At 32.9% G+C, this 139,854-nt stretch overlaps 19 protein-coding genes, 1 non-coding gene and 1 pseudogene across 30 annotated transcripts; 14 read left to right on the top strand and 7 right to left on the bottom strand.

Annotated features, from left to right (window-relative positions):
- Window positions 1-18,735: 18,735 nt before the first annotated feature.
- On the top strand, window positions 18,736-24,648 carry LOC149495052 (ABC transporter C family member 3-like). 2 transcript variants are annotated; one of them, XM_089723778.1, is made up of 10 exons: window positions 18,737-21,246; window positions 21,400-21,486; window positions 21,580-22,230; window positions 22,384-22,548; window positions 22,833-23,124; window positions 23,227-23,441; window positions 23,521-23,826; window positions 23,938-24,001; window positions 24,097-24,336; window positions 24,426-24,648. In XM_089723778.1, the coding sequence occupies exons 1-10, from the start codon at window positions 18,922-18,924 to the stop codon at window positions 24,545-24,547; spliced, it is 4,467 nt and encodes a 1,488-aa protein (XP_089579904.1). In that variant the 5' UTR covers window positions 18,737-18,921; the 3' UTR covers window positions 24,548-24,648. The 2 variants fall into 2 exon arrangements, with proteins under 2 accessions (XP_089579905.1, XP_089579904.1); XM_089723779.1 differs by lacking the exon at window positions 24,426-24,648 and having other exon boundaries at window positions 18,736-21,246; window positions 24,097-24,344.
- Window positions 24,649-25,052: 404 nt separating this feature from the next.
- On the top strand, window positions 25,053-28,131 carry LOC149495051 (ABC transporter C family member 3 pseudogene; annotated as a pseudogene). Its single transcript, XR_016321668.1, has 2 exons — window positions 25,053-27,685; window positions 27,763-28,131. The product of XR_016321668.1 is annotated as an ABC transporter C family member 3 pseudogene (transcript).
- A 348-nt stretch (window positions 28,132-28,479) lies between these two features.
- Window positions 28,480-34,596, top strand: LOC105633067 (ABC transporter C family member 3). 2 transcript variants are annotated; one of them, XM_089723777.1, is made up of 11 exons: window positions 28,489-28,699; window positions 29,812-31,066; window positions 31,219-31,305; window positions 31,396-32,025; window positions 32,205-32,369; window positions 32,634-32,925; window positions 33,029-33,243; window positions 33,320-33,625; window positions 33,738-33,801; window positions 33,896-34,135; window positions 34,256-34,596. In XM_089723777.1, the coding sequence occupies exons 2-11, from the start codon at window positions 29,834-29,836 to the stop codon at window positions 34,414-34,416; spliced, it is 3,393 nt and encodes a 1,130-aa protein (XP_089579903.1). In that variant the 5' UTR covers window positions 28,489-28,699; window positions 29,812-29,833; the 3' UTR covers window positions 34,417-34,596. The 2 variants fall into 2 exon arrangements, with proteins under 2 accessions (XP_089579902.1, XP_089579903.1); XM_089723776.1 differs by having other exon boundaries at window positions 28,480-31,066.
- A 367-nt stretch (window positions 34,597-34,963) lies between these two features.
- On the top strand, window positions 34,964-41,042 carry LOC105633064 (ABC transporter C family member 3). The gene is made up of 10 exons (XM_012215589.4): window positions 34,964-37,613; window positions 37,805-37,891; window positions 37,983-38,612; window positions 38,784-38,948; window positions 39,223-39,514; window positions 39,626-39,840; window positions 39,912-40,217; window positions 40,312-40,375; window positions 40,455-40,694; window positions 40,776-41,042. The coding sequence occupies exons 1-10, from the start codon at window positions 35,277-35,279 to the stop codon at window positions 40,886-40,888; spliced, it is 4,449 nt and encodes a 1,482-aa protein (XP_012070979.1). The 5' UTR covers window positions 34,964-35,276; the 3' UTR covers window positions 40,889-41,042.
- On the bottom strand, window positions 40,916-40,989 carry TRNAV-CAC (transfer RNA valine (anticodon CAC)). The gene has a single exon. It is a non-coding gene; the product is annotated as a tRNA-Val (tRNA).
- Window positions 41,043-42,258: 1,216 nt separating the features above from the next.
- LOC105633063 (putative DUF21 domain-containing protein At3g13070, chloroplastic) lies at window positions 42,259-53,246 on the top strand. Its single transcript, XM_012215588.4, has 14 exons — window positions 42,259-43,221; window positions 44,101-44,198; window positions 44,295-44,388; window positions 45,006-45,083; window positions 45,205-45,308; window positions 45,851-45,932; window positions 46,663-46,802; window positions 46,883-46,961; window positions 47,075-47,138; window positions 47,916-48,007; window positions 48,736-48,801; window positions 49,810-49,926; window positions 50,597-50,776; window positions 51,906-53,246. Exons 1-14 carry the CDS (start codon window positions 42,655-42,657, stop codon window positions 52,149-52,151), a joined length of 2,007 nt encoding a protein of 668 aa, XP_012070978.1. The 5' UTR covers window positions 42,259-42,654; the 3' UTR covers window positions 52,152-53,246.
- Window positions 52,061-52,648, bottom strand: LOC149495050 (uncharacterized). The gene has a single exon (XM_089723793.1). The coding sequence runs from the start codon at window positions 52,646-52,648 to the stop codon at window positions 52,274-52,276; it is 375 nt and encodes a 124-aa protein (XP_089579919.1). The 3' UTR covers window positions 52,061-52,273.
- A 3,664-nt stretch (window positions 53,247-56,910) lies between the features above and the next one.
- Window positions 56,911-57,618, top strand: LOC105633288 (hypothetical protein). Its single transcript, XM_012215859.4, has 2 exons — window positions 56,911-57,021; window positions 57,150-57,618. The coding sequence occupies exons 1-2, from the start codon at window positions 56,934-56,936 to the stop codon at window positions 57,425-57,427; spliced, it is 366 nt and encodes a 121-aa protein (XP_012071249.2). The 5' UTR covers window positions 56,911-56,933; the 3' UTR covers window positions 57,428-57,618.
- A 6,855-nt stretch (window positions 57,619-64,473) lies between these two features.
- Window positions 64,474-69,001, top strand: LOC105633062 (zinc finger CCCH domain-containing protein 18). 2 transcript variants are annotated; one of them, XM_012215584.4, is made up of 8 exons: window positions 64,474-64,868; window positions 65,849-66,800; window positions 66,886-67,053; window positions 67,146-67,325; window positions 67,561-67,637; window positions 67,843-68,013; window positions 68,116-68,233; window positions 68,338-69,001. In XM_012215584.4, the coding sequence occupies exons 2-8, from the start codon at window positions 65,875-65,877 to the stop codon at window positions 68,405-68,407; spliced, it is 1,710 nt and encodes a 569-aa protein (XP_012070974.1). In that variant the 5' UTR covers window positions 64,474-64,868; window positions 65,849-65,874; the 3' UTR covers window positions 68,408-69,001. The 2 variants fall into 2 exon arrangements, with proteins under 2 accessions (XP_012070974.1, XP_012070977.1); XM_012215587.4 differs by having other exon boundaries at window positions 64,478-64,868; window positions 65,849-66,791.
- Window positions 69,002-69,571: 570 nt separating this feature from the next.
- LOC105633061 (Mitochondrial transcription termination factor family protein) lies at window positions 69,572-75,664 on the bottom strand. Of its 5 annotated transcripts, none has more exons than XM_089723931.1 (8): window positions 75,185-75,664; window positions 73,498-73,576; window positions 73,297-73,427; window positions 72,529-73,221; window positions 71,754-72,186; window positions 71,521-71,679; window positions 70,016-70,181; window positions 69,572-69,940 (listed from the first exon to the last, which is right to left on the bottom strand). In XM_089723931.1, exons 1-5 carry the CDS (start codon window positions 75,488-75,490, stop codon window positions 71,872-71,874), a joined length of 1,524 nt encoding a protein of 507 aa, XP_089580057.1. In that variant the 5' UTR covers window positions 75,491-75,664; the 3' UTR covers window positions 69,572-69,940; window positions 70,016-70,181; window positions 71,521-71,679; window positions 71,754-71,871. The 5 variants fall into 5 exon arrangements, with proteins under 5 accessions (XP_089580057.1, XP_089580055.1, XP_089580056.1 ...); XM_089723929.1 differs by having other exon boundaries at window positions 70,062-70,181; XM_089723930.1 differs by lacking the exon at window positions 70,016-70,181.
- Window positions 75,665-75,931: 267 nt separating this feature from the next.
- LOC105633060 (uncharacterized) lies at window positions 75,932-76,989 on the top strand. The gene is made up of 4 exons (XM_012215580.4): window positions 75,932-76,231; window positions 76,379-76,428; window positions 76,554-76,635; window positions 76,722-76,989. The coding sequence occupies exons 1-4, from the start codon at window positions 75,994-75,996 to the stop codon at window positions 76,766-76,768; spliced, it is 417 nt and encodes a 138-aa protein (XP_012070970.1). The 5' UTR covers window positions 75,932-75,993; the 3' UTR covers window positions 76,769-76,989.
- A 1,946-nt stretch (window positions 76,990-78,935) lies between these two features.
- Window positions 78,936-81,795, top strand: LOC105633287 (F-box protein At2g17036). Its single transcript, XM_012215858.4, has 2 exons — window positions 78,936-80,481; window positions 81,495-81,795. Exon 1 carries the CDS (start codon window positions 79,154-79,156, stop codon window positions 80,477-80,479), a length of 1,326 nt encoding a protein of 441 aa, XP_012071248.2. The 5' UTR covers window positions 78,936-79,153; the 3' UTR covers window positions 80,480-80,481; window positions 81,495-81,795.
- Window positions 81,796-85,570: 3,775 nt separating this feature from the next.
- Window positions 85,571-89,285, top strand: LOC105633059 (scarecrow-like protein 21). Its single transcript, XM_012215579.4, has 2 exons — window positions 85,571-85,720; window positions 87,170-89,285. Exon 2 carries the CDS (start codon window positions 87,403-87,405, stop codon window positions 88,987-88,989), a length of 1,587 nt encoding a protein of 528 aa, XP_012070969.1. The 5' UTR covers window positions 85,571-85,720; window positions 87,170-87,402; the 3' UTR covers window positions 88,990-89,285.
- A 297-nt stretch (window positions 89,286-89,582) lies between these two features.
- On the bottom strand, window positions 89,583-91,942 carry LOC105633058 (hypothetical protein). Its single transcript, XM_012215578.4, has 2 exons — window positions 91,162-91,942; window positions 89,583-90,276 (listed from the first exon to the last, which is right to left on the bottom strand). The coding sequence occupies exons 1-2, from the start codon at window positions 91,361-91,363 to the stop codon at window positions 89,678-89,680; spliced, it is 801 nt and encodes a 266-aa protein (XP_012070968.1). The 5' UTR covers window positions 91,364-91,942; the 3' UTR covers window positions 89,583-89,677.
- Window positions 91,943-92,164: 222 nt separating this feature from the next.
- On the bottom strand, window positions 92,165-97,594 carry WRKY20 (WRKY family transcription factor family protein). Its single transcript, XM_012215577.4, has 6 exons — window positions 97,195-97,594; window positions 95,506-95,664; window positions 94,861-95,401; window positions 94,630-94,765; window positions 94,390-94,548; window positions 92,165-92,983 (listed from the first exon to the last, which is right to left on the bottom strand). Exons 1-6 carry the CDS (start codon window positions 97,435-97,437, stop codon window positions 92,488-92,490), a joined length of 1,734 nt encoding a protein of 577 aa, XP_012070967.1. The 5' UTR covers window positions 97,438-97,594; the 3' UTR covers window positions 92,165-92,487.
- A 4,723-nt stretch (window positions 97,595-102,317) lies between these two features.
- On the bottom strand, window positions 102,318-106,195 carry LOC105633056 (FRIGIDA-like protein 2). Its single transcript, XM_012215576.4, has 3 exons — window positions 105,090-106,195; window positions 103,702-103,877; window positions 102,318-103,614 (listed from the first exon to the last, which is right to left on the bottom strand). Exons 1-3 carry the CDS (start codon window positions 105,994-105,996, stop codon window positions 103,009-103,011), a joined length of 1,689 nt encoding a protein of 562 aa, XP_012070966.1. The 5' UTR covers window positions 105,997-106,195; the 3' UTR covers window positions 102,318-103,008.
- Window positions 106,196-109,085: 2,890 nt separating this feature from the next.
- LOC105633055 (Protein kinase superfamily protein) lies at window positions 109,086-111,380 on the top strand. The gene is made up of 3 exons (XM_012215574.4): window positions 109,086-109,315; window positions 109,808-110,311; window positions 110,561-111,380. The coding sequence occupies exons 1-3, from the start codon at window positions 109,313-109,315 to the stop codon at window positions 110,954-110,956; spliced, it is 903 nt and encodes a 300-aa protein (XP_012070964.1). The 5' UTR covers window positions 109,086-109,312; the 3' UTR covers window positions 110,957-111,380.
- A 2,087-nt stretch (window positions 111,381-113,467) lies between these two features.
- LOC105633286 (probably inactive receptor-like protein kinase At5g41680) lies at window positions 113,468-115,134 on the top strand. Its single transcript, XM_012215857.3, has 2 exons — window positions 113,468-114,272; window positions 114,485-115,134. The coding sequence occupies exons 1-2, from the start codon at window positions 113,468-113,470 to the stop codon at window positions 115,132-115,134; spliced, it is 1,455 nt and encodes a 484-aa protein (XP_012071247.1).
- A 3,110-nt stretch (window positions 115,135-118,244) lies between these two features.
- On the top strand, window positions 118,245-122,430 carry LOC105633054 (RNA-binding (RRM/RBD/RNP motifs) family protein). Of its 3 annotated transcripts, XM_012215573.4 has the most exons (5): window positions 118,245-118,589; window positions 118,701-118,825; window positions 119,114-119,341; window positions 119,773-120,976; window positions 121,747-122,430. In XM_012215573.4, the coding sequence occupies exons 3-5, from the start codon at window positions 119,120-119,122 to the stop codon at window positions 121,758-121,760; spliced, it is 1,440 nt and encodes a 479-aa protein (XP_012070963.1). In that variant the 5' UTR covers window positions 118,245-118,589; window positions 118,701-118,825; window positions 119,114-119,119; the 3' UTR covers window positions 121,761-122,430. The 3 variants fall into 3 exon arrangements, with proteins under 3 accessions (XP_012070963.1, XP_012070961.3, XP_089580328.1); XM_012215571.4 differs by lacking the exons at window positions 118,245-118,589; window positions 118,701-118,825 and having other exon boundaries at window positions 119,097-119,341; XM_089724202.1 differs by lacking the exons at window positions 118,245-118,589; window positions 118,701-118,825; window positions 121,747-122,430 and having other exon boundaries at window positions 119,097-119,341; window positions 119,773-121,104.
- A 4,432-nt stretch (window positions 122,431-126,862) lies between these two features.
- Window positions 126,863-131,620, top strand: LOC105633053 (tornado 1). Its single transcript, XM_012215570.4, has 3 exons — window positions 126,863-128,678; window positions 128,754-129,997; window positions 130,097-131,620. The coding sequence occupies exons 1-3, from the start codon at window positions 127,166-127,168 to the stop codon at window positions 131,459-131,461; spliced, it is 4,122 nt and encodes a 1,373-aa protein (XP_012070960.1). The 5' UTR covers window positions 126,863-127,165; the 3' UTR covers window positions 131,462-131,620.
- Window positions 131,621-131,926: 306 nt separating this feature from the next.
- On the bottom strand, window positions 131,927-134,953 carry LOC105633052 (Calcium-dependent lipid-binding (CaLB domain) family protein). The gene is made up of 2 exons (XM_012215567.4): window positions 134,606-134,953; window positions 131,927-133,482 (listed from the first exon to the last, which is right to left on the bottom strand). The coding sequence occupies exon 2, from the start codon at window positions 133,459-133,461 to the stop codon at window positions 132,169-132,171; it is 1,293 nt and encodes a 430-aa protein (XP_012070957.1). The 5' UTR covers window positions 133,462-133,482; window positions 134,606-134,953; the 3' UTR covers window positions 131,927-132,168.
- Between the last annotated feature and the right edge of the window lie 4,901 nt (window positions 134,954-139,854).

The following is a 139,854-nucleotide window of genomic DNA, read 5'->3' as shown; positions in this document are numbered from 1 at the left end:
AAAGCACTTAAATGAAGAATTAAATTGGTGATAATTTGAATAAGTAGTGACGACTAATACTTTAGTTATTATGAAATATTATAAAATATTATAATATCATTATTATTATTATTGTAAAATATTTCTCACCGAATAACTAGAAATTTTATCTAAAGGGTATAAATTGGAATAAATAAATAAATAAGAAAACACCCTAGGACCGAATACGAACTAAACTAATTTATAAGAATGCATGAAAGGGAAATAGATATGCATATGATTGATTTATATTTAAGTCATATACCATAATTAATACCGTTTCATCAAAAGAATTTATAAATATATATATATATTCCATATAGTTTGGTACGTAGCGTTGTAGCACAAAGTTTCCCTTGTTTATCCAGTGCAATGATAAATACCAGGAGGTTATGTGTTTCCAGCTGATATACCAATACTATTTACAAACAAGTACTGTTTAGATTAAATAAGCATATACAACAAAATTTTCTGATGTGGAAGGTCAGACTAAGCTGCATCCACAGAGCATACTTATATTCCACATAATTTATCAATAATATTTATCAATCAACTCAACCAATTTTAAGTGATTTTATTTAAGGTTGAGGGTTCCTGCAACCTTGACCTGGGATCCCCAGAATCAAGTCAGAGTGTGGAGGGAGAAGAAGAAAAGTGCCGTCAACACGGGCTTTAAGAAGTAGCAGTTTACAAAAATAAATAAACTTTATATAAATATGAAAATACAATTGAAACTTACAAGAGTTTATTTTATAACCAGACTTCGAACTTGATTCTTATAAAGAACTTGAGAATTGAGAGAGGAGAGCTGGGAGGTTTACAATATTAGACTTAACTTATACTAACTTATGCCTTCACAAGAGGATAGGCTCCCTTTAAATATAAACTAAAAGAATCTTTACTATTTGACTTTTACTATTCATGAATAGTACTTGGTCGGTCACGGAATCTTGAACAGTGTTGACCTTTCCTGTAGATGAATAGTTTGTCTGCCATTGGCTTTATTGTTGATGATAGTGAAATAAGGTTCCACCTGCCTTGTTTTATATAGAATCCGAACAAGATGAGGATAATGATAATCATTTCTTTACTTTTCTTTTTATCTTGTCGGTTTTCTTTTTCTTTTTTTTTTATCTTTTCTTTCCTTTCTTTTTCTTTAGCTTTACTTTTGATTTTTATGATGGAGAGAGCTTCATCACTATCTTCAGAGGATGAGCTGGACTCTTCTAAGGATGATGATGATATTTTACCTTTACCTTTATAAGCAGTCTTGGTCGATGATTGACTTGAAGACTCTGCTTGAATTTTACTGGATGATGGTTTTACCTGTGGATCTGAACTGGTAGAAAGTAATTGGAACATTTCTTCACAGATCAGTTTATACTCCTCAGGCGTTTTGGCAGCAGCTAACCGAGCTTGACACTTGGCCTTTTGAATCCCAAAGTTAGGGCTTTCTGGTAGAGCAAGTGTTTTAGCATAAGTTAAATTTTTAAGAGATGATGAGCTGGCTTTTTTACTGGTGATCCATTGACTAATTTTAAGTTGGGTGGTAGAGTTCTTGAATGATCCCCACCATTTTATCTTGTGGCATTTTACAACTATTGGTATTTGAGTACCAGGGACATGCTGATAATCAAAAAACCATTGGTATACCCATGGGGTGAAGAAGGTCATACTATAATACATAAGTGATGGTATATGGGCTTCTTCAGGGGTTGGCTTATAATTGGTTTTAAAATAATTATATAAAGACAATATTTCTGGGGTTATAATGTCATCAGAAATACCATGTGATTGCCACCACTTTTTAAACCAATTAGGAACGGGCAAATCTTTACGAATATTTTGGTCAAAATAAATCAACCAAGAATGGGTGGTAGTAGGGTTTTGAAGACTAAAAACCTTGTCCCATGCCTCTTTATAGTCAAAATAATTATAAGTAGGATTATACTTAGAAAGGGTTTTAAATCGGACAGGAGTATATAAGGAAGATACGGGCCAATCCTTAGGATGGATGACGCGTTTTATTTGAAAAGAAGAGTAGGAAATAATATGTTTATTAGTATTATCAAACGTATGTTTAATCTTTACGGAACCAGTATCAATTAAAATATTATGATAATAGTCCTGAGGTTTTGAGGGGTCCGTTGGGACAAAAAACCAATTCTCAGGATAATATGATTTTACAACGTGCCAAGGATTAGTACTCGTAAAACCATCCTCAACTTCAATTTCAAAATCATATATGTTTTTAATAAACCATTTATGCAAACTAGTTTTAAAAGATGTTTGGCTTTTTGGCAAAGCCACAGCCATAAACGGATTTGATAACTCTTTACCGTCTACCGTTTGAGACGGAGTAGCCGTACCAGAAGCGGATACGATCGCTTTAGGTTGAGAATTCATACCTGGATCCTCTGTGGAAGAGGATACTATACTCTAGAGAGCCTTTACAACTTCTGGAGATTTACTAAGTTCTTCAATCCATTGTTGAAGGTTTTTAGTGGGATCTGGTTTATGGGTAAGTGTTTTACCAAGGTCTTCTGAGTGCTCAGAGAGAGCTTTAGTGGGAGAACCGGATTCATTTAAGGGTTTCTTCCCTTTATCCTTCTTCTTTCCCATCGTTCTGTAAGAATTCTCTAGTCAGAAAGTCTGGAATATTATTACAATCACCTTTAATGAATTCAATGTCAAATTCAAAAATACTAAGAAGTGCTTGCCATCGGGCAAAGATTTGTTTAGAAGCAAGGTTTTTAACATCCTTTTGCAAAACATCTTTGGCAGATTTACAATCAATCCTAAGTAAAAAATTTTGGTTTAACAAATCAGATTGAAATTTATTAATACAAATTACAATACTTAAAATTTCTTTTTTAATAGTAGAATAATTTAATTGTGTTTGGTTCCAATGACCAGACGTATATTGAATGATACGTTCTTTACCATCAATGACTTGCTTTAAAATACCACCATATCCAGCATTTGATGCATCAGTTTCAACAATTTTAAAAGCTGTTGGATTAGGGATATACAGATATGGAATTTCTGTTACTAAGGCTTTTATCTTTTTTACTAACTGTGTATGCTGGGTTGTCCATGGGCCTGCATTTTTCTTAAGCCTATCATGCAAGGGTTTAATTATATAATTTAAATTTGGGTAAAAATCTATAACATAATTTAAACATCCAAGAAAACGTTGGAGTTGGGTTTTATTGGTCAATTCATTAGGGAATTTAGATCCAAAAACCATAGCACGTTCTATGGGCTGGATAATACCCTGTTCTATATAATGACCCAAAAACCGAACTTTGGTTTTAAACAAGTCCATTTTAGTTTTACTAAGGGCTAACCCATTGCTTTCTATTACCATGCAAAACGTTTTTAAATGTTTAAAATGATCTGCTAATGTTTTACTAAATATGAGAACATCATCAATATACACTATACAGAATTGAGAATAAGGATTGAATATGTCATTCATTATTCTTTGAAATTCTGATGGTGCATTTTTAAGTCCAAATGGCATCACATTCCATTCATATTGTCCAAAAGGGACTGTGAATGCTGTTTTATACCTATCTTTAGGGTGAATCTGGATTTGCCAATAACCAGATTTCATGTCAAATTTACTAAATATATTTGCATTGTATAACATTTTTAAAAGATCCTTTTTATTTGGAATAGGGTACCTAATCCATTTTAATGCAGTATTTAAAGGTTTATAATTAATAACAAGTCTGGGTACTCCTCGTTCTATCTCAGCGTTTTTATTGACATAAAAAGCAGTACAAGACCAAGGACTTCTAGATTTATTAATTAATCCTTTAGTTTCTAAATCTTTAATTTCTTTTTTACAATGCTCTATAAGTTCAGGGCTCATCTGTATGGGCCTAGCTTTAGTTGTGATGGACTTTTCATCAAAATCCTTCTCATAAGGTAAATCAACTATATGTTGTTTACGGGCCCAAAATGCATTAGGGTGATCTGCACAAAGTCTATTTTCCATAAATTCTTTTAATTTTTTAATCTTATGTTGAATATCTTGGTTAATCAATTGGTGTTTAATTTGTTTTAAGTAGGCATTATTTCTTAAATTTAATAAATCTTCTTCCTTAGATTTGATCAAAGAATTGATTTCTAAGGTTTTAATACTATGAGCTTTAAGTAAATTTAAATTTTTCCGCCTAGGTTTTTCAGTGAATTCTAACCTAGCTTTACTTCCTTTGACCTTAAATGTAATGCAATCTTCTTTTACTGAATATGGAGTTATTAGATTTATAAATAGTGTTCCTAATATTACCATGTAATTTATCTGTGGTGAAAGCAAATATATGGTTTTAATTTCTAATCCAGTATTTACAAGATTGGCATCAATTTTACCAACAATTTCTAATTTAGATTTATTAGCTGTTGTTAATCTCTCATTAGTGTCTGACCAATATCTTCTTGGTATTATGTCAGATTTAATGCAATTTAAATCAGCACCTGTGTCAAATAATGCTATACCATTTATAACAAAATCATGTGATATTTGTAAAGTTATTTTTATTAAATATTTCCTTGATGTAATTTCCTGTAAAAGAAAAAGGAAATTGGGGTTTATATCTTCATCTTCATTTAATTCATTTATTTCATCTTTTATTTCATTATCTGGTTCATCCGAAGAGGAACTAGATATTAGTTGAGTCTCTAAATGTTTTATTTTACTAGCATTCAATTTTGCTTGATTTTTTAAGTCTTTTATGTCATTTTTTAGAATTCTAACTTCTTTATATAAATCTTCAAGTGAGATATCTATACTAACCTTTTTATTTTTGTTTAATATAGTAGTTAAATCATAAGTATTAGCATGGATTTTAGGAGTTATAATTTTTACTTCCTTATCATCTTCAAAACTTTTAATTAGTTTTTTAAGTAATTGGGCTTTAATTTCAGTATCCGTTATACCCTGTACTACTTCTAAAAGAGTACTTTGATCCTTAGTTAACATGTTTATTGATTTATCTGAGGAACTAGTTGTTGAACTAAGTTCATCAATCTGGTTTTCACTTTCTTGTACCTCTGGTTCTGAAGTATCAGAATTAAGATACAATTCATGAATTTTATTTACAATTTCTTCATCTAACTGTAATTCATGTAATTTTTTATTGAACTTACAGAATTTAGATGTGTGTCCTTTTTTACCACATTTAAAACAAGTTAAATCTTTATATGAGGTTTTATTAGAAGACTTATATGGTTGCTTTCTTTTAGATTTCTTAGAATATTTAGGCTTTTCTTTTTGATAATATTTTTCTTTACTTGGTTTAGATTTATAATGCCTTTTATGATGTTTTTTATGATATGAAGGTTTAGAACATTGACCACTACACTGTTGTGCAGAAGTTATACCATAATCAAATTGTTTACAAAAACTGTCTAATTCTTGTTTAGTCTTTTTTAATTCAAATTTTAAATTTCTTTGAAGTTTTAAGTCTTGACAAATCTGCAAACCTTCTTTTTGAATTATACTAATTAATTGACCATAAGTTAATTTATTATATGGAATTGGATTACCATGGGTTTGTTTTATAAAATTCCTAACTCTTTCCCCTAAAAAGTAAGGTAAACCAGCTAAAAATTTTTCTTTCCAAAAAGCTTGGTTTGAGTCTTCTCTTAACATTAAACGTGTAAGAAAAGTGGTTTTATAAGCCTGAAAATCACTTAAATGTTTACATTTTAAATTACTTAAGAGTTCAGCATTCTTATCTTTTATATGGGATGGGTCACCTATAAAATGTAAGGAAATAGTGAGTATTAAAGTTGTAACTGCATCCTGAATAAGCTCACCATTTTCATCATAGATAGGTTGATCCTCATCATTTACTTGTACTGAATTTAATATATCTAAATGGTCTTTTTCAGTTAAATGGTAATCCCACCATCCTTTTAATTGTCCTGTAAATCCTGCAATAAGGATTTTAGCCACGGCCCTATCAGAGATAGGTGCCTGGGTTTTATAAGCATTTGCAGCCATAGTCATTTGTTGCAAAATACTTAAAATTTTATATTCAGATAATCCATCTATATTCCATTCATATAATGTGTTAGCATTATAATGAAATTGGGATATATATGGAGGTTTATCAATAATTCCTAAGTCTGGAGCCCTAGAGACAATTTCTCTATGGGTTATATTATTTACAAATTGATGAGCATCATTCGTGCCTGGTTCACTATCCTCAGACTGGGATGTTTCTTCCAAAAGATTTATGTTTCCAGAAGAGTGAGTTGTATCTTGAGCTACATGTTGAGTGGAGTCAGAACCGAACTCAAGCTGACTTAGTTGCTGTTTAAGAGTGTTTAAAAACTTAGAATTTAATTAAGTTATACCAATCAAATTGGTATAACTACCGCAAGATGCTATATATATATATGTACAGTGTAGTTTCACAAGTTAAGTAACTAATAACCAAAACTAATAAATGAATGTGAAAACATTTTTCGAATTAGAATTCTTATTTAGAATTTTCTTATTATTTTAGATGCTTATAAGGTTCCGGAATATGAAGACAAAAGCTGGAAGCGTGCAGTAGTAGAGATAGTCCATTAAAGGACCGTAAAGAACTGTGAGTAGTGTTAGATAATTCGCATCATCCACCTGCATTCATGCATTCACGGCTAAATGTTATCATGCATTATGGCCATATTGTGATGCACTATTTGTTGACATTAAATATTACTTGATTACCTATGATGTGATATTATTGTGCCTTGTTTGTGTGGAATTGGGATAAAGTGAGTCACCATGGGTTTGTGAGACTGAATCTGTTATATGGATCCTGATTTTGTTTCTAATTCTGTTTCTGATTCTGATTCTGATTCTGATTCTGATTCTGATTCTGATTCTGTTATATGGATCCTGATTCTGATTTCTGTTAGCCGGGTAACGGGAGATCGACGCCCCCGTGTGCACCTACTGTTCTAATCTGTATGTTCTGGAAAACCACAGGATGGCTTCTTGTTGTTGGCACCTGATAATCTAGATTTGATTGTAGTCTGCAGAGTGACCTCCTGTTGTGCGCACTTGATGATCTAGACTGGATGGAGACCACCGGGTTGCCTCCTATTGGTATCTGTATATATATATATATATATATATATATATATATATATATATATATATATAAAGAAAAAGACTGGAAAAACAATCAGAGGACCGGTCGTGTGAGGATTATACCAGTCAGCCAGAATGGGGGATTGGCTCCCTGGTGCACATGTGAGTGGATGAGCCATGTGGGAGGACGGTTCATCGGGTTTCGGTGACTCCACTGACTAATTTCTACGTGATATGATTACATGAAGGTGATGATAATTGTGATTGTTGTTGTATTGTCATTTGTGTGACAAACTGCATGATCATAAAACTAATCGGTGACCAGATAAAAATATTTTAGCATCTGTATGATTGTGTGGGATGAGAGGGTTATTTAACCCTACTCACTGAGTCTAGTACTCACCACCCCTCCTACCTCCCCAGGTAATAGATGGAAAGAAGAGTTCTGGAGTCCAATCGAACGAACGAGATACGGGTCGATAGGAGTAATAATCATTGTATTGAATATGTAAATGCAAAGGATAGTGAATTATGGAGTAGAGTTCCGCAATTGTATTCCAACTGGGTTATAAATGATTAAATAGAGTATAGACAATTATTATTTGGATTGTACTTTGGATATATTTGTGAAATAAATTATTGGGCCTGAATCCACAATTGTGAATAGAATGCGAGTTTAAGTAATACAGGCTTACTACGGGTTTCGGGGGCCTTAAGCCCACCCAGGTCCTAGTGCCGGTCCGGTCCATGGAAATGGGTAGTGACAGACTGGCCATAGACAAGGAGCCATGCATTGTATACCATCTTTTTGTTCTATTGTTTTTCTCTCTCTCCAAGACTTCAAGTGCTCAAAATTTGTGACAAGATTCAACGAAGCCGTCCACGTTATTTGTTGACTAGTTTTTATCTCTAAACTCTTAATCTTGTTTTACTTTTCATCATTCATATTGATTATGGAATTATTCTCAAGTTTAATTTAGTTTTATTTAATTACTATGTCGAACTGAATTCTCATACTAGGGATTTGATGAAGCTTAATTTCCTTGCCAATTTATAATATTATATTTACTTTTCTTTATTCAAAGTATAATTTATTATTGAACTTAATGTTTCCAGGCAGAGTTTCTCCCCTGGATTAATTTATTTCATTAATCATTATCAGGAGAAGGGTTACATGAGAATAATAACTTGATACAAAAGCTATATCGTTTGACTCATGGGGGGTTTTCATAAGTTAATGACCTTAAGTTATGAATTCACAAAACAAACCATAAAACTTAACGATTAATTCATGTTTAATTGCCTTATTGGAAGATAGGTAATTAGACCGGGTTAAAATAGCTAACAATACATCAGGAGAGCTTGTTAATGATTTTAGGGTTATTTCCCCTACTTGAACAATTAAAATTGATTATCAAACTAATAGAATAAACTGGATAGAATTAAGTGAAATCAAAATCCCTAGTAGATTTTAATCCTTGATTTCTTTTAATCAAAATTGCCTTACTTGATTTCCTTCCATTCTCTTTTATTTGTTGAAGTTAATTTCTTAAAATAATTTCCCTTATTGCCGTTTAAATAATAGTAGGTTAACATAATTTTGGTACTTGGTATACAATCCTCGTGGGAATGATACTCTTCTCATTCTATATTACTTGTTTACGATATCGTGCACTTACGAAAAATCACTGTCAACACTCATGTGAACTAGGCTGATCTCAACCATTCGCATTGATGGTGTGATGCGGAGCAACTAGCACTTCAATACCTGGAAGACTTGGATTGCTGCAAACCCAAGAAGAATGGCACGGTCGTGCCAGCCTCTGGAAGTCTAGGACGTGAGACATGCCCAAGCCTAAGAAGCGCCAAGCACGCCCGTGTCATAGCCAGCCTGCCCGTGCTAGCCTCTGGAAGTCCAAGCACGCCCGTGCCATGTCAAGCATGCCTGTGCCGACGAGTCTAGTTATGATTCGAGTGCCGGCATGCCTATGTCATGCCCGTGCTAGCCTCTAGAAGTCCAAGCATGCCCGTGCCACGACCTTTCTAGGGTTTTGTCCAGTTACAATTTGTTTTATTTTTTAGGATTTTTTATATTTTAGCCTAAACCTATAAATAGGTTATTTTGTTATTAAGGACGATTATTCTTTGATCATTATTCATATTGAATAAACTTCCTTTAGAGTTTAATTTTCTATTCTTTCGTCAGATTAAACATCATTGATCAATTCATCACGACCGCTTCAATGACGGTTAACATTAAATTTTATAATTTTATTATATGATTTTAATATATTACAAACAATATAACATAAGCATGAGATGGGTATAAGACATATTCAACTTTAATTTTATTTCAACAATATTCCAACCAAAAATCTAATACGATATTGTTTTTATTAAATTTGAATCCCAAGTGTTTTTATTTTTATTTTTATTTTTATTTTATTTACATGATTAAATTAATTATCTTGAATTTTTTTTTTAATTTTTGCTCTCATAGTTGAATTTTAATTTTTATAAAAATAACTTTTTCGAGCAATAAGTTTGTTAGCAAAGATTACATCATGGGTTGTAAAGACTTGTTTGGCAAATTCTGGTGAAGAAAGTACAATTGTTTTAAGCTCACCGAGCTTTAGATGCATTATGGGTCCATATTTTTTTCAGCTAGTTTTTTCAGGGAGTGATGAGGTAGCCCTTTGAGTTGGTGCAGGTTTCCTATTATGAGCAGTTTCCTCGGTCCTGGAGGTAGTTTTGTTGATGAAAATGGGTTCATTAACTTGATTACCATGTACAGGAAAAGGAGGAAAGTGAAGAAGATGATCCAAAAGGAAGGGAGTTGAAGTTCCATGTGAGAAAGTAAATGAAGCTGCAGGACAGGTTAAGAGAAATTGACGAATTGCTCTGTTTCTTTTCTTGGTTTCATCACTGATATAGTTATAATGAGCATTTCACTGTAATAAAAAAAAAAAAAGAACCGACATTTGGTTCATAATTACATAAATCTTAGTGACGAAAAATCCAATTATCGAACCAATAAGAAAAACTTTATCTTGAATGTAAGAAAAATCCAGATCCCAACTATTGGACTGGATAGATTTCTTGATGGTAATCCAAACACTACAATTGTTATTGTTTGTTTCAGAAATGGGCCTGGCCATAATCAATTTGGGCCAACTTTTTGCTCTTTTCCAAAGTCCGGCTCATTCATGTATGTCTGTATATAAAGATATTAGTATAATATTAATAATTTCTTTTAAAACTACATTCAATTTTTTTTTTTTTTTGAACGCTAATATAAGAATAATGTTAAATGGCTCATCATGATATTTCTGATGACTATTCACTCTTTCATAATATTTTTTAGAATATGAAATAAATAGATATCATAAGACAGAATGAAATTTTAAATTTCTAAATTTTAATTACCTCTCTCTCCTTCTTTTATAACGGTCACCAACTAACAAACAAACAATCATCGTCAACGAAATCTCGGCTTGTTTAATTTAAATAGGTTGTTGATTGTTTAGTCCATTGAACTCTGGCAAAGCAGAATGAGTAAGATACTGGAAAGTGGAAACAAACCATAATGAGTAAGACACTCATATTCCACTAACCATACAAAGAACCACTGACCCAAATGCAATAACCTGGAAAAAATGGAACTTTTTGATTCAATAAGGAATACGATGATATCTTTTTTTCACAAACCCATTTTCCTTTGCGAGTGTTTTTGGTTCTTTACACCTGATATTGTTATTTGTGTTATTAGTCTCTTTTGTCTTTAAGACGCTTAAGTGGGAGACAGGAGAGATTTTAAAGAGAGGTTTGAGAATAACAAGAGGATATTGGATTATAAACTCATTTTATTCTGTTCTTTGGGGTGTTACGGTGTTCAATTTTGTCTGGTGTTTATTGAACTATTTCTGTTGGTATAGTAATAGTTAGTCTGAAGACGAACTAGTTACCCTTCTGGATTCACTACAAAAAAAGCGCCTAATTGCGATCGACTTTTGTGACCGACTTAAATCGGTCGCAAAATTGCGACCGATTTGCGACATATGGACAAACAGTCGCTAATTGTTGCGCTAAAAATTTCCACGAGTTTGTTTTTCAGTTTGGGACCAGTGTACTATGGATTTGCGACCGATTTGTGACTACATTTTATTCCGTCGCAACATTGCGCACTTCAAAATTAGGAACAAGTTCTGAGACCGATTTGCGACTGAATTGCGACCGATTATATGCGACCGAAATTTTGAGTCGCAATTCGGTCGCAATTTTATTGCGAAGTTAAACGACATCGCAGAGTTAAAATTTGCGACCAATATTAATGAAATTTGCGACTGACCTGTCGTTGCAAATTTTAGGGCTTTAAACGTCAGACGCCCTCCTTCTTCTTTCTTTCTTCTTTCTTTCTTCTCCTCCTCCTCTCCTCTCCTCCGTTCGCAGCGCCGCTCCAGCCTTTCCTGACGCTGTTCCAGCCCGCCTGACGCCGCCAGCTCCACTCTGTTGGAACTCTGGTCACTCCAATGCTGTTTGGACACAAGTTCAGGTAAGTTTTGCTTTGCGATTTTTTTTTCGATTTTTTTTTTTTTTTTTTTTTTTTTGCAATTTTATGTGTTTTTATTATAATAAATTTTGGTTGGTTTTGTATATTTGAGATTAGGAATATTTAGGTACTGTTATTATTATTATTAATTAATAATAATTATTATTATTATTATTATTAAAATATAATATTGTTACTGTAATGATAAATATAAGTTATAACACAGATAAATTTTCAATTTTGCAGGAAGATAGCACTCTAATGCATCCATAAAAATATCAGAAAAAAAAAAAGAAAAAACAGAACTAAATGAAGCTCAAAATTACCAAATTACATATATTCAAATTCAATTAATAATTCATTTAATATTTAATTTTCTAGAATATCTCATTAGTCTACTAATCTAACTTTATATATATTTTATGATAAAAAGATCTTTATTTTTATGTTGTGTGTTGCACTCATTGAAATAGCCTTCGTGTTATAAGTTATTTAGCAAAATTTTGAAAATAAATATTGAGTAAAATCTTGAATTTTATATTCAAAAACACATCTTAATTTATAGAGAGAGCAAACTTGAAGCATAGATATGTATTAACTGCACTTGAATCTTTCAAATGGTCAACCCACCTCGAAATTTGCATGTACCAACTACATGTATAATGCTTTTCTTGCATAAAACTAAGTTACACAAATTCCAAATTGTACGGTTTGTAAATAAATTTGTGATATCCTAAATATTAAATGTTATAAGAAATATGATAATGGCATAATAGAGTGATGAAGCGATCTTTGACGGTGAAAAGGATATATCATTTATGCACTATCAAAGTTAAATGTTTTTTAACGATTAGTTGTTTAATAGATAAACTCTAAAATATAAACATTATAAAAGTTAACTTTTTATAAAATATTATGTTAATCTCTAAAAGTAATTTAAATATTATATTATTGAACACTGTAAAACATATAAAAAAATATAGCATTTTAATCGGTCAATACATTAAAAGATATTCAAAAGGTTGTTTAAGCTTTTGATAACTCAGTTCCCACATGTTTACAACTCGGCGTCATTATTTTACACCCTTTTATGATGATATTGAACATTGAATTAGGTTTGACCAAAAAAGAAAAATGAATTATGGGCACATTTTAATGGAAGATTCTCTTTTGATTTATTGATAGATTCAATGGATTGAGATAATATTGCGAGTTACACAACAGAGATAACCTTCTTTGGATTAACTAATTTGGTGAGAATACTTATAAAGACCAATCAGACGATACCTAATTGACTTTGATGAAAGATTCTTAAATACTTATAAAGAAATAGTATCACATTACAAAGTAAAATTTAAAAATAGATAGTGGAACTAAATATCATTTATATTTAAAGTGGTACTTAAGAATTTAAACTAAAATTTGAATTTAAATATATGTGTTTTGAATTCTAAAATTATTCTTAAAACTAAAAATTTATAAAAAATTTCGATTTTCTTTCAATAAATAAAATTCTAAAATATATTTATCATTACATTGTTATTTATTTACATTTACATTGCATTTATGGTTAATTTTTTAACACATATTAAAAAAAAAAAAAAAAAACTAGTCCAAATATAAGTTATAACTTTGCCACATGATATATGATACAGAATAGCAATAATAGAAGCCAATTGTTATGATACATGTAATTAAAATTACTCTTTTTTTATAATTATGAAATAATGCATTTTTTTTTTGTTATCATTGTTGTTATTATTCAAAAAAAAAATTTTTTTTTTAATGAATGATATGTTTGGGTTGGAGGCCTAGTAGTGGCCATTTTGCCTTTGGAGAATGTTGGTATGATATAGAAGTGTTTATTGAAGTGTCTTTATATTTGAGATTTGATTGTATTGTGCTGAAGTGCTGTCGAATTTTTTTCTAAAAAAATCAATATGTTATTAATACACTTACCTTTATTAGATAGGGTAAAGGTAATAAATGAACTTAGTGAATAAATGAACTTAGTGATTTTACATTTATATATAGTTACCCTTATTATAGAAATAACCTTAGTAAGTTAGAAGTGTAAATTGAACATTACATTGTGGCATGTTTTAAGGATGGTTTAGACTAATGCAATTACATATAATTTGACCTTTATAAACACAGTGTTAATTAGGTAAAAAAAATGCGACCTAATCGAGATTGGATGTACTGGAGGTTCGAGGTCAATGAGATATTAAGACAAGAGTTCCTGCAATGATTGGAGGCGTTTATACTTAGAGCAGTTTTACTGTTACAAATTGATAAATGTATATCTAATTAATATTATTTTTGATGATCATAGCCCAGCGCACGACCACAGCCCGAGCACACTGCCGAGGAGTTTACTGAATTACGGGCTCGTGTTGATGATCAGCAGAAACAGATTGCAAAACTTAGGGTGCATGCGATGCGGCTGTCCGATGAGCCCGGTGCTGGTACTTCTTCCTCTGATCCTGCACCTATTATACATCGAAATGTTTCGACATCTCAACAGCAGCCACTTCTGTCTCCTGATCCCGATGCTGTAGACGGTACCTTAGTCACCCCTCCCGGCACTACAGCACATTCAGTAGATACTCCTCCCGGCGATTCGACATCGGATCGTGCAGATGAGCAACCACGTAGATTTAATTTTGGACCTTTTTAGTTTTTCATTTGTTTTTTGACATTTTGTTCAGTACAATAATAATTACATTCTTATATTGTTCTTGAATTGCGTTTGTGATATATATATATATATATATGTCAATTCTCACAGGTGCGAAAAAATTATGGTTTCATAATAATATTTATTTTTTTTATTTTTTCAATTTTGCGACCGATTTGCTACCAAAAATTAAAATTTTAAATTTACAATTTACTACCGATTTGCGACCGAATTTCATAATTGTGACAGAATTTTTCTACGATCAATTTGCGACAGCGTTTCCAAATGAAAACACGACCAAAATTTGCGACCGATTTTTCAATTTTGCGACCGACGCAAAAAATCGGTCGCAAAGGACTTTGCGACGAGTATTTTATCGGTCGCTAATTGAAATTAGCGACCGATTTTTGGCATTTTGCAATCGATTGGTCGGTCGCAAAATGCCATTTTTTTGTAGTGATTTAGCACTTAGAACACTCTCTTGGGGAGCACTTTCGGTTGATTTATGTACCTAATTTTTTAATTCATGTTATTTATAAAAAAACATGAACATGTGTTGTCCAAAGTTCACTATTTGGTATCAGATGCGGTCCCTGTGTTCACTGGTTTGTATCTTTGCTATGTCGGGTTCCTGAAAATTAAGAGTGAATAGACACTTCTTGAAGAACGTCTGTTGAATGATAATTTAAGTGGTAGCAATTTCAATTCAAACAAGTCTAAGGGAGGTGATTTTGTAACACCGTACTCATATGCTGGAATTTTCAGCATTCTTACATTCTCTTGGATTGGTTCCCTAATAAAGCTGTTGGCAAGACAAAAACAATAGACCTTGAAGATGTCCCTCAACTTCATGGTGTGGATAGTGTAATGGAGTCGTTTCCAGTTTTCAAAAATAAATTTGCGTCAGGTAGTGGAGTTACTACCTTTAAGATTGTGAAGGCATTGTTCTTCACAGCTTGGAAAGAAATTCTGTATGCAGATTTTCTTGGACTGCTGTACACAACAGCTGCTTATGTTGGTCCATACCTTATAGATTCATTTGTTTAATGCCTCAATGGGCAAGGGCAGTTTACAGATCAGGGATACGTTTTAGCTTCTGCCTTTTTTATTGGAAAAGCTGTTCAATTCCTCCATCACTTATTTTAAATTTTGTCATTTTAATATCAAAGAATTATGTAATTTAGAACTAAAAACCAAATATTTATATGTTTAAAATTGAAAATAATTCTCTATAAGAAAATTTTAACAGTGTGATTTATTTTATTAATAACGAAATTTACTTCTGGACTTCATATGATATATATTCTTTTAAATCAAAATGAAACCGTTGGATGAATTTACTCCAAAAAATTTATTTTAAAGTCAATTCAATCCAATTGCTGACCAGAAAAAAAATATATTTTTAAAATAATAAAAACTCATCCATGAATAAAAAAATAAAAAGAATCTAAAAATATCATATTATGTCGTATTATCTATCTGTCCACCTCCATCTTCTTCCTTCCATTGATGTTATAACCCTAAATCTGATTTTTTACCATCTCAATAATCTTTCATTCAATAGATTAATCAATTAAGTAAATAAGTACATAAATAATAAGTAATTATAGAATATATTTGTTAAAGTTAAACTATTTATTTTTAATCTTTAAACTTATATCCTATTTACTGTAAATTTTCTGGTTATTATTTAAAAAAAAAAAAAAAGCTTAGTATTCTAAGATTTAAATCCATTTCCTTTCAAAAACTGCCCATGCAATTTAACCAATTACTCCGTTCAATTCACGTAATTATAAATTTTCTCCTTTTATTTTAAACTCGGTTTTAGTTTATTGAAAAATTAAATCAAATCAGATCCGATTAACAGCTATTTGCCGAATTAGTCAATTTGATTGGTCAACAACGACGGAAAAGAGTAACTGGCGGTGGTCACTACCCCTAGCTTCAATTTTTTTTTTTCAAGTTTTCAAGAATAATTCATCCATAATTCTCTTGGGACGTCATCGTCATTGTTGAAGGCTTTTCCATTCTTTCCTTCTCCTTTCCAAAAAGTGAAAGTGATTTGTAAATTTTATGAATATATATTTGTTTTTATATGAAAATTGTTGTTATTTGTTATAAATCTTACATGGAAATTTATATATATATAAATTTTGAACTGTCCTTATCAAAAGTAACTGTCCTTATCAAAAGGAGAATTTTGAACTTGGAAGTAAGCTACAAGCTCACTTCTGTCCTACCAATGTTCTTCACAATCATCAATTAGTAACCACAGCTATTTTCAATCTTTAATGAGTTTTATAAATTCAATTTATAATTCTGTTAAATATATAATTATATAAGTCTATTTAAATTGCAGTATTATAATAATAATATCATCGTAGTAACATTTTAATTTTACCCAAACAAAATTAAAAATTACCATGTTATTAGAACACAATTGCACATCAAGACGGAAGGCGACGTGAAGAAAAAAAAAAAAATTTTCTTGATTTTTAAATGTTGTTAAACAACTCACTAATAAAAGTTACTACTAAGAAAAAAATATATACATGGGAATGGACGGGGGAATTGAAATTTTAAGAACACCCCTACTAAGTTAATGGATTGATAAAAATATTACTAAAGATTTTAATTTGATTGGTTGAGAAAATCAAGATAATTTATTTTTGATTCATCATATTAATTTTCTATTTAAATCTAAATTATTGGATAAAATAACAATTATATACTATATAAAATTTATATATGTACTAAATATGATAAGAATATAATATTTTAAGAATTTTAATTTTATTAATTGAAAATAGAAATATAATATTTTAAATTTAATTTTATTGATTGAAAAAATAAATATAATTTAATTTTGATTGATTGTATTATACTATATAAGACGGAGGGAAGGGAAATTGCAAGGAGCCAGGGTGAACTCCAATTTTTTTAAAAAACAAATTTTATCTACAAATCGGTCAAACAAAAAATCTTTACTTTTGGCTCCTTTAATTTTAAAAATTTTTCTATGGACCTTTAATTTTGGAGTGTGAATCCGTCCCTGATATAAAATATATATTAATTATAACAAAAATATAATATGTTTCATTATTATTTTTAAAAAAATTTTAATTCGATTGGTTATAATTATTTTTATAAATAATTTATTTTACAAAAATAAATGTAATTTATTATTATTTATTAAGGAATATATTATAAAATTTATTGTTTGATATAAAATAGAAAATAGAACTCACTAGAAATATATATAATATAAAACTATATATGATATAATACGTTACATTAGCAAACCGTACAGTATATTGAAATAATTTTTTCTCAAAAAAAGCAGCCATAAAATTAATTATGTGCTCATTGGTGGCTTAGTAAAAAGTAAATTAATATGGACAGTAAAAAGTAAAAAAACCAAAATTATAAATGATGCTCTAAAAAAATAATTAATATACTAATCGTTATAATGCTTAATATTGATTTCTCATACTTTAGTAATATGGACAGTTTATAATATTATATTAGACAAAACAATTAAATTAATTAAATTTAAATGTTATAAAAAATTTGAATTAGGTGATAAATAATTTTATTTTCATAAAAATTTGATTGTCAAATATAATAATATTTTAAATATGTTCTTTCCCTAACATATGATATAATTATGAAATTTTTATTATTTTGTAAAATATTTTTTTTTCTTTTTAATATAAAAATGGCAATTCATTAATAAAGAAAATAATGGGAGTAAATTAATAATGATATTATCATAAGAATAAGAAATACACGTATAAAAATTGAAATCTTCTATTTAAGATGATCTTGACATAAGAAATTGATTTTATGAGTAAAAACCGACTTTTTTTAAATAGAAAGATAAAAAAAATATTTTTGCAATATTATTCTAAACTTTGTTCTCTCAAAAAATTTATAAGAGAGTTCAAAATAGGATGATAAATGTCTTTTTTTTTTTTCTATTTTGTGAAAGCACTTAAATTTTTAATAATATAAATTGTTTACAATAATTTGGAGATAGAAAACTCGCTCTCGAATTTTATCAAATTGAAATAATTAAAAGAATGAAATTGATCGATATAATGACAATGATAAGTAGTATGGATAATTTATAATAAAAATTAAAAAATTTATATATAAATTAAATTATATTTATTTGCAACTATTAAAAATTGATGATTACATTCAACGTGCAACGCGTGTCAGACAAAACTAGTTATCCCTAAAAAAAAAGTAAATTCTTACGAAATCAAGCTTTAATTGACATGATTTTCAAAATTAAAATTTTTTTTTTTATAAATGATGTTATTTCTAAATGTAAAAAAGTTAACAAAATAAAAATTTTTCTAATTCAATTTCTCCGTCTCCCAAGTCTTGTCCTCCACGTTTCCTCGCCTCAAGGATTGCATCTTTGACCTCTGTCGCTCTGTATTTTATCTTCTGCTTCAAAAACTCGATTCTATATATGTATATGAGTGAACCCAAAAACCTCTCAAAGGTGGAACTCGCTTATTCAATAAGGAATACGATAGTATCTTTCTTTCAAACTCACCTTCAATAATGTTTTCAGGTACTGATTTTCTCCTCAAACCCATTTTCCTCCGCGGGTTTTCTGGCTCTTTACACTTACTTTTGTTATTTGTGTTATTAGTCACGTTTGTTTTTAAGAAACTTAGTGTGGGTGGTAGTGAAGATATTAAACAGAGGTTTGATAATACCAAGAGGGCATTGTGTTACAAACTCGCTCTGTTCTGTTGTCTGGGCGTTTCGGTGTCCAGTTTTGTCTGGTGCTTATTGAGCTACTTCTATTGGTATAGGAGTGGTTGGTCTGATGATGAAATAGTTACCCTTTCGGATTTCGCGCTTAGAGCAATCTCTTGGGGTGCACTTTCTGTCTATTTGCATACCCAATTTTTTATTTTACCTGATATTAAGTTCCTATTTCTATTGAGAGTTTGGTGGGGCGTTTATTTTTCAATTTCTTGTTATTGTCTTGTCGTGGACATTTTTCTTTATGGAAAACATGAACATGTGTCCTCCCAAGTTCACTATTTAGTATCAGATGCAGTCTCTGTCTTCACTGGTTTGTTTCTTTGTTTTGTGGGGTTCTTGAAAATTAAGGGTGAATATACACTTCTTGAAGGACCTCTATTAGATGGTAATAATTTAGATTCAACCAAGTCTAGGGGAGGTGATTTTGTAACTCCTTACTCAAATGCTGGTATTTTCAGCTTTCTTACCTTCTCTTGGATGGGTTCCCTAATTGCTGTTGGTAATAAGAAATCCATAGACCTTGAAGATGTTCCTCAACTTCATAGTGTGGATAGTGTAGTTGGGTCTTTTCCAGTTTTCAAAAATAAACTCGAGTCATATAGTGGTGCCACTAGTGGAGTTACTACATTTAAGCTTGTGAAGGCACTGTTCTCATCAGTTTGGAAAGAAATTCTGTATACAGCTTTTCTTGCGCTGCTGTACACAGCGGCTTCCTATGTCGGTCCATACCTTATAGATGCGTTTGTTCAATGCCTCAATGGGCGAGGGCAGTATAAAAATCAGGGATATATTTTAGCTTCTGCCTTTTTTATTGGGAAGGTTGTAGAGTGCCTCTCACAGAGGCACTGGTTCTTTTGGTTGCAGCGAATTGGAATTAGGATGCGCTCAGTACTTATGGCTATGATCTACAACAAAGGCTTAACCATTTCATGCCAGTCAAAGCAAGGCCACACTAGTGGGGAGATCATCAATTTTATGACAGTTGATGCAGGGCGAATTGGTGACTTTAGCGGGTACATGCATGATCCTTGGCTGGTAATCATCCAAGTTAGTTTGGCCTTATTTATATTGTATAAAAATCTTGGGCTTGCAGCAGTTGCAGCTTTGCTTGCAACTATTATTGTCATGTTGTTGAACTATCCATTAGGGAGACTACAGGAGAGATTTCAGGAGAAGTTAATGGAATCTAAAGACAAAAGAATGAAAGCAACATCTGAGATATTAAGGAATATGAGAATCCTGAAGCTGCAGGCATGGGAAATGAAGTTTTTGTCTAAGATTATTGAGCTCCGAAACACTGAGACAGGATGGTTGAAGAAATTTGTTTACACTTCAGCAATTGTCGGTTTTGTCTTCTGGGCTGCTCCTACTTTAGTGTCTGTGTCCACTTTTGGTACTTGTGTGCTTTTGGGAATCCCACTTGAGTCAGGGAAAATCTTGTCCGCACTTGCCACATTTAGGATTCTTCAGCAGCCAATCTATAATCTTCCTGACACAATTTCTATGATGGTTCAAACCAAGGTTTCCCTCGACAGAATTGCATCTTTCCTACGTCTCGATGACTTGCAGTCTGATGTTATAGAGAAGATTCCTAGAGGTAGTTCTGACACAGCAGTAGAAATAGGTGATGGGAATTTCTCGTGGGACTTGTCTTCTCCAAATCCAACCCTAAAAGACATTAATTTTAAAGTTTTCCATGGTATGAGGGTTGCTGTATGTGGTACTGTTGGATCAGGCAAGTCGAGCTTACTGTCCTGCATTTTGGGAGAGGTGCCCAAGATATCGGGGACACTTAAGCTATGTGGGAAAAAGGCCTATGTTGCTCAGTCGCCTTGGATACAGAGTGGCAAGATTGAAGAGAACATATTATTTGGCAAGGAGATGGTCAAAGAAAGGTATGAAAGGATATTGGAGGCATGTTCTCTGAAGAAGGACCTGGAAATCCTCCCATTCGGTGACCAAACAGTTATAGGTGAGAGGGGTATCAATCTGAGTGGTGGACAGAAACAGAGAATACAGATAGCACGAGCTCTCTACCAAGATGCTGATATCTATCTATTTGACGATCCCTTTAGCGCAGTTGATGCTCATACCGGATCTCATCTATTTAAGGTAAGTAATTCTCCTTCTAAATTCCCACTGGCATGGTGCAGGCCGTGATTTGTTTTTAGTCACATACTTTGTGCCATTTTTCTGTTCTTTTTTACGCATGACAATAGAATGGCACTTCTCATAAAGTATATTTGTTTGATCATTGCATTGCAGGAAGTTTTGCTTGGCCTGTTGAGTTCAAAAACTGTTATTTATGTTACTCATCAAGTTGAATTCTTACCAGTTGCTGATTTAATATTGGTGAGTTATTACATTTCTATTCTTCTATACTTTTAGGATTTATCATCTTAAACGCAATGGAATGATTGGATTCAACTTTTTCCTTCGGGTTAGGTGATGAAAGATGGAAGGATCACACAGGCTGGGAAGTACGATGACATTCTCAATTCAGGGTCTGATTTTATGGAACTTGTTAGTGCACATAAGACAGCTTTATCTGTACTTGATTCCAAACAGGCAGGGTTGACTTCTGGAAATGAAAGTATCAGCCAGGATGTTGATGGCATGAGCATTACCAATGGAGTTCTATCGAAAGAAGAAAATAAAGATGTACAAAATGGTAAAGCTGGAGTGATAGCTGAGCCCAAACGACAGCTTGTTCAAGAAGAAGAGAGAGAAAAAGGTAAAGTTGGATTCCATGTATACTGGAAATATCTGACAACTGCATATGGAGGAGCCGTGGTGCCCTTTTTTTTGCTGGCACAGATTCTCTTGCAGGTCCTCCAAATTGGTAGCAACTATTGGATGGCTTGGGCAACTCCGTTGTCAAAGGATGTGGAACCTGTTGTTAGTGGGTTCAAATTAATAATCGTCTATGTAGCTTTGGCTGTTGGAAGTTCTTTGTGCATCCTTGCCAGAGCCACAGTTCTTGTAACAGCTGGGAACAAGACAGCAACTATGCTATTTAATAAAATGCATTTTTGCATTTTCCGTGCTCCCATGTCCTTCTTTGATGCAACTCCGAGTGGGCGAATCCTAAACAGAGTAAGAAAATTTTTTCATATATTCTCTTCAATTAATTAAATTTGAAGACTTTATCCACAATTATAGTTTTTTTTTTCATCCATCTTTATGTCCTTTAATTTCAATTAAACCAGAAAAATATAGGTCTCAGTTGATTTGTTTTTGCCCTAATAGGCTTCTACAGACCAAAGCGCAGTCGATATGCGAATTCCATATCAAGTCGGTTCTGTTGCAATTTCAATGATCCAGCTTTTGGGAATCAGTGCTGTAATGTCTCAGGTAGCTTGGCAAGTTTTTATTGTCTTTATCCCTGCAATTGCTGCCTGCATCTGGTACCAGGTAATGCTCAGTACCTCTTAAAACACTAGCTTATATGTCTAATAATTCCTCTGCCGTGATGCCTGCTAATACAACTCCTTGTGTTTCTTATGCCATCGCTTTTTATTGTCTGGTTATTCCCATTTAAAATTTCCTTTAATATGCTTAAAATAAAGAAATTAGAGAACACAATAAGTCTTAGTTGTATACAATTCAATGTAGTTAAACTTTCAACTTTTTATGAATATTGACTATCATCATTTACCATTCAGAGACAGAGTCCTCACAATTTTTTTGTTTTGCAGCAATACTATCTCCCATCTGCAAGAGAGCTTTCACGATTGGTTGGAGTGTGTAAAGCCCCAGTTATCCAACATTTCGCCGAAACAATTTCAGGATCGACAACTGTCAGAAGCTTTGATCACCAATCAAGATTCCAAGAAACAAATATGAACCTGACTGATGCATATTCTCGACCTGCATTTCATGTTGCTGGTGCAATGGAATGGCTTTGCTTCCGCTTGGATATATTCTCTTGTCTCACATTTGCCTTCTCTTTGTTTTTCTTAATCTCTTGTCCGGAGGGAATTAATCCAGGTTTGTAGCTCCTGTCTCATATAGCTATTCATCATTCTTCTCTTTGAGACAATTTGATGAGCTTGAAATTCACATTTTCCTTTTGTTTTTCCATTTTCAAAGCCATTGCCGGTTTAGCTGTGACATATGGACTCAATCTAAACGTGCTGCAAGCTATGGTGATATGGAATATTTGTAGTCTAGAGAACGAAATGATATCAGTGGAGAGAATACTCCAATACATGTCTATTCCTAGTGAGCCTCCTCTTGTAGTAGATGAAAACCGGCCAGACCCTTCTTGGCCATCACATGGAGAAGTAGATATTTGTAATTTGCAGGTAATGGATCTTGATTATTTCAATTGATGATTCTGAATCATGTACGGCATATGATATTAATGTAAGTGATTTAATATAGGTTCGGTATACCCCTCATATGCCACTCGTGTTGCGAGGTCTCACATGTACTTTCCCAGGAGGGAAAAAAACTGGTATTGTGGGGAGAACAGGCAGTGGTAAATCAACTCTCATCCAAACAATTTTCCGGATTGTTGAACCTGCAGCTGGTCAGATTGTGATAGATGGCATCAATATCTCATTGATTGGTTTGCATGACTTGCGATCAAGAATAAGCATTATTCCTCAGGATCCTACCATGTTCGAAGGGACTGTACGGAGTAACCTGGACCCTCTTGAAGAGTACACAGATGATCAAATTTGGGAGGTAGGTTGTTTCAATTCTAAATATTAATAAAAAGATTCTTTATTGATATTTTGTTTCTAAATCAAATAATTTCTAAGGACATGCATGCTAAAATATATTGAATTGTTCCAGGCTCTTGATAAGTGCCAACTTGGAGATGAGGTTAGGAAGAAGGAGGAAAAGCTAGATTCAACAGGTCTGTTATTCTTATTATACCATGTTAGTTGAATGCGAATCTTTTTAACTTTCTGGCATAGATTTACATTGTGAATAATCATACTGGTGCTGCAGTCACTGAGAATGGAGAGAACTGGAGTATGGGTCAAAGGCAGCTAGTCTGTCTCGGGCGAGTGCTACTCAAGAGGAGTAAAGTCTTGATTCTTGATGAAGCTACTGCCTCGGTTGATACAGCTACTGATAATTTAATTCAGCAAACTATTAGGCAACACTTCTCTGACTGTACAGTTATAACCATTGCACATCGAATAACTTCTGTTCTTGATAGTGACATGGTTCTGCTTCTAAGTCATGGTAAGTAATTATTAAATTTATTGCTGTAATTTAAATTATGAATGTTGCGCAATGTTCTTATAGTTTCATATTTGGTAATAATTGTGCAGGGCTCATCGAGGAATATGACTCTCCGACTCGGTTATTAGAAAACAAGGCATCGTCGTTTGCACAACTTGTAGCAGAATATTCAGCAAGATCAAACTCCAGTTTTGAGAAGCTAACCGAATAAATAGCAATTCTTCATAAACCATTGTTGAGCATCATCAATTCTCAACTTTGTTACTCCTAACCCTGAAAAAAGTGCTGACATTCCGGTTATAATGGTTATAATTCTTATACGTCGACAGATTAGAGAGAATCCTATAAAAGGAAAATACAGAGAGAGCGATTTGTAATTTCTGCTCCTTTAACGGTTTCCATATAATACAGAGAGCAGTCGTCCACCAGCGCCTTGCGCCTTCTTCATTTCCCAGAGACTGCAAAAGGAAAAAAAAAAAAAAATGCAGGAAAGTAATAGATTAGAGAAGTGTTCATAACAGCAGAACTGGAAGAAAGAAAAGAACAAATTTTGTGGGAAAATTCTGTGCATTTTTCCAGTAAAAAGACGCACAGTTTTTTTTTTTTTTTTTTTAAATTGTTTTTGTTTCTTAAAGTCTTTCCAGCAAACACCTATTTAGCTAAAACCTCGAAAAAACCTCTCAGAAATTAGAACTTGCTGATTCAATAAGGAGTAGATGGTATCTTTTCTTTCTAACTCACCTTCAGTATTATATTCAAGTAGTGATTTTCTCCTCACGCCCATTTTCCTTCACGGGTTTTCTGGTTTTGCGTTATTAGTCCCTTTTGTCTTTAAGAAACTTAGGATTGGTGATAGTGAAGATACGAAAAAGAAGCTTGATAATAACAAGAGGGAATTGTGTTACAAACTCACTCTAACCTGTTGTTTGAGTGTTTCTGTGTTCGATTTAGTCTGGTGTTTGTTGAGCTACTTCTATTGTCATAGAAGTGGTTGGTCTGATTATGATGTAGTTATGCTTTTGGATTTAGCGGTTAGAACACTTTCTTGGGGTGCACTTTCTGTCTATTTGCATATCCAATTTTTTAATTCACCTGATATTAAGTACCCATTTCCACTGAGAGTTTGGTGGGCCTCTTATTTTTTAATTTCTTCTTCTTGTCTTTCTGTGGACATTGTTCTTTCTAGAAACATGAACATGTGTCCTTCCAAGTTCGGTATTTAGTATCAGATGCAGTCTCTGTTTCCGCCGGTTTGTTTCGTTGTTACGTGGGGTTCTTGGAAATTAAGGGTGAATTTACCCATTTTGAAGAACCTCTATTGAATGATAAATTAAGTGGTAATGATTTAGAATTAAATAAATCGAGGGAAGGTGATTTTGTTACTCCTTATTAAATGCATTTTCAGCTTTTTTACCTTCTCTTGGATGGATTCCCTAATTGCTGTTGGTAATAAGAAAACTATAGACCTTGAAGATGTTCCTCAACTTCATAGTGTGGATAGTGTAACTGGGTCATTTTCAGTTTTCCAAAATAAACTCGAGTCATATAGTGGTACTACTAGTGGAGTTACTCCATTTAAGATTGTCAAGGCATTTTTCTTCTTAGCTTGGAAAGAGATTCTGTATACAGCTTTTCTTTCACTGTTAAACACAATGGCTTCTTATGCCCGTCCATACCTCATAGATGAATTTGTTCAATGCCTTAATGGGCGAGGGCAGTTAAAAAATCAGGGATATGTTTTGGCTTCTGCCTTTTTAATTGGAATGGTTGTACAGTGCCTCTCAGAGAGGCACTTGAACTTTAGGTTGCGACAAATTGTAATTAGGATGCGTTCATCAATTATGGCTATGATCTACAACAGGGGTTTGACCCTTTCATGCCAGTCAAAGCAGGGCCGCACTAGTGGGGATAGCATCAATCTGATGACTGTTGATACCAAGCGAATTGCAACATTTTGCTGGTTCATGCATGATTTGGCTGGTCATCATCCAAGTTAGTTTGGCCTTATTCATATTGTACAAAAATCTTGGGCTTGCATCAATTGCAGCTTTTGTTGCAACTGTTATTGTCATGTTGTTGAACTATCGATTAAGAAGATTAGAGGAGAAATTTCAGGACAAGTTGATGGAATCTAAAGACAAAAGAATGAAAGCAATGTCTGATATTTTAAGGAATATGAGAATCCTAAAGCTGCAGGCATGGGAAATGAAGTTTTTGTCTAAGATTATTGAGCTCCGAAACACTGAAACAGGATGGTCGAAGATAGTTAACTATACTACAGCAATTGTCAGTTTTGTCTCCTAGGGTGCTCCTACTCTCGTGTCTATGGCTACTTTTGGCACTTGTGTCCTTATGGGAATCCCACTCGAGTCTGGAAAGATCTTATCTGCACTTGCAACATTCCGGATTCTTCAGTAGCTAATCTTTAATCTTCCTGACACAATTTCTACGATGGTTGAGACCAGGGTTTCCGTTGATAGAATTGCATCTTTCCTATGTCTTGATGACTTGTAGTCTGATGTTGTAGAGAGGATTCCAAGGGATAGTTATGACACAGCAGTAGAACTAGATGATGGGAATTTCTCTTGGGACTTATCTTCTCCAAATCGAGCTTACTCTCCTGCATTTTGGGAGAGGTACCCAAGATCTCTAGGACACTTTAAGCTATTTGGGGAAAAGGCCTATGTTGCTCAATCAACATGGATACAGAGTGGCAAGATTGAAGAGAACATATTATTTGGAAATCAATGGACAGAGAAAGGTACGAAAGGATTTTGGAGGCATGTTCCCTGAAGAATGACCTGGAAATCCTGTCATTTGGTGACCAAACACTTATAGATGAAAGGGGTATCAATCTGAGTGGTGGACAAAAACAGAGAATACATATTGCGTGAGCTCTCTACCGAGATGCTGATATCTTTCTATTCGATGATCCTTTTAGTGCTGTTGATGCACATACAGGATCTCATCTGTTTAAGGTGAATGATTCTCCTTACCAATTCCACTGGACATGGTGCAGGCCACAATTTGTTTCTAGTTACGTTCTTTGTGCTATTTTTCTGTTCTTCTTTATTCATGGCAAAAGAATGGCACTTCTAATAAAGAATATTTGTTTGATCATTACATTATAGGAGGTTTTTCTTGGCCTACTGAGTTAAAAAACTGTTATTTATGTTACTCATCAAGTTGGGTTCTTACCAGCTGCAGATTTAATATTGATGAGTGATTAGTGATTACATTTTTATTCTTCAATGCTTCTGGGATTTATTCTCTGACTGTACAGTTATAACCATTGCACATCGAATAACTTCTGTTCTTGATAGCGACACGGTTCTGCTTCTAAGTCATGGTAAGTACGTTTCTGTAATTTAAATTATATACATTGGACATTGTTCTTATGTTTCCATATAATCAATCGTTGTGCAGGACTCATCGAGGAATTCGACTTTCCAACTAGGTTATTAGAAAACAAATTCATCGTCATTTGCAGAACTTGTATCAGAATATTAACAGCAAGATCAAAACTCCAACGAGGCTGAAGAGTGTGGATGCAGTTCATGATTGGTTTCCACAGTGATTAAGAGCAGTAGAGTTTTTAACTTCATCATCCAGTTTTATTACAAGATAAATGAACTTTATTATGTTCTTAAACTATTTATATTGATCTAAATTTAATTATTGAAATCTGAATATATTTAGTTTTTGAAAAAGAAAAAAAAAAGGAAAAGGTGAAGGTGAAGGATTATGTAAAATTTCAACTAAATTCAAATTTACTGAAAAAAATTAAATTTCTTATCTAGACAACATGTAAATTCAGAAAAATTCAATTAATTTATTTTTTATACAAATATTTAATAATAAAATTTGACAACAAATCCATTATAATTAATTGGATTCTTCCTTTTAAAAAAAATTAAAATTCCTGTGACATCAAGATTAAAATGACGTTATTTTCAATATTTAAAATTATTTTTTCATGACTAATCTCATTTCTAAATATAAAAATTAATTTTTTTTGTAAAACCGAGTATTTTTGGAACGTGATTTAAGGAATCTAAACACAAGTTGTTGCAGACTTTGGGTGTGTGATTATTAAAAAAGTGTTGATCAGATCAATTATTATATATCAATGACCTCATCATCTTGTCATTTTCTGTATTCTGGGGAGACTTATTGTCCTAAAAAAAAAGTCAACTTGCCGGGAAAATTCATTGTGATTTTCCAGTAAAAAGATGCACAACTGCTGTATAGTTTTTGTCTGATTTCACACCTCGCGCTTGGGTTTTTACCTCTCTGTTAAGTTTGCTGCGACTTTTCCTGCCTCTGAAAAATGGAACTAGCTGATTCAATAAGGAGTACGATGGTATCTTTTCTTTCTAATTCACCTTCATTAATGTATTCAGGCACTGATTTTCTACTCAAGCCCATTTTCCTTCGCGGAATTTCTGGTTCTTTACACCTAGTTTTGTTATTTGTGTTTTTACTCTCCTTTCTCTTTAAGAAGCTTAGGATGGGTGATAGTGAAGATATTAAAGAGAAGTTTGACAATAACAAGAGCGAATTGTGTTACAAACTCGCTCTATTCTGTTGTTTGGGTGTTTTTGCGTTCGATTTTGTCTGGTGTTTGTTGAGCTATTTCTATTGGTATAGAAATGGTTGGTCTGATGATGATGTAGTTACTCTTTTGGATTTAGCTGTTAGAACTCTCTCTTGGGGTGCACTTTCTGTATATTTGCATACCCAATTTTTTAATTCACCTGGTATTAAGTTCCCATTTCCATTGAGAGTTTGGTGGGGCTTTTATTTTTCAATTTCTTGTTATTTTCTTGTCGTGGACATTGTTCTTTCTAGAAAACATGAGCATGTGTCCTCCCAAGTCCAGTATTTAGTATCAGATACAGTCTCTGTGTTTGCTGGTTTGTTTCTTTGTTATGTGGGATTCTTGAAAATTAAGGGCCAAAATACCCCTCTTGAAGAACCTCTATTGAATGATAATTTAAATGGTAATAATTTAGAATTAAATAAATCTAGAGGAGGTGATTTTGTAACTCCTTATTCAAATGCTGGTATTTTAAGCTTTCTTACCTTCTCTTGGATGGGTTCCTTAATTGCTCTTGGTAATAAGAAAACTATAGACCTTGAAGATGTTCCTCAACTTCATAGTAAGGATAGTGTAATGGGGTCATTTCCAATCTTCAAAAATAAACTTGAGTCATATAGTGGTGCTACTAGTGGAGTTTCTATGTTCAAGCTTGTCAAGGCATTGTTTTTCTTAGCCTGGAAAGAAATTCTGTATACAGCTTTTCTTGCACTGTTATACACAATAGCTTCTTATGTTGGTCCGTACCTCATAGATGAGTTCGTTCAATGCCTTAATGGGCAAGAACGGTTTAAAAATCAGGGATATTTTTTAGCTTCTGCCTTTTTGGTTGGAATGGTTGTAGAGTGCCTCTCACAGAGGCACTTGTTCTTTAGGGTGCAGCAAATTGGAATTAGGATGCGTTCATCACTTATGGCTATGATCTTCAACAAGGGCTTGACCCTTTCATGCCAGTCAAAGCAGGGCCACACTAGTGGGGAGATGATCAATTTTATGACTGTTGACGCCGAACGAATTCCTAGGTTTTGCTGGTACATGCATGATTCTTGGCTGGTCATTATCCAAGTTAGTTTGGCCTTGTTCATATTGTATAAAAATATTGGGCTTGCATCAGTTGCTGCTCTTGTTGCAACTATTATTGTCATGTTGTTCAATTATCCATTAGGGAGATTAGAGGAGAAATTTCAGGACAAATTGATGGAAGCTAAAGACGAAAGAATGAAAACGACATCTGAAATTTTAAGGAATATGAAAATCCTGAAGCTCCAGGCATGGGAAATGAAGTTTTTGACTAAGATTATTGAGCTCCGAAACACTGAGACAGGTTGGTTGAAGAAATTCGATTACACTTCAGCAATTGTCAGTTTTGTCTCCTGGGGCGCTCCTACTCTTGTGTCTGTGGCCACTTTTGGCACTTGTGTGCTTATGGGAATCCCACTTGAGTCTGGAAAGATCTTATCCACACTTGCAACTCTGCAGGTTCTTCAAGAGCCAATCTTTAATCTTCCCGACACAATTTCTATGATGGTTGAGACCAAGGTTTCCCTTGATAGAATTGCATCTTTTCTACGTCTTGATGACTTGCAGTCTGATGTTGTAGAGAGGCTTCCAAGGGGTAGTTGTGACACAGCAGTAGAAATAGCTGATGGGAATTTCTCCTGGGACTTGTCTTCTCCAAATCCAACACTAAAAGACATTAATTTGAAAGTTTTCCATGGTATGAGGGTTGCTGTATGTGGTACCGTTGGTTCAGGCAAGTCGAGCTTACTCTCCTGCATTTTGGGAGAGGTACCCAAGATCTCGGGGACACTTAAGCTATGTGGGGAAATGGCTTATGTTGCTCAGTCACCATGGATACTTAGTGGCAAGATTGAGGAGAATATATTATTTGGTAAATCAATGGACCGAGAAATGTACGAAAGGATATTGGATGCATGTTCCCTGAAGAAGGACCTGGAAATCCTCTCATTCGGTGATCAAACGGTTATAGGTGAAAGGGGTATCAATCTTAGTGGTGGACAAAAACAGAGAATACAGATTGCTAGAGCTCTCTACCAAGATGCTGATATCTATCTATTTGACGATCCATTTAGTGCTGTTGATGCACATACAGGATCTCATCTATTTAAGGTGAATGATTCTCCTTACCAATTCCATTGGACATGGTGCAGGCGATGATTTGTTTCTAGTTACGTTCTTTGTGCTATTTTTCTATTCCTTTTTACGCATGGCTAAAGAAAGGCACTTTTCATAAAGTATATTTTTTTGATCATTCATTATAGGAGGTTTTGCTTGGCCTATTGAGTTCGAAAACTGTTATTTATGTTACTCATCAAGTTGAGTTCTTACCAGCTGCAGATCTAATATTGGTGAGTGATTACATTTTTATTCTTCAATGCTTCTGGGATTTATATCTCAACTAATGGAATAATTGGATTCAACTTGTACCTTCTGATCAGGTCATGAAAGATGGAAGGATCACCCAGGCTGGAAAGTACAACGACATTCTCAATTCAGGGTCAGATTTTATAGAACTTGTTGGTGCACATAAGACAGCTTTATCGGTACTTGATTCCAAACAGGGAGGGTCAACTTCTGGAAATGAAAGTATCAGCAAGGATAATGGTGGCATGAGCACTAGCAATGGAGCTCTCTCAAAAGAAGAAAATAAAGATGAGATTGCTGAACCCAAAGGACAACTTGTTCAAGAAGAAGAAAGAGTAAAAGGTAAAGTTGGATTCCCAGTATACTGGAAATATATAACAACTGCATATGGAGGAGCCCTGGTGCCACTTATTTTGCTGGCGCAGATTCTCTTTCAGCTCCTTCAAATTGGTAGCAACTATTGGATGGCTTGGGCAACTCCAGCATCAAAAGATGTCAAACCTGTTGTTAGTGGGTTCACATTAATAATTGTCTATGTAGCTTTGGCTTTTGCAAGTTCTTTTTGCATCCTGGGCAGAGCCACACTTCTTGTAACAGCAGGGTACAAGACAGCAACTATACTATTCAATAAAATGCATTTTTGCATTTTCCGTGCACCTATGTCCTTTTTTGATGCAACTCCAAGTGGGCGAATCCTCAACAGAGTAAGTTAATTTTGTCTTGTATTTTCTTCAATTAGTTCCATAAATATTTGCATTTGCACCGCATGTGAATTTTGAAGGCTTCATCAATCATTCAAGTGTTTTTCTGTATTTTTCTGTCTCTTTAGTCCATTGAAAATCAGAAAGATCTGGTTCACAGTAATATGTGTCTGCCCTAATAGGCTTCTACAGACCAAAGTGCAGTGGATATGCAAATTCCAAATCAAGTTGCATCTGTTGCATTCTCAATGATCCGGCTTCTGGGAACCATTGCAGTGATGTCTCAGGTAGCTTGGCAAGTTTTTATTATCTTTATCCCTGCAATCGCTGCCTGCATCTGGTACCAGGTAATCGTCATTATCTCTTAAAACACTTGTTTATATGCCAAATAATCCCTCAGCATGTGATGCCTGCTAATGCAACTCCTTTTGTGTTTCTTATACCAATATTTTTTTTATTGCCTGCTCATTCCCATTTAAAATTTTTTTCCTTTAACATGCTTAACATAAAAGAAATTAAAACAACAAAAACTTTCAATTCTTTATGAATATTGCCTATTTTTGTTAACAAATAGAGACAGAGTTCTCACAATTTTTTTTTTCTTTTTGCAGCAATACTACCTCCCATCTGCAAGAGAACTTTCACGATTGATTGGAGTATGCGAAGCTCCAGTTATCCAACATTTTGCTGAAACAATTTCTGGATCGACAACTATCAGAAGCTTTGGTCAACAATCAAGATTCCAAGAAATGAATATGACATTGACGGATGCATATTTTCGGCCGGATTTTCATAGTGCTGGGGCAACAGAATGGCTTTGCTTCCGCTTGGATATGTTCTCTTCTCTTACATTTGCTTTCTCTTTGTTTTTCTTAATCTCATTTCCGAAGGGAATCGATCCAGGTTAGTAGCTCCTGTCTCATATAGCTATTCATCTTTCTTCTCTTTGACGATGATTTTATGAGCTTGTGATTCACCTATTCCTTATACTTTTCCATTTTCAAAGCCATTGCTGGTTTGGCTGTGACATATGGACTCAATCTAAACATGCTGCAAGCTATGGTGATATGGAATATTTGTAGTCTAGAGAACGAAATGATATCAGTAGAGAGAATACTCCAATACATGTCTATTCCTAGTGAGCCTCCTCTTGTAGTAGATGAAAACCGGCCAGACCCTTCTTGGCCATCACATGGAGAAGTTGATATTGATAATTTGCAGGTAATCTGGATTTTTTTCAATTGATGATTCTGATTCATGTTTGGCATATGGTATTAAAAGAAGTGATTTAATGTAGGTTCGGTATGCCCCTCATATGCCACTCGTGTTGCAAGGTCTCACATGTACTTTCCCAGGAGGGAAGAAAACTGGTATTGTGGGGAGAACAGGCAGTGGTAAATCAACTCTCATCCAAACAATTTTCCGGATTGTTGAACCTGCAGCTGGTCAGATTGTGATAGATGGCATCAATATCTCATTGATTGGTTTGCATGACTTGCGATCAAGACTAAGCATTATTCCTCAGGATCCTACCATGTTCGAAGGGACTGTACGGAGTAACCTGGACCCTCTTGAAGAGTACACAGATGATCAAATTTGGGAGGTAGGTTGTTTCAATTCTAAATATTAATAAAAAGATTCTTTATTTGATATTTTGTTTCTAAATCAAATAATTTCTAATGACATGCATGCTAAAACATATTGAATTGTTCCAGGCTCTTGATAAGTGCCAACTTGGAGATGAGGTTAGGAAGAAGGAGGAAAAGCTAGATTCAACGGGTATGTTGTTCTCACTACAGTATGTAGTTGAATGCGAATCTTTTTAACTTTCTGGCATAGATTTACATTGTGAATGATCATATCGGTGCTGCAGTCACTGAGAATGGAGAGAACTGGAGCATGGGTCAAAGGCAGCTAGTCTGTCTCGGGCGAGTGCTACTGAAGAAGAGTAAGGTCTTGGTTCTTGATGAAGCTACTGCCTCGGTTGATACAGCTACTGATAATTTAATTCAGCAAACTATTAGGCAACACTTCTTTGACTCTACAGTTATAACCATTGCACATCGAATAACTTCTGTTTTTGATAGCGACATGGTTCTGGTTCTAAGTCATGGTAAGCATGTTGCTGTAATTTAATAGAATTCCAGCAAATTATAGAATTATTAAATTTGGTAGTGTAATTTAAATTATATATGTTGCACAATGCTCTTATAGTTTCATAATCATTGGGCAGGACTTGTGGAGGAATATGACTCTCCAGCTAGGTTACTCGAAAACAAGTCATCGTCATTTGCACAACTTGTAGCAGAATATTCAGCAAGATCAAACTCAAGTTTTCAGAAGTTAACTGAAATAAATAGTGATTCTTCACAAACCACTGTTCACCTTTCTTGACAATGACGAAATTGTCATGTTTGAATTCAGTTGTTTAGGCAACCAAATCAAGGATTAGAGTGTTTTATTGTAATCAGTTTTACTAAAATTTTATACTGATTAAGGTGCAGTTTCTTGGATTATATGGAGAAAATGAACTCTTCTAATATGAAATATATACCCTGTGGCTTTTCTTGTTTATTGCATCTAGTTTTGTTTCTTGTATCTTCTGTGTCATTAGTATGCATAAATCAGGTGAACTAAAATGTCTCCTTAGTTAAAGATGGAGGAATTTTTAGAAAATTGATAAAAGAATAATTTAGTTTATTACAATTTATTTAAAACAAATTGAAATTGTTTAATAGTTGTCTTGATCTTTATGCAATTATCTTAAATGTTATACAATTATAAATTACACATGGCTTCTGTAGGTGTTTCTGCCCATGCAAATAAAACATGAGGGGCTGTTGTGTTCTGCATGAGCATTGTCGTTTTCAGAGGCTAATTTGTATATTTATAATGCTAATGTTAATGATAGCAGTTCGTCTTCGTAATTTTTTATCAATGAAATAAAAGAAGAATGAAGCCGAAAGAAAATTTTAATTCCAGAATTATTTATTGATTTCTATTTCTATACATTTGGTGAATTGATTCATGAAAAAGACAGAATTATGTGCAAATCTCACCTGCATACCTCTAGGCGTCCAGCTGTTGGCATGAACAACCGTGTCGTGTGCATAACACAAGCACAGAGGAAAAGAAAAGCAGAGATTCAACAGAAATCAACCGTGTCGTGTGCATAACACAAGCACAGAGGAAAAGATAAGGAGGACCCAGATTCAACAGAAATTTACCATTCCACTTTCCATGAGCTCTTGAGAATGGAAATTCTTGATTTAGCGAACTTCCTTTCGAACTCACTCCCACTGATTCACTTGCTCATTAAACCCAATTTCCTTCGTGGGTTATCTGGATCATTACATTTAGTTTTGTTTCTTGTGTTATTTGTCTCTTTAGTGTGCAATAATCTTAGGGTGGGTGATAGAGAAGATTCTAAGGAGAGGTTTGACAAGAATAGGAGGATTTTGTGTTATAAACAGACTTTGTTCTTTTGCTTTGGTGTTTCATTGTTCAATCTTTCCTTGTGTTCATTGAGCTACTTTTATTGGGATAGAAATTCTTGGTCTGGTGATAAATTGTTGGTACTTTTGGATTCAGTGCTTAGAGCACTCTCTTGGGCTGCACTTGGTGTTTATTTGCAAACCCATTTGTTTAACTCAGCTGAAATAAAGTCCCCATTTTTATTGAGAGTCTGGTGGCGTTTTTATTTCACAATGTCTTGTTATATCCTTGCTATTGATATAGTTGTTTACGGGAAACACCTGTCCTTAGAAATTCAAGTTTTAGCATCTGATATGGTATCTATGTCCACTGGATTATTCTTCTGTTATGTTGGATCCTTGAAAAATAAGAGCAATCATACTGTTCTTGAAGAACCCCTTTTAGATAATTCTGGTTTAAATAAGTCAAAAGGGAGTGATACTGTAACTCCTTACTCAAATGCTGGTCTGTTCAGTATTCTTACCTTCTCTTGGATGAATTCTCTAATTGCCGTTGGAAATAAGAAAACTTTAGACCTTGAAGATGTTCCTCAACTTGATGGTGGGGATACCATGGCTGGGGCATTTCCAGTTTTTCAAAATAAGCTTGAGTTGGATAATGGAGTTACAACATTTAAGCTTGCAAAAGCATTATTCCTTTCATATTGGAGGGAAATTATATGGACAGCTTTCTTGACATTGTTGTATACATTAGCTTCTTATGTTGGTCCATACCTTATAGACACTTTTGTTCAATGCCTTAGCGGGCGAGGAAAGTTGAAAAATCAGGGTTATATTTTAGTTTCCACCTTTGTTGTTGCAAAGCTTGTAGAGTGCCTTGCACAGAGGCATTGTTCCTTCAAGTTGCAGCAGACTGGAGTTAGAATCCGTGCAGTGCTGGTAGCGACAATCTACAATAAGGGCATGACACTTTCACATCAGTCAAAGCAAGGCAACACAAGTGGGGAAATCATCAATTACATGGCCGTTGATACAGAGAGAATCGGTACCTTTAGTTGGTACATTCATGATCTGTGGTTAGTCATCTTGGAAGTTGGTTTGGCCTTGTTCATATTGTATAAGCATCTTGGCTTTGCATCTATTGCTACTTTTGTTTCAACTGTTATCGTCATGTTATTGAACTATCCATTAGGAAGATTACAAGAAAATTTTCAGGACAAGTTGATGGAATCTAAAGATAAAAGAATGAAGGCAACATCTGAGATTTTAAAGAACATGAGAATACTCAAGCTTCAGGCATGGGAAATGAAGTTTTTGTCTAAGATAATTGAAATCCGGAAGACAGAGACAAGATGGTTGAGGAAATATTCTTATGCGTCAGCAATTTCCAATTTTGTCTTCTGGGTTGCCCCTGCTTTTGTGTCCGTAGCCACTTTTGGTACTTGTATGTTTATGGGAATTCCACTTGAATCAGGGAAAGTATTATCTGCACTAGCTACATTCAGAATACTTCAAGAACCAATTTATCACCTTCCTGATACAATTTCTATGATAGTGCAGAACAAGATTTCCCTTGATAGAATTGCTTCATTCCTTCGTCTTGAAGACTTGCAGTCGGATGTTATTGAGAGGCTTCCAAGATTTAGTTCTGGTACAGCAATTGAGATAGTTGATGGGAATTTCTCTTGGGATTTGTCTTTGCCTACCCCAACACTAAAAGATATAAATCTTGAAGTATTCCACGGGATGAGGATTGCTGTTTGTGGGACTGTTGGTTCAGGCAAGTCAAGCTTACTTTCCTGCATTTTAGGAGAACTTTTCAAAATCTCAGGAGCACTTAAATTGCGTGGTACGAAGGCGTACATCGCTCAATCACCTTGGATAAAGAGTGGCACAGTCGAAGAGAACATATTGTTTGGCAAGGAGATGGAAAGAGACAAGTACGATAGGATACTGGATGCATGTTCCCTGCACAAGGACTTAAAAGTTCTCTCATTCGGCGACCAAACAGTAATAGGTGAAAGGGGTGTCAATTTAAGTGGTGGACAGAAGCAAAGGATTCAGATTGCACGCGCTCTATACCAAGATTCTGATATCTATCTCTTTGATGATCCTTTCAGTGCTGTCGATGCTCATACTGGTTCTCATATATTCAAGGTGAAACCTTTCTTGTTCCATAACAAAAATATTCATGGTGCAAGCTAAAATTTGCTTTTATTTCATGTAGACAAAAAAAAAAGAAAATTCCAGGTAAGTGAATTTCATTTTGTTATACTTTACTTATATCTAGCTTCTTTTTTATGCATGGTGCTTCTTGTATAGTTTATTTTCTGATCTTTGTGTGTTAGGAAGTTTTGCTTAATCTTCTGAAGTCAAAAACTGTTATATACGTTACTCACCAAGTTGATTTCTTACCCGCAGCTGACCTTATCTTGGTAAGTAAATCACGTTTCTTTTCATCAGTGCCTCTTTTAGATCATGACCTCAGTAGTGAAGTCAATGAATTCAACTTATAACCTTTTTTAGGTCATGAAGGATGGAAGGATTGCACAGGCTGGAAAGTACAATAATATTCTCATTCCAGGATCAGATTTTATGGAACTTGTAGATGCACACAAAGCAGCCTTATTGCCACTTTCTGAAAATGGAAGTATTGTATGCAAGGACGATGGTGGAATGAGCAGTATTTATAGGGATATGCAGAAACAAGAAAAAAAAGATTTACAAAATAGTAACGCAGATGACATAAATGGGCCCAGAAGACAGATTATTCAAGAGGAAGACAGAGAGAAAGGTAGAGTCGAGTTTCCAGTCTACTGGAAATATATCACAACAGCATATGGAGGAGCTCTTGTGCCCTTTATATTGCTGGCAGAGATTTTCTTTCAGATACTTCAAATCAGTAGCAACTGTTGGATGACATGGGCAACTCCTGAGTCAAAAGATGTGAAACCTGCTTTTAGTGAATCTACACTAATATTTGTTTATATAGCCTTTTGCATTGGAAGTTCTTTTTGTGTCCTTGTCAGAGCCACCCTTCTTGTAACAGCAGGGTACAAGACTGCAACTTCGCTCTTTAATAAAATGCATTGGTGCATCATCCGAGCTCCCATGTCCTTCTTTGATGCAACCCCTGGTGGACGAATCCTTAACAGAGTGAGTAAATTGCACTGTGCTTGTCAATTTGGAGCTCAAATATTTGAATGAAATATAAATATGGAAGGCCCCAACCTTTGTTCATATTAGCAATTTTTTTCACTTTTCCTTCAACTCCTAAAGTATTAAAATTAAGGGTTTTGCTTAATGGATTGATTTGTGGTTTCATAGGCTTCGACAGACCAAAGCCAGGTTGATATGCAAATGGCAGATCAACTTGGGGCTGTTGCTTTCACACTGATCCAGCTTTTGGGAATCACTGGAGTGATGTCTCAGGTGACATGGCAAGTTTTTATCATTTTTATCCCTGTGATTTCTATCTGCATCTGGTATCAGGTAATCATCAATTTTCTCTTCAAATTCATATTTAATATCTACCAATACATCATTTACTGTCCTTGTGTTTCTTATGGTGCCATTTTTCTCCAACAGAGTCAATTTTTTCTTTTCTTTTTTTTATCTTAAGAAAAAAACAAGTTTTAGTGGCATGCAATTAGATTTAACCTCACTTTTATTTTGATTTGCAATTTTCTATGTTTATTGTGCATAAAAAGAGTAGTTCTCATAATCTTCTTCATCCTTATTTTTGGTTGAAAAAACAATTATGCAGCAATATTATATTCCTTCTGCAAGAGAACTTTCACGATTAGTTGGAGTGTCTAGAGCTCCAGTTTTCCAGCATTTTGCTGAAACCATATCAGGATCAACTACTATCAGGAGCTTTGATCAGCAATCAAGATTCCAAGAAACAAATATGAAACTAATGGATGCATATTGCAGGCCTAAATTTCATATTGTTGGTGCAATAGAATGGCTTTGCTTTCGACTGGATATGTGTTCTTCTATAACATTTGCAACATCATTGGTTTTCTTAATTTCTTTTTCAGAGAGATTCAATCCAGGTAAGTTGATCTTATCTTGTATTTTATTTATTATTCTTTCTTCTCATTGACAACAAATTTTGATTGACCAATCAGATACACATAATTTGTTTGGCTTTTCCATTTTTAAAGCCATTGCAGGTTTAGCCGTGATGTATGGACTCAACCTGAACATGTTACAAACTAAGTTAATATGGAAAATATGCAAATCAGAGAGCATGATTATATCAGTAGAAAGAATACTGCAATACATGTCTATTCCTAGTGAGCATCCTCTTGTAATGCGAGAAAATCGACCAGACCATTCTTGGCCATCACATGGAGAAGTTGCTATTGACAAGCTGCAGGTATTTTAAATTGATTTCACAGTTTCATATAGCATTAACATATCATGTTGGTAATGAACAATATGATGTAGGTCCGGTACGCTCCACAAATGCCACTTGTGCTGCAAGGTCTCACATGTAGTTTTCCTGGACGGAAGAAAACTGGTATTGTTGGGAGAACAGGCAGTGGAAAATCAACTCTCATTCAAACCCTCTTTCGAATTGTTGAACCTGCAGCTGGTCAAATTTTAATTGATGGTCTAAATATCTCATCAATTGGACTGCATGATTTGCGGTCAAGACTGAGCATTATTCCTCAGGATCCAACCATGTTTGAAGGGACTGTACGCACTAACCTGGACCCACTCGAAGAGCATACAAATGAGCAAATTTGGGAGGTAGTCTTTTTTCCCATTCTTCCCTGGATGAAAAATTTAGTATAGTTTAGTATATGTCATATGCTGATGTATGTTTTCAAAGAGCTGGTTCCAGGCTCTAGATAAGTGCCAACTTGGAGATGAAATTAGAAAGAAAGAAAAAATGCTGGACTCTACAGGTTTGTCTTTCTACCTGCGCAAACTATTTGTTGACCAGGGTGCAATTTACATGTGTGGATTGTTGTGGTGGTGCTGCAGTTTCTGAGAATGGAGATAATTGGAGTATTGGTCAGAGGCAGCTGGTCTGTCTCGGGCGAGTGCTACTCAAGAGGAGTAAAGTGTTGATTCTTGATGAAGCTACTGCATCGGTTGATACGGCTACTGATAATTTAATTCAGCAAACTATTAGGCAAGACTTCTCTGACTGTACGGTTATAACCATTGCACATCGGATAACTTCTGTTCTTGATAGTGATATGGTTCTGCTTTTAAGTCATGGTAAGTATTTGTGTATGGCAGTAAGATTTAACAGTCCTGAAGATTCTGTTTTCTTGATAATTTTGAGAAATTGCTCTGCAGGACATATTGAGGAATATGATTCTCCAGCAAAATTGTTAAAGAACAAGTCGTCTTCATTTGCACAACTTGTAGCAGAGTACACGATGAGGTCCAATACCAGTTCTTGTAATTAAACAAAAGGCAACTTTAAAAAAAATATGTGTCTGAGCCCGGGTTCGAACCGGGGACCTCTAGTGTGTGAGACTAGCGTGATAACCAACTACACCACCCAGACCTTTTGAGCTAAGCTGGAGATTAAAAATAAATATCTAAACTGTTTAGTTATCATTTCCCCAATCCTTCTCTGTGATATCCAAAAAACAGATATATATTGAATGTGAAATAATAAATCATGCCACTCATACCATTTAATAAAAATATCATGAATTGCAATTGAAAATGAAGTTAAAAATTTAAAAAAAAAATCATCCTTTTTTTTTGAGATATTACCTTAAAGGTAAAATGTATTTCTATATTAAAATACTTTTACTTTTTTTTTTTAAACTTAATTTTGTTGTCTTGTAGGTACAAAATATTTTAAAACTGACTAATTTTTGTTTATTGATATTAAACTATGATTATAAGTATGAATCTTAATACAATGACATTTAACTTTTATATTTTTAGTTGGCCCTAAAATATCTTATTTTTTTAAAAAAAAATGTATCTAATGATTGAATAAATTAAAAAACTAATAGTAAAATTAAAACTTTAAATGTCCTTCAAATATAAATTATAAGATTATACATTTATAAACTTCAAAATATGATATTTAAAAACTTATTTTTTACTAAATGAATAATAATTTGACCATATTATCAATTAAAAAAAATAAAAACAATTAGTAGTATTCCATTCCTATAATATAGATAATATGAAAACAAATATACGTAATTAAAAAAATTATTTTTATTAATTACATTCCATATTTTGGGATTTTTTGTAAGTATAAAAATTTTTTATTATTAGTATATTTAAAAATTAAAATTTAATATGTGCAACTTTAATTTGGTAGACTAATGGATTTTTTCTCAATTTTTATTTTTAAAATTTTGATCAGTGTGACATGATTTAAAAGTAATGAAATAGTTTTTTATTTGCAATTCCAAGGGAATAAAAAAAATAGAAATTCACGTAAAATTAATAAAAATGTCAAAATAAAGTGAAATGGCAAAAGTTCATAAGGTTTTGAATATTCTGATTTATAGTAAATATTATAAAAAAAATTGAAATAGTAATACTAATACATAAAATGTAAAAATAATTTTACTTAACGTATTTTTTGTAGTGAAAAAGTAGAATTTTTAAAATCCTTATCTTTATAATAAAAAAATTATCAATATTTTCTAAAAGAAATATATATCAGTATGAAAAAAAAAAAAAATCAAGAGCTTAAACAAGGAAACTCGATAAATTCAATGAAAACTAAAAATGGATTCTTCTATAATTTTCCAACAAAATAGAACATTTTCTATAATAGCAAAGGGCACATCAGTCATTTAATATCAACGGCCACAGTGCCACTTGCTCGTGCAGAATCGCCTCCTCTCCTTCACCAACTCTCAAGGCTGCTAAAAGAAAAACCTTCAGAACTCACCACCAAAGCGAATCATGTTATTCAATGAATTTATAAAAATCGTGTACACCGCTTCAGCCCTCAATTTTGACCTCGTAAATTCCCTTCTTCACTTCCTTTACTTTGGTCTAGTTTCTCTCCTCCAAATCCAATTTTGACTCCTACATACAGTTCCTGTGCATACCCCAGTTACTAGTGAGACCAGTTTTAATCATTTCAATTGTAGTGCTACTCGGAGGTCTGAAATTAGTTCATCCATTTCCTTTTCTAATTCCCATAAGATTTTATTTGAGTGAAATTTTGGATTCTAAGTGAGGTTCACTAATGGAAATTGTTTGCGAGTCTTCAATTCTGGGGCGTTCCGTGTTTGTTTCTGGAATAAAATCCTCTCGCCTATTGCATTATAACCGAGTGAAGTTTTCTCAAAAGAATTTTCAATTCTTATCTCGTGTTTCATCAAATTTTGCCAATCCTTATAATTTTAGACCACCTTGTATTTCAGCTTCTCATAGAATCAGCGGCTCTGACCCTACAGCTCGCTCAAAATCATTAATCACAGTTAATGCTGATCTGGGTATTGAAGAAAATGCATCTATGGGTGTGGATTTAGAGTTAATAAGATTGTTAGTCAAACGTGCAGTTCTTTTGGGTGCAATGGTGTGTGGGATTTTGGTGTTTGGTTGCAGAAGAGTGTTTGCTACTGAAGGTGTGGTGAATGCCGGGTATGGTGTTATTGGGCAGAGCATATTATTATTGAGGAGTGCATGGCCTAAGCTTTCTCAGCTCCTGAGAGTTTTCAAGGAGCAGGGTTTGATATTGGCTGCTCTTCTGGGTTTGTCAGCATTTTTTTCTATGGCTGAGACTTCCATAACTACGCTGTGGCCATGGAAGGTATGGATTTCCGGCTCAAACAATTGGGTGAATTTTGCTTTTAGTGAATATTTTCTGTGAATTTGTCTGTTCTTGTATATGGTGACTACTCATCGTGTGCTTCTGATATTGAGAACATCGGGGTTAACACTTATGCACATAATGTAAAAAAGCTAATCCACCTAAGTAGCGGGAGGATTGGCTATTCCACAAACAACATTGGTCATTTTGACACTATTCATTGAGCTAATTTAGTATTTTGGTTGATATTATGAGTAATATGGATGATACTTTTGCGGGTCTGAGATTGTTCCATCATTTTGACAAAGGAGAAAAAAGAGACAACGAAATCAGTGTGATATAGGTGGTAAACAAAAAGACGTTGCAATTAACCTGCAACGTGCCATTGTTTGATAAATGTACAGTGAAGGAAAGGATGGAGACTGTATAACTATCGTGTTGGAGGCTTGGAGCATATAATTTTTATTTCACATTAATCACCGCATTTGAAAATTGTTCTCACAGAATATTGTGTGTTGAATCCAGGATGATGTTTTGTTAGATTCAAACTGTAACACATAAAAATGGAGTTTACAGCTACAAAATTTTATTAGGAGCGTCGCTTTTTATGCATTAACTCTCAAACACTTACTGAGCTTTAAGCTTTGCTCTTACATCCTTTTAAGCCTACTAAATTCCACGTAAGATAGCTTTTAATAGTAATACCTGATGTTTAACAAATTCTGCTGGGTGCTAATGTTCTCATTTGCTACCTATCTCTCTCTCTCTCTCTCTCTCTCTCTCTCTCTCTCTCTCTTTTTATATATATATATATATATATATATATATATGTGACAATTCTTCTATGATTTAATTAGTCATCCAACATAAACCTATCAGGTCCGCGAGCTTGCTGAAAAAGAACCTGATGATGGTGTCTTCAAAATGCTTCGTAGTGATGTCACTCGGTTTCTGACAACTATTCTTATTGGCACAACGTACTGCTCTTCTAATCACCGATACTGTAGTTGATTCCATCTTTCTGCTTTAGTGAAAAAGCCAGTTCTTATTCTATATTCTATCTATATATGTAGTGTGGTTAATATTGGGGCAACTGCATTAGTCACAGAGGCAGCCACAGCAATATTTGGTGAAGCTGGTGTTAGTGCAGCCACTGGAGTAATGACTGTATGTATAAATTTCCTTTCTGTTGCTGTGTTTGCATGTGCATTCGTTAATTAATGTTGAATTAGGTAGAAACGCTCAAGGATGAAAATGCTCAAGGATGAAAGGACCTTCTTGATATCCACTGAGTCATGAGGGTTATTGTCGTGTATTGGTCCAGCATAATGGTCAGCAGCTCTCTCCTATTTGGAACCCAAGATGGACAAATTAAAAAATAATTTTACTTGGTTGTTTTTTAAGTTTCTTTGCCTTTATGAGGTAAAGAGTAGATGAATGAGAAGAAATTTTACAGTTCTTCAAGCAAGAAAATCAACCTTGTTCTAGGTGAATATAGGACTTCACTATGTAACAATTTTGCTTCCTCAGAACTCTATGTTTGCATCTGTCAGCATATTGCTCTATAATATAATTATGTAAGGCAGCTCTAGAATGAAATAATGTTGATGAGATCTTTTCAAGTCCTTAATTTTAGAGGCATAATAAATGAGATGTTGACGAGGTTAGAAATAGATGTATAGCTTGTTCTTTGACCTTTTTCTCATATCAAACACATAATATTTGTTCTATTCAAAAATTTTCTTTTAACCAATTACCTTTTTGTTATTCCCTAATGTTTCTAGGTTGCAATATTACTCCTCACTGAGATCACTCCTAAAAGTTTGGCTGTTCACAATGCCACAGAGGTTGCTAGGTTTGTGGTAAGTGCACATGTATTCGGTGCACTTGTTTGCTAATGTTAACTAATGTGTTTGGTTTGTATTCTGTAGTGCGTTAGCCAATCTACCTGCTACTTACTAATGTTGTTTGTAATGCCTTTAGGCGAGGCCAGTTGCATGGCTTTCCTTAGTCTTGTATCCTGTGGGAAGAGTTTTCACATACCTGTCGATGGGAATGCTAAAGTTGCTTGGTTTGAAAGGGAGAAGGTTGATCAACCCTAAACTTCTCAAATCTTTTCTATAACTTCTGCTTTTTACATGGAACCTAGGATTACTTATCATGTTATTTTTTGTTGACGGTCTCTTTTTATTTTCTGAATTTTGGCTCGTTCATTTCAAGATTGTTAGAACTGTTTTCTGCTTTTTGAGTGAGAATTTTGGAAAATATGCTAGTAGAATATTTTTCTGTAACAGTTTTTGACATGCAAAAAAGTTTTATGGATTAACCATTGTCTTATACTAGTTTGGCCACTTAAAAATGTATCCAAATTTGATTCTTTAATGAGTTGCAATAACACTATACAATTGTGATTTGGAATGTAATTTAATTATAATTATAACTTCCTTCATGTTTACCCATGTTTCAAACTGTATGTTGCGATTTTAGTTATTTTTTCTCTTAATGCTCTAGTCATGGAGGGTGGATTTGGTGCTGGTTTTTGAAGCTTTTGAAAGTTGCTTTCATTGAATGCTTTTTGAATTAGTATTTCCTTATTTCTTAACATCTTTGGCGTATTCTTTGTTGCTAGTGAACCATATGTCACTGAAGATGAATTGAAGTTGATGTTGCGAGGGGCAGAACTGAGTGGGGCGATAGAGGAGGAAGAACAAGTAATATAACTATAATCTAGTTATGGTTTTGCTAAGGCTTTTTTTAAAAATAAATATGAGTACTTTGACGCATTTTCTTCATGCTAGTAGTGAATTACATATCTATATCTTGTTTTTTTATTTGCTATTTCTGAGACAAAAAAATTATTCCAAACATGAAAGACTGCTCAAAGAATGTGCACATCAACGAGAGAGAGAGAGAGAGACAGAGAGAGAGAGACCCTTGGTATCAGGCATGCAAGAAAAATAACTAGTATCCGGATAATCTTTTGGATATAGCAAAAATAATGAAAACAAAATGCAAGTTAACAATATTAGTCCCTTGGTGAGAGAGACATGTTATTAATTTATTATGAGGAACTCTTGAACAGGCATGAAAAAATAATAACTAGTATGAACAAGTAATCTTTTTATATAGTGGAAATAGAGAAAAATGCTTGACATTTTTTCTTTTGAACATTAACCCCGAGATAAGCCGGTGGAAGTCAACTTTCTTGGAAAGATAATCTCACATGAGACTTCCTCTGTTATATGAATATCTCTTGCTATTGAATTTTCTATCTATCATCACCAAGGCTTTGCATTTTGCAAAAATCTGTAGTTATGATAGACTTTCCTTGCCTATATCATTACATTTAAACCTCTCTAGCAAACTGTTTGAATGTTGGAAGTGTGTTCCTCTCCTACATATTGTGGTTAAGGTGCTTTTGTTGTTCCTAATCTGTAACAGGACATGATTGAGAATGTGCTAGAGATCAAGGATACACATGTTAGAGAGGTGATGACGCCTCTTGTTGATGTAGTTGCAATTGATGCCAGTTCAACTCTTGTTGATTTTCATGAGTTGTGGGTGACTCATCAATATTCAAGGTAAGTTACTCTATAATACTTCATGCTTTAAGTATTTCTTTGAGCAATGTGCTAAGAATGTGTTTTGGACCTGTTTATAGGGTTCCTGTTTTTGAGCAGCGTGTGGACAATATAATGGGTATTGCATATGCAATGGATCTGATAGATTATGTTCAGAAGGTCTGACAATTTCTACTCCTATACCCCTCTCTTTGAAATCACTAGAACTTTGTTTATTGATTGCATTCAACAATCTCATAGTGTGCAGAATTATAATCTGTTTGATTTTGAAGGGCGAGCTACTAGAAAGTACAACTGTAGGAGACATGGCTCATAAACCTGCATACTTTGTACCTGGTAATAATTTTGTTCTGTAAACTACATTTGGTAGAATTTTTAGTGGTATTCTTTGTACAAGATTGTACTTTTTACAAGGCTCAGATTTATACTATTACCCATTGATTCAATTAGGACAATTTAGGTAGTTGCTCAGGTGCTGTCTGTCTTGCTGAGCATCAGCAGGTATAGACATCCCTGTCTCATCAATATCTTAGTGACTTCAAAGTCAATGAAATAGTGCATCTTTTGAAGTGCATTTTTTCTTTGAAATGTTGCCTTATTCCTTATGGTCTCTTTGCTTTATATTTCCCTTTGATGTTGGATCAGCTATCTGATGGCCCTTGCTAAAAGAAAGTTTTTGGGGGGGGTGGGGTCTGGCCTTGACATTGTTGCTTGGTGTAAAAAAATCGAGGAAAAAAGTAATTTAACATAATATGACATGGTCTTGAAATTGCTATTAAACTTTTTACTGTGTAAATTTTGTTCAAGTAGACAATTTGTATGAGATAATATGGTTTTATAATATGGACTCCCTCTCTCAGTTTCTTAAAATTTCATTTATTGTTATGGAACAAAATGACTTCTGCTTGATGGGCTACCCAAAATTTAAAGAATGTGTTAGGCAAGGTTGAAGATGGAGCTTTTTCTTGCTAAAGTGATTCTAGATGTCTACATCTCTAATTCTCTATAATGTCACTGAAATGTCTGTCTCTCTCTCTCTCTCTCTGAATTTATGTGATGATTTTTAATGATTTTGTTTATAAGCTTTAGTGAATATAACTAGTGCTCTTGCAGATTCAATGTCAGTCTGGAATCTTTTGAGAGAGTTCCGCATCCGGAAGGTTCACATGGCAGTTGTTCTTAACGAATATGGTGGAACTATTGGGGTGTGTACAAACATAACCAATCCTCCTAATTCAAAACTGTATTTACATTCAATGTTTGATTGTAGAAAAGTTCATGGCTGACACATAGTGTGCTGTTTGCTGTTTCAACCTGGTTTTAGTAATTACTAGGCGCTTTAATTTTTTTTTTTTTTTTTTTTTTTGAGCATTCTTATTAATTAAAAAATGGAAATTATTCATATTAGTTGTGAATGCAGTATTACAGAAAATATGCTCCATATTAGGTACCTGTATAACTAAATGAAGCAACAGCATGGAAAATGTATGGATATTTAAACACCAAATTTCATTGTTTAGAATGTTATATACTACCAATATCGAAAACCTGGAAGCCATAGTTTTGCCAGATGGCAATATGATTTTATACTGCCAGGTGGACCCAAAATAGAAGGCAATGTATTCTGTCCGAAATTTCAGATCATTGATCAAATGGGTTTTGGTACCTGATGTGATGTCAACATATTATGTCCAACTCAACAATTTTAGGGGACGCAAGTTTCATATTGATGTCAATAACAAACATGGCAAACAAGATAGAGTCTCTTGTAGTAAAGCACTCATTTGAACTCCAAAAACTTCCATTATTATTTTCTGCATTTGAAGTTTAAATCAAGTGTAAACGTTTTGATACCTTATTATACTCATTATGTTATTTAATGGTTCATGCTACCTACCTAATCTTTATTCTGTCATTTGTTTGGAAAAAGCAGATAGTGACCTTGGAAGATGTCGTTGAGGAGCTCGTTGGTGAAATCTTTGATGAAAATGATTCGAAAGTAAAGATGAACTAAAATTTTATGCATTTTTAATCTCTTCGTTTGATGTTGTGCATGTGTACTCTCTCTCCAATTATCTTCCCATGGTTGTGTTTATTTATTTGTGATGTAAACTACTTCTCTCCACTTCATATTGTGATGGTTGTGAAGTTTGGTGCAACTCTAAATTGTCACAACTTCACTATAAACTTGCATTAATATTATATTTTTTGTAAGTAGTTGGATGGCTATAGTTAGTTCAGTGTATATGTTATCCTTCTTTCTTTTGAATGTTACTGGACTTGACATCAATCTGGACTGTTAATACTAGTAGAGTCATTAGGAACTAGTTGGCATATACAGTTGAGAACTAGAACAAGATTATGTTCCATTTTTCTCCAGATAACATATTGCAAGCTAGGAACCCTATTAAATAATGTACTGTGGTTCTGCCTATGCGCATGCAGGGGTGTGTGTGTGTGTGTGTGTGTGTGTGTTTGTGTTGTTTGTGTGTGTTTGTGTTGTGTGTGTGTGTGTTTGTGTTGTGTGTGTGTGCGTGTGTGTGTGTATACTATCTACTTGTTTACACTGTAGTTTTCATTGTCCAAAGAGTTAAAAAAGAAATTGTGACTGTTTTTTGTAAGATCTTAACTAGCACTCCCTCCGTCCCATTTTAAATGTCATTTTAGAAATTTTTTTTTTTCTGTCCCACTTAATACGTTATTTTAGAAAATTAAGAAAATAGTAATATTTTTTTCTAACTTTAAGCTTGTCTCTTGGTATCTCTACTAAGTATTAATTATTTAGAGAATTGATAAAAAGGGTAATTTAGTTAGTTATAACTTTTTTTTCTAGAATTGAGGTTAGTTAATGGTTTTCTTAATCCTCTTGGCATTGTGGATTTGTCAGTAGACTCTAGTTGATGAAACAAGAGGCTTTGAATAAAGCTGTCTGGTTGGATGATTTAGCAGTTTTTTATAGCTTTGTTAGATATCAGCATGAGAAGTAATACTGTTTATTGTACAATAGGAGGAGATACAGAAGAAAACCGGCTACATTGTAATGCGAGCAGACGGAATATATGACATTGATGCTAATACATCTATTGATCAGCTCTCTGAAGACCTAAATGTCAAAATGCCTGAGGTATGATATATGTTCTCGGATTCAAGAATAGATACTCCATGTTTATCCTAATACTGGAGCATCCAAATAAATGATAATTGTTTGGTATGTAGAGCAGAAACTACAAATCCTGCACTATCTTACATTGTTTTGTAATTATTGGGTGGGAGAACTACACATGTTCTTGTAAATTGGCACATCAGTTTCTAGGACCATGCTTTTAAATGTATATTCTTCCTGCAACTTGTATGTTCATTTTACTGACTGAATTTTGTGCAAAATTTCTTTCTTAGGCAATCTATTTGTTCCTATTATTGGTAAACGTTACTCAAATTGATGTTCTCTTATTTGCCTCATCTAGGATTTTTCAGATATTTCTAGTAAGATGCTAATCATCTGGAATGAGGATTATATCAGTTGTTCATGATTAGTTGACTGCATTTTATATGTTTTCAACTGAACTAGTGATCGTTTCTCATTTGAAAGGAATGAGGATTATGAATTGATCACACGTATATGTATATATATGATCTTTTTTGGTACAAAGATCATCAACCCTTTTTTCGTCACATAAAATAACATCAACATTAATAACTTCAACCTTGTGTGCAATAAACTGATCAGACATAAGGGACAGTTAATTCTGAAAACTGTATTCTCAATAACATTCTCTTTCCACTCTGTTTTACAGGGTCATCAATATGAGACGGTATCAGGTTTTGTATGTGAGGCATTTGGATACATTCCAAGGACAGGTGAGAGCATCAAAGTGATACTTGAAAAGGAAAATCAAGAAGAGGATGATGAAGAAACTGAAGGCAAGTCTGAGCGACAAGATAAGAATGATAAGCATCAGATATATAAACTTGAGGTATATTTATCTTGCTAGTTTTCCTTTTTCTGGAAACTTCTCTGCACAAATGATGGCCACAAAGTTGTTCAATCTATGCATGCACTATGAAAAGAACTCTCTCTCACTATATGTATATGGATTGCATGTGTATATTTTGGGGCAGGGGGGTGGGTGTGGGTGTCTATGTAAAGCTTTATTATGTTCACTGCTGCAAAGAATCCTGCACTGGTGGAATTCAGTAAGAAAAGGTTTTCATAAGCCAAGCCCCATTAACTTTGGATCCAAGCAATTTAGGTCCATTTTCCTAGTGTTACAAGGTCAAGAAGGATCCTAGGCCTTATGCATTGATCAAGAAGGATACTAGGCCTTATGCTTTGATCAAGAAGGATGCTAGGCCTTATGCTTTGATCAAGAAGGATGCTAGGCCTTAAGTGATGATCAACATCAATTTCATTGTTTCACAAGTCTTGCAATGATATTGTAGCTTGATATTTTAAACCAGAATATTGCAGAAAAAGGTAAAATTATGATATCTCGGTGGAGTTGGAATTAACAGACACTTAAAATGTCAAATTCTGTTTATTCCAGTGCAAGTTGTTTGATAAAACCTGTTTGCTCCACAGTAGAAGGATGCAATCCATTATTATACTATGTTCAACTAACTTGTACAGAGCATTGCAACTGCTTCCCTATTCACAGTAATGTTGGCTTCTTCATTGTGTCACAAGGACTTCTAGAAAGTTAGATCATGAATGGAATAGAAGGGAGGAAAGGGATTCATGTAGCCAACTTTATTTGGGACCATGATGTAGCTGAGCTGAGCTAATATATAGCAAGGTCAAGCCTTTTCATGGACAAAAGTTAATGTTTCTCTCATGAGCATGCTTTTTTTGTGTTTCGCTTTAGCCTATGATAAATCCCGCAGGCCAGTGAGGCACAATGTTTACGACACAAACTACGCACATGAAAATTTTCATAGTATTAACAATGAATCATTTTTCTTCAGCCTAACTGTTACTATGTTAATTTGTTAGAGTTGTTGCTCATCTCATTTGTCAATCTAACAGAACTTAAGGTCTACAATGGCTCTATTATTGTGTGGTTAAATGTTACAATCATTATCTGTGATATTCTATCCTTGGTGCAGATATTAGCTGGAAATGCCAGAAAAGTTAGTGCTGTTCGATTTGAACGAATAAACAATGATCACGTAAAAGAAGTAACTCGTGTGATTCCCAGAATCATGAAGAAGAAGATATGGAGCAGTAATGAAGAGTCTGATGGTTCTGATTATGACGAGGATTCATTCCAAAAGAGACCAGAGCATGGTCTTTCTGATTCCAATGTAATTGCTGAACATGAAGATGACAATGAGAGTCCTGATAGACAATAGTTACATCTCCCTTTCTTTCTCTCCTTCCCTCTCTCAATTTTTACAGCTCCATGAAAGCAGTAAAAAGACTTGGAAAAAGAACAAAGGAACTAGAATGCTCAAGATACATTGTAAAAATTTTTTCACAGATGAAGTGAGGTATCAACGTCTGATTCATCAAAGTTATTTATGTTGTGCATTACAGTATTTTTGGACCATAGATTCACCAAATTTGGAGTCTCATTGACCGGTAGATCTGTATACTTGTTCTCCATATTCGGCTGGACATACAAAGAGCCTTGAAGTGGTTGCCCAGGTGAAAGTGTCAATTCAGAGTGAAAAAACGGCCTGGATGGCTCATAATCTTTAGCTGATTGGACTTGTTCTGCTTCAGAGAATAGCCTTAAGAGCTCCCTCTGCTGCCTCATCTCCTTTGCTTTCTCTAACTGTCTAAACCTTTCCTGCAGAAGGGCAATGGAGGAGTGGATGACGGTGGGATCGCAGTTTTGCCTACCCATTTGATCAAGAACTGGTTATCTGTTAATGAGAGTGATAGAAGTAGTCTTTGGTAATGGTAAGTCCTTGAATTTCTGTATTCCTATATATAGCTATATATATATAGGGTATGTGTATGTGGTGCAATTCAATATGAGCTTCTATTATAGATTCTGAATGATGTATAAGGAAAAGTGGAATCGGCAGCCAAGTCGCTAAGTCCAAGAAGGCAAAGTTGAGTAGCTAACCTAAGAAATCTGGGTTGATTTATATGAAGAGAGGCTAAAGGACCTCATGAGGATAAAAAGGCAGGAAAGAAAATCCAATAAGAATGGAATTTAGTATTTGGAAGGGTTTTTAAAGAGGAATAAAAGAATAGGTTATGCTCTGTCGGGTTGTCTCCATGGGCTGCTATAGCTTTGGAGAAGATGTGCCTCATTTGGTGGGATCTTTTTATTATTTTTAGCTTTGAACATTCTCTTTTCACCTTTCTCAAGTGCAATAAGAAAGTAGAAAGTAAAGCTATGAAGACAGGACAAGGATTGCAACAGGGAATAACTTTTGAAATTGATGTTATTTTATTTTTATTTTTATTTATTTTATTTTATTTTTTTGGATTGATTGAATCATTCCATAGAAAAGAGAGAAAGTGAACCCACTAAAGGACTCCCTCTCCCTCCCCATTTTTTCTGTTTTGTCTTTGAGTTATTGGAAGGAAGTGGCATGGAGAGGTAAAAGAAGAGTTGGAGATGTTAGATACATTTTATGGCTGGTTTTTGTTGGATGGTTGTGTATGGCAAATGGCACCCACTATCTGTTACTTTCAGTTTGAACTACCCATTAGGCGCGTGCTTCAAAGGGTACCTACCCTACATCTAGGAACGTGTCATCACCTTCCTGCCTCTGCTCTGATAATAAAAGTACACTGGGTCCTTTCTTTCCATAACAAACAAGAGTTTTGACAGACACACAGACATTCCCTCCATCAATTATTAATCCCTAAGTTGTGAAGCACAATGGTTTCTCTTTTTTTGGTTTTTATTTTTATTTTTTTAATTTTTCTAAGAAAAAGATTTGGTCACTAATCTCAATTTTGTTGGATGAAAGTGAAAAGGTATACTTAGGATATTCATCTCCTTTTTCTATGCTATTGTTCTAGTAATTGGTGATTAATAGTTTATCTCTTAATGTAAAAGATTAAAAGTTTAAAAACTTTAATAGTGTTGGACATTAAATACATTAATAGTTCGATGGTCTGAGGATCTATTTCATACTATTGGAGCTTATCAATTGACACGCTAATAATTTTCATCCTTGCGACTATTTGGTCGCCCTAATTATATCCTTGAACATCGTATTTACTTGGCTTTAAATATTTATTTATTTATTTATTTTAACTAAAATCAAATTATAGTTCGATTTTTACAAAGCCTAATAAATTTCTAGGACAAATTCAATTTCTTTTTTTTTTTTTTTTTTTTTTTTTTTTTTTGGGGAAATCAGGACCAATTCAAATTCAAATTAACAAGGCAAATAATTGTAGTTGCAAGTAACAAGGTTAACTGTTTTCATATTCACTATATAAGTAAATTTCAAGAGGAAGAAGCTTGAAATACTTTGTCTTCACCCTCCATGGATTTTAGCATGGTTGGCCATAAATGCTCATTTTGCTTTGTAACGTTCAAAAAAATTAGAATACCAAATCCAGAATGGTAGAAGCAAAACTTTCTCATTAGCTCCAAACACACATAAGTAGCTATGACAACATCCAGCGATCTGAGCCCTACAATGATCATCAACATCAAAGGAGGACCCACCCATTCCATGATTATCAACTTAGCCAGACACACAGATAAGATATGTTGAAGTACTGTTCTTCACGTGTCAAAGGAAATTATTAACTATTCAACGTTCAAAATAAAAGATTCTGCACTCAAAATTTAAAATGGGGAAGTTGTTTGATCTTTTTTCTATTGCTTGCTTTTATTTAGGATTACATCCAATGTATATATGACCTAAATCTTTACTTGTAACTATAGCAATTGAAGGAGGGAAGAGAGTGATAGTAAAACCAACTATAATGTCAGGAGCTTAAAACCTGAAGTTACGATTGTTGAGAAGATTTTACTTGAATAGTCTGAGCGTGGAGATATATATGCTGACCCGGAATTTTTTTTTTCAAAGTTAGAGCTTAATTATCTTTTCTTATATATCCTTCCTTTGAAAATTTAATCTCTCTTATGCCTCTCATTTTTATTAATTACAGTTTAATCAGCAGGAATCTTGATAATTATTGAAAACATCAGCAGAAATTTGAGAACTATTTGAAGAAGAACCTTGCCTGTATGTTTTATATATATAGTCAAAATTCAATATTATCCAAAAATATAAAAACAATCAGAAGTTTATATATAAAACCAAGCAACTTTTCATTAACTATCAGGTGTTGGAACTCATGAATATATCGATTATAATTTTTAATTAATTGACCTTTTTATTATTTGTCATACATGTCAATCCATCTATCCCTATGATTGGAAACTATATATGAACATTGTTCATTGGTTAGACTAATATATATTGTCTTGCCATGTTCCTTGTTTTTAATCATTGGGAAAGTTCCAAGCATTCAGGACGACTTATATATATGTCTGCATTGATCGATTACCATTATATCTTTTTGAGGTATGCATATGTATGACACCTTTAATTTGATCCATTAATCATAAGTTTATATATGTATATATATCATATGCTTAAATTGCATGCATGGAAAACATAAAGATGCATCCTTCAACTTGTTTGTTTGGAAATAAAAATTAGTGAGATTTATCTACATTTTGTTTATGTGGCCGTCTGTACATCAAATTAATTATAAACAATATTTTAGTTCAAATAAGAATATTTTTGAGCATATACTAAGAAAAAATTAATATTTTTTTATTTTTTTTATTTTTTGCTCGGTGTATGGGATCATCCATATATCATTATATGGTGCATGCAAGAAATTTCCATGAAGAATTAAGTTGGTTGAGAATATCTTTGACCAAAACAAATAATAAAAAAGATGAAATCATTTAATACTTTGATTTTCTTTATTTAATTTCTTTTCACTATTTAGTAATAAATTTATTTATTCTATTAAATTAGTTAATAGTTTGATTAATAATTAAGTATTCAGTCATGAGTATAAAGTCACTTTAAATAATTAATTTTATATTTATTTCGTGAGTTTTAAAATCAACTAGTGTGACTTAAATTACATTAAAGTTAATTATTTGACTTTTTTAACTTAAAAATAAATTATTAAAAAAAATTAATAGTAAGAATTGAGAAATAAATATAGTGAAAAATAAAATAATGTTAAAAATAATAAGCTTATATTTTAACATGTTTTGAGCACTCCATGGGTTACACAAAAACAACCAAACAGTCACATAATTTATGTCAAAGAATTTTCAGATATTTTTAGTAATAAAACAAACATGCTTAATTAATTCCTCTTAGATAAAAAAAAAACCTTTTAAATAATCATCAAATGCAGAGTTGCATTTTTCTTTTTTTCTTTTTTTTTTTTTTTTATCTACTGCAAAATATGTACCAGTTGACTGTCATATACTAGGGATGAGTTGCCAATTTGGTTGGCCATTTACATAAAATAAATCAATAATTGATATTTATATTGATTTAAGTTTTTAACGAAATCTTAATATATTATATTAAAAAAAATTAACAATAATAAAGGATTTGTAGAATCTGAAGAGAAGCAATGAACTCTCAACACACGATAGGAAGCTAATTAGCTAATTAAATGAGCATGTGATTGCCAAGTTGGTTTTATTGACTTAATCCTAAATAATTATACTAAACTTTGTTAATTACTTTAATAAACATTTGACTTAAAAGAAGTAAATGTTTACTGTTAAGTTCAAAGTCTAAGCAAGAAATTAAAATTCTTTTTAGTTCTTGTATATGTGTTGAACCCATAGAAAGTGGATCAAATACAATTTTTTTTTTTTTTTTTTTTTTGAGAAGAGGATCAAATACAACTTAATTAATTAATTTCACTATAATTCCATGCAATGCACCCTCTAATTTTGACTTTCGATCTCTTTGTACCTATAAATAGGCATATTGTTTCATTTTCTTGTTATTCACTAATCGAAATCAACATTTTTCAGTTTCATACTTTAGAAAGTAATGAAGGTAAGTCACTAACTTTTCATATATATATATATATATTGAAGGACAGCTTGAATTTAATCTCTAATTTGTGATTAATCATAATTAACATGATTTTATGATTTAATGCTACAGAAAAAGATAGTGATCGAGATATCAACTTGCTGCGAGAAATGCAGAGTTAAGGCTATGAAAACAGCTGCGGTAGCAGATGGTGAGTTTCATGATAAAATTTATTAATTTCATATTTTTCATTTTGCAAATAAATTGAAGATAAAGGTTTGAGCGTCAATCTAATTATTACAGGAAATAAAAAATAAAATAAAATGTGATATTTTTCAGGTGTGATTTCGGTGGCATTTGAAGGAAGTGACAGAGAAAAATTGATAGTGATCGGAGAGAGGGTTGATGCAGCCTGCTTGACAAGGGCTCTGCGAAAGAAGGTGAGTTATGCAAATTTAGTATTAGTAGAAGAGGTTAAGCCGCCGGAGGAGAAAAAGCCTGATAAGCCAGAAGAGAAAAATCCTGATAATCCTTGCAATTGTTGTCATGGAAGACCTAATTGTGAATTGGTTAATGTGATTGTTGATCCAAATCCATCTACTTGCACTATCATGTAGATATATATTACCGGCTTTGATTAAATTGAAATGTGTCTTCTTACCATTTCTTGTAATATCTAATTTTTTTCCTTTTAATTATTTTTATTTTCTCACGTCGAATTACTTTTTTAAAAAAAAAACAAATTTCTTTAAATAAAAATAATGATGTGGTTTTTTTTTTTTTTTTACCATTTTTATAGAGCGTAATACTTAGAAATTATATGTAATAGTCCTCCACTTTTTTTTCTTCTTAATTTTATAGAGATGAAGTTTTGTGAACTCTACTCTAGATTTATTTTTTTTTTAATGCATATAAACTTAAGGAGGGCTAAAATCTATATAGATTTCAAATAGCACATGTATTCCTAAAACTTCCCAGCTTAGATGGGGAATTTGTTTGGTTGACTTTGAAATTAGAGAGGAAAAAAAATTGAATGTCTAACTTTTAAAAATTTTGTTTTTAAATAATTAAGAATTGTGTTTAAATTTTATATGGAAATACTTAACCACACCAATATATATATATATATATATATATATATATATATATATATATATATATATATATATATATATATATTATTACAAAAATTGCATTCCATTAGAAATTCTAGAAAGAATCAAACGTAATTGATGGAATTTGAGTGATAAAATTTAAACGTTCCATAGATTTAATAATGTCTCGTGATATATTTAAAAAGAAAAATTTTGATAGCTCTTTTTGAAAATATAAACAAGCATTTATCACTATATAATGAGATGTTGATAGGAAAGAAAATGAAATTCAAATTTTCATTCTCTTTCTATAAATCACGTTTTTCAAAGGTAAAAGGATAATTTAAATTCAGTTAATGATCTGGATTATCATGGATTTGTCAAAAATTTTTATCTGATTGAGAGAAAAAAAAAAAAGGCCAAAATACATAGAATTTATAAATTCCTTGATAGCCTTAATTCCACCATTTTGAAAAGAGACAAATTCCATCTTTGAGGTGCTTTTTCTTAGTTTTGCATTCCATCAACATGAACGGAAACAAAATGTATGAAAACGGTGAGTTTTGACTCGCATTTTGCGGCAGGAAAAGTAAAAGTTGCTCTCAGTTGACCACCAAAAATGCTGCTTAATGCTTTTGCCAGAATTGGGCCAAATCTAGAGAATAAACTAGGAGAAAACAAAAGCAATGCATGGGCTTCGCCTAATGTTCCCTTAAAGCACAACTGGATTGCTACAACAAAGTCCACAATGAATCCACCGACCAGTTGGCAGAAACTGTAGACAAGAATAAGTTGTTTTGATTGCTGTTTTTAATTATTAATTTTTTACATAATTTTTCATAAAACATTAAAAGTTAAATGTTACATGAGTTAACTTTTTATAAAACGTCACTTTTATGTCTAAAAACAACTGCATTCAAAATGATAAAAGACACTTAAAAAGCTATCGTCGAACACAGCCAAAATCCTTTTTTTTTTTTTTTTTTTTTTTTTTTTTTTTTGTCTTTGTTCTAATAAACAAATGTAGTACAGGCAGTAGGAAATGAAATCAAACTTAGAGATTAGGATTTTCGGGGGATGTATGGTTCGCTCTAATTTACAAATCTTTTCAGAAAATGAACCACACTTTCCCATATCAACATCACACATAAATGTATTTATATATATGTATATATATGTATCTGTTTATCCGTTAGTTCCAAATATCAACTTGCTTCTCTTTCTACAACAAAACAAGTTGCAAGATTGGTGTAATCCAATGCACATGCAAAAACCTGTCTGGGCTCCCAGATTTTATTGTGCTATATGTTCAAACGTCTACCCTACATAAATGTACCCAATTCATGTTAAATTAACAATTCATTTATGTGCCCTTTTTTCGTTTGTTGAATTTTCAATTTATGAAATTGCACTTGTAGAACATAAATTATTAAATAAAATAATAACAATTTTAGTAGATATAATTTTATAAATTCAAATATTCAATAATTATAATTTTATAAATCCACATAAAAATTGAAAATGTCAATAGATATTTTTTATAAAATTCAAAGTGTCGATTTATGTGTTAGGCTTCAATTGGGCTCATGGGCCGAATATAGGTAAATACTTAAACTTGATAAGCATTCAAATATATACACACGTGGCTGTTTCTTTGCTGCCCAGTTTTTTTGTCTAAAATAATTAGTTTTATTAATAAAATATTATATGTTTAATCACATCACTCATCAGTAGGGGGTCCGCGGTTCCGGAACCGGAACCGAACCGAAAATTTTCAGTTCCAGTTTCGGTTTGAAACTGAACGGTTCCGATTCCGGTACGGTGTCAAAACCGACGGTTCCAATCAGTTTTCCGACCGATTTTCCGGCAAATCACATAATTTTAAATTTTAAATTTTAAAGACCGGTTTTCAAAATAAATTTGTGAAAGTTATTTGTAAAAAAAATACACCTAAAAAATTAAAAAATGGTTCAATTAAATTTGTTTTTTTAAAGACTTGAACTTAATTATTTTTAAAAAAAAAATTCTTTAACTGAATTTATTTTTTATTTAAAAAAATTTGAACATAATTTGAAAAGGTACTTTTCCAACGACATAGATCATCATATAAAGCGAAGAGCCCCGTATCCTAATAAGGAAGAAAGAAATAGAAATATAATAAAAATAAGATCATATGCAAAAATAAATAACATATTAAATGTTTTAAAGAAATCATATATATATATATATATATAAGAAAAGAAAGTGGAAGACAACGAGTCTTAACCATTTGTGAATGGGTGCAAATAAAAAGCAGGAGGCGCCGCTTGAATTATTGCATTTTGTTCTAGGATTATGCACCACAAAATGAATATTTTTTTTTTTTTTCTCAACATTTTGGCCAATCAGAGCATGGGTCTATTTGAATAAGAAAAATTTGTTAATTGTTTAGTGTATAAAGTTTAATTTTTTTTTTTAAAAAAAAAATTTTTGATTTGGTTGTTCCTAATATATATGCATGAAACATGCAAAATTATTCGAATTATTTTTGTACGTTATCTGTTTGGACCTAGCTCTTCTTACAACATGGGCATCTCCTTAAGAGATTTCCCAAAAAATAAAAAATAAAATAAAATAAAAAAATAAAACTGACAAACTAATGCTAGAACTGCCGGTTCGAACCGGCCGGAGAACCGGCGGTTCCAATCCGGTTCCGACCGGTTTTATGGAACCGTCGGTTTGCGGTTCCACGAATCTAAAACTGGAACCGAACCGAAAATCTCCGGTTTCGGTTACGGTTCGGGACCGGTTCGAACCGACGATTCCGATTCCCGGAATCGTAACATGGCCAACCTTACTCATCAGTGTTTATCTTTTTAATTAATTTTAAGTCATAAAATGATGAATTTTGACTGATATAGAGTATGAATTAATCAAGTATAATAATCATTATATAAATGTTGCAACAACCAAAAATATAAATCATGTCTCAATCATAAACATTTTATATCCTAATTAATTTCTCAGGGTTTATTATAATAATAAGTAAAAAAATTTTAATTACACAAGTTAATGATATTATTATTAATTAGTGGAGAATTAAGTCTGCCATTTTTAATTAATTAGGGTTTATGTGTGACTAAGTCAAAGGCACTATTAGCATGATGAAAAAAGAATTAGTACATAAATAAAATGTGGGGCAAGAAGAAAAATAAATTAAATATATATTTGCTTTCAACTTGATGAAGACAAATAAACTCCTCTAAGAAAAAAAAAGCAGCATAAATAAATAAATAGCTGCTTCATTGTCATCATTGCATATATTAAGGTTTACATATAACTACTGGTCATTGACAATGACTTCATTTTCTAGTATATACTTCATCACAGTCGTGAAATTATTTTTCAATCAATTATTGTGAATTTCTAAAATAATTATTCAATTTCGAGTTAAAATAATTATTTGACTTCGATTAAAATGAATCGGTTCGGTTTGATTTTTTATTAGAAATTGAAAATTGCTCACCCTTACTTTTAGATATAAGATAATCACATTTAGTGGATAATGGATATCTCAAATTTGATTTTTTTTTATTTCATTTCTGTTTATAATAAGATTTTCTTTATCCAGAAAAATCCAACACTCGATTATATGTTTTTTAAAAAAAATCTAAATTCTTTCCATTAAAGATTAATCATAACCGATGAAAAAAAAAATCCAATTTATAGTTTGACCACGTTGAGTATTAAGGGAATGTCTATTAAAGTTTAATGTTTTTAGGAAGTCAAGTTGTGAAGAAACGATTACATGATGTCATTTTGGAATAGCAGACTAAAAAAGTATAAATGGTTTAGACGACGTGTAGTTTTTAGAAGATGAAAATGAGATCATTCAATCTATCGTTTCATAAGAAACACAAGGCTAACGACATGTCTTGATTTTTAGAAGGGTTCTTTTTACTAAATAAGCTCTTAATGTTAGTTTATTGAGTCACCAAACTAAATTGTAAAAATAACACTGTGCACTATGCAACAGGGGTAACTCTTCTCTTGATTCACCAAATTAGTGAAAATAATTATGGTTGAAGGACTTAAACTTGAGATTTCTCATTTCTCACATAAGTGAAAAGACCAATCAGACCATAACCTAATTGACATTAAATTGAAATTAATTTACAAGATATTTTGGGTTCATAATATAAAATAATAAAAGTAACTATGTCCACAATTTTGCACTTGGTATGAAAGTTACATTGTAATCATCTCTAAATGCCATATGATCAACAAAACTCAAAATGATCATCATACGGTAATTTTCGCTTTTTCAATAATTTAATTATCTCTTTGTCTATAATTAATCTTTCAATTAAGGGTTTGTTTGGTTAAAATATCTGGATTAGTTGTTGGAAAGTAACATAGCACCTAAATGATTAAAAGTTAAGGGTTAAAAATCTTATAAATTAATTTTCTAGTCTCACATGTTAAAATTATCATGATTTTGATATAAAGTGTGTCATGTTAGGGAATATTACGTGTGTTTAGTGTTTGTTTCAAAAGAAAAAAAAAACTTAATTTTCTCTATTTCAATTATATTTTTTATAGATATTAAAATTTAAAATATAACTATTATCTATCAAATACCATAATATAATAAATAATCAAGCAAATGCTGACCAATAGTTTAATGCATGAAAAGAGATTGGATTAGTAAAGAGATTGGGTTATTCGAGTCGATCCATGATTTATTAGTTTAATTAGGTAAAAAAAAAATATTGACTCTTTGATCCATTATGAATGCTTTTTTCTTTTTTTGCAAAAAAAGGGATTACGAGGTGTGTTAGTCATTGTCTCCGTCGGCTCGGGCCACTGGTCAGGTATTAACGTTTCGATTTAAGACACCTTCCCCTTTTCATAGGATCATAGCGTTGCTACTCATGATAGCAAGAGCCCAATATGGACATTATGCATACCCTGATCAAGCAGGCGGATTACATAAATCTAATCCAACTCTTATACATCTAATGGATGGAAATATTTAATCTCCGTTAATGGTCTCGTTTACATTATAATTTTGTTTTTTGAGGTGAAAATTATATAAAAAAAAACTTTATTTTATGAGCTAAAACTAAAAGGTTTATCTCCTTTACATTTCACCTTTTCACCTCTTAAAATAAACTCTCATGGAACACCTTGAGGCTGACAATGAAATTTTAGAAAATTTTCATTTAAAAAAGGAAACAGAATGCAACAAATCCAATATAGTATTTTGAAGTTTATAAAGTGGCAAGAGGAGTATTACTGATTTAATCATAAGATTTGACTTAATATCCTAGACAGTAAACTTAAAATTGTTTTTATTGATATGCATAATATTAATTTAATGGCCATAGAAACAAAAAAAAAAAAATCAGTTTTTTCATTGACAATTTTGTATAATTAAAGAAAAATATCTTTCTTTTTTTTTTCTTGAAATAAAGAAAAAATATCTTTCAATAACACATGCTAATGTTGACCATGTTTGCAGATGGTAATTTGGATACACATTCTTCCATTTATAGTGTTGTAATTTTTTTTTTATAACTAACAAGTCGTAGAACGTTTCTTCCGGATCGTACTTGTATTCTTACGGTAAATTGCACTTCTTTGAAATCGTACTTATATTTTTACTTTTATGAAAATTGTACTTGTAACGGGTCGTAGGACGTTTCTTTCGGATCGTACTTATATTTTCACAGTAAACTGCATTTCTTTGGGATGGTACTTATATTCTCATTCTTACAAATATCGTATTTATATTTTCACTTTTACAAAAATTGAGATTGTTTTATTACCTCTAACCCACCTTATTAGTTCCAGTCTTGTAATTTATTATCAAGTTGCATAATTATTTTTTTTGTTGGAGAAATTGGATAATAGTATAAATCAAGCTCTCAACCTAAAAAAACAAAATTTGACAAACATGAATTAAATAAGAGAAAATGGGTTCTTGTCCATGGCCCACAATCTAATTAAATTAAAACTGCTAATGATGATTATTTCATTCAAATGATGAAAAAAAAAATTCTTATCTTATAGTATATTTTATTTTATTTTAAGTGTACATTTGATGTAAATAAAATACACAAAAATTAAATTATATTGTACAACAGTTCTTTTGCTTGCATACACCAAAGCCATACGTCCTTGTTGTGGATCTCACCGTTGGATGTATGTAAAGTCACTATCTACGACATCCAACGGTAGAAATTTAGGGAGGTTTTTAGGTCTTTAAAGAGACAAAAACAAAATTCATTTTTATTCCACTCGGGAGATCCATCTTGCCGACATGTGTATTACAAATTCTAAATTTATCGCATTGGAATTTTTGAAATTAGTTAATAAATAAATAAGAGTAATATTGTTATTTTTAGTATGGGATAGTACTAGTTTAGTAAACAAACAAGGCCATTATTGTAATTGGAGTGGGTCCAAGCCGTTTTAATCAAAGTCGAAAATAAAGGAAAATCTTTAGCCTTTGAAATCTGAAATTCAAAGTCGAAAATGAGGCAATATTTATAGCCTTCTTCTTCTGTAGCTTATAAAGATATCTATAGACTTGGAAATGAGTATATAAAATCCTAAAGCTTAAAATAAAATAGAAAAAAAAAAAAAAAAACTGTATAGTGTTTTTAGTGACTTAGCAACTATTTTTAATCATTGAGAGCTTTTCTTTTTCTTTTCCTTCTAATCATCTGTAAGTGAGTGAATGCCCTTTCTTTACATACAATATATATTATAAATTACTGTTGATACTTCCTAAATTATACTGAAGCAGTTTGTGGTTGTGAAGTGTTTGAAGCATAATTCTGTGAGTATGATATTGAGAGAAAGAAGTTGAAGACTGAAGAGGGTGTTTAGAGATGGTGTTCAAAGATCTTTCCTGGTTCTGCTTCTTCTGATATATACAGCTTTTGTTCCAAAACTGAGACTGAAAAGATTTTAATTGGTATGTGGGATCTGTATTTTTTTTTTTTTTTCAGTCTTTCCTTTTGTGTCTTATCATTTTTTCACATCTGGGTTTTGCAAAAATTTAGTTTTTTCTTGTCAGAAACTCTCTTCAAAGTGTTTTTCTTCGTGTAGATTTCTACCCATGAAATTTTTTCTCTGCAAAGTTGTTGTCTTTATGTGGATTTCTTTTTTTTCATGAGTGTTTTAATATATATATTCTTTTTATTAATGGATTATTTTTAGCGTGAGAAAAATTGGGTTGTGGAGTTTGAAAACAATTTGAACTCTCCTCTATATGATTTCAGATGACCAAAATCAAAGCTTTTTTATTTCTTTTCCCCTGGATTTGTAGGCTGCTTCAAGACACATGTTTTTGTTTGGTAGAGAGAACCCGAAATTTCTTTCTTGTATTTTGCTTTCATTTCTATATTTAAATCATTATGTTTACTGTGATTTTGCATATTTACCTTACCTTCCATTATATTTAACATTGTTTTTGTTTTTCCAGATTTAGTTAAAATATTTCATCTCTGGTTCTGACGATGTTTAGGTTATAACTTTTACATTTCCTCGTATGAAATTACCTTTTACGTTCAAATAGACAAAAATATAGTGCAAAAAGATATAGGCTATGGAAGGAATTGTTTTTTCCTTTTTTGGAATCTTGGGAGATCTCCTTTCATAACCCTCTGACGGAAAAAAAATCAAAAAATAAAAAATGGAAACCCTAATTTTGATTGTTTGAGGATTTGTGTGGCTTTTACTGGATCTGCAACTTGTTATGGCGGTTTAGATTCTGTACTTTTTGACTCTCTCTGCTGAAATACAGAGGGGCAGGAAAATTTTTTTCTTTTAGTACTTTACTACCTAGTATATCTTCTGGTGCATACAATGATTATGAAGTGTAATTTTCTTTTTTCCTTTTTCTTTTTTTAATTTATATATTTTTAATTTTTTCTTTTAATTATATATTTGCAGTGATTACAGACAGTCCTAGTTGCGAGATGGATTTTTCAGATGGTACAAGGATTTTGCACAATAGAATCAGTAAAATGGAACCAGAGAATGTTACTAAGATTATTGGTTATCTTCTTATACATGGAGGTGGTGAACAAGAAATGTTCAATTTGGCTATGAGTCCTGATGTCGTTATTCAAGAAATTATTTATAAAGCTAAAGCTGAACTAAATCAATTTCCCCTCAAAAAGGCAAATTCACCACTCTCACCGTCCTTGAATTCACCTCCTGTTTCAGAACTTCCCTCACAGTATACTCCTTTTTCCCCTGTTTCATCTCGGTCTGCATTTTTGTCCCCAGCAGCTTTTCGCAGCCCTTCTTCGTACTGGGATTCTCCGGCTAAGCATAATTCAGATTTTGTGTCAATGGGATACATGGATTCTGCATCTGAGATCCAAGGCCAAACTCAGTTTTTGAGTTTGGATGACCAAATAGAGCCTGTCAATTTGGGAAATTCTGGTTTTCCAAGTGATTATTTTTACTCCGATGCTGCATTGAGTAATTTAAGTGCTAGGGCAGGACGTCGATATTCAAGCTTGAATGACTTCCCAGTTAAGACTTGTCACTATTTCAACAAGGGTTTTTGTAAGCATGGAAGTAATTGTAGGTACTTTCATGGTCAAGTCTCGGAGAGCTTTCCTCGATCATTTGACTCTATCAACGATGATCAAGTTTTCTCACCGGGTTCACTTGAGAAATTGGAGTTGGAAATCATAGAGCTCTTAAAATCAAGAAAAGGAAATCCTGTTTCAATTGCTTCTCTGCCAATGATATATTACGAGAAGTATGGAAAAGTTCTTCAAGCTGAAGGGTATCTTACAGAGAGTCAGAGACATGGGAAAGCTGGTTATAGTTTGACTAAGCTTCTTGCTAGATTGAAAAACAGTATTCGATTGATTGACAGGTGCATTATGTGAGCTTCTATCGGATTTCCCCCATTTAATTACCTTTCTATATGCTTGTTTTTAACTAGTGTATTTTCTTGCTTTGAGTTGCAGACCTCATGGTCAGCATGCCGTAATTTTAGCAGAAGATGTTCCAAAATACATGGAAAATCGTGGCGATAGAAATGATCCTGGTCCAATTGTTAGCGGTTCACGACAGATATATCTAACATTTCCAGCTGAGAGTACTTTTACTGAAGATGATGTCTCCAACTATTTCAAGTAATTATTTGTTGAGATACTCTTTGCTGGCTTCTTGGCATTTATATTTTCAGTATATATATGTTTCTTATTCTTTTTGGTCTTATATGCAGCACTTTTGGACCAGTTGAGGATGTAAGGATTCCATGCCAACAGAAGAGAATGTTTGGTTTTGTAACATTTGAAAGTGCAGACACTGTGAAGATGATTTTGGCAAAAGGGAATCCTCATTTTGTTTGCGGTGCTCGGGTCCTTGTCAAACCTTACCGAGAAAAATCAAAGCTTGTTGATAGGTAAAATGTCTAAAAATTTGAAATTCATTGGTTTGTCTAGCATCACATGTTTTTATATGATTATAATTCAGTGCCTAAAGCATTGATTCATAAACCTCTTCAGGAAAAAAATTTGCAGCAATTAATTAGTGCAGAAATTATTTTGAACATGAACTTACTTATGAATTATATAAAATTCTCTCTCTCTTTTTTTTTTTTTTTTTTTGTGTATCTCACACTTCAAATTTTGGTGCAGGAAGTATCAGGAGAGAATTGAGCATCCATTGTTTTTCTCTTCTCAGTATCTAGACATGGATGCAGAGCTTCATTCAAGTGAGTTTGGTGTTCCGCAGTTTCCATGAATGAAAAAGAAAAGTTAGGAAGTTTAATGTAACTTAAATTTTAACAGTTTCAAAGAAACCAAAGACATATATTTGGCATTGGTAAATTCAGATGAATTCTACACCGCAAATAGACCATTGTTAGTAATTTTCACATTATTTTACACCATCTAATTATATATTCATAATACTTTTAGTGCCAAGAGGATATGAGACCTCAAGGTTGCTGAGGAAGCAGCTTTTGGAAGAGCAGGAGCAAGCTCTTGAACTTGAGAGGAGGCGGCTTGCAGAGTTGCGAATACCTCCAAAGCCTATGACCAATCAGTCCTATTTTGGCTACTCTATGAATGGGCTAAAATTCTCAGAAGGTTAGTATTAGTATTTTCTTCTCTGTTTTTTGCTGCTACAATGTCCATGCATATGCTTTTAATGTTCATTAGTCATATTATTTCAACTCGCTGCTCTTGCAGATAATTTCAATTTGCCATCCACCGAACGTTTTAGTTACCTGCTCGACGTTCTGAACAGTGGTTCAGCGAGTGATGATAGATTCAGGCATACCGAGACCAATTATGCAGACCAGGACAGGTAAACATCAACTTCTTATAGAATGTTGTGTTCTTGATCTCAAGATTTATGTAGCTGACAAAAGGTTTTCCTTTCTTCTCTTTGTTTTTTCATGGATTGAGCAGTCAAGGACTGAATTTGCCAGAGAGCCCATTTGCGTCTCCAATAGCTAGCGGCATTTCTACAGTCATATAGATTCAGCAGAACAGAAGAATTATAGAGTTACGAGAAACAAAGGCAACAGCAACATCTTTGGTTTGATACATAACAGCTCCTTCTTTTCCTTTTTGAAAATTTTCCCTTCGGTTTTCCCTTAACTTGTTCACGCAAGTACAGAATGGCTTAGCAACTCCTCGCAATCCATCTAACCCGTTTACCGGGTAAAAAGGTAGCAAAGCAGAATATGATACACAGGAGTACATGTAAGAAGAAAGCTACAGTTTTTTCCCCTGTTCTAATGTTACAGAAACAATGCAAGAAGAAGGTTTGGATATTTTACTCTTTAGCGGCGGATGTAATTACTCTTTAGCAGAACCAAGGAATTAGAACATATGTAGTGTTTCAGAGAAGTTAGTGTTTAAAATCTCTGCAACACTCACAAATAGATGAAATAACTTCTACAGAAGGATTAGTAGTTGGCTCATACCAGTTTAGAAAAGGTTGTTCATAGTTTTTATCCCTTTTTTCTTAAATCTCACATGTTGGGCATTCTTTTTGCCCAGCCAGCTACTGTTATTGCCCTTCTTTTGGCTTAAGTACAAAGAATGATATTATCCTCCATTTCTATTAGTTACTGGCTTTTGTCTTTCTTTCTTTTTTCATTTATTTTAGTAGATGTACGTACCAAATTTAGAACCAAGAAAGATTTGTTTTTTCTTTTTTTTTAATATGGAATTAATCGTTAAGGACATCCAGACTATGGGAACCACATATAACCTCACCTTGATGTGTAGTTTTAATTTATTATTTTAGCATATTGGTAGTGGAAAACAGATGCGATTACTGTATTTTTCATGTGAAGACGCTAAGATATGAGCAGCAGTTTCATCGGAACTTTCGTCTTTCAGAAGTAACGATATACCTTAATACCTGAAAATAAAATAAAAGATGGTCCAGAAAACAATGCATATCTTCAACTTTTTGTGATTGGAAACAAGAAACTGAAATTTTGACCATTTCTTTATGGCTAATATTCACTGCATGCCTTGTTCAGATAACAAACAACTCAGATGAGGAAAATAAATTACTCAAATGATACTCACGTTCACAAAGACATTAAATGATACTCTCATGGCCATGGGGGACCGCATTGACGAAGGCAAGTTAGGCAGGCAATATGCTCGTTCTTGACAAGTGACATCCAGATAAGATAAGGGTTTCCAATATAAAATAATATAATACATGTATGATTAGAAAAATATCTAATGTTTAAAGTAGTTATAAAAACCACAGTTCACATAACAAGAGACAAAGTAGTTGTACTACACAAAAGTTAAAACCAAAAACAATCTACATTGTTTCCAGCATGTCTCATTCATTATCTCTATCTGATGAATTATATTATTTGACACCTTTAGATGGGTCCCTCTAACAATATCCCCACTCTTAGCAGACCAATGCTTGATTGAACTACAGTATGCAGCAGTTTATAGTTCCTGCCCCCGCAATTTATGGGAAACACTGTCCTGTCAGAGCAGCTGAGAGTGACCTCTCAACCAATTGCATTACCTGTAAGAGGAAAAATTTTACTTGACAGTGTATTGATATAAATCTTCCTTTAGAAAAATAAATAAAAAGATCAACCATCTTTTAGTTGGTGGAGCATCAAGGTGGTGGAAAACTTCGTAACCTGGCAAAGCTTGCGGTTGCCCAGAAAATGGAGGAAAGAGAAATGTATTGTATATTGTTTCCAACCACTCTTATTACCCCAAACTGTACTAGCCTTTTAATTTACTTTTCATCTTTCCTCCTGCTTTTGGGCATCCAAGAACAAAAAGAAAGACAAGATTATCCATTCACACAATCAGGCAGTATAATAGTAAAATCGAAAAATGGTTTCTAATTCTAACAAGACAAGATTCATAAACATACAAAGAAACTCATAAAACAGCAGAGAAAAAAAGGTTATTTTTGTTAAATTTAAAGAATAACAAATCCATGAATAGGTCAAACATGCATGTTGAAAATGACTTATCTTGCCTGTGGTTTCCATATAGGAGAAACTCAAATAAGTAAATATCATACACCGCTAAGAATCTTCTAAAGTAATAATTTCATAGTAAACAGCCTATTCCTAGTATCTTACACTAACCATTGCTGTTACACATATAATTATACTATCTAAAAGAACGATAAAATAATTTCCAATAAGACAAGCTTTGGCCTTTGGTTGCGTTGGGAATACACAACTCAACTTCAATGTGATTGAGGAAATCCAACAGGACCCACCAGTGAAAAATCATATAGGGACACAGAAAACAGCTGAAGCTGTACTCTACAAAGTGGTGGGTCCTGGAGGAATAAAGCAATACTGCAGCCAAGTGTTGGTAATACGGTATGCCTCTCTGTTTTAGACTTTTTTTAGCTCATAAAAACAAACAACCTTAATGCACAATCATATTTATAGTACAGTGTTTGATTACAGTCAATATTTAAATGAGAAAACTAAATGAATCTACAACTCAATCCGCTATTTATTGGAAGTTTATGCACATCCAGCAACTGGATCAACACACGGTACCATATTGACCTTCTGATACAAGTTCATAAGGGAAAAGCGAAGGAATTCAAACTAAGATAGTCACTGATGTGGAAATAGGGGCAAAAGTTTTAAAAGAATCGGGATAGTACTTGCAAACAAAATTGGTCTTCAACTTCACTAAATTTAAGTGAATATTAAACTCCCTCAACTCATACATCGCAACTTCAAATTGAAATTGAGATAGAGAGATAAACCGAGGTACATCTTGATAGCCAGCTAAAAAAACGCATAGCTTAACACGATATGAACATTGAATTATATATATGTAGAAAATACATTTTTTCAGTGCAAATCAAGGAGAAAAAAAAAAAACTACAACTCAGTGTTTTGCAAGGCAGAGGTCAGAATGGGGTATCTCATCATATATGTGTGGCATAACACATGAAAAAGGGAAAAAAGAAAATGTATAAGAAATATTACAGAAGAAGCATCCTGTATAGAGACATTTTATGTGCCCGGCAATTGTCCTCAATACTTGCAATTTGTATTTTCATGTCAATTTCTCAATATCAATATCATCATTTACTTTCCTGTTCAATATACCAACCTTTTTTTATCAAAATCTTGTTGGTTTCCTTTTCCTACTCAATCACCAGCAGTTTTGAAGATAGTTTCTTTTGGAGTTTACACCTCAAATATGTGCAGAACTAGAGCAGCAGCTGTGCAGATTATTGCAATAACTCCATGAGTCATGAAACCACTTTCACTGTTGCACATAGCAAGATGAGAGTCAGAACCTGCAACTTGAGGTTTGCCATAATTAAGATGTCAGATCTTTACCTGAAAATTTCCTGATCAGTTTCACAAAACAAGCCATATAAGTTGATGAAGCTAGAGGAGAGCCCAGCTGCATTACTTGGGTTAGTGGAATGAACAGATAGGGTTTTATGACAACACCTTATCCTTGTCTATCATATTTCTTGGCAAACTTCTCAAGTAGTAATTGCTGTCGAAATGCCAAATATTTATCTAAACCAGTTCCCCATTGCTGACAAAAGGATTCATCTGTTGGAACAAATGAACTCAGAGGAAATGGCCCTTTTGGAGCTTTCTTTAACGCAACCAAGAACCTATGGCGAGGGCGAATTCTCTGGTCCAAAGACAAGCTCAAGTACGTGGGATATTTGGTCAAGGACTTTACCTCGTTACAAAGTTCATTGATCAAATACATGTACTTTGGCTTCAAATTATCCTCCAGCGACAAAGATAAAACCTAATAACACAACAAAGCATTACTATTGAGAAGATTCAGGACAATAAGCTAAAAAAAAAGAAATAGATAACATGAAAGAAACTCTATTAAATCATGTGGCAATATATTCAGAATCTTGCTTTTACAATTTTCATGTTATATTCTTTTTGTATTTCGTAAAACGCAAAACCTGCTTATATCAAACACAAAAGGGGACTGTCAATTCTCTATAAACATAAAGCACAGCACAATTACAGAAAGCCAAAATAGCCAAACTTACAATAATATATCAGCACAAGAATCCTCAATACTTTACAAAGATGAGAAATGTTCCAACAAGCACAAAAGGGGAAAGAAACTTACTTGTGGGAGGCTAGTCAAGACTTTCAAGATGTCAGAATTACGCATGCCAGTACTCCTAAGAAAATTGATCCTTGGCAGAATTCCATCATCTATGCTGTAATGGAGGAGCTGAGGATGTTTTGTCACCATCTTTAATACACTTTCCCTAGATGCTCCCAATTCCTTTGAAAGAAAAATGCAGCGAGTATTCCATGATATGTCAATACGTTGAACCAGGATTTGAGGGCTTAGCTGCACTACTTTGCCGATATTTTTTTCATCAATTCCAACCTCCTCAACCAAATATCTAATTGTAGGTTTTAAGGAATTCTCAACACTATAAGAAAAGAGAGACGGGGAAACAGCAATTATCTGCCCTAGTTTGGAATGTGGAATACCTAAACCCCTCAAGAAAGCAACATGAGACTTCAAGTTATTCTCCACTGTATATTCTAGAATTTGTGGCTGCCTCAAAAGTATCCTTCTGATGTCACTTTGTTTCACACCAACACTCAGCAGGTACTCCAACCTCTCCTGTGCAGAGCATACACTTACTTGGAGACATGGCATGTGCCTCTCATACATTTGTATAAAGTCTGATTCCTTGAGCCCAAGGGTTGTTAGGTAATCAAAAAGTGGGAACCATCTCTTGTTTAACTCTATTTCTTCAGACACCAGTTCATATTTGTTCTTAGAAGATACTTTGGGCTTCAGCTGCAAGTGAAGAAAACAGGTAAGTTCTTTTGCACTAGTGGCATAGCCTATGTGAAGATCACAAGTTTATCATACCTTTTCTTTGCTGCCCATGTATGAGGAGTCAGCTTCCATTCTTTTGTTTTTAGAAAGATAAACGTTTCCAGCAATTCTCTTCTCCTGAATGCTCCTGCCACTTCTTACAACCAGCTGTCTCTGTACACCTACTAGCACAAATTATTCTTCAGCCATTATCTCCATAAAAAATTGAAAGTTTATTGGAATTTTAGAGCATACTTTCTCCATCATTGATTTTCTTTCGTGAATTAAATCTTTTTCCATCAACTTCATAATCTGCAGGTTCTGCAAATTCATCCTGAAGACATTGCACATGAAATTGTAGAAGTTAAAACAAAGAAAAGCATAATAATATGTCAACCAACACAGAACCCCACAAATAGCTATGCTAGCCTGCCACCCAAAATAAGAAAAGCGAATGGGAGAAAATGGAGAAGGGATAGCACAATATCAATTTGAAAGATGAAAAATAGTGTACATTAGCTATATGAGGTTGATGCAGGGTGGTGGTTACTTGGTAGGCACGTATACATTTGTGCAATAATAATTCAAATTGATCATTACGAGGAAGCGAGCATGGAGTCATCAATGCAAAGTAATGTAAAGAATCAAATTAATTCATTTTTAATATCTTAAACCAGATTCCACAAAGAGGATTATCATATAGTTGATAGTTCTAACACTCACTACAACAAATTAATTCAGACAAACAAATAAATCTATTTGCTTAAGTAAGAATTATGTATGATGAAGAGGAAGCCAATTTCCAAATCAAACCTCTCATTATACAACTTAATATCAGTCAAACTTGACAATTATAAATGAGACAAGGCAACATTTTTAAGCATCCTTGACATCAGTTCTATAGCACATGCAAAAATGATGTAGACATAAAACATGGGATCAATTTTATTAGAAACTTACCATTCGTGATTTCGATTCTCATGCCCAATGATATGAATCTTATGGGGAATCAAAATTGAGCATGAATCATAAAATTCGAGTTGATTTTCATGCTCAATGATATGAATATGATGGGTGAACCGAAATTGAGCATGAGCCATACAATTTGCAATTCGAGTAGTACAATTTGAGTTTATTCTCATGGCCAACGATTCTCATACCCAACAAAATAAGTGTGAAAAGTCAATGTAGTCGAAGAAGAAGAACAAGAGGATATGTTTGTATTAGAAGATGGAAATGATAAAGGCTTGAATTGATGATAAATGAATATCAATTTGGATCAGAAATTTAATGGCTTGATATTTTAGTTTGCTTTTGGTTTAACATTTTAACTTAAATGTTTTATTTTTTGAACTTTGAATCCGAATAAGTCATAGGTTCTCTTTCATCTTTGTATTTAGTACACGATTTGGAATTAAAATTTATATAAATACATGATTTGCAAGTGAAATTTTAGTGATCTTTTTTTTTTTTTTTTTGATAAAATTAATAGGAAATATATCCATAAATGTGTATTAGTATTTTTAAAAGATTTTGAAAAATTATACTATAATCTTATTATCCGATTCGATTCTCAATCCGGAAAATAAGAAGTCCAATTCCCGGTTTCAATCTCGATTTGGCAACTATGCATGGGATAAATCCAAAGTTCACTACAAGATGAGGAAAGTTTCACACTTGAGTGTGAATGTCAAGAAAATCAATTGATTATTGAGGTCCAACGTGTGGATAAATAATACCAGATTATTGATTATTTAATTGTAAACAGAGTCTTCTCAAAAATAAATAATACCAGATTAAAAAACAAATCACAAAAAGGTATTTATTTTCATATTTTTGAAAAGCAGCTTAAATGTATTTCCTTTAAAAAAAAAAAAAATCAATTGCAGTACTTTCTTAAATGTTGGAAAGCTCAAGTGCAGAAAGAGTTAACAACACTCACATCCAACAACGGGTCATTCTTATCGAAGTAATCATCATCATCGTCCTCTTCTTCTTCCTCTTCCTCCTCATCGCTATGACTCAATGTCTGTCCGTACCGTGACTTCCTGTTGAACTTGAGTACCTTAGCGTTAGAGTGTGAAGACAAAACCACAATTCTATCCATTCGGCTTCTCCTTCGCCGAATGTCAACAATCATTTCCCCAACTTGGCTTCGACCAGAGAGAGCACGCAAAAGCAAATGAGGCTTAGAAGGAAATTTAGAGGAAAGAGAAGGATTGAATTGATAGAGAGATGAAACAGCCATGTTCTTTTTCCTATTTCTTGAAACAGAGAAAAAAGAGAATATAATCAAAAACCCTGACAGAAAAGAATATTTCTTTGACTGTTTATCTTCTTCTCCTCCTCTAATCCTCTTGTTGATGGTTTGGGTTGGGGGTTTTGCTTGATTACCAAATAAGAGCCGTTTAGGTCGTTTTGGAGTTAGCCAGCTACCTCGAAAGCGTAAGTTGGTCACACAGCGTCGTTTCATTAACCTTGAAATTGGGCCGACACAATAAATGTGAGCGGGTTGTGTGGGCCGACAGTACAAATTTTCGATTAAAGGGCTTGTTTATGACACGGCGTCGTTTTACTGAGATGACGCATCTAATCCACAAGTGTGGTGTGTGGTTGTGCAGGCTTAGCCCAAATTGGTAGACGTGGCCCAAGAAAATAAACACGATTTTAAGAGATAAAAGATAATAATTGAAAAAAAAAAAAAAAAGAGAGAGAGAGAAAAGCTCTGGTTTCGTTTTACTGTGCAGTGCCATGGAAGCTGCACTCTCTTCTTCCTCTTCTCTTTTACTCACGTCTCCAACGAACTCGAAGTCAAAAAGTCTCCGACACAGGAACACACTCATCACCAAGCATTCAAAATCAATGGCCAATATCCGCCTCATCGTAAATCGAAGATCAACTACGAAGATTGCGGCCATTAACGACGTTTCGGCTGCCGCGGATTTAGGCCAAGTGGAGGTCACCTGGCAAATTGTCGTTGGAGCTACAGGTGTTTTTGAAACTTGAAGATAGAATTGACGTTTAAATATAAATTTGTTCTATTTTCTGTTTTTCATGTTTGAAATTAACGTTTATATATATATATATATATATATATATATATATATATATATATATATATATATAATATGTTCAGCTGGAGTAACACCATTCATTGTAGCTGGGATTGAATTCAGTAAAAGGATAGTAAGTTTGCCAATTTACATTTTCATACATGTTCTACATATTAATTTTATGCTAAATCAAAGATAAAATGTTGATGCCATTGACTAGTTAATTTAGAGATTATATATATAAAAATTTAATGGCAGATAGCCCAAAGAAGATGTGAGGTCTGTGGAGGTTCTGGGCTAGTTGTAAGGGAAAATGACTATTTTCGTTGCCCTGGATGTGGTAAGACTTTGATAGATTTCTCTTAATTAAGCAAGCATTTAAGTTTTTCTGTACATAAGTTTGTGGACCTATTTACTGTTTGGCAGGAGGATTTCTACCATGGCAGTCCTGGAAGAGATTTTTCTCTGGTTGATTTCTTTCCTTCTTTACTATATTTATATGCACTGGTGGATGTATAACTGGATTCAGCTTCATCTGTTTGTCTATATTTCTGGATATTCTACTTGAGTAGTAGAACAGAAGTTAAGTAAAAAAAAAAAAGAAAAGGATAGACATATATATGTAAAGAAAATGAGGAGAGATATATATGTAAAATACGGGTGGATTATTTCTTTCTATATATATCTCTTCTTACATGGGATCCTATTCTATTTATCTATTTGGCTTCTACTGAATTTTAAATAGATTTAATTATTAATTTTTTCGATATAATATAGAATTTAATATAAAAGATAACACATTTTCCGGATAATTTAAATCGAAGCATTTAAATATTCGATTTAGGTTTATATAAAACGACTGATCAATAAAAATACTCTAAAAGCTCTGCTTTTATCACATATTTTATACATCTTCCTAAATAGACATCATATTCATGGAATATGATTCGGTCTCAAAATGTCTTAGGCATGTGAGATTCAAAATCTTGTGCTAAAGAGGGTGGAAGTTTGAATCCTCCTCGAGGTACGCATAATATTGAGAATGCTCATTGGGCAAGCATGAGTGACACTTTAGGCAATATTATTCCACCTAAGCAACAACTCAGCAACAGTGCATACAGACAACAGATTACAGAAATGGAAGTTACAATTCAATCTAAAAATCACAATCAAATACACTTACCAAGTTCTAACACAAACAGAACATAGACATGAAAAATAAATACATGAGCTGTCATTTCTGAAGTTGTAATTATCATTATACAACAATTATCTAATAATATGATAATTATTTTAATTTTTTCCTCTAATCACAACTTTAAAATTTGTCATTGTAATTGCACAATACTCTGCAATTAATTGGAAGCAAATCCTAAAGTGGTTGGTATCTTTAGCTTATTACTGGATCAGGCTAAATCATTAAAAAAAGTTTGAATTTTGACGTTTTTAATAAATTTAGCCAATACTTTTAATTTTGTTAATTACTTTTTTAAATTTATTTTTCCTCATCAATTACGCCATCCGGTCAAAGCCCATTATTTTGTTGCTTATTTAGCTGTTGATTGGTCTCACATCATGTCAGCTCATATCCATATAGTCATTATTTAATTGTTTATCCTTGTTTTTTAAAATCTATAAATTGGAAGATTACATTGTTGAGATAATTTTCTTCATATCTCGTTGCAAGCTTGAAAGAAGTTTGCAAGGTTTAACAATTAACGAACTCTTGATGGACCCTTGGCAAGGACTTTGCACTGTCGGCAACTGTAAGACCCGCCAAGTAGGTTTATTCACTCCAAAGCTGCATTACTTAACCACATTCAATCAACTCTAGACGGAAACAAATTAACAATAAAAAATAAGAATGAGGTATTGATTGATAAATTAAAAATACTGGCTAAATTTAAAAAAAAAAAAAAATCAAAAGTTCAAAGTATTTTTGGTGATTAAGTCCATTATTATTCATTTCAAACATCACCATTTTTTTAATAAGACTTATCTATTCTTCATATATAAATTTATTGTTGTCATTTGTCATTATATCATATTCATTTCAAATATTATGATTTATATTTTTTTCTAAAAGTGAAGGATAATATTTATTTATTTTTTGTGTACGAAGCTATTCATAAACCAAATAAATTTTATTGAACACCAAACAAATAATTAATTGATATTTAAGAAAAAAATTATCATATTTGGATAGTATTTTATCCCTTTCTTTTTCAATCAATCAATATAAATACTCTCATTTAAAATTGAAAAAGTTTATTAGATTAATCTAATATATGAGTGGACCCATACATTAAGACGAAGTAAATATATAACAGAGAAATTAAATATGAATTTTTTAAAAAAAATTATGTTGCATGGTACTCCAATATATCCTTATATCTAACAAAATTATAATTTTTTATTTATAAAAATTAAGAAAATGACTTAATGGCTTTAATTAAAAAAAGATAAAGGTAATTTATGGTCACTTAATTAAAATAAGTGGATATATACGAATGAAAAAAGAAAAATAAAAAACAGTCAAATGGAAGGTAGGGGAATAGAAACGGAAAAGAAAAAGGTAAAAAAGCAAAGTCATATAGGAAAGAAAGGAGATCTCCTTTCCTCAATATTGCACACACCTATTCAACTGTCTTCTCTGTAATTTTTGTCTGAAAGCGCAACTGAACGTACATATGGCAACTCTTCAGAAAGGAGGAATCTGGAAAAGAAGGCCTAGACCATCAAAATTTTCTTATAAGTATGGCAGGTTTTGCATAGTGTTTTCCGTCCATCTGATTGATTATAAGTTAGAATTAGGGTTAGGGTTGGTATAGTGAAAGAGGGATATCAGGCCTACAGCTATGGCCTGTTCAAGAGGTGGAGAAATGATCACTCCACTCTCATGGTCTACTCTTCCAGTAGATCTCTTAACTGATATAGCCAAACACCTCGATACCTATTTTGATGTCCTTCATTTCCGTTCTGTTTGCCATTCATGGCGAACTTCCGTTCCTGCTCCTAAAAAGTCTCCATCTTTGCCTTTGGAGCTTAATTTCCTCACTGACGATCCTTTCCACCCTTTTGCTACTTTTTCTGTCTATCGAAGGACAGTCTTTCGTCTTGAACCTGAAGGCTCTCAACATGGTAATAGCTGGTTGATTAAGGTTCAAGAAGAGAGTGATGCAGGCAAGCTGCTTGTAACAAGTCCTTTCTCAAGATATCCCATTTATAATTTACCTCCCACATTTCCAAGGGAGTTGAACCTGCTCAGTTTCCGTGTCTGGCCTATTGCTAGTACTTTCAGCCTTGAACGACATGATGAGGATGAGGAGCTCGATAGCAACGATGTTACTTATCACCCCATGGAGATCGTTCATGGAGGAGTAGAAGAAAATGATAACGATAGTTTTATTAGCAATGACGGGGTTACCATGTCTAGCAAGGTAACCGTTTCAGCTTCTGAAACGGATTCAAGCCTTGGAGTTTGTGCTCTCATTAGAGGTGAATTTTATTCGATGAAAGTTAATCGTGATCAGGAATGGAACTCAATGGACATTGCTGATACATATAGAGACATAATAAATTACAAAGGAGATATTTATGCCGTGCTTAGAAATGGAACAGGTTCTAGAACCGATGCTAATTCACTCACTACCACTCATCTTATCCTTCCGCCAAGACCCTTTACCGGTGAGAGGTATCTTGTTGAGTCATGTGGAGATCTTTTCTTAGTCTCCAGAGACTATAGTATTTGCGCAAGCAAAGTTTACTATGATGATGATACTAAATGTTATTTCAAGAAGGAAGGTGTTACTGATATTCCATTTAAGTTTGAGGTCTTTAAGCTGAACACTGTTAGCCCAACATCACCGGTGTACCATTGGGACGTGGTGAATGATTTGGGAGACCAAATCTTTTGCTTGAGTAAGGACTGCTCTTTTTCCGTTTCAGCTCAAGATTTTGCTGGAAGCAAAGGGAATTGCATTTACTTTGTTGATGAACTGTATGATGAATTCGATGATGAGGAAGATGTATATGATGATGATTTGGTAGACGATACCAAAATATTTGTGTTCAATTTAGAAGATGGCTACGCTGGACCTCTCGCCTCTTCTCCAGGCTTCCCTAATATATTCTGGCCACCACCATTGTGGTTGAGAACAGATCTGCCTCCACTTGGAAATTGAAGGTAAGATTTTCAATTCATACTTGTGAAATATTTATTTTATTGCTTGCTTAATGATGTTCATGTACTTGCAAAGTTGAAAATATGTTGTGATGTAAACTCAAATAAGTTCAATTGCATAAAAGAAATGAAAATATTTATTTTGGTATGACTAAATAAATTAAGGTAATAGTAGCAAATCTTTAAAAGTGAAGATTCAAAAGTATATATGTGAATTTTTCTTCTTAAAGATTTTGAGTAAATTAATGCCCTTGCTTGGAATCAGGATTAACCTATAGGCAAGCCTTAAAGCTTCAATTAGATCATTTCCTTTAAATAAATGTTATGGGAATTGTAAGTCCATAATGACTGAAAATGTAGATACTGTAAATGTTTTCTCATATATATATATATATATATATAAGCATTCTCATTTAGTAAATCACTTCTAAATTGTCGATACATATATATAATAAGTAAAAGTACACATCCTATTCAGGTTTCTTAATTACCAGATATTTGATCATATTTTCAATGATATCTTATGCATATCATCTGAATTTATAGAGAATATATTGTTATATGGTGGCTGAATATACCTATAGCAAATGCGTTATTATGTTTGTCTATAAATTATCGATATTTAAATATACGTCTGCATGGTGTACACGTTCTCTCACAATCGAATATTATTAGTTATATCATAAAAATTTCATTTAATTTTTCAAGATTCTTTGACATAAGTTTGTTATCTATTACCGTTCTTACTTTTAGTAATATATAAATACTATTTCTTTATATATTAACGTCTACATGGTGAAGACGTGTAATTTAACCATTTTACAGATATCTCAAAGATATTTGTAATTTTAAACTACTTGTTTGATGTAATGAAAGTGTGCTCATTAAAAAATACTAGTAGAGTCAATGTTAATAAATTTAAGAAGCAATGTGTTATATATTGTCAATCCATTATATTAAATACCTCCATTAACTTTTCTATTTTCCATTTTGATATATGAATGTTTCCCTGGCAGGCTTCCTATGCAGTGAGAAAATACTTCCATCTGGAAGGAGGTTTCGAAGTGTTATGATCTCGTCATCCTTGATCAATCTCTGTGCTGTTTCGCAAGATGGGAGGTGCTGCCATTGCTGTTGCTGTTTTAGCTTTAATTTGTGAATGTTAGGGTTGGTTTTCAACCTTACATGGTTGCTTATTTCAAATATGTTTAATTTTAGTTGAAGTACTGTTTGAATCCTTTGGAAACTTTTAATACCTGTACTAGCTTGTTCAAGACAAGTTTTTACTTCTATGCTATATAACTTTAGTTTCTTCTATGCTTGAGTATTTCAACAACTAATTCTTGTTTCTAGTGCTTTGCATATTATAAAACAAATGCATTTTTTTTATAATAGGATAGAAATACCATATGTATGTGATTTTTTTAGTGTAACCAGGAGATTTAATCCCTCTTAAGCCGTAGAGCATAAAGGTTTTTTGTCTTCCTCACTCTCACTCTCACGGGGATTAAGGTCACCAACCATCTCAATCAATATCTTGTTGGTCATGTGTTTATGACTTTAATGCATAGAAATTGCTATTTAAAAAAAAGGGTTTAAGGTTTTCTAATAGATTTTTTCCCTTTATTTTGAATGTACCAAAGATTATTTCTATTGTAACACCTAGGCTCTGAGGAGGTGTGAGCTTAAATTAGCTTAAGCTAGCATGTCAAGCATCTTACATAGAAAATGGAAGTGGTTTATAGAGACTAGCAAGTTACTGAAATCACTTTGTTAACCATTTTAGTTAGCTTAGTTTCAGAGAGGCCCTTAGTTGGATCAAGCTCAAGGGTTGGCGGAATGTAGATTTTGAGTCTGATTCCTTATTTGCTTGTTTAACAATGGTTCCATAATGTATCTTACTTGGGTGTTCTCATTGACGGGTGTAAATCTTTTTTTACGCCATCTTTTTATTTCTGATATAGGTTTTATAAGTAAGTCAGCGAATCAATATGCTCATTTTATATTTCCGACGAAATTAAATTAATCAAACGTTTTCGATTAGCGACCCATAATACACTCAGGGTCGATTTTGATTTGGTTTTGGGCTCTGGAATTGGATTAACCGTTCTAGGGTCGATTATTTGGACCCAGTCTTGGGCCAGGCCCTTTTAGCTCCAATTTCTTTTTCCTCCCTTATTTGGGCAAATTACCCTTTTCATATAGCTGAAAGTCAACCTACCTTTTTGAATTCTATTTTTTATTTCCATGTTTCATCCCTAGTAGATTCTTGTTCTTTTTCCTTTGAAATATTTGATTCTTCACCATTCAAATCAATACTGTTCTGGACCCACATAATTCCTTTTTTTTTTTTTTTCCCTTGAAGCATTCTTTGATCAAAGTCTTTGAAAAATCAAATGAAAGCGCACATTAAATCTTATATAAAAATCAATGAAAACCCTTTTTTATTTATAAACAAATTGGAATTAATATCAAATGCAACAAGATATTAAATTATTATGTTAATATTGATTTTTATTAGTATTTAATATCTTGGTGCTAAAAAATTTATTGGTAATATATATCACAAAAACACAATTAATTCCTAATGCTATATCACTTTTCTTTTTCAAATCATTGTAATTGGTAGTTGAATTTGGCTAGTACAATTATTATTCTTTTATTTTTTATTCATGTCATGTGGTATTATAGATTTGCTTTGACTTTGGATTTAATTGATTAATTAGTGGAACCAATAATAAGATTTTTGCTGTTCTATCAAGGACTTAAAAGTCTTCAAACATCATCATCTTTGAAAAATTTTTATATGAGAGTGTAAAGCATTTCTGATAAAGATGTTATAAGGTCTCTGATTCTCTTTGTTTTTGTCCAGATATTGCAGAAAGGTTTGACTTTCTATGGTGAATGCCATGCTTATATATATATATATATGAAACTGATTTGGATTTACCTCTTTTTTTTCTTGCATTTTGGCTGATCATAGCATTTGGATTTTCAGATGGCAGCAATCTTAGATAGATCAAATGAAAAAAAAATGAAATGATTTTGGAATTCTGATGCAAAATCATTTCAAATTAGAATTCTGAATTTCAATTCTGCGGTTTTTTACAGTTCTAACTTAATTCAAATCATGAGAGAATTAGAATTAAATTTTAATTTTCTTCGGTTCATGCATGTTATTACGCTTCATTTGACATGAGATGACACGGTCTTTTTTATAAAACGTCCAAAGGTGGTGCAATTTTGTTTTCATTAGTTGACTTATTTACGGCTACAACATTCCGAAAAAAGCTCTTGTCAAGAAAAAAAAAAATCAAATATTGCAAATGCATGATCTAATCCTGATGAGAAATTTCTGACTGTATATGCTACATTGGCATTATGTCATAATAAATAGAAATATGTTCATTTTATGTGAAATTGTAATGAATTCATTATCCCCACATCACAAGGGGGCAGGTCGGCAAATCAAGAAAAGCCAATTGGATCTTTGTTTTTTTTTTTTTTTTTCCCAAGTCAATTTAGAATTTTACCACTAACAACTTTATTTATTGATTTAGAATTTTCATTTTGTAATTTTTGGATTGATCTGAATGAATTATAAAATATCATAGTTGGTTGAATTAATGGTTTTCATTCTTGTAATAGCAATAAATAGTTTTATGGAATGAGTCCATTTTGCAATTGTATTTTCAATTCCATTTTCTTGTGAAGGGATCTTATTGGTCAATGAAAAGGAATGCTCTAAATTTAGAATATATGTAGCTAATTTATTGTTATTAATTATTACCAAAAAAAATATTTATTGTTATTAATTAATGCAATAGACGATTTATTTTATTTATAATATACGTTTACCACTTATAAATAAAAATTATTCATCTGTAATTTTTTTTTTTTTTTTTTTTGTGCCATAAGATAAAATGGAATCATAAGATGATAAACTTCAGGATGGAAATAGATAAGCTTGCAAATTTTCAATTATGTGTGCTCAAATTAATTTATATTCCTATTATTCATATATATTTTTAATACCTTTAAATATCAGTTTAACTATTTATGTATTAATAATTTTAATATTTATCTCCATTTAAAATATACGGAGATATAATGGACGTCTAACATAAAAATTAAGAGTGATATAAGATTTTGTTTTTTCATCACACGGTGTGGGAGTATATTCATGCATTTAATAAAAAATTAAAATTGAAAAAAAAAAAAAAAACCAAAATGTACGTACAGAATGGAAAATGTAATGCAGAGGAAGCATGATAAACCGTGTGGGTCCATTTCTGTAGTCATGGGCTCATGACACACGTGGGGGCTGGGACTGCCTTTATTTTTAAAAATAAAAATTTGAACCTTGACCAATATGACCTTTAAATTCCCACCCGTTATTATTAGGGACGGCAACCAGACGGATTAGGACAGAAAATTCTCTCCGTTCTGCAGGTTTCCCTGCAAGAACATATTTCCTTATCCATTGTCAGCTCAAGGAATTGTTGTAATTGCTTTTATTAATTACATTTTCCTCTTTTAATTTTGACTAACAACGGAAACTTTTCCTTTTGGGATTGAAACATCCCGGGAAAACTTGCCGTCGACCGATAAAAATTGACTTGGTATTAATTTAACTACGGAGAGGGCAGATTGAATTTTTTCTGTCTGTCTTTAGGCACAAATTTTAAGTTTGTTACAGAAATCAAGAAAGAAATAGAAAAAAAGTATTTTCAACATCTTAGATCGAACCGTACGAGGAGAAAAATAAAATATTTTGAGATTGAGGCACATTTCATTTGACTATGGTTTGTTGCCCTTTTAACAACCATTGACCTAATTTTATCAGTCATACCAGAAGACAAGCCAAGTCTTTAAATAGTTGCAGAAAATGTCACAACTTGCCATTTAAAATTAATTAAGGGAAAGCAGAAGTACAGGCAGGTGTTAATTCTATTAAATTTATACTGTGATTAGTGATGTAATTGGACCATATAATGCTAATCTAGGGTCTTTTGGTCTTTAACTAAAAAAAGAGGTCACTTTTATTTTATTATGAAAATAGACATGTCACAATTATGGTGGCAGGAATGTGATTTCTGGGCATAATAAGGTCAATGGTAAGAAATAATTGCTATAAAAGTTTAACTGAAAGGGGGCCTTGTACTTGCAGAGGCTTTTTGGCTTGCAAACGATTTTGAAGCCAACGCAGCGCAAGGAATCAAAAAACTGCAATTATAACCAGGTATGTCAAAATGAAAAAAAAAAAAAAAAAATAGAAAGGAATTTATGTTGAAGTTGATATATATGAATCCATGTTGATCAAACTGTTATTTTGATTCTGAATCTTTAATTATGTTGCTAAAGTATGACTCTTTTATGTTTTTATTGCTGCCTATTGTTTTCCATATCTTTTTCTTGTGAAAATTCTACATGGGTAGGTTTACATGGTCAGTTTCTTGCAATTTAGTAGTTTTCAGCTAAAATTGCTGCAAAAAGTTTCTGTTTGTGAGGTAAAGGTATGTTTTGTTGAAGTGGGTTGCTGATGAACATGAGAAAGATATAATCTTTTTCTTCTGTTAAAAGGTGAACTGATGATCACTTGGTTGTAACCTTTTCTTCTCCTCTGTTCTAGGTTTTCTTTTTCTCTTTATGGATAAACCTTTTGTTCTGGTTTTAGATTAATTGATCTTTCTCTCTCTCTCTCTCATATTCAATGAAATCAGTTTGAGGCTTTGCTTACCTAGGGAATTTCCCTAATTACAGTGGAAATAGATTTGCTTTTGTAGATTCTAGGTAAGGGGAAGAATTTGTTGCTGAATGAAGTTCAAATATTTAAATGTTTTAAGTAGATTCTAGAAGGTCCAAAATTCAATAGATTTTACAATGTCCAGCGTTCAATGTTAATGTGGAAAAGCCAATACAACTTAACTCCTTCGGTGACAACGTTATTTCTTGAAAGTGGATTGAAGATTTGGTGATGCAGTTTATTTTCCAATTTTACATGAATCAGTAAGTTAAAATGGTTTCGAACAGCATCATTTTGATTTTAACTTTCAACCTTGGCCTTCCTTAAAGAAACACTTATACTTTTCCGGCAAGATAGCTTCAACCCCCTTCCCTCTCTCTCTATATATATCTGTAAGTATTCAACTCTTATACAAAATGCGACAATTTTGGCGTTCAAATTTGTTTCTCAGCTTATATTGGTAAATCTTAAATGTTATCACTAAATGTAGAGGCAAGAAGCTGAACATGAAGTTTAACAACATTTTCATGCAAATATAAGCTTCTATTAATGTTGTTTAGCTTTTGTCATGAGCAAGTTATGAAGTTTCCTGTGTTTTCAGTATTGCATGTGACATTCATTTGGGATCGGTGGTATCAGATATTTTCGTGGAAAGTATTCCTCTTCATTTCTTTTCTAATGCAGATTGAGCTACTCAAGTATGTAATTTATTATTGCTGTCACTGGACTGAGTAAAATCGAAATTGTTAGCAGTAGAAAAAACTGAAGTGAAACTTGTATCTTGTTTTGTGCAACCATAAGCAAAATCAAAAGAAAACGATCTGCGACAACGGACACGGATTTGTCTAAGTTTACAAGTCTGCAGTTCGCTATTTTAATCTGCACACTATGCATTGAATTTTTCAATTGTGCTTACCCTAATGGTCAAGTTACTCTTCTTTGCAGATTAGATCAATCCTGCACTAAATATTTGCGCCAAGCTGCATTTATTTATCAGGTGGAAAGAGCTGACGGAGCGCTGTGCTTCACTGTAAATGAGGTTTGTAGTTCACAATAACGAAGCAGTCAGTTTAGAGAAAATTTCACCAGAAAGGTTTACCAGCATCGTGTGATCCATTGGTTCTGCATAGTCTATATCAAAAAATTAGCAAACACAAGCATCTCAGAAAAGAACAGTTATGGATGGGTCTCAGAGGTTCTATAACCAATCTGCTCTAGATCGTGGGACCTATTTCTGGCATCCTAAACAGAATATAGGCCACTACCAAATTTCTGATGATGGTAGCCAAGAAATGCACCTTTCATCTGAGATATTCGAACAGCATTGCACCCTGGAATCATCTTCTGGATCTGGTGTTTACCCTGTTCACAGTTCTCCCTCTACTGCTAGTTTCTCCCCAAATGAAAGTGCAATTTCACAACTAAATTCTCAGTCATATCTATTGGATCTGCATGAGTCCTCTGAGAATACAAGTGGTTCTCCAGACAGGTCTTATGTTACCCACAAGCTGAGAGAACTGGAGACAGCAATGATGGGGCCTATAGATGATCTTGACACATATAATATAATGACTCCAACTGGGTCCAACCAAATCACATCTGAGGAAGATAAGTTCAAGTTTTTGGTGGAAATGATGGCCAGAGGAGACTTGAAAGAAACACTCTGTGCTTGTGCTCAAGCTGTTGCAAATAATGATATGCTGACAGTTGAATGGCTAATGGCAGAGTTACGACAGATGGTATCAGTTTCCGGTGAACCTATTCAACGTTTGGGAGCCTACATGCTGGAAGGCCTTGTTGCAAGGTTGTCATCTTCAGGAAGTTCTATCTACAAAGCGTTGAGATGCAAGGAGCCTACAAGTGCTGAGCTCCTCTCTTACATGCATATACTCTATGAAGTCTGCCCATACTTCAAGTTCGGTTATATGTCAGCAAATGGAGCAATTGCTGAAGCAATGAAAACTGAAAGTAGAGTTCATATAATTGATTTTCAAATTTCACAAGGTAGCCAATGGGTCACCTTGATCCAAGCTCTTGCTGCTCGACCTGGAGGGCCACCACACATTCGGCTTACAGGCATTGATGATTCCTCAGCAGCATATGCACGAGGAGGAGGACTTGATATAGTTGGTCAAAGACTATCAAGGCTTGCTGAGTCATGTAAGGTGCCCTTTGAATTCCATGCTGCTGCAGTTTCTGCCTCTGAAATTCAACTTGAGAACCTTCGGATTCAACCCGATGAAGCTATTGCAGTTAATTTTGCCTTAATGCTTCACCACATGCCTGATGAAAGTGTGGGTACTCAAAATCATCGGGACAGGCTATTGAGGTTGGTTAAGAGTTTATCTCCAAAGGTGGTAACTCTTGTTGAGCAAGAATCTAATACTAACACTGCCCCATTCATTCCCCGTTTCAATGAGGTATTAAACTATTATCTGGCTGTCTTCGAATCAATTGATGTTACTCTACCAAGGGAGCACAAGGAACGTATCAATGTCGAGCAGCATTGTCTTGCTCGGGAGATTGTCAACATTGTAGCATGTGAAGGTGCTGAGAGAGTAGAGCGTCATGAACTTCTTGGTAAATGGAAATCACGGTTTGCCATGGCTGGGTTTACACCCTGTCCATTAAGCTCTTATGTGAATGCTACCATCAAGGCTCTACTGGAGAGCTATTCCAAGAATTATACTCTGGAAGAAAGAGATGGATCTCTATATCTTGGCTGGATGAACCGACCTCTGATTGCTTCTTGCGCATGGAGGTGATAACCAGACTGTAATTAGTGGCACATTTGCTTGCTTAGACTGCAATTTGACACAAGATCATGCATGTTGTTGTTTTAGTCAAATATCATAACAATGTTGAGACATTAATGGATTATCTAGCGACATTGGCTCATTTGCAATATAAGGGCTCTCAGTTACAGTGAAACAAATAACATAAATTATATTAGTGTTTAGCTAGTGCGTTTCCCCCTTTAATTAATAGACTTCTTTGATCTTTCTCAAGTGTATCCACTGTACAATTGTTGCAGAGTCAATTTGAAACTTGCCCTTGTTAAGCTAATATTCAATTAATTAATATAAATTTTAATTGATAAATATTAGGAGTCTGCGATTAGGTCTTATGTTAGGAGTCTAGAAGTGGTATTATTTACAAATATAATTTATTCTGCTTTTTCATTGGGATTGGTTTCTTGTTTGTATATCTTTATTCTATATTTTATCAAACTCTCATTTTGTAGCGGCTGCACACCTCCTTATTTGTGTGAGCTACTGAACATTTTAACTATTTGCTGCGATCAAAGATTTTAATCTTTGGACTGCTGGAAACAGAGTTATTTTCTTAGTTTGTGCAAACATTTTTATTTCACTAATTTCTATTACTTTAGATATATCATAGTGCAGGATTATGTGGACAACAGGAACACATTTACTTGTACATCTCAGAATCTCAGGTGAAAACTATCACAAAACAGGGAAGTACAGCACTAGGATTTCTAACGACTAAAGATTCTGACTTTGAAAAATGAGCTTCACTTCCTATACTATCACACTCTTCTTTTACCCCATCAACCCTGTTAAAAACTGTCCCTGCAATAATCCTGCATACTATTACAGCCCTGTCCATTCTCTCCATTGAGAAATCAATTATATTATCACTTAAATCCTCACTATTTGTACTCAATCGAATCCCATTCTTCTTGGTGTACTCTGTCTCAAAATTAGATTGAATCGTTGTGCACACTTGGCAAGTAGGATCTCTACACAGCTCAGAAACCTCTGTTGATTCTTCACTGCAACATGTCATTGTAGTGCCATAAAATCGCAAAAGCTCGTTCCCATCTACCGTGCTTCTTGGATGTGTCTTTTGTTGCATATAAGCACTCTCCTTTACTTTCTCTCTGTATTTCTCAAACCTTTCAAGAATTTCAAATGAGTGTTTCACCTTCAGGACCTTTTTGATCTTCCTTGATGGTTTTGATGGGTTTGTTGATGCTTTTTGGAATATTATCTCAGTGATGTTTCTTGCTGGGTCTCCAATTTTTATCTCTGTTTCAAAATGCAAGGACTGTATAGTTAGGAACTCTAGGATACCATATTCAAGCTTCTCATTGCTTTGACATAATTATTATTATATTTATTTCTGTTCTTTAAAAATTGTTTTCCTCTATTTCAATATTGCAGTGATATTCACATACCAACAGATATCAAAGGGGACCATTTTATGAGCCTTAAAAGCTGCTAGCAAACAAATAATTATCTTTCCGTTCTCTCTTTTTCCAATTTAAGGGGTCCTGTAATCATTTGATATGTCTTCCTGCCTTTTGTTTGCTAGTTTACCTTTTGTTTGTTAATTTGCTAGTTTACCTCAAAAATATTTTATTTTTTTTATATTTGGGGTGCTTAAGATAATTAATAGCAGTCAATATTATTATCATCCGTCGTTGCCACCACCCCAACAGTCACAACAACCAACATAATTTATTATTTTTATGGATTTTTCTCGCATTTAAAGATTAAAGCAGAAAACTTCTTTAATTTTAAATATTTTATATTCTTGTAAACTAAAAATTGTAATATTGTTTAACCAATTTTCAATTTGAAAATAAACAATAGAAAATAAGTTATTCAGAACATATATTTCAATTAGTTATATTTCAAAAATAAATGGAGCATAAAATTCACTAATTTTATTGCTTATATGCTACAACAATATCAAACAGGAAATGCAAAGGTAAAGAACAAAAGCTGTTGAGAAAACAAGTCACTGAAAAATCAAAAATGTAAACTTTTAAAGTTGAATTTCACGTAAGAATTTTAATAATAAAAGTTATCTAAAAAATTTATTTCTGAAAAAGCAGTTTTAATCTCAATACCAAACAAAAAAAAAAAAAAAAAAAAAAAGCTTACAACATGATAGGATTGAACACTTACCAGAATACCTAGTTCTTGTGCTGAATCCCTTGATAACTTCTCCAACTGATTTTGGGGTTCGACGAATGAGCTGTTTATCTAAATTTTCTTTCTGAGAATTGTTCTTCTTCTTCCCGCTGCATTTTTCCGGTAGGATAACCACATTACTCATCCTGCTCGCACAATTGACATTCTCCTTCAAGGACATCCAGAAAGTCTGCATCTTTTCTGGCGTGCTATTTGGATAAAAGAAGGGGATTTTGAAATAAAAGTACAGTTCCGGTGGAGATTTGGGCCATAACGTGGCTGCACAATTTCACAGCTGAAGCTAAAGCAAAGACAAAAGTTGTGAATTTAAGGAGTTTTGTATGCTTTATACAGAGCATTTATAATGTCAGCCCCACCCAGAAACACCATAATCAACCAAAACAGGAAAAAACAGTATTATGATGTAACAGTAATAAACTAGTAAAGAAAGAGACAACCTGAGTGCCCTGTTCGGTACTTGGTAGTTAAATTCGGTTTGGCTTGGCCTCACAGTACTTTTATGATGACATGTGAATGGAGGCCTCTTTTTTTTTTTTTTTTTTTTTTTTGTTATAATGGAAAATTGTAAATAATCTTTCAAATGCAAAAAGAAAGTGTTCTACAGTGTTCTCTTTATCAACAGACGGTTATCTGAATAGGTTTGGATTTTAACTTTTATGTATAAAATTAAAAAAAATACATATAAATAATCAAGTATTTCAAATAAATTAGCTAATTAAATAAATAAAATATTTGAACTCTTAAATCTGGATTTATATAAAATGGTGTTCCTATAAAAATATTAAAATATATACAGATGTGGTGTTTTCATAACATTTCAAAGGCATTTTTGTTAAGATGTAACAAATGTATAATGACTGTAACAAAATTGAACCTTCGATTAATAAATGTGCAATAATATAAAATTAAGGGCGCAATTAGTAATTTACCCAATAAATAAAATATTCAAAGTTCATTTCAAGGACACCCAAAGGTCTAAAGTAAACCCACAATGAATCCCATTTCAAGCACTAATTTTACAATAGTGTTTTCTTATAGAAGAAAATAATACCTGTGTTACTTTTTCATATTTTTACAAAGCAGCTTTGTACTCAGCAAAGTCGATAATACAACAGTTGGCGACAGGTGCATTTCCAACAAGTTAATATCAAACATCATCTCCAAGATGGTGAGAACAATTCATATCTCCAGATTTCAGATTCTAGCCCTTTTTGTCATTGACCAGCTGAAATGGAAGCAGGAAAAAAAAGAAAAATCTCCACGAGGATTTTATTTCTGTTGACTTCATTTCGAAGAAATTTACGGACCCGTTAATAATCTTCCCATGTTCTGCGGGTATGGGTAAGAAGAATGGGTTATAGGTGGAATTTCGACGCTTCGACCTTCACTTGGATTTTGTCTAGATCCATACTGATTCATGCCACCATTTAAAACACCGTAGTAAGGCGGAATTGGATTTCTTGAAACTATTCTGAAACTGGAACCGCTAGTTTGGTTTTGACTCTGAGTAAACTCTGAATGTAGGGCTTGTTGCTGGTCATTGGATCTATTTTCAGCAGATGCACTTATCCCAACTCCGAGATCAAGGCTAATTGTCTCACTTTCATCTGATCTAATCCTCAATGGTCCGTTCATGGCTGTTGGTCCTGCTGTGTCATGACTGCTAGTCCGTGCTGTAGGAACATCATGATTGTGTTTCCCTTCATATGTGGTTATAACTGCTTTTGGATCATGTGATGCCCTCTCCACATGTTTCCTAACCGGGCATCCAGCATTTGTGCACTTGTAGTAACTCCTGCAAAATGAATAAAAATGGTAAGAAACCAGTGGGTACCTTCAAGAGAGGAACGGGAAAAGGTATAGGCACACATGTAGCATAAAAGGGTTGTCTCGTGCAGATTTCGACTATTGCTCTACTTCGTCGAAAAGGGTAGAAATCTCTAGTTACTGATATTTTGGATTACAAAAGTAATTCCTAGACCTTCCGAAAGGATATGAATGGAATTATCATGTAGTACTAGTCCATAAAATGTCTAATATTGAATAAATTTTGATCCAGTGCTTAGTTTAACAAGTAGTTCTATTCATCTTTAAGTACGTTTAGAATCATAAACAGGCGCAAGTAACAGTGTAATTGAAGAATTATTACCAATCAAGAAATCAATTTCGATCACATTTTAGCCACACATTGACACGAGGAGGAAGTACACACATATGTTCAATGTTTCTAGCATACTTCTGGTAATGCTTGATAGAAAGATACAAAAACAGCAGCAACAACAAATGTATATATACATACCAATTGCAAGTTGTAGTTGTATAAATATTGCATGTCAACCACTAGAGATTCACTATTTGGTTCCTTCAGAATGCTTCAGTAATAACGTAAATTATAAGAAAAATTAACAAGAAAATTCTTCTATTCCGATCCCAGTTATGTTTTGGTGCTTATTTTCAAAAAATTGTATGCCTGACAACGTGATGTTTAATATATGGCACGCTTTATATTTCCTAAAATAAAATATGTCGTCAAACTTGTAAATACTAAAAAGATCCCATGGAAAATTTGAGAACTAAATTACCATTTGGGTTGCGTTCAACCAAATGGTTGCAACTTGCACCCACAGAAATTCCCACACCAAAACATAAAATGCAAAAGCAATATTCAACTTTCCTAGTTAACTTTTTGCCTGGAGACTCAAGCAAATGTGCCTGAATAAATAGAAACATAACTGTATTCATTGGTATATTGCAGCACAAAAATAGGTAGCAAACAGATTATAGCACCCTCAAGAGTTACATAAGGACATTAAGAAAAGATGCACAAGCAGATAAGTTAATTAGAGAGCACTGCGGCTGGCTGTCTGCTTATTCTTCATCGGGCATCATTTCTCAACATTTACACCTTAGGATTATCTTTAACAAATATGAATCAATAACTACTTTATAAATCATGGTGATTTCACAATACTAGATTCCTAATACTAAGCATGAAAATTTATGAATCATGCGCATGTGCAAAAGTATAAGGTCATTTCATAACTCGATTCACTGTCAACATGGAGAGAAGAATATGCATATTTGCCAAAAGTTTGCAAATTTATTGAAAAAAAAAATGCTTCAATAACAGGAGGGAAGAACAGCAAGAGAATCTATAACTATTTAACTCTTATCATCAACACTGAAAACAACAAAATATACCTTGGATTAGGATTGCCTCTCACTACTTTCTGCCCATACTTGCGCCACCGGTACCCATCATCCAGTATATCAACCTCACTCAGAGTTTGAACAACAACGCGTGGTTCCCGGATGGGCTTAACCACTGGAGTAACATCAAAACACCCAGTATCCATTTTCCTGCTTGATGGAATTACATGATTTAGTGGTTAGTGCATGCATTTACCACTCAGTAATAAGTTAGAACTGTTAACTCAGTACCTCCTTTTTGAGAAGGGATCATCATCATCCTCAGCACCTTCTATGCTATCATCATTTGCTGTAACAGGAGACTGTTCAGGGGTACCATTGGGCTCCATGGTATGAGACACTTGGCCATATGCACTAGATGACTTGTCTATAATGCGAACAGTAAAACACAAAGGAAGGAAGCAAATCAGCTAATAAAATCTAAAGAAGGAACAAAATAAAAGAGATAGAATTTTGGCTTACCATCTCGGCCAGGTAAAGAAGAACTTTTGTCGGATCTATCTTCTTGCATGGACAAAACAGCCCCAGCAGTATATCGGCGGCTGGGTTGGGGTTTAGGATGATCATGTGTACCCTTATAGATGATCTCTGTTATCTGCCCATCATGTGAGCGCTCAAATAACTTTTTCACCTCACAGTTAGGATGTGTACATTTGTAGTAGCTGCGTGGGAATTCACTTCCTTTAACATGTTTCTGTCCATATTTTCTCCAGTTATATCCATCATCAGATGACACTGAAAGGACACTTCCTCCTTTATGATCAGATTGCGAAGCCTGAAGCCCATTGTTGGAGGGCCCTATCTGGTTTAATTCATCTGAGTCAGCTTCAGTGGGCGTACTAGCCCCAGAAGTAACAATGGGAAGTGAAGCCGATAGACTCAACTCATTTGAGGGGACAGCAAATTCATTTTTCACCTTAGGTGATGCAAGTGATTGGGACTGGCACGGCCCTTGGGCGTGAACGGATTGTTCAATTCTCTGGTGACTCATATCTGCGGAAACCTTGAAAATAAATGAAACAAATTAGAAAAAAAATACCTTCCAATCAGCAAGACATACTTCCAGACAGACAATAAACCCAAATGAAAAAATACTATAGCACATACCAAGTTTGATCTAGCATGGGGCCTAAACTCAAAGCGGCTGGATGTCCTTTCTCCAAAGACGTTTGAGGGAATGGTAGTTGCTGAATATGAAGTGGAGACGAGAAAGCCATGCCCTGTTTGAGGCTTAGTAAAGGAACCAGTAGTTGGGGAAGGCTCTGCCTGCAAGATCAAGAAAGTATTATGAATTTACTCTTTTGCAGCTTTTTCAATAACTCATAAGTGAAACATAAAAAAATATCTCAAATATCAAGCGATAGAAAACAAAACTAAAAGTGAATAGCAAATGATAAAAGTATTAGCTTAATCAATAGCTTCTAATTCCTTCATTGATGAATCAATAACTCCAACATTACTTCACACCATTATCCCCATAATTTTCCCCTTAGAAAGCATCCATAGAGATTTAGACAAAGATAGTATCAATAAATAGAAAAGATCAGCACATCTAATCGTGTGAGCTGATTCTCACTGCTAAAATTTGAAAGGAATAAAAATAACATAATAAACTTATAAAGGTGAGTGAAAGCAAGAGAAATACCTTCAATCTACAAAAAATATGAGCGCTTGGACTGTTAAAGCTAAAATCATTCTTGACCACGTGTATCTTTTTCTTTATGATTTTCAGCTCTACTCTACATTGGGGTCATAGGCTCTATTCATAAGCTATTAGCCATTAAGCTCATTATCACCATAGAAAATTGAAATTATTCTCACTCCAGCACTCCCTTGACTCACATATGCTTTATAGTTCACTATTCCTATTTATATATGGGATACATTCAATAATTATCAGCCTCTCCATCACAGCATTTATTCCATATTCTAAGAATACAATAGTAAAGTATATTTTATGCAGCTGACGACGCCGTTAAAACGTTGGAAACAAAATGCACAACCAAAAGGGCAAGATTCATTATGTGAAAAAACAACACTGGCATTAACAAAGAGCTCTCATACTGCTTCCAAAAGACATATTCTCCAAAAAAATTCCAATAGAACAATCTAAGTGGACACAACACCTATATATTGTTTTAAATCATCAAGCATCAGAATCTAACTTCAGTTTCCAATATGAGAATTATATATAAATATAAAGTAATAGTAATATTAATAATAGACGAAACCAAATAAAACAAACAAACGAACCGGAATTTCGAATTTCAAGATATTACGGTGGAACAAAGAGCATCTCATTAGCTCAAACTTTAAGTCAAAATCACATCACGAATTAAATTTAAGTCCCATCCAATTGCCCACTTAAAATTTACAATAACTTCTAGAACTCGACATGACGAACCTGCAACTCTACCGTTCTTTCATAACTGTAAAATAGTTAAAGCATAATTTAAAAAAAAAAAAATCGACATTTAAAAGAATAAAGATTCTCGTAAACGCTTCACTTACCAGAAGCTTTTCCAAAAAAGAAAGACAGGAAAACGAAATTTAAGTCCCCGTTTGGTTGCATGAAGAACTATATTCTAAACAAATACTAAAATTAGCAGTTCCTCTACTTCGCTCTACTTCTATTAGCTGCCAAACAGATCTTCACGTTCATAACAAGTCAATTTCAGTTTCAATTTTCACTTTATGCAAGTAAACTAATCTAAACAGCAATTTTTATTTACCATTTCCTTAATTTTCTAAGCAACCAAACAGAAACCAAAAAACTCGATCCAAACTACTACTAACCTTAACATTAGAGAGCAAAACCGGAGACTCAAGGAACGAGGTAGGACTTAAACCAGGAGGAATCGTGATGCACGGGGACCTAGAGATCGGGAGCTTCGCCGGCGACATCAGCTTGTAGCGGGCACCAACGGAGCCAGCAGCACCACCGTTGTCGGACTCAGAACGGGTCGGATCGCCCGAATCCGAGACATCATCGGAGGGTCCGCTAAGTCGAAGGCCAGGCTCAGAGTTACTATTGTCCATTACAGGAAGAGGGAGAGACCGAGAAAGAAGAAGAGAGTGTGAATTCGAATGGAGAGTCAAAGAGAGGAGAAATGGATTGCTAAAAAGGGAATACGAAGAGGGTAATTTGGTAAATTTGGAAGAAAGAAAGTATTTTTGTGTGAGGTTTTTTGTTTTGGGACTCTATTGTGTGTATGTGTGTAGAGGAAGGGAAGGTTTTGTGTGTCAGGAGAGGAGAGAGAAGGACGTAGTTGACTTGTTACGTTGGATCTGGAGGTCTGTCATTGGGCTGTCATTTTAATTTGGTGTTGCTTGTGGTGGTTAAAACGTGTTTCATGCTACCCAATTTTATTTATTTCTTTCTTTTTTTACCATGTTAATTTTTTTTTATTACTTTGGTTAAAATTTAATATATTTTTTTTAAAATTTAAAAGATGAAATTTTTTATGGGTCAAAAGATGAAATTTAAACATTATATAAATTTGTCAAATTCCTTTGTATTTTAAAATTTATAAAATTAATAAATTTCCTCAATTTTTATAAAAAAAAGAATATCTCGTAATCACTTGTTTTGCTTCAAAATTATGGTTTAAATATATGAATTTATAAATTCTATATTTTAATTAAGGATAGAATGAATATATCATTGATTTCATGAATTTTTTAAAATTTATGTATTTGATAGTCATTAATTTCAAATGACCACGTTTACTCTGTAATTGTCTTTAGTTTGCAACACTAAATTTACAATAAATAATTATTTATTTTTCCTCAGGAGACTTTATATAATTATTACTATAATACTTGTCACACCTGAGAAAATAATTTGTTCCAAAATACTTATCATATTTGTGGTTTTAAAAAGTAATAAAATTTTTTTTCTATGTTTAACTTTTGTATATTACAATAATTATTACTTTAATTTAATATTTTTCTTATAGTATTAAATTAAGGATAAAATAATCAATTTATTTAATAATTTATTGTAATTTAGACAAATTTTTTTAAAAGACATGAAATTCCAAGATAATAATTAAGAGATAATATCCACTATAATAGCACCAAAATAATATTCCAATTCAAAACACTATTATAGTTGTAGAGTTCATCACATTTGTCGGAATCCAACTTTCAATTTTGGATTTCATTATAAAATCTAAATTAAAATGCACTAGCATTGAAAAAAAAATATATATATATAAAGTATTATTTATATTCCAATTAGATATAAAATTTTTTGTCAATGGAATAATAAGCTGCACTATCAAACTTCACTGGTGTCTTTTAATTTTTTTAAAAAAAATTTATTCTTGTCTGTTGATAATTTCATTGAAATAAATATTAATTATTTAGAAAACTAATAAAATAGTCAATTACTTTTTTATACATATAATTGAGATTATTTTCTTAATTTGTGTGTAAATTGCGAAGTATCTTTTAATAAAATAAAAAGAATATTTATCGATATAATTACTTATTTTTATGTTATTGCAATTGTTTAGTTTATAATTTAAAAAATATTACTAATACGCTAATATTTAATTTGTAACTAAAAAAATTATATAATTTGTATCTCTTGTTATTACTAGTAAATTTCATTTTCTATTGTTTATTAGTACTTAGTATCATCCACAACCCCAATTACATTTACGGCTACATCATCCTTGTTATTTCCACTAATCATCATTAACAATTCTTATCAACATTACTATAATATATTTATATTAATTGTTTTTATTTCGAAATTCTGTAATTCAACTTAGGATTAAGGTGGTAATGAAAATAAATATCTAAATTTAAAAAATTTATTTCAAATAAATATCATGTCAATATAAATTGAAGTTATTCAAATATCAAAAAAAAAAAAAAAAAAAAAAAAGGATTCCTTCATCCTTATCAACCAAACCAATATTTGAAATTTTATTTAAAGAATGCATTTCTATTTCCAAAAGCAACATAATATCCATAAAAATTATTTCTATTTTCACGTGAATGCAAGTGGGAATTGTGATTATTTTTATCTAATAGCATATAATATTAATTATTTGATTAAGAAAATATGACAAACAATTTGTGCTAAACACCTAAAACAGTCCTAATTGGACTATCACAATTATTTGATAATCATAATTAAGAAATGCATTAAATGGATTTAAGACTGACTTCATAAAAATTAAAAAAAAAAAAACAAAGGAAAGTAAAATAATTTTACAAGTTGAAAATTGTGAGGCTAAAAATGAATGCTGTTTCTAAGTAATGTACCAACTAGACAACTAAATTAGGTTTGTCAAGTGATAAGAGTATTGTAATCTACTACTTATAAACAACTTGCTTATCACTCGATGGATAGGGTACTTTATAAAAAATGACTTGTTACATTGAATTTAGATATATTTGTGTCAATTGACTCAAATGACGGATCTTTTTCCGCTCAGATTGGGATAAAATTTAGATAAAATTCTTCAAAAATGATCACTCTAAATAATAATTTTAAAAATTTGAAATAAATAAATATATATATATATATATATAAGCAAATTTTTTTTTTTAATTAAGTAGATCGACGTGGTCTCTCAATTTCTAATAATTCGGATGAGTTTTGTCAATATCTAATTATCTATATATTCACAATAGAAATTTTTTTGTTTGCATATATAATTTCATGCTGAAATTAGAGTGATATTTAAATAAAGTCCTCTCAATAGTGATCGACTTTAAAATTCAAAACTTAAAATATGTTCATAGATGGAATTTAAGATATATCCTTTTGGGATATAACAATTAAAAATTTCACCCAATTTAGGTCATATATGGTAAGTAAGACATATAATCTTAACCCTTAAGATGAGTATTCTCAAGCTAATTATCACCAAACTAAAAAAGCATATTAGAAATAAATAAAAATATCTCTAAAACAAAGAATCAAGTTAAGTCTAAATCTCTAATTTTCTACATTATCATTGAATTAATTAATATTAACGCAATTGGCATAATTATTTATAATTTCTATCAACAACAACATTATTGATTAGATGTAGAAAGTAGAAAGCATGAAAATGATTTTTGAACTAGAATATCATCTATTACCACATAATGAGATTCTACTATAAAGTACAATAATCTTGGAAAGAAACCCTACCTCTTGAAAATGGACATTTTTCCCAAAATGGGTATTGTAACACAAAACCCTCTTTAAGTTTTTACTGGCATCTTGAAGAACACAACAGGAGTTTGTCAAACATCTATCTAAATCGTGATTTAAATATATAATTAGTGAATTGATATATGGATTAGAGTTTAAACCCTTTACGCTTAGGTTGACATTGCAACTTGGGTGAAAGCACTATAACCACTCCATATATAACTATGGAGGAGGATTGGCCAATTGAGAGGTGAGCAGGTTAAATCACAATTTTTACCCTTTTAAAATCTTTTGGCTTCTGAGTTGAAATCACAACCTCAAGACTGCCAATCCTTAAGGCTTAGGGTTCAAACTTCAAAGAAGCTAAATATCTACTATCCATTTGGAAGAAAATGTTTGATATATATTATCAAATTCAAAGAGGAAATCCAACTATTAACCAAGCTAACTCTTCAAAAATTAGTGTTTATAAAACAAGATTTTTAACTAAATTATCCCTAAAAGCTTAAATTTCTTATTCCTAAGTAGGCATGATAATGGTTTGAACTAGAATTAAACTGAAACCAAATTAGTCGAAATCAAAATTGAAACCAAATTGTGGTTAATAGTTCTTAGTTTCCAATCAAAACAAAAAATGTGTATGTGATTTAGTTCTAGTTCCTCTGGTTTAGGAAACCAAAACCCATAGCTTGAAATTGGTGGTTTTGATTTCAAACCATAAAAAAATTGTGAAATCACAAACTATACAAAAACCTCCAATACGTTTTTTATTTATTATAATTTAATACTAAACCATTTTTCTTTTTTCGGCTCTAAAACTACTACTTAATGTTATTATTGTTTATTGTTTATTCATGCCATAAAAAATTTAAAAAAATCTAAAGAATAAAGTTATTTGGTTTATAAGAATTGAAGCAAAACGGATATTTTCAAAATGCCCAAGAGTGAATTAGTTCTCATTCTAAAACCATGTTTATACCTATTTGGGGGACTTGTTTGTTACCATATACTAAAACCTAATATGGGGTATTTCACCAAAAAACTTGATAAATTTGGTTTTTGAGCATAAATAAAATAAGGCAAAAAAATATTTGCAAAAATTGTGAAATGTGAGGACAAGAAGTTAATAAATGTGAACATTACAAAAGAGTTATTGGCTAAAGCTGCCTTATCCCATGCCCATAGTCTTATTAAGAAGCATGCAATAAGAATCTCATGCTGCCTTGTTTGTCGACAGAATTTAATGTCAACACAAATGGATTCACAGATAGATAGCATTGGCAACACGCTTATAAACGAGCGACAGACAGAATGGTACAAGTTTATTTAATGTCAAACGGAAGGAGGAATAGACAGACTCGCTCTACTATTTAAAATTATGTAAGCAGTGTGATAAATATGCCCAAACAGAAACAACCATCACATTCAAACAATCGAAGTACCGTTTCTTCCGCCACCATATTTTACCGCAAATTTCTAAGGAGAGCTGTGGTAATATGAATGAATATTGTATTTACATTTACAAACTTATGCAAATACATTTCCAGTTTCAACATATTGATGATACATCTCTGTAAGGTAATCGCAATATATAAAAATTGAAACTAAAAGTCACATCACATGTTAGCAAGAAAATGTATGATGCAAGGATGTAAGGATGATAACACAATTGACAAAAAAGTGTGTGTGTGTATATATATAAGGCTTTTCCGAGAAATCCAGACTTGCATAAGGAAAAGCAAACGTTTTATAACAGAAATGCAAAAGAAACGTGAAAAGGAAACTAAACTGCATAAAAATTTTAGTTGGTTTGCAATGCACTTAAACGCTTCCCTAAAATATTTTCAAAGAGTACAAGGCCAATATCCCTCCGGATCAAAAATTGCCTCCTAACACTACTTTTAATCGTAAAAAAATTCTCTTTCCAGGGAAGGCTGTTGGCATCCAGTATGGTGTTTGAATGCACAACATACTCATTCAGAAAATGGCCAAGAATTGCCATTTGCACTCTATTGAATTCCTGAAAACAACGCATATAAAACCCCGAAAATGACAAAGGCATAAAGAATCAACTCGTCTTTCGGAAGTATGTGTTCAACACGATACCAAAAAAGCAAAATGAAAGAAATCTCTATGCAGTATGACCTTTCAAAGACCTTTTGAACCAAAAGAAAACACATGTAAATATATGACATAAAACAATAATAATTACCTAAACATTGTGAGTGTTGTTTAAACACTAAAACGTGTGCCAACACCCGCAAATCCAGCTAAACAAATTCAGTTGCTATACGACATAAGTGCTGATATATATATATATATATATATATATATATATATATATATATATATATAAAGCAAAGCTTGCTTTCTTTCCACCAGCACTCCAAAGTTAACCAAAACCTAATCTACCATCCAAAGTCGTACTATCACTGTCAGATCCCAAAAAATTACTGGGAATAGTAAGCTGAATGGTATTGAGGTGGCAAACCATATCCACCATAAGCAGCTGGTCTATCATAATAACCAGATGACATATATGGATCCAGAGGGTATGGATGACCCGTAGCGGGGTTTGGGTTGCCAGCCAAGCCCATAGCAGCTCCTGGCAAGCCAAAGGGACCCGCAGGTGGACCTGCATAAGAGGCAACATGAGGAGTGGAACCCACTAGCCCATAAGGGCCAGCTGCTGGCAACAAACCTGCAGGAGGAAAATGAGATTGTTGAAATGGAGGAACAGTTGAATTAGAACCAGCAATATTGATAGGAACAGCAGGACCAGTGAACACAGATGTACGAGGACGCTTGTTTCCATTTAGCAGTTGCTTCTTTGCTTGCTGTTTCTTTGATTGCAGCTGTTGTATCTGTTTCTTTGGCTGCTGCTGAGGCTTATTATCAGGAGATGGAACAGGCATTTTCTTGCCTGCCTTCTGCTTCTCTAGCGTCTCAATACGCTTTTCAAGTTCCGGGCGTGGGTACTCAGATTCAAGCTTGTATTCATCAACAACTTTGAGTACTGATTTCAAAGCATTAACTTCTCTGGATCTGGCCTCATTCTGTTTCAAAGTATAGTCATATGCAGGAGCAACTACATGACTTCAAGACTACAAGCTATCGTGGAAAACAAAAGGTTGCAGAATTACCTGTGCCTTAATTGAGTTTTTTGTGTCCATGCAAATTTTCTTAGAAAGTTCATTGCAATCCTTCAGGTAATCCTTCAAGAGAGAAACTGGTTCGAACTTGTCAGTCAGCCCAAATTCAAAAGCAAATCTGACAGCCAAAAGATGTTTGCCATTCTCTATGAGTTTCTGAATAAGATCTGCAGTGTAGAAAAGATAGCAATTTCCATCACAATTTCTTCTATTGACAGGATGTTAGCAACAATAAGAAGTCCTTTGCACCACTCACATTCAGATGTTTGTGAGCACATGTGCATTTGTGTGTGCACGTGAATATTTTTCTTATCAACAAGGGCATTGTGGACTTGAGCCAACTCTTTTCACAAACAATGGTTAATTGCATCACAGCCAGCCAAATGACAAGAATAATTTGCTTAACACAAAGATTAGCTCAATAACTTACCATGCAATCAGATAAAAGTCAGCTGTCCATCATTTTTCCTATTTTTTGTTATAAATACGAACTAATTTGTTATAAAAGCTGCATTATCCGACTTAAATTGGCTCCCGCCACAGGGATCCCAGGAAGTCAATCTAACCATTTCGGAGTTTCATTCTTTCACCCAAGTTTCCAATTCACCATTCAGTTTTGAATACCTTATTCAACAAAATCCATGTCTAAGTAATCAGTTGGGGACTTGGCTAATCTTATCAATGGTAAAAGGAGAAACAGAAATTCTACTCTAACATATAGCTACTGATTAGCTTGTGGCAAATAATCATAGTTGGTATCATGCACCAAATTACTTTACAATTATGGAGATAACACCTAATACTAGTGATCACTACACATATTCTATGAAATAGTTAAGCAATGGAATAGACAAGAACAAAAATTGCGCACTTATTAAATCCTTAAATGAACAAGTTTAACGTATTTGATGTCTCAAAATTCATTCACTACCGACAAACTCTGTATCCATAGAAGCAAGAGCTACTTTCTTCAAGGTCTCACTCTTACTTCGCCACCAGTGTTGTAATTAAATTTTCCCTTTTCAGTTTGGATAATTATCGCCAAGTTTACCATTTAACCAAAACATACCCATATAATTACACACTAATTGCCATACTTAAACAGCCTTTGGTTGCATGTACTTGTGGTAATATACTCCCATATATAACAATCAACATACAATGAAGAGAAGCATAAACATTGTTGGTAAAACAAAAAGGCTAATAGAATCAAAAGCTAGCTCTAACCTATATATATTTTAAGCCAAGACTGAACAACAAATGACAAATGTCTATCAGCATTTCAATAAACAATGTATATAAACATAAAAACAATAAAGGAAACAGATTCAGGTAGACATATAATCAACATCATTGAGTTTAAACCAACAGAACATTACCGGCAATTTTATCTCCCAAGCCAATAGCACGGCACAAACTTGTAGCTTGCTTAAACCTAGCAATGACAACAAAGTAATTCACAAGCTCACCCACATCAAATTCATTCTCCATTCCATACGCCACAAGCAAATTCAAGAAACCTAATGCCTCTAAGGGGCTATCCCCATTCAAACTGACTTTCTCTTTCCACTCTAAAGCCAATCTTTTAGCCCTTTCCTTCACTTCATTGCTCAAATTTGGTTTAATCTCTATCACCACCTCCAACAAGTCCAAACAACTCTTTCTTAAACGAAACAAATCCAAATCTTTATCACCTTTAGAACTCGAACTTGATGAATAGAATCCATCCAATGCATCCAAAACCATTGCTCCAGGGTCCAAAGCAACCGCCATTAACCCTACAAGCTCTAACCGGATAGCTTCCCGCTCTTTCGCATGGTCGCTTATGTAGTTCCTCAATCCTCGCCCATCCATTTTCTCACAAAAAGAAACCAATTCCGGCCGGTTTTGACTCAATTCCATCTCGGTCCGAGTCAATGAATCATGAACCAGTGGATTAGATGAAGATGACGGGTCGCCATTGTTAACCGCTGGTGGCTGATCGGAAATACCAGAATCAAGAGGAGCGTCGACTAGGTCATGACTCGATGGAGGGTTCTTTTGAGCGGAAGAAGAAGAATGAAGGGACTGGAGGCGGTGAAAGCGGTGGGTGAGGGTGGTTTGCAAGGAGGTGAAGTGAGAGTCGAGCTCTGACCAGGAGAGGTTGAAGGAGGAGAGGAGAGAAGAGTGAGCTTGAAGATCATCATAGGCTCGTTTAAGGCTTTCCTTTTTTGTGTCAATTAGTTTCAAAGCTGCTTCGATCGTTTTTAAAGTCGCAATTTCTGTGCCTTTGGAAGAAGACGCCATTGTTAGAGATTGAACCCTAGCTGTAGAAGAGAGAGAGAGAGAGAGAGAGAGAGAGCGAGCGCGCGTTAATATATCAGGATTTGACGCTGTGCCCGCCGTATCATTGTTGTTATACCGGCGGTGGTGGGCAACCGAACGGATAATGAATCTGAGTAATCAAAAAGTAAAACGATGCCGTTCTAGTTTGTTGAGACCGAGAGTGGGCAGCAGATAGCAGGCCCAGACAGGCGCAAAGCACGTTTTTGCTGTTCTCTCTTTTGGTTCGTGAACGGCAGGTCGCTGCATTTATATTTTTTTTTTTTTTCCTACAATGTCGTTTCTCTCTCTGTCTCTCTCTCTCTCTCTATATATATATATATTTTTTTTTTTTGAAAGGCGTCTCTCTCTATATATATTATTATTATTATTATTTTTTTTTTTTTCTTCGTATGAGGCGGAATGGACTTTTTTTAGTGTATATGAGTATTCATATGTTTTTTCTGTACACTGGGACCAAGCCACTCTATATGCGATTTTAAAAACGTATATTCTACTGCATCGATAATTTGGTATGTTTAACAAATGTTTTTAATGTTCATCATCAGCAAATTTAAACCCTAATTAATCAGCAAAACAATTCTAATTCTCATCAATTGAAAAGAAAATTTAAAGTTTGAACAAACTGTTTTTCAGAACACAGAAAGTTGAAAAGCTTTTCCATATGCATTATTTAAATCACATGTTATGCCAAAGATGGAGGCAGAGGCCAACTTCTAATGTTCACATGTTCCTTCGACTACTCATAAATTCATACCACATTGCTCATCACTGGCAAGATATCAATATCTCTATAAAAATATCTTCGACTATTTAATTTATCTGTTAATATTTTAAATTGAAAATTTTTGTTTCCTTTAATTTTTGTATTTAAAAGTACTTTTTTTAAATATATATACTACTCTTATTTATATATATATATATATATATATATATATATATATATATATATATATATATATATAAATTAAAATAAAGGAAAATACCGATAATTTTGTAGATAGTGTTTACCGCGAGAGAAAAAAAAAAAGAAAAAGAAAAGGCATAAAGGAGAGAAATGGAGACAAGGGCTAGCAATCAGTGAATGGAAGAAGATTAGAATAGGTTGATCAAAGAAAAACCATTTCACTTAATCATCACGTTAGGTTAAACTATCCGGTTTACAAAGATATGATCCAAAATTTATGTTTTTTATCACTTAATTTATTATAATTTGAATTTAATATGTAATTGTGATGGAAAATTTTTCATAATTTAAATTTAAGATGCAACTATAATAGTATTTAACTAATCTCTTGAGTTGGACTAACTCAACATATAGAAGCGACATTCGCATTTTCTATTTATTATTCAATAAGTTTTTCATAGTTAAAATCATTTTGGATGCAATTGTTACAATCCAAAAAGTTCATATTATCTTATATAATTTAGCCTAATTGTTGAAAATATAATAACACTTAAAGCTTATATGAATTTCTATAATCTGCAACAAAAAATATGTTTATGGTGTGTTATTTTACTTGTATGGAAATAATGCAATTAAGCCATTTATGTGTATGATCCATATAAGAAAAGAAAAATATCCTACATTTGAAATTATATAATCTTGCATTTAAAATCAAGATTTGCACCTAAAAAAGAAAAAAAAAAAAAAAGAATCGATTTTCCAAAGTTAAATATTGATATTGAGAGAGTATTATCATTCTCTTATTGTATATGTAGATGTAAAATTATTATTTTAGGAGTTACTCGAATATTAAAATTTTCGCTCTCTATATCTTTATAGATAAAAAATAAATAAATAGATTAATTATAACGCATCTAATTTAATATTTTAGATTATGAGATGGATAATTTAAATTTTTATTTCAAATTTTTAGAAACTTATTGTAGTTTTATCCAATTTTTGTGTCTGAAAATTGACAGTTAACATAAGAAATGAATAGTAGAATTACAATTTCACTCATGGGTGTATGTAATAGATTGTTCCTCGATCTTGTAAAGTACTTTAGAATATTTCTATGTCCTTCCATTAAAAAAAAAGTTATCATTTTCGCTGTTAAATAATGATATAAAGACAAAAAATTATTTTCCTATTACTTAATATATACTCAATAATTAAGAGAATTATTTTTTTAATTTTTGAAATAATTTTAAAAAGGCCATTAATTTTATTTAATTTTTCTCAGTTATTTTTTAAATATTTTTAGAGAAAATCAATTGGGAGAATTAAAAACAAATTGATAGGCAATTATTTACTTATCTAAAATATTAAAATATTTTTATTTCCGATTATACCTACATTTTAATGAAGGAATTTTTGTTTTTATATCATAATTTAATAGTTAAAATCGCATTTTTAAGATACAATGACTAAATAATTTAATAAGTAAATTCAAAAATCGAGAAGCAAAATTTTTTTAATTAAATAAAATTAATAATTTACTCAAGATAAAAGGGGATTTAAATTTTAAAGTAGCTAGATTATTGAATTATTGATAATGACATTTAAAAAAAAAAAAAAGAAAGAAATTTGAGATTCCATCAGCATATGCCATAAAAGAAAAGTTCCATACTACTGCAACCCAAACACGCTCCAGCTGTTACCCGTTGACTTTCCCTCTATCCTCTTCCGAGTTCCATATTTGCTGGAATCCTCCAGCAACATCTGGGCCGTTTATGTCGCCCACATGCTGACATGAACGACCCAGATCCCAAAAACAATCAAAAAGTTGACTTTTCTTCACAGCCTAAATTAAAATCCATAAATTTACGATAAAGTCCTAACCCCAAAAACACGCTACGACGTGGTTCCTCCGAAGTAACCTCAAAACGACAGCCATCGAATTTGGATTTCACTGTCGAACGAGGAAATCAATTTCCATACTTACCCCAAAAATTCCAATCCCAAAACGGTTTGTTCTGAAGGAAAACGGTTTATTACTCTAAAAGATTTTTATGAAAGACACTCGCTTTATTATTTAGCCTGTATGAAACCAATCAAAAATAAATTTTGGACTCCAACGTTTAAATTCTTGACCGGTTTTGAAAGTCTTATCCTTAAAAATCACCGAATTAGTCTTGTTAAACAAGGTTTCTAAACCGAAAGAGTCCACCTCCTATAAATACCTATATCTTCCAAAAGCCGCAAGCTTTTTCCATACTTCTTGGCTTGGTCATACTACTTTTTCTAAATCAAAGTTTCTGCTTGACACAGAGAGCGCTCTTCCTCCCTCTCTCAAAACAAGAGCTTTATTAGCTCTTTGTTTTACTTTTGTTTATGGTAATACTATAAACTCTTTCATTCCTTTGTTTTTCTTGTTTTCTTTTGTTAGTATGAGAAAATTAATTGTATTAATATTAATTTAACTTTTAGAATTCTTGTTTCTTCTTTTTCAAATGCTTTTTTAGTTTGAATTTTTATTGGGTTTAATTTGGTTTTCTTGATTTGATCTGTCTTTTTCTTGTTTCTTTTTTTATTCTTTTAGTATAATCTTAATTAGATTAACTTAAACTTCGTTGTAGTTTTCCTATTCTGGATTATCAACTTTTTTGGTATTATAGTAGGAGAATTATGCATGATTGTTTTTCTTTGCTTTTAATGATTCTTGATTTGGTCCATTTATAGAGAGCCTATACACTGTATTCTTGATGAAAGATGTGTCTTGAATTACTTTCCTGAAAGAAAAGTAGAGAACTTTATTTCTTAAATTGAAGAAAATTTGAGATTTCATATATTTTTGACTAATATTTTCTTCTTCTTTTTATTTGTTAGATGCCTAGCGTCAGCTCTGATTCATCTGATCAGGACGCAGAACCCTTTGTTGAGATTGATCCCACTGGACGCTATGGCCGTTACAATGAACTACTTGGCTCTGGGGCAGTGAAAAAGGTGTACCGAGCATTTGATCAAGAAGAAGGTATAGAGGTTGCTTGGAATCAAGTGAAGTTAAGAAACTTTACTAGTGATCCAGCCATGATCGATAGGCTTTACTCAGAAGTTCGATTGTTAAGGAGCTTAACGAACAAGAACATAATTTCTCTGTACAATGTGTGGCGTGATGAAGATCATAATACTTTGAATTTCATAACTGAAGTTTGTACTTCTGGGAATTTGAGGGAATACAGGAAGAAACATAGGCATGTTTCTATTAAGGCACTAAAGAAATGGTCAAGACAGATTTTGAAGGGCTTGAATTATTTGCATACACATGAGCCTTGTATAATCCATAGAGATCTCAATTGCAGCAACTTGTTTATCAATGGGAACATTGGACAGGTATTTTACTTTGTTTCTTTTCAGTATAACATTTGGTTTCTATTGCTTTCAGAAAAAAAAAAAAAGGTAATAAAGAGAAAAGGAAAAAGAAAAAGGAAAGCAGAATGTGATTCTTAATAATTCCTATGATCTCAACTTTTAAAAAAAGTACTTTTTTTTTTTTCCTTTTTCTTCTTTTTCCTGTAATTTATTTTCAAGATTGGTTTTGTTACAATTTATACAATATTTGGCTAACCTTTTTATTAACAGGTAAAAATTGGTGACCTTGGTTTGGCTGCAATAGTGGGAAAGGGTCATTCTGCACATTCAATTCTTGGGACACCAGAATTTATGGCACCAGAGCTATATGAGGAGCACTATACAGAAATGGTAGATATATATTCATTTGGTATGTGTGTTTTAGAAATGGTGACTTTGCAAATTCCATATAGTGAGTGTGATAATGTTGCAAGAATATACAAGAAGGTTTCATCTGGAATTAGGCCTCAGGCCTTAAGCAAGGTCAGAGACCCTGAAGTTAGGGCATTCATTGAGAGATGCCTTGCTCAGCCTAGAGCAAGACCTTCTGCTGCAGATCTCCTCAAAGATCCATTCTTTGATGGAATTGATGATGATGACGAAAATGATGATAATGCTCATTCATAATACATTCTAATATGGATGATTGTATTTTTCTTTTTTTAAGGATACTAATAGTATTTAGAATGTTTAAATGTATGGCTCAAGTAGCCTACTTGTCTTATTCTTGTCATTTATTTTCCTATAAATTCTTTCCTTTTCTTGTTTCTTTTTATTTTTGATGATTGGAGGCACTTGAGAAGGATAGGTTCTGCTTTCAAGTTCCAAATGTCTTTTTTTCCCCCTGTTTTTTTTTTTTTAAAAAAAAGGGAAATTAGATGAGGATGAAACTTGTGGGGAAGTAGAAGAATATGACAAGGTAGCCATTGTTTAGGGGTTGTTTTGTTTTTGTTCAAAACTTCAAACTTTGTGGCATGTAAACTGTAGAAATTATGTATTCAACTTGTGTGTGTTTTTTAATGAACACAAGGAAAGTTTGTTGTTTGCTTTATATGTCTCTGGTGTGCATATTTAACTAATATTTGTAAAGTTTTTATTTCTCTTTTTTCTTCTGTTGAGTACTAAACTTTAAATCTTTTGAAATCTGAGTTGTTGCCATTGAAGTAATGTACAAGCAAAGAAAAGGGTTAAATAAAGGCAAGTCAAATGGTTGAAGAAGCTTTAATTTGAACAGTAAAAGGTAATGGAAGATGTTTTGGCTGTAGAGATTGTGACCCACAAGCAAATGACCTTTCAAACTTTGTAGAGCAGCTGTAATGGCACAGAGCCGGTCATAGTAAGTGGGGTTGACAAAGAAACCTTCTTGTTTTTTATGTCACACAAGTTGTTAGGAATCAATAGTTATTTTCCAATTGGGCTTCCATTTCTAAAAGGGTTGCAGAATTTATCATCAAACTTCGTGCATTGTTAGTGGGTTTTAAAAAATATTGGAATCTTTTTTATAATAGTAAAAGGAGGGTGAAGAAGCTCTGAAAATGGATGGTTGACACAACCATATCTATATATATAATATAAAAAAACTTTGGAATGTGCATATTTTGTTAATAAAATTTACTAGTTCGAGGCATCTGATGCATTTTTTTTCCCATTTTATTCTCTTAATTCACATTGGGTATAAGGAGTATGTGTGTGTGCATATATATATATATATATCAAAAATTATTTTTCAATGCTTATAATCAAACATTCTTTAGATGATCTTATAATTTATGGAGCCTCAATTAATAATCCAGTAGAAAGATGGTGGCTTCGCGATAATAAACTAAATAAAATATTGGTGGTGGTGGTAGTTATAAACTTGTAAACACGTTTTTCCTTTATTTATTTATTGTATGGAAGTTGGTTTGGATCTGATCAAGGAAGAAAAATCAGAAGACAAGTTGATAAATTTTTGGCTTGATCTGGCTGCCTGCTTATAATTCAGGACCTTCAAAAATAGCAAATAAGTCAAGATTCTAAATTTCCAACTAAAATTTGAAAAGTTCAAGATTTCCCAACAAATCTTTCCTAATTTTCCTTCTTCTCAATTTCCATATTGTTTAGGTTTCAGCTTCCAAACTGTACACACCTGATAATTGAGGAACCGTAACATATTAATCATATTGGTTTTACATGATGAAACCTCTACATGTTCTATATATTTATCTATTTTTAAAGATAGTGGCTGAATATTCATACAGAAAGATATTTTGCAGCAGAAAAATTGGTACAGACCTGATAATTTGCAGAATTCAATTTAGATGGAGCATAAGATTTTTTGTAATCTAATTACTATAGCAAAAAGTCTGAATTTTTTGCTAGATTATTAAAATAGTTTTATCAGTTAAGTTTCTTCTTTCCTAAATGTGAAAAATATGTTAATTTCATTGAGATACAGAAAAATATAAAATCATATATCATAGGAAATGCTGATTTTCCTGCATACTTCATTGAAATTGCTTCACCAACCATATGCCTTCTACTAATGTCCATTTCCCACTTGATTTTATCAACACAATTAGTTCTTTTTTTTTTTCCAATTTTCCTTGTCGAAATAGCGTACAATGATCAGATGGCAGCATTGAAAATGCCAATTTTTCATCTCAGAAGTTCCAAAATCGGTATATTGGTTTCTCCAAAACCTTTCTGCATTTCTTATTGATGATAAAGTTACTGTTATCATACAGGTTAAACTTATGGTTCGGATGCTTAACGTTAAACTGTTATCAGTAGTGAAACATTGCAGTTAGGTTCAAAACCTTAAAACTGATAATGGATTAGTACTGTCTTTTTCGAGATTAGTTTATATATGAGCCTGGAATGATGCTTTTAAGTTTATAGCATATTGAAGATAACGAAGTAGAACATTGGTTATGTCAATAATGAATAAGCAGGTAAAACTTTGGAAACTATGAAAGAATGTCTGCTTCTGATGAACCATAAAGGGGTCACACACACTGTAGTGTGAATTCTGTTTCTTAGCATCATTCCAAATTTCCAATGGACTTAGCAAAAAAAACCATTTGATCCAAATCATCTACATTAATCATAATTAATCCTATTTCTGATGTTCCACTAAAGAAACTAGATTATACCAAAATGCGGAGCAAGAAGTTCAGTCTTTTCCTGAAGGCACTGATATGCATTTCGGTGTTTCTCCTGATCACAGCATGTTTAGGAGGTGAGTTGAAGCATATCCAAAACTTGTACGTCTCTAACAATCAAGACAACCATTCCTTGAAAGCAAGTGCAGTTCAGATATATAATCATCGGAAACTGTTACAAGCTGTGGATTCTGAGGTTATGAATGATAGCAGCTCGAGTTCTGATGAACAATTGCAGCCCCCAACTAGTAATGAGCCTGGTTCAGACAAAAAAAAGTGGGACAAGCAACTTGTAGATTGGCTACCGTATATTCTTGGCATTGTTTGTATAATCTTGTTCTTTGTTGTCATCTACTTTGTAACTGTGAACGTTAATAAAGAGGCTAAAGAGCAGGAGATCCTGAAATCATTAGCACATTCTCCTCAGGAAAATAATCCTCCACCTGCGCTTATTGAAGAAGTCCTAAAGCCTGAAGAAGGGCGATCCGAACTTGTGTTCTTTGTTGAAGAGGAAGAAACTTTTAAATTGGATGATCTCTTTGAAGCCACAGCTGATTTACAGAGCCAGACCCTCTATAGTAGCCTTTACAAGGTAATACTTAAGAATAATTCTATCTATGCTGTCAGGAGATTGAAGAAGCTACAAGTATCGTTCTCAGAGTTCAGCAAAATAATGAGGCAGATAGGAAAGTTGAAGCATCCGAACATTTTACCCCTAGTTGGCTACAATTCTACAAGTGAAGAAAAACTTTTAATATACAAGTACCAAAACAATGGAAGTCTGCTAAATCTGCTAGAGGGTAAGTTAATGAGAATCTGCTTTTTTGAAGCTCTTATTGCACAAACATCTGAAAACAACTTCTAATGATATTAAATTGTCATTCCCATGTAATGCTTTTCTCAACTGCAACTCAAAAAACGATGCTAAACAAATGAGTTCCTTAGAATTAATTGATCCTGTTTAAATGTTTTACCTTCTCACCAACTTCAATTGTTTATTGATAATCTGCAGATCACATTGAAGGCAAGAAGGTGTTTCCATGGAAACTTAGGCTATGTATAGCAATTGGCATTGCAAGAGGCTTAGACTTCATATATCAGAATTCTCGAAATCCTGAGACCATCCCACATGGAAACCTGAAGTCTTCGAACATCCTGTTAAATGAAAATGAAGAACCTCTAATAAGTGAATATGGGTTTACAAGAATTCTAGACCCCAAGAAAGCTTCTTTATTTCCCTCAAATGGTTATACAGCACCTGAGAAGACCTTATCAGAACAAGCAGACGTGTTTAGCTTTGGAATAATTCTACTCGAGCTACTAACAGGAAAAGCAGTAGAAAACAGTGGAATAGACCTGCCTAAATGGGTAAGATCTATGGTAAGAGAAGAATGGACTGGAGAAGTTTTTGATAAAGAAGTTAACAATGCAGGAAGAGAATATGCATTTCCTTTGCTAAATATTGCCCTGAAGTGTGTATCAAATTTGCCTGAAGATAGACCTACAATGGCAGAAGTGATGGAAAAGATAGAAGAAGTAGTAAATGTACATGATGACATTTCTATTTCATCTATGGCTTCAATAGAATCTACCCCACAAGATTGCTGTTTGCTTCACACTGTCATACCTGAAACCTGGGATACTCCAGGCTCAAATTATTGATGTACTAATGTACTTTTTTTTTTGTAAAAGATTAATATCTTTCTTTTTTAAGCGCTCAATTCTAATAAATTACTAGTCATTGTGAGTCTTGAACAAAGGGTAGAAGCCAAACTGGAATTCTTAATGTCTTCTTGTCTTCTGTTGCTTAGTAATATCAATTAATAATAACTCAAGATATGATTTTTATGCCCTTTTTTTTATGATTTTTACGTTAAATCTAAGTGTTTTCATCCATCTAAGGATATCTTAAACAAAAAAAGGGAATTAGGGTTTGGTCCATGTACAGTACACTTAAACCTTTTTAAATAAGATAATTAATTAGAATAATTTTTTGATGTCACAAACAAAAAGTCCCTATAAAAAGTTAACACATATCAAGACTTTTTCTACCTCTTTCCCATCCTTCCTTATCTAGGCCTACCCTAATGAGATCACAGTGAACCTTGATAAAAATTTCAGTGTCTAGGGCTAAGAAAGTAAGGACTCATTTCACATTATTGAAGGACAATCTTAGACATTTGTGAACTCTTAAGTGTGACAATTCAACAAGCAAACACACCCTTTAATAATATATATAGTTGCTTAGAAATTAGAATAGTGCCCCAAGTGAACATTTCTTCATCTACCAACCAAGATGCCCTTCAATGCCCATTACATAAAAATACACAATACCAATACTAGAACAAGTTATCTAACCCTAGCTACCCAACTACACTACACATATATATATTTGGATTTTGACTAATAAACTTCAATTTTTTGAGACAAGGTTGTGGTCCAATCACTAAAATGTTGTCAATTATTTCTTGTTACATGCACTTAATTACCATCATTTTTAGATTAATCACTCCCTTTCATGCTTGATTGTTAATCCTATATGGAGTAATATAGAACTACTTAAACCTCAATTAAGGTTTCATCCCAACCATTGCGGTCATTAAGGTCTCAAAAAGGTTGCATCACTTTATCTTATTGTTATTATTTTAAGGGAAAAAGAAAACAAATCCTAAATTTATAGCTTGATAATATATAAGATACAAACAACTATAATATTCATTAACAATGCCAAAAATAAACTTATGTTCTTTAATATATATGAAAAGAAAAATCCTTTTTGACATTGGCAATCAAAAACTATGAAGGATCTTGTTTGTATTTGTGTTATTATGTAGTTCATTTGATGTTTCAGTAAACTATTTGTGTGTACCATACAATTTTTGTTGCATGATTAAATTGACATTCTCTTATTTGCATATACTATACTTCCCATGTAATAATTTTTCAATAATTTTTCTAAAAAATAGTGTAAGTGAATTATCTATTAGGGTGTCTCCCCTTTCTTTATAAATTACTCTTTCTACCTAACTTTTTATAATTTATCTATAAATACTTCCACCTTAATTCATATATATATATATATATAATCAAATTCACAATATACACACACATATATACATATGTATATGTGTGTGAACTTGAGATTTTCCCATGGGATTTCAAATCTTACCTACTAAAGTGTTACCCATTAGATATATGTAAGTTTCTTATGTATAGCATAAGTATAGTATTGCAAAAATACACTATAAACCTCACCTATGAGATACTTGCATCCCTAATCTTCAATTTTGTCCCCTTTTTTTTTTTTTTCTTGTCTTACAATCTACATTATCATTTTCATTTTTTTTTTCTCCCATTTTAAGAGGTTGCTTTGGTTTATGCCTAATTATTCAAGTTTTAGAAAACCCTAATTATATAGCTTTGTCTTTCATTACATTTTTAAGTAGCACCTAATTCTTAAGTGCATAAACACTCATTAATAATAGGTGACATGATGCTTCAACAATAACTTAAAGGAGGCAATTAATCTCATTCAAACAGCCCATTTGTCATTCTCAATCCAACCCAATAGGCAAACCACAAAACATTAATAATAAATAATGTATAATAAATACCTTATGAAAAAAAGAATATAATAAATATGAAGAATAAGGAAAAAAAAAACAATTGCAAGTCAATTTATATTACACAAATCATCACTTATCAAAACTCATTTGCAATTATATAATAATAATTTTTACTAGTAACAATTAATCTAAATTGATTTGTTTTGTTATTTATTAGACTAGTATTATTTTGCAATTGGCAGGAATCTACCTCTTGTATTACCTTGATTTTGGTATTTATCAATAAAATAAAATCATAGGTGAATTTCAAGTAGAAAAAAAAAAAAATCAATTATTGGCAACAAAAGTATTGAATTTGTGACTAAAATATAGATCCCGTAAAAGTTCAACAATGAACTTAGTTTTAACCCCCTATTGGGAGTAGTTTTATTATTATTATTATGATTATTATTATTATTATTCATTGACAGATTCGATTTGCTGAAATAATATTGCGGGTTACATAATAAGGGTAATTATTCCCCTAAACTCATTAAAATAGTAAATTTGTGATCGAAAGAACTCGAACTCAAAACATCTGCTTCTCACTTAAGTGAGAAGACCTCTCACTATTGAGAGGAGTTTTTGTTTTATAGTTATGAGTTTCATGTAATGAAATTAATCAATATCATACCAAATTTCATGTGATGAAATTAATCAATATTATATCAAATAACCAAATGAGCAAAGCTAAATGAGGATAATTCTGCATCATCATATGAAAATATAATTTTTTTTTTCTAATGGGACTCAAGGAGAAATTATGATTTGAAAATTAACATCAAAATATTTAATAAATATTGAATTTTTTTCGAGACAAAAAAAAAAATATTTATATATATTTTTTGAAGAATTATTATTAATATATCAATATGAAGTTAAAGTTCTGGCCACATTTTTAAGATAATTTTTTTAATCAACTAATGAATTTTTAAAATAAATCTAAAGAAAAGTATTTTGAATCACTTTGCCAATCCACATAAAAGAAAAATATAAAAGTTGCAAGTGATTCTAACATGTGATTCAAGCAAAGAATAGTGTAAAATATTTTCAACCATCCTTTAATACACCCTAATGAATTGTTATTACAATTGTAGATAAATGAAATAAAAAAAAAAGCATATTATAATATATAAATTTGAAATATTTCCAAATTTTTAAAAGAGAAGATCATCATCTCTTTCTCATCAGCCTTTAGGCTCCTCCAAATATTCTTACACCAGAGGATTGCCAATCTCTCTCATTCTTTCTATTTATATATTCTCTTTCTCTCTCTTTCTCACACACACAACTTACCAGCTACAAATTCCATTTTTTTTTAAATTTAATTAAGAGGAGTGGAATAACCAAGAAAAGATAAAAAAGAACAGAGAGAGGGACATAGATAAAAGCCTCTCCTATAGACACAGAGAAACAGAAAGCATGAGCACCTCTTCCTCTGTTTACATTTCTAAAATCCTTCTTCTTAGATCTTAGTTTCTTTGAATTTCCCGTTGGGTCCTCTCCAAAATGGTAAAAGTCTCTATCTTTTGCTCTACCCTTTTGTCTTGATCTTTGTCAAACATTTTCTGGGTCTTGATCTGCATCAATTCTATGCTTAATTTTCATTGTTTGGATAATCAGGAATCGTGTGTTGAGTTCTGATTGGTGCTAAAAGCATCAGATGATCCCAGATTGGATTTAACAAATACCCACTTTGGTTTTTTTGATTGGGCACCAATCAGATTCTATCTTTGTTATCATATAAGGTATGTTTCACTATTATTTACAATATGATCTGTTTGTTTACTTTTTCTTTTGCAAGAAATTGTGGATTTTCGTTTTTTTTGGGAATCAAGTACCCATTAGCAATACAAATTGTGTTTCATTTTGGTTGGTTTAATAACTACGAAGCTACATATGTTGGTTTGATAATTAGATTCTTGATTGACTTGCGAATTTTGTTGATTTAAATGTCAATTTTTGAAGTTGTTTTGTATTTTGGGATTTATGTTGATTATTGACGTGACAGTTTGATGGTAATGGGTGATTTGCAGAAAAAGATGGAATCAGATCTTGGTAAGCTCTTCATTGGTGGGATTTCCTGGGACACTGATGAGGAACGTCTTAAGGAATATTTTAGCAAGTATGGGGAAGTGGTGGAGGCAGTGATCATGAGAGATCGAACTACAGGCCGTGCCCGTGGCTTTGGTTTTGTGGTTTTTGCGGATCCTGCTGTTGCAGAGAGGGTCATTATGGACAAGCACATGATTGATGGACGCACAGTGAGTAGCTTGATTGCAAACATCTTATATGCATTGTGAATTTTCTTGTCTGATGCTGACTTTCTTGTTTAGACTTAGTTTAGTTTTGAAGTTAGTAAAATATCTAAATCTATAAGTTATAGATTAGCTATGTCTTCAGCTTTAAATTTCACCTATTGATAGTAGAATCTTAATACATTGCTTATTTGAATGAGTTGCAAATTATTATGAAATGTTTGAACTTTTAGCTTAGAGACATTCTCATCTGCTCTGAATTTTGACTTCTTAGATTGGAATCATAATCCTGCTCTCTAGTGCAAGTTGCTGAATTTGAAATATTTTATACAATATAACTTGGTTTGGTTTTGGTAGAATTTGATCCTCATTGTTCATTTGTAGCTGGAAATGCCATGTAGTTGCTTTGTTTTTATTGCTGTATTCTCAATTTTCAGGTTGAAGCAAAGAAGGCTGTTCCTAGGGATGATCAGCACATTTTGAATAGAAACACTAGCAACATTCATGGTTCTCCAGGCCCTGGACGCACCAAAAAGATTTTTGTTGGAGGTTTGGCTTCCACAGTTACAGACAGTGACTTTAAGAAGTACTTCGAGCAGTTTGGCAATATTAATGATGTTGTTGTGATGTATGATCACAACACACAGAGGCCAAGAGGCTTTGGCTTCATTACTTATGATTCAGAGGATGCAGTGGACAGAGTTCTACATAAGACCTTTCACGAACTGAATGGTAAAATGGTTGAGGTAAAGAGGGCAGTCCCAAAGGAGTTATCCCCAGGACCTAATCGGAGCCCCCTGATTGGATATAACTATGGTTTAAGTAGGACCAACAACTTCCTTAATGCATATGCTCAGGGATATAATATGAGCTCAGTTGGTGGTTTTGGAATGAGAATGGATAGTAGGTTTAGTCCTCTTGCCAGTGGTCGAAGTGGGTTTCCTCCATTTGGTAATACAGGTTATGGAATGGGTATGAATTTAGAGCCAGGGTTGAGTCCAAACTATGGTGGGGGCTCTAACTTTGGCAATAGTCCGGGTTATGGGCGGTTGTTAAGCCCCTATTACAGCGGGAATTCAAGCAGGTATAGTACTCCAATAGGTTATGGCGTGGGGAATGCAAGGAACGATTCTGTTTTAAGCCCAACTACTCGGAATGTATGGGGAAACGGGGGCCTTAATACTGCTGCTAATCCTGCCAGCCCTGGTGCTTTCTTGGGTTCTGGAAATGGAAATTTTGGAGTTTCATTTGGAAATAATGGAGCCAACTGGGGTGGTCCTCATGTTTCAGCTCAAGGTGGAGGGAGTGCTTCTGGTTATACCAGTGGGAGCATGGGCTATGGCAGTGGTGGTGATAGCAACTATGGGTTGGGAGGGGGAGGGTATGGAAGAAACAGTGGCACTGTTGCAGCACCAACTTCATCATTTGCTGGATCAACTGGTGAGTATGAAGGGTCCTATGGGGACTTGTACCGGAGTGGTTCAGTTTATGGTGATTCAACTTGGCGGTCTGGCACTCCTGAACTAGATGGTTCTGGGTCATTTGGTTATGGGCTTGGCAATATAGCTTCAGATGTTACTACTAAGAGTTCTGAGGGTTATATTGGAAGTTATGGTGTTACCAGTAGGCAATCTAATAGAGGTAAGAGTTTTTTGTAGCTTCATTCTTATTTAATTTTCTTCGAGTTACCTTAAATTATAAACAACAGTTAACAGACTAAAGAATCTGCATGGAGTTGTGTTGAATGATAATTCATGGAAATTTTGATACTTGAAAGGAAATTGCATACTTTCATGTCATTGCTTTTCTCTTTTCTTCTATATCAACTAATTCATTGGAAAGTTCTCTTTGGGGCCCACATAATAAGAAAGGATGATTCTAGCAATTCCTTGGATTAATATCGCATACTTCCTATATGGATAAGTATAGTTCATCAAAGTTAAAAATGTTAGATGGAGTGTGTTTTATTGCCTTAAAGTGTATAAAAGGATTTAGGTGCCCCTAGTACTAAACGGATATATATATCCTGACTATGAAGAGAGGGGGAAGTTTAACTGTTTTAGTTTGTTCATTATATGCAGCACTTCTGGCTGAACTGAAGTTCAGTATCTATGCTCTCTAACAATTCAAATTATGTCCGTGATCATGCTATTTGACTGCGAGTCAGCCTAATATTTATTCATGCGGCGTTTGCATCTGGTCACATCTTAGTTTGCTATAGACACATGTGGGTAACCTGAGTTTCAACTTTCAAATACAATGAAAGATAACATCCATCCCTAATTATACAATTGTTCATGAATTACCTCTTCCAAGCATTTTTGTTTTACTGGTGATTCAATGTTAATTTCTATCATCAGCATGTGATGCTAATTTTATCCTAATCCTTCTATAATTGGTGTATGCTTCAGGAATTGCTGCCTAGGAGATCTGTTATTGGATGTCACAGGATAATCGTTAGGTGAAGGGAATCTGGATAAACAGGGTAGGGCTGTGAATTTCATACATCTCTCTCCTGAATATATATAGAGCTTATAAGGAAATTGATCTATAGTGCTAACGGACGTTCTTGATATGAATTATACACAATCAGAGTGAAAGCAGTTACAAGGATTTTGTGTAAGGTTTGAGATTTGAATTTCGTTTTCTTTTTTACTTCTTTTAATTAGTCAAAAGTTTAGGTTCCTTTCTTGGCATTTGAGTGAGGTGTAAAATCAGATTGCGGGATATATACTCAGGAAGATCAGTTCCAATAGATGTGTTGTGCATCTCCGGTGAGGCAAGCCAGTGTTAGTACACTTAAAAAAAAAAAAATAGGGTATTAATTTTTTTGATTTGTTCTTTTTGAGTAATGCCTGGAGAAGGTGCTGGTTGGTGTCCGAATATTTTTCCGTCTCTTTATTTGGGATTTGTCTCTTTACCAGATTGTATGCAAGGTTCTGTTTGATCTATTAGTGTGAAACATTACAAGGGATTCTCTTTTATGTTCCCTGCAAATAAGTTACTAAATATTATTCATTTTTTATTGGACAGTGTATCAAAACAAGTTTACTCTTACCTAGTCGAATATTAGATTTCATTTGTGATTGCTGTTAGTGATATTTGGATTAACTTGTTCCTCACTTTTTATATTAATATATCTTGATTTTATGACTATATATACTTGCATTATTTTAGTTAGGCACTGATCTTACAGATCGTCTGCTTCTGAATGTAATTTAGCTATGATCATCTTAGCTTTAAGGTCGTAATAAACGCTAAATGCTCGAATTTTGGATTTTTTTGCTTGTTTTAGCATGTATACAGTTTTGCATTTACAGCCTTTTTGGTAGTATCTATCATTGGTTTCCATCTTCTGCTAGATATTCGATATCTGATCTTTTGGGCTATTCTGTGTGGTCAATCCATCTCTTATCCAAACCTCTACAGAATAGGATATGTTTTGCATCAACTTTCAAATCACTTTCACTTGATCTTTCATTATCTAAGCACCTCAAAACAAATTCATTATTATATGTGGTCCTCATCCTTCTCTCTCCTCCACTCTCTGTGTCACACACAGGCACAAAACTTTGAGCTCTGTATGCTTGGGGTAGCCAAGGGCCAGTTCCGAATTGGAACCGCCGGAAACTGCCCTGTTTCAATCTAGATCCCCTTTTTTTGTTGGAAAAGTGGCTCTTCTTGTTCCTGGCAGAATTTAGCTGGATCTAGCCAGTTTGGTTCGGGTTCATGGACGCTGCGAACCGGAACTGGCCTGTTCAAAGATATTCCTCCACGCTTTATTTCCTCTTTTAGTTTGATCCCTTTTAGCACAATGGCTGCCAGTAAATCTTCACCTGTTTGATCCTTTTAGGATCCTGTTGGGAAGGAAAGAATTAATCTTAGGTCTATCTTTTAAGTTTAGCTTGCAACTCTTGTTCCTCTTTTGGACCACACAATTTTTAGCACTAAATTTTGATTATGTTTAGGGCATGAGATGAACTTAATTGTTTGAGCTAAGCTTTAACAAAAATGAAATTAGATAATTTCATCATATATATACATTTTACTAAAGGGAAAAGATAAATTATATGTTAATTAATGGTTAGTTTTTAGTATGTTAACATGAGAACTTTTTTTTTTTTTTTTTACTTGCACAAGATGTGCAAGTCCGTGTCCTTTTTTAACGTTTTACAAATCTAATTAATCTTCGCTCACCCTTAGAGGAAAATGGACTGGCCTCAGGGAGGAGTTTGTATTGTAGAGGATTTGATCAATTCCGCAAGTGCTCTTTGCCATAGCTATGCATATTCGGGTAACCTTAGATTAGAGTTGGATACAAGGAACATATAGATTTAACATAATGATATAAGAATTGACATGGTTCAACTGTAACCCTAATCATGGTGAACAATTTGCCATCTTGCAACTACCATGACCCAAACTCATTACAATGGGCCCCAATTAATTATTGCACCCAATGGCCATTTGGAGGCCAAGCCCAAGCCCAATCCCAATCCTTTGAACTTGGGGAACAAAATGAGCTAAGTTCTGTTATGCCTTTTGAAAAGTTCTATATATTTTATTCTTTGTGTCAATTTAATGCAAATTGGCTGCCCATCTTATCATCAGAAGCTCGTTTCCCTCTTCTTTTTAGGGTCAGTAGTCCCACAAATTTCAGTTTTCCAATTGATGACTTTCTATGGGGACATATGGGCCCAGCACACCTTCACCAATGCAAAACTGGGCCCATTTGTTAGCTGATGCCAGCAAATCCCTAGGATTAAGGAGGTGTTTGGTCAATGAAATAGGAAAACAAAAGCCACTTTGTTTTGCTTAATCATCGCATCAATAAAAAAAATTATTTTCAGTTAGTAAAATCCTTAAGACAGGTTTGGAAATTCTCTTTTAGACTTTAAATTGATGTCATAAATAAATAGAATCTCCAAACGTGGCCTTAGTGGTATTTTCTGCACCAGTAGGAAAAGAGGTTCATTTGCTCAATATTTTGTGCTGCTTTATAGGATTCCCTCTTCTTTCTAATTTCCAGTGCAAAAACAAGAATATGAGATTTCCTAAATGCTAAAGGTCAAAAAGGTAATCTCTCCATGATTACCTGCACAATTAATTTTTCCCATGACATACTCTCTAAGTTAGACAAATTTTTTAACCAATTTTCAATATATTAATCAAACAATAGAAAGAAGTTGTGAATATTATTTTACAAAAATAAATTATTATCCACAAATAAACGAAGCGTTATATTTACTTTGCACTTCTCAAAAAGAAAATTATCACTATTTGATGGATTATTTTCTCTATAAAAATATAATATATTTTTTTCTGATAAATTTTGGACAATTAATTAATATAGTTGATTTTTTTGAATCCGAACTGTCAATTATAAATTGATTTTTCTATATTTGATTGTAATATTTATTTATTACAATCAGAAATTTAATAAGAAATTGAATACTCTTGATCAGTAGATTGATTTTACATATTTTGTTTCAATATTTTTCTATTACTTGTGTAAAATGTTACAAATTAAAGGAAAGTGAGAGTGAGGTCCAAACCGGAATGTAAATGATCTTTGATTTGACTATTAGGTCAAGAATTCATTAACTTGTTATGTTATGTTATAATTGCAACCGAGTAAAATAAAGTGTCATTGATCATTTTAAACATAAAATATCTCATTTTAAGTAGTAAAACTATATATAAATAAAAAACTATCATTCAAACACTAGATTTTGTAAAATACAATGATTATATATTAAAATTTTATAAGAATTTGATTTTTTTTAAAATATTTATATTAGGCAGGACAAGATATGATTTGAACATCAAGATCTGAAACTATTTTTTTCCATTAAGATGTTCTTTTGAATTAAAAAACGGTCTTATTCCGTAACTAATACCGTTATTAAGGAACTAATATTTGAACTAATGTTTTATAATAAACATTAAAATAACTAATACTTGAACTTAATTATAACCCAATATTATCATTAAATTATAACATTAAGAAATTAATAGTGGAATTCAACTATTATGATGATAGCTAATATTTGTATCTAATACTAAAAAGTAAAAAAATAATATTTCAATATTAAAATTTAATAAGAAAATAAATATTAGTAATGATTAATATCTAAATTCAATTAGGAATCCTCATATTTAAATTTAAATTTATTATTAAAAAATATTAAATCACGAGCGTGAACAATAAGTATAGATAATATATAAAACACGTTATTGAAAACTAATATAATAAAGCAAGTAAATTTTTACTAGCATCTCTAAATAAGATTTCAAAATAATTGGCTTTTATTTAGTTGAAAATAAATTGAATTTATTATTTTTTTTTATTGAATTAGATTGTGCTAAATATAATTAATTAATTGCAATTTTAGGAAAATAATAATATATTAAGTAATAATTTATATAATTTTTAATGATATGAATAAATTACTTAATTTATAGATTTTAATAATATGAACAGTTGTTTTTTAATTATAAAATAAATTATTTAAAAATAAGTTGAATTTATATTTGTTTATTTACTGAATTAATCAATTGATTATAATGTTAGAGAATTCATACTATATTAAATGATAATTTATATAGCTTTTTAATGATGTAAATGATTATTTTTTAATTCGTGGATTTTAATTATATATCTAGTTATTTTGTATATGAATTTCAAAATAGATTATTTTAGAAATAAATTAAAGATTTATCATTATTTATTTACTAAATTAAATTATTTTAAATATAATTTATTAATTATAATATTAGAAAATTAATAACATGTTAAGTGACAGTTTATAAAAAATTTATTCATATAGAATGCATCAATAATAACTAACATAATGTAAAAATTTATTTTTCCTTCATATTTTTTTTCTCTCGTATTTTCTCCGTTCCAAAACAAGTGAAGCAAAGAAAATTTTTTTATTTTCCTTCTTAATTTTCATTCCTCCCATATTTTCCAACAATGCAAACACACACAAAGGTGATGTTTAGTTGGGGTAAGTATATCAGGGAAGTGTAACTTTTCAGAAAGTGCATGACGTGCTTGTGTTTGGTTTGTATTATCAATTCTATTTTGTGAGAAGTAGATCATTCAACTTTCCTTACACATGGGAAGTAACTTCCTTAGGTATGGATAAGAAAGTTGCACTCCCTAATTAAGTGCAATAAATTTACTAATTTAACTTATTATCTAAATTCACTCAAATTTATATTATGGATATCATTATAATTTGTAATTTGAGAGCAATTCACTTTTCAGAAGTTGATTTGCATATCTACCGCACACAAATTATATTTTCTGAAAAATAATTTTCTTGAAAATGTACTTCGGGAATTATACTTCCCGGAAAGTGGGCCGTTTTGAGCCAAACGATGCCTTAAATCCAAAATTATGGGTTTATGGCATGTAATCGGTGCAAATGCTGAAAATAACTTGAACCTTTAATAAAGCTATTCATTACCTTTAAAACAAGCTTTGCTTTTGAGAAGTTATTACCAAACAAGTTGAGAATATGATTTCCTCTCTCTCTCTCTCTCTCTCTCTCTCTCTCTCTCATGCACACCATTGTCAATATCTTACACAGAACGCGGAATTCAGTCTATCCCCACCAAGAAGGCCAGAAAGCAACAAACAAAAAATAATTTGTACTGTATCCATTACATCAAGAAATAGTTTCTTGAAACATAAATAATTTATAGCATAAGGTGACTTCTTTTTTTTTTTTTTTTTTTTTTTTTTGCCTTTTCTAATATGTTGAGGTAAAGCAAACAAAGCTGCTTTATTCTTGTAACTTGTAAGAGCAAGAAAGAACAATGTCATCATCAAACCAGAACCTTAAAGATCTTCAATGGCTTCTACAAGCCATAAGATCTGAAACCCTAAATCTACAATGCATTTCTTTTTACCTTTCTCAAACAGCTTCAGGATGTTATCAAGAAACAGAAAATTCTTTGAACATCAACATTTCTGAGAACGACCTTTCTTTCTTTTCCCAAATCCTTTCAGATTTAGGCATAGCCAAGAAACCTCAATCTTCTTTAACAAATCTTGAATTTTACAGAGTGGACTGGGGACTAGAACAGATACTGTTTCTTGGAATTTTAATGCAGAACAGCTCAAGCATCAAGCAGCTTGTTTTTCGCCGGAACAGATTCAATAAAGAATGTTTGTTTGAGCTTTGTGAGGTTTTGAAGAGGAATGCAGTGATTAAAGAAATTATGTTTTGTGAATCATGTATAGGTTCTGTTGGAGCTGGACTTGTAGCTGCTGCTCTGAAGGTGAATGAGAGCTTGGATGAGTTGCAGATATGGGAAGACTCAATAGGATCAAAAGGGGCAGAAGAGCTTTCTAAGATGATTGAAACAAACTCAACTTTAAAGCTTTTGACAATTTTTGATTCACATATAACAGCAATTCCACTTATATCAGCTGTTTTAGCAAGAAATAGGACAATGGAGGTTCATGTATGGAGTGGAAAAAATGGAGAGAAAAGTTCGAAGGTAGTGGAGTTTTTGCCTGAAAATAGTACACTTAGAATTTATAAACTAGACATTCCAGGTTCTTGTAGGGTTGCTTGCTCTTTAGGATTGAACACAACTGTGAAGTCACTAGACATGAGTGGAGTGAAGCTGAAATCACGGTGGGCCAAAGAGTTTCGATGGGTTTTGGAGCAGAATCGGAGTCTTAAAGAGGTTAGGTTGGCGAAGACTTGCCTTAAAGATAAGGGAGTTGTGTATGTTGCAGCTGGACTTTTCAAGAATCGGAGTTTGGAAAACTTATTTCTTGATGGAAACTGGTTTAGTGGGATAGGTGTAGAGCATTTGCTATGCCCTCTGAGTAGGTTCTCTGCTCTGCAATGCCAAGCTAATATTACTCTTAAGTTTTTGACATTTGGTGGAGGAAAAACAAGGATTGGAAGAGATGGGCTCGCGGCAATTATACAGATGATAACATCTAACGAAACTGTGACCAAGCTGGGAATATGTGATGATGAGAGTTTGAGACCAGACGATTTTGTAAAAATTTTCAGGAGCTTAGAAAAGAATGCAAGTTTGAGGCGTTTGTCTTTCCAAGGTTGTAAAGGGGTTCAAGGAGAATTAGTACTAAAGACAATAATGGAGATGTTGCAAGTAAATCCTTGGATTGAAGACATTGATCTTTCAAGAACTCCGCTGCAGAATTCGGGTAAGACTGATGCAATTTATCAAAGATTAGGCCAGAATGGAAAGACTACTGAACCAGAAGCAGAAACGGATTTGCTTAAGGACATGCCACTTACTGAGCCAAAGAGTTGCAGGGTATTTTTATGTGGGCAAGAATATGCAGGTAAAGATATCTGCAAAGTAATTAAGAAACATATTAACTGAAATGCTAACTCCTTTTTTTAATCCTTATTTGCAGGCAAGACTACACTTTGTAACTCTATATCACAAAATTTTTCTGCATCAAAGCTTTCGTACATTGACCAAGTGAGAACTCTAGTGAATCCAATTGAACAAGCTGTTAGAACAAGTGGAATGAAAATAAAGACTTTCAGAGATGAAGATACAAAGATTTCAATGTGGAATCTTGCAGGCCAACATGAGTTTTATTCCCTTCACGATCTTATGTTTCCTGGGCATGGAAGTGCATCATTCTTCTTGATCATATCAAGTATGTTCAGAAAACCCAGCAACCGAGAACCAAAGACGCCAGAAGAGATTGAAGAGGACTTGCAATATTGGCTCAGATTCATAGTTTCCAACTCAAGAAAAGCTATTCAACAATGTATGTTGCCAAATGTAACTATAGTCCTCACACATTGCGACAAAATCAACCAACCATCGCAAAACTTGCAGCTCATAGTGACTTCAATACAGAGAGTAAGAGACAAGTTCCAAGGGTTTGTTGACCTGTATCAAACTGTATTCACAGTTGACGCAAGATCATCTGCATCTATTAGTAAACTCACTCATCATCTTCGAAAGACAAGCAAGACGATTCTCCAAAGAGTGCCTCGAGTTTATCAGCTTTGCAATGATCTAATTCAAATTTTATCAGACTGGAGCTCTGAGAACTACAACAAGCCAGCAATGAAGTGGAAAGAATTTGGTGAGCTTTGCCAAGCGAAGGTTCCTCCATTGCGAATCCGTTCTAGACAAGACAATAAAGAAAAGATGGAAATGAGGAGAAGGGCCGTTTCTAGTTGCCTTCATCATACAGGTGAATTGATATATTTCGATGAATTAGGCTTCTTAATCTTAGACTGTGAGTGGTTCTGTGGTGAAGTGCTTAGCCAACTAATAAAATTGGACGTGAAAAAGCAAAGCTCAATGGAGAATAATGGATTTATTACCAGAAAAGAATTGGAGAAAATTCTAAGAGGAAGTTTACAGGGTCAGATTCCTGGAATGGGTTCAAAGGTGTTTGAGAACTTAGAGGCCAGTGACCTTGTGAAAATGATGCTGAAACTAGAACTGTGCTACGAACAAGATCCATCTGATCCAAATTCTCTGCTATTGATTCCATCAATGCTTGAGGAAGGCAGAGGAAAGCCCCAGAGGTGGCAGTTAAGTCAACCTGACTGCCTTTATGCAGGAAGGCATCTCGAGTGTGATGACTCGAGCCATATGTTTCTCACACCAGGCTTCTTTCCTCGTTTGCAGGTACTCTTTGTATTTGCTTTAGTACTTTCTGAAAATGCCATGAAATTCGGGATTATCTTGTAACTCTTACTCATTAATTTTAATTGTTTTTGAACCCAGGTTCATCTTCATAATAGAATCATGGCGTTGAAGAACCAGCATGGAGCAACCTATAGTCTTGAGAAATACCTCATCTTGATAAACATCAATGGTACCTACATCAGAGTAGAACTTGGAGGACAATTGGGATACTACATTGATGTTCTTGCTTGCTCTACCAAGAATTTGACAGAAACCCTAAGACTTATTCAGCAGCTCATAATTCCAGCAATCCATAGTCTCTGCCACGGTGTTACCTTGGCAGAAAGCATTATAAGGCCTGAATGCGTGCAAAACTTGACACCTCCCAGGTACAGGAAAACACAAGTTGTGTCTGTGCAGCAATTGAAACAGGCGTTGCTATCGCTTCCTGCAGACGGCATGTATGATTATCAGCATACTTGGGATCAAGTTTTGCATTCTGGCAGACCTATTCTAAAAGCTGGATTTGATCTTGCTCGAGACCTGCTATCAGATGATGACTTCCGGGAAGTACTGCACAGGAGATATCATGACTTGTATAATCTTGCTGTGGAATTGGATATTCCAACAGAAATAAATCCAGATGGAATTGATCAAGCAGTTAACGAACTTGGCAAAGTTGATCCTAGCTTTGCTGGAATTGCGAAGGGGGTGGACCAAGTACTGCAGCGACTCAAGATTATTGAACAAGAGATAAGAGACTTGAAGCAAGAGATACAAGGGTTAAGATATTATGAGCACAGACTTCTCTTTGAACTTCATCTCAAAATGAACTACCTTATGAACTACACCATTCAAATGGAAGAGAGGAAGGTGCCTAACATGTTCTTTTTTGTTAGGACAGAAAACTACTCGAGAAGATTAGTCACCAGCATAATCTCTGGCATGACCGCACTTCGGATGCACATGCTATGTGAATACAGGCGAGAAATGCATGTTGTTGAAGATCAAATAGGTTGTGAAATGATGCAGGTTGATAACAACACAGTGAAATGTCTGGCTCCACACATGAAAAATTTCATGAAGTTGGTAACTATGGCTCTTAAGATAGGAGCACATTTGGCAGTTGGAATGGGAGAAATGATACCAGATTTGAGCAGGGAAGTTGCTCATTTGACTGGGTCTTCCCTTATGTATGGTGCAGCAGGAGCAGTTGCAGCTGGAGCCATGGGTGCAGTGGCTATGGGACGGAACAGAAGCTCAAGAGACATTCAACAAGATCAAAGAGCAGCACAGCAATGGGTGGTGGATTACTTAAGAGAACGGAGGTGCTCGACTGGAAAGGATATTGCAGAGAAGTTTGGATTATGGCGAGTAAGATACCGAGATGACGGGCAGATTGCATGGATCTGTAGGAGGCATATGAGCATGAGAGCAAATGAAATAATTGAAGCACCCATTTGAAACTGTCCTGCCTCAAAGAGCATGAACATGGGTTTATCATTAATACTTTTCTTTGTTATGTATGCCATTTTCTTTTATATCCAGTTAAACAATTTCTAGTCAGATAAAATATGCTGTAATTACTTCAACTTTTATGAAGCAAAAACTCCTCTTTGAAAATCTCATAATAAACACTAAAAAGAACACTACTACTTGCCAGGCACCCAGTAGAGCTCAGAAGAAATTTCTTTTCCTGTAAAACCTTCAGGCATATGTTATAAGTCACAGAATTGCACATGTAGACTAGCAGTATCAGAGGTATTTGGAGATGGATTCTTGTCTTGCTATAACAATTTGAAAAATAGAAAAGCAAAATCATGAAGGCTTTAAAATAACCATGTGAGTGTGGGACCATTAATAAATTCATTATTAGCCCATAATTAGATGAAATTTGATCACATAATCATTGAGTCTGAAAATTGAAAATAAGCAGGAATAAATAAGGGAAATTTCCATTTATACTAACATCAGTTGTTACTGAACAAAGCTGATGATAATAACACATACAAAGTCATGATTTTCCGTTTGTGGTCACCTAAACATCTCAACATACAAAGGAAAACATCACACTACATTGATACATTATTACACTTCACCATTAGTATTAGTCTTCTTGCTAAAGTCTAAAGTCACCTGTGTGTTTTCCTCTGACCCAGTAGAACTACTGCTCAGAAGAAAGCCCTGCTCCCATAAAACACGCGGGAACCACTGTTCTTTGAAGATTGAATTTTCTGATCAGAAGTTGAACTACCTGAACTGGTTGGTCCACTATCAATGTCCAAAGGAAGCTTCATCTTTGCCAATGACTCCGTGAATTGCTGCATGCTTTTCATGTACATGTCTACTATGTCCTGTTGAACCACATTTGGCTCTGGTTCAATATTCATAGTAATAACAGGCTTTACAATTTTCTCACTTTTTGCCCTACCAGATGAATCACTCTCGCCGTCTTCATCTTCCACACCCTTTTTCTCCTTTTCAGCTGAGTCTTGCTCCTGGTTTGGTTTTGAAGCTGGAGCATCAGAGGTATCGGAGCTTGCAGCGATAGAAGGAGAAGAAACCCCATTGGTTGAAACGCTGCTTGGAGGTGAATCAAGCTTAGGAGCTTGAATGGAATCAACAGTAGCAGCCGAGAAGCTTTCTGTGACATGAAAATCCATTTCTGAACTAACATGATTCTCTAAATCAGATGTCACCAAGCTCTCTGAGCTTTCAGAGTCCACACTTGCGCATGGGATCCCAAAATACTCTGAAACCATCATTTGGTTTTCGTTCACAATTTTTGGATCAGGGAACTCAATCTTTTCAAATTCACAGGGGAGTGATTCCTGTATTGCTGAGTCTTGCACATTTCCATCTGTAGCTAAAGCATTAGGCATAGCAGGAATTGCCAGGACATCAGGTGAAACTCCACTGTATGATAGAGATAACTGAACGAACCCTGCCGGAGAATGGAATAAATCAGTTGAAGAAAGAGAGAACTCTTTCTCCAACTTCCCATTCTTGATTAGAACATCAGATAGTGGCACCAGTGCAAACCCCAACAATTGATCCTCGAGATAATTCCTCACCCTGCTCATCATGAATATCTCACATTTAAGAGAGGAATCAACAGTCTTAACATTCAGCCGGAGACTGTCATTGAAGACTGGATTCCTCCCACCACCATTAATGATTTTAGTGGAGACTGTATTGTCAGGATCACTAGTGAGGCAAAACTTAGCATAAACATCTTGCTTGTGGTAAATGCATATGTTATGAATATCCCTAGCCTGATGTATATAGACCTCAAGGGTACCAATGAAATCCTCCATATTACCAACCGTTGCTGCCTTCTTCTGGACCTCAATTCCTTTCGTTAAACCACCAGAGTTTGGAACAGAATAATCAGATTTCTGCTTCTCTGTCTCAGTTACAATGGAAGTCTTGAATGGTGATACAACAGATTGTGGAGAATCCATAATCACGCCCAGAAAATGGACCTGTCATAACACAAAAAAGATCTATATCAAAAATCAAGTCATCCAGATGAAGACCTGCACTATAAGAATTATGACCTTCTGAACCTTACGCCGAAAACCAACAACCAACTCTCCAAACCAAATCACAAGGTAGACCTTTGATACTCCAAATAAAATGAAGATAATTCTTAAAAACGTTATGCAATTAATTGATTTAAACCCCCAGCAAGATGAACCACAGACGAAGATGCAAGGCTTTTACTGAGTTGAAATAATTATAAAGATTCAAAGCCAAATTGCATGAAGAAACCTTTTGCCTCTCCAACACAACGATTGAGCTAAGAGCAGCAACCTGAAAGCAAGCTTGAGCTGAAGAGTAGCACAAAATTCTCGTAATCTAGGAAATTTGTCTTTAAACTCCAATGAAAACCCAAACCCAAGTTTAAAACTAACAGAAGGGAACCTGGGACACAGCCAGAGCAAAGCCAAGCCTTGGCTAAAAATTCCCAAAAACCACAACAATGAGAGACTACGAACCACAAAACCCGACTCCCAACTCAAATTACAGGCAAGACCCTGAACTCTTAACCAAACCTACAAGCCAAAATAAAGGAAGAGCATAAGTAATAAAAAACTTCCGAAGGCAGAAAAGCCAAAATCCTCCCAAAAGTGATTATTCCAGTGAAACCACTCACAGACTGCACAAACTTAAAAGAAGAAAGGCAAAGACACCTAAACAGCCATACCAAAATACCAGATTCCAATAAAGCTATAAACTTTTCCGAATAGAAACGGAATCCAAGAGGAGTGAAACAAGGAAAGCAAAAAAGCAAATTAACCGAGATCAAAATACAAAATTCAAAAAAAAAATCCCAAAAATAAAAAAAGAAAGGAAAAATCTCCTCAAATCTCACAACACCCTAAAAAAAACTAGCATAATTCAACGCTAAAACAGTAAAACAAACACGGAAGTGCTAAAAGCCAAAGACGGCACAACAACCCAAGCTCATCACTCAGAATTAAAAAAAAAAGAGAGAAACCCACTAAAATTCTCCTCAAAAGCATAAAGAAATGAACTCACCAATTATTTCGAAACCACAAAGAGATTGACAAGAAAACAAAAGATGGTATTCGTTAAACTTGCCTTAGTCACCAAAGTCAAAATGATTTGTATAGAATCTGTGCCTCTAATCCAAGATCTAGCCAAGACCCAATTCTTGAAATTTTCACTCTTTTAAGCTTTTGCTGTTGAACTTGTTAAAAGCAAGCAAATGAAAACCTGCTTAAAAAATAACTGAAAGAGCAAGCGAATAAAATCCAACCTATCTGCTGATAATAATCTAAAATAGATAAGAAGAGTACTTTCTATCAAAGAGAGAGAGATGTGTACTGATATTTGTCTGGTAGCCTGTGTATGTAAAATATTACATATAAAATGAATTCATACTCTGTTTTGGGGGGTTTTTTTTTTTTTTTTTTCCCTTCCATTTATAATATGCATACGTATATAAATTGTATATACAGAAGATAACAAAGGAGGATGATGGGTCTCACTTCTTCATAGAAGACTAGGGATACACCGCCCCACGCGACTGGGCAATGGCAAGCCAAAGGACCAATGAGAAGAGAGAATTGTGCGTTTTTGTAGGTGGGGACATTGAAAACATTGAGCCTGCAAAATCTTTTCTTTATATATTTTTCCCACCCCGCAGTTTGTCTTCTTCTGGAGCTGCTGCGCCCGTGGTATTCGATAATTGGTGTCTGTTGGTTTTATTTTATATATATTGATATTGCTTCTTTTTTTATAAAAATAATTTTTATTTAAATGATTGGATAAATTCATTATAATAGATAATGAAGGTATCGTATTAAATAATTTTATAATTCTTCTGCTTTTTTTTAATTATTAATTGGATAACTAATTTCCTTTTACTTTTATATATATATATATATATATATTTTTTTTTTTTTTTTTTTGGGAAACCTTCTTTATATTTTAGCTGGAGGAGGTGTTTAATTTCATTGTTAATGTGATCTAATCTTAGGGTAAAATCGCTATGGTGTGATATACATTAATGATTTATTTGAACGAGTGTAAAATATGATTGGACGTAAATATGAAATTTCTTGGCATCTAAATTTATTATTTGGTTTGGATCAAAATGTAAATATTTTTAGACTAATTCTCACTCCATTCTTTTTTTTTTTTTTAAATAATATTTTTTTCCAGTCTTATTTTACTTCCTCTTTCGAAACACTGGGTAAGGGACAGAATTTTTTTTTTTTTTACCCTTTTCCTTTTTACTTATGTTTGGAGCAGAAGACTTTGCCAGCATGCACACTGCACTCTGTAGTTTGCTCTTTAATTTTTTTTTTTAAGGGCAAAAAACAAAAAAGAAAACAGATAATTATTGCTTATTTGAAAAATAATAAGGACAGTCATCATATCACAGGTGTCCTACTGAGTGGCAAGATAGTGCAGCCATCACAGATTCACAGTTCATCAACACTAGAGATTTTTTGTATTTACTAAAATATTCAAATTAAGAAACCCCTCAATTTGCAAGACCCTTGTCTCTCTGCCCCTCCTTTTTCTTTTTTTACTTCGTGGTTTAAATTTTGAGGCAAAAGCTATAAGAAAATTACATTTTTTTACAATTTTTTTTAAATTTCAATATAAACTATATTATGTATAATATAGCATAATGTATAATAAATACATTTCTAGTGTAATATTACACGAGAAATTACATTATTTTTATGAAAATAATTAAAGATTTTGGCTTGATCAAGAACATAGTGAAATGAAAATCAAACTGCTGTTCTGAATTCTGACATGCGTAAATACCATTTTTATGATCTTTCAATTCATAATTGGACCCCTCTCTTGCTTTCTTTATTTCAAATTTTGACATTTCCTTCCCTTTATTGCATTTAAATTGATCCATTTGAAATATTGTCAATACAAAAAAAAAAAAAAAAAAAAAAAAAAAATCACAATTTCTTGTTTCTTGGATTTGAATAATGTCAATTATTGGGTAGATTTAGATTTTAGACCATTCAACCTTTTTTGTTTTTTTTTTTAAGAGTACAAATAAAATAGTAATTAAAAAAAAGGACGTGAGATTCTCTCCAACTAACAGAAGACTCCATTTGAAGGGGAACAATGGCAATTATAGCAAAACAACAAAACACACAACAATCGCAATTATACCTCTTATAAAAAATGTTGAAAATGAGAAATCTCAGCTCGAGTTTTTTCTGCTATAAAAGTAATTTTCATTTTCACAAATGTCAATTTGAGTTTAGTATAATTTTCATCGATACAGTTTAAAATGTACATGGTAAATTTGTACATATATTTTAAATTTATTTTCTGATTATGCTTTAAACATCACATCATTGATTCTTCTGATCTTTACTCTTTTAATGATAAAAAGCATAAGAAAATTTAAAGTAGAAAGAAAAGAAAAAAAAAGGCCTGAAGAATTGCAGATGCTAAATCAATTAAGATTACCCAAAAGTTACAGAAGTTAAAGAAATATAAATTCCTACTTTAATAGCAAGAATTCCTCCACTAAGCACTTGCTTTTATTAATAATAATTATTTATTATATTTTACTCTATGGGACCCTCTGTACTACCATCCTCGATGCTTCTCTTCTCACCCCACAGATGTTTATGCTTTTAAAATTATTAGTATTCATCGAAATACCGTATGGACACAAATAACACTGCGGGTTATACGGTAATTTTGTTTTTAGAGTGACTCAATGAAATAAAATTAGATTAACAACTTATATTTTTTTTAACTTATCTCTTGCTAATTCATTTATGTATTTCGTTTGATTAGAGATAGGAAACGTAAATTATTAATATGACTTTATTTTATTAGGTAACTCTATAGCTGACGTGGTATCTGAAAATTCTCCTCTCTTGAACTCACCAAATCAATAAAAGTATTAGAAAACTTAAACTCGAGATTTCTCACTCATTACATAAATAAAAAGACCAATTAAACTACGCTAATTCACACAGTTGTTTATGCTTTATTATTATTATCCGAACAGCAGTCCTTTGGCCTGAAAATGGCAGATAAATCAATGGCAAAATTATGGTGGGGTTCTTTGCTCTCTTCTTTTTCATTTCTTTAACTTTTTTTTTTTTTCAAATGAACATGACATGAAGATGGCCCACTCTTTAAATGAGACTTAACTATCTCTTTGAAAATCATATAATCCATCCAAAGTAGACTTTTGAGGAATTGGCTTACAAGACCCTCTAACCAAAGCTGCGTCTTTTTCTCTTGGACATAAAAAGGATCTATTCTTGATAGAGATGTACATTAATTTCTTTTTTTTTTTTTTTTCCTTTTAAAGACAATGAATTGGACCTAAGTTAACCTTGTTTACATTACGGTTATTTAATTTATATATGTAAATAATTATTTTTTTCCATAATACTATTTATGATACTTCATTAAATTAAATAGTTTTGCCAAACACTTAACTAATTTTTTTTTCATTGACTTGTTACTTAAAACCTCATTTAAGTCAAAAATTAGAAGTAAATAGCCCAACCAAATATCCTCACATAAAATTTTAGATTATTTTATTATGAAAATGCTATCATTCATATAATTAATGGCTTCAAATTTTTAGATTATGAATTTTTTTTAGGTTTTTTTTATGTATGTATGAATTAAGTTTAAATTATCTGGATTAAACACTGTTTTAATTAATTATTGTATTTGGTAATATCACGTTTAGAGTTTGAGGTAATATTTTATGAAATATTTTACTTATTAACGTTTAGGGTTATAAACTTTTTAAAATGTCTATGTCCATCACTTGTCTTTGCCTTGTTCTCTATGACGTTACTTTTTTTGTCTTTTTTTATTAAACAATTAATCAAACACTAATTTTTACCGAACTGCACTACCCACTAACATCTAGTAAAACAGCTGACAGCTACTATAAAAGCTAGAATTGTTGAACATACCCTAAAGATTACTTCAAAAGTTATTATAAATATAATTTTGTTGTCCCTTTCAATTATATTCACTTACAAGTATAATCCAATGAGACTAAAATAAAGTTTTTATATTTTAAAACAATATGAACACATCGCTTTAGAGAAATTTTAAATCTCAAATATCGATACTATGTCAAAGGGCAAACACATCATCTTATTTTTAATTAAATGGCACTATGTTAGATATACAATATATATATATATATATATATATATATATATATATATATATATATATATCAAGGTAAAATAAATTAAGGTAAAATGAATCATATTTATCAAAATAAATACATTTAGAGATTGATTTATAACATAAAAGAGAGCTACTGATTTTTCTTGGAACAATTTAGTATTTATTACAAAGAAAATTCCACCACTAATCTCGCTATGTAATGTATAAATTGGAATGTACTTTGTTGAAATTAAAATTAAATTCATATGTACATGTATGTCATTTCACCATCTTCTTTTTTTGATCCCTTCGTGAGTATTGTAGTGCAATAGGTCAATTGTCATATTGGAAAAATTGAACTCTCAAATTATTAGGTGTGCATTATATATTTTTTCATATTAATTTACTGTAGTGTCCTTAAAGAAGTGTCAGCAAATCTTGACTCCTCTTGAAATTATATTCCAGAATATCTATTTCTTTATAATAAAAATAATTTTAAATTGGAATCCAATGGGGGTATAGAGATATTTAAAATAAAAATAAAAAAAAGGGAAGCCATATGGATAATATGGCATCCTCGTGCCCTTGACATTTTAATCCTGATTACTTACCCAATACCTTACTCAACATTAAACAACTATTAGAACATTCCGGTAGTCTTGCACTTTCTTTTTGCAAATAAATAAATAAAAAATGATAACTCATATATGCATTTACAGTTAGATTATGTCTTAGTGTATATTTTATATTAAATTTTTAAATTATTTATTGTTGATCTTTTTCAAACCGTTAGTAAAATAATTAATTTATAAATAATTATGCATTTATTATAGTTCTAAAATACTATAGACATTAATTTTTATTTTAATACCTATTTGAATATAAACTTAATTTCTTTTTAAAATTAGTGATTTTCCTTTTGTATAACAAAATTTTTTTAATGATCTTTCTGCACTGAATCGATAAAAAATTGTATACAATTCAATATCTAAACATTTACAGGCAGCCAGTAGTTGCAACTTGCAAGATATGGCAGAAGGAAATTTTGGATTGTATGGATGACTAATAATTGGCATTCTTACCGTGTTTGATAATAATTTTTTAAGTAGTTAAATGACCGGTTAAAGCATTAAATTCTATTTTTTATAATATTCGGTAACATTTGAATCAATTTTTAGAAATTAAAG

The sequence above is a fragment of the Jatropha curcas genome, chromosome 7 (genome assembly GCF_041381405.1).
Source record: "Jatropha curcas cultivar XTBG-Jc1 chromosome 7, XTBG_Jcur_1.0, whole genome shotgun sequence".
Classification (NCBI taxonomy): Eukaryota; Viridiplantae; Streptophyta; class Magnoliopsida; order Malpighiales; family Euphorbiaceae; genus Jatropha; species Jatropha curcas.
This window is presented reverse-complemented; position numbering and strand designations above follow the sequence as displayed.

Coding starts and splice junctions, on each gene's coding strand:
- LOC105633287 (XM_012215858.4), top strand. CDS start 79,154: ATGGCCTGTTCAAGAGGTGGAGAAATGATCACTCCACTCTCATGGTCT.
- LOC105633056 (XM_012215576.4), bottom strand. CDS start 105,996: ATGGCGTCTTCTTCCAAAGGCACAGAAATTGCGACTTTAAAAACGATC. Junction 103,878..105,089: donor CTTGGGAGATAAAATTGCCG/GTAATGTTCTGT, acceptor TCTACACTGCAG/ATCTTATTCAGAAACTCATA. Junction 103,615..103,701: donor AAAACTCAATTAAGGCACAG/GTAATTCTGCAA, acceptor ACTTTGAAACAG/AATGAGGCCAGATCCAGAGA.
- LOC105633062 (XM_012215584.4), top strand. CDS start 65,875: ATGGATTTTTCAGATGGTACAAGGATTTTGCACAATAGAATCAGTAAA. Junction 66,801..66,885: donor TTGATTGACAGGTGCATTAT/GTGAGCTTCTAT, acceptor TTTGAGTTGCAG/ACCTCATGGTCAGCATGCCG. Junction 68,234..68,337: donor AATTATGCAGACCAGGACAG/GTAAACATCAAC, acceptor TGGATTGAGCAG/TCAAGGACTGAATTTGCCAG.
- LOC105633063 (XM_012215588.4), top strand. CDS start 42,655: ATGGAAATTGTTTGCGAGTCTTCAATTCTGGGGCGTTCCGTGTTTGTT. Junction 43,222..44,100: donor CTACGCTGTGGCCATGGAAG/GTATGGATTTCC, acceptor TAAACCTATCAG/GTCCGCGAGCTTGCTGAAAA. Junction 46,962..47,074: donor TGATAGATTATGTTCAGAAG/GTCTGACAATTT, acceptor TTGATTTTGAAG/GGCGAGCTACTAGAAAGTAC.
- LOC149495052 (XM_089723778.1), top strand. CDS start 18,922: ATGTTTTCAGGTACTGATTTTCTCCTCAAACCCATTTTCCTCCGCGGG. Junction 23,442..23,520: donor TAGATATTTGTAATTTGCAG/GTAATGGATCTT, acceptor GATTTAATATAG/GTTCGGTATACCCCTCATAT. Junction 24,002..24,096: donor GGAAAAGCTAGATTCAACAG/GTCTGTTATTCT, acceptor CTGGTGCTGCAG/TCACTGAGAATGGAGAGAAC.
- LOC105633061 (XM_089723931.1), bottom strand. CDS start 75,490: ATGGCTGTTTCATCTCTCTATCAATTCAATCCTTCTCTTTCCTCTAAA. Junction 73,577..75,184: donor AGAATGACCCGTTGTTGGAT/GTGAGTGTTGTT, acceptor CAATGTCTTCAG/GATGAATTTGCAGAACCTGC. Junction 73,428..73,497: donor GAAAATCAATGATGGAGAAA/GTATGCTCTAAA, acceptor AATTTGTGCTAG/TAGGTGTACAGAGACAGCTG.
- LOC105633064 (XM_012215589.4), top strand. CDS start 35,277: ATGGAAATTCTTGATTTAGCGAACTTCCTTTCGAACTCACTCCCACTG. Junction 38,613..38,783: donor GTGGACGAATCCTTAACAGA/GTGAGTAAATTG, acceptor GTGGTTTCATAG/GCTTCGACAGACCAAAGCCA. Junction 40,376..40,454: donor AAAAATGCTGGACTCTACAG/GTTTGTCTTTCT, acceptor GTGGTGCTGCAG/TTTCTGAGAATGGAGATAAT.
- WRKY20 (XM_012215577.4), bottom strand. CDS start 97,437: ATGGACAATAGTAACTCTGAGCCTGGCCTTCGACTTAGCGGACCCTCC. Junction 95,402..95,505: donor CCCATGCTAGATCAAACTTG/GTATGTGCTATA, acceptor TTTATTTTCAAG/GTTTCCGCAGATATGAGTCA. Junction 94,549..94,629: donor GATCCCTTCTCAAAAAGGAG/GTACTGAGTTAA, acceptor TCCATCAAGCAG/GAAAATGGATACTGGGTGTT.
- LOC105633052 (XM_012215567.4), bottom strand. CDS start 133,461: ATGGATTCTCCACAATCTGTTGTATCACCATTCAAGACTTCCATTGTA.
- LOC105633288 (XM_012215859.4), top strand. CDS start 56,934: ATGCTACAGAAAAAGATAGTGATCGAGATATCAACTTGCTGCGAGAAA. Junction 57,022..57,149: donor AACAGCTGCGGTAGCAGATG/GTGAGTTTCATG, acceptor GATATTTTTCAG/GTGTGATTTCGGTGGCATTT.
- LOC149495050 (XM_089723793.1), bottom strand. CDS start 52,648: ATGGGTAGGCAAAACTGCGATCCCACCGTCATCCACTCCTCCATTGCC.
- LOC105633053 (XM_012215570.4), top strand. CDS start 127,166: ATGTCATCATCAAACCAGAACCTTAAAGATCTTCAATGGCTTCTACAA. Junction 128,679..128,753: donor ATGTGGGCAAGAATATGCAG/GTAAAGATATCT, acceptor CCTTATTTGCAG/GCAAGACTACACTTTGTAAC. Junction 129,998..130,096: donor GCTTCTTTCCTCGTTTGCAG/GTACTCTTTGTA, acceptor TTTTGAACCCAG/GTTCATCTTCATAATAGAAT.
- LOC105633058 (XM_012215578.4), bottom strand. CDS start 91,363: ATGCAGACTTTCTGGATGTCCTTGAAGGAGAATGTCAATTGTGCGAGC. Junction 90,277..91,161: donor CACAAGAACTAGGTATTCTG/GTAAGTGTTCAA, acceptor ATTTTGAAACAG/AGATAAAAATTGGAGACCCA.
- LOC105633059 (XM_012215579.4), top strand. CDS start 87,403: ATGGATGGGTCTCAGAGGTTCTATAACCAATCTGCTCTAGATCGTGGG.
- LOC105633060 (XM_012215580.4), top strand. CDS start 75,994: ATGGAAGCTGCACTCTCTTCTTCCTCTTCTCTTTTACTCACGTCTCCA. Junction 76,232..76,378: donor AATTGTCGTTGGAGCTACAG/GTGTTTTTGAAA, acceptor TAATATGTTCAG/CTGGAGTAACACCATTCATT. Junction 76,636..76,721: donor TTTTCGTTGCCCTGGATGTG/GTAAGACTTTGA, acceptor ACTGTTTGGCAG/GAGGATTTCTACCATGGCAG.
- LOC105633055 (XM_012215574.4), top strand. Junction 110,312..110,560: donor TCAATGGGAACATTGGACAG/GTATTTTACTTT, acceptor TTTTATTAACAG/GTAAAAATTGGTGACCTTGG.
- LOC105633067 (XM_089723776.1), top strand. CDS start 28,667: ATGGAACTAGCTGATTCAATAAGGAGTACGATGGTATCTTTTCTTTCT. Junction 31,067..31,218: donor CAGGATCTCATCTATTTAAG/GTGAATGATTCT, acceptor CATTCATTATAG/GAGGTTTTGCTTGGCCTATT. Junction 34,136..34,255: donor GGTTCTGGTTCTAAGTCATG/GTAAGCATGTTG, acceptor ATCATTGGGCAG/GACTTGTGGAGGAATATGAC.
- LOC105633054 (XM_089724202.1), top strand. CDS start 119,099: ATGGGTGATTTGCAGAAAAAGATGGAATCAGATCTTGGTAAGCTCTTC. Junction 119,342..119,772: donor ACATGATTGATGGACGCACA/GTGAGTAGCTTG, acceptor CTCAATTTTCAG/GTTGAAGCAAAGAAGGCTGT.
- LOC105633286 (XM_012215857.3), top strand. CDS start 113,468: ATGCGGAGCAAGAAGTTCAGTCTTTTCCTGAAGGCACTGATATGCATT. Junction 114,273..114,484: donor TCTGCTAAATCTGCTAGAGG/GTAAGTTAATGA, acceptor GATAATCTGCAG/ATCACATTGAAGGCAAGAAG.